This window comes from Centrocercus urophasianus, unplaced genomic scaffold (assembly GCF_019232065.1).
Source record: "Centrocercus urophasianus isolate 14NV4802_14NV808 unplaced genomic scaffold, USGS_Curo_1.0 seq_37, whole genome shotgun sequence".
Taxonomy (NCBI): Eukaryota; Metazoa; Chordata; class Aves; order Galliformes; family Phasianidae; genus Centrocercus; species Centrocercus urophasianus.
The window spans coordinates 6,066,884-6,201,737 of NW_024884944.1; the positions used below are offsets into that span (position 1 = coordinate 6,066,884).

General features: G+C 47.2%; 14 protein-coding genes across 26 annotated transcripts in view; 4 read left to right on the forward strand and 10 right to left on the reverse strand.

Annotated features, from left to right (window-relative positions):
* The first annotated feature begins 14,250 nt into the window (after positions 1 to 14,250).
* Positions 14,251 to 18,808, forward strand: LOC122167523. 2 transcript variants are annotated; one of them, XR_006171042.1, is made up of 5 exons: positions 14,251 to 14,471; positions 15,828 to 16,047; positions 16,535 to 16,593; positions 17,314 to 17,493; positions 18,160 to 18,808. XR_006171042.1 is itself a non-coding variant. In XM_042832176.1 (4 exons), exons 1-4 carry the CDS (start codon positions 14,255 to 14,257, stop codon positions 17,439 to 17,441), a joined length of 624 nt encoding a protein of 207 aa, XP_042688110.1. In that variant the 5' UTR covers positions 14,251 to 14,254; the 3' UTR covers positions 17,442 to 18,002. The 2 variants fall into 2 exon arrangements, 1 of the variants encoding a protein (XP_042688110.1); XM_042832176.1 differs by lacking the exon at positions 18,160 to 18,808 and having other exon boundaries at positions 17,314 to 18,002.
* A 4,626-nt stretch (positions 18,809 to 23,434) lies between these two features.
* On the reverse strand, positions 23,435 to 26,050 carry PTS (6-pyruvoyltetrahydropterin synthase). Of its 2 annotated transcripts, none has more exons than XM_042832027.1 (6): positions 25,954 to 26,050; positions 25,242 to 25,321; positions 24,940 to 24,962; positions 24,307 to 24,363; positions 23,977 to 24,044; positions 23,435 to 23,854 (listed from the first exon to the last, which is right to left on the reverse strand). In XM_042832027.1, the coding sequence occupies exons 1-6, from the start codon at positions 26,025 to 26,027 to the stop codon at positions 23,713 to 23,715; spliced, it is 444 nt and encodes a 147-aa protein (XP_042687961.1). In that variant the 5' UTR covers positions 26,028 to 26,050; the 3' UTR covers positions 23,435 to 23,712. The 2 variants fall into 2 exon arrangements, with proteins under 2 accessions (XP_042687961.1, XP_042687960.1); XM_042832026.1 differs by having other exon boundaries at positions 23,977 to 24,047.
* A 1,877-nt stretch (positions 26,051 to 27,927) lies between these two features.
* Positions 27,928 to 48,005, reverse strand: BCO2 (beta-carotene oxygenase 2). 4 transcript variants are annotated; one of them, XM_042832156.1, is made up of 13 exons: positions 47,819 to 48,005; positions 46,282 to 46,374; positions 40,239 to 40,434; positions 38,997 to 39,208; positions 37,362 to 37,477; positions 35,400 to 35,502; positions 34,146 to 34,274; positions 33,839 to 33,999; positions 33,110 to 33,277; positions 31,331 to 31,468; positions 30,805 to 30,987; positions 29,703 to 29,813; positions 27,928 to 28,465 (listed from the first exon to the last, which is right to left on the reverse strand). In XM_042832156.1, exons 1-13 carry the CDS (start codon positions 47,925 to 47,927, stop codon positions 28,352 to 28,354), a joined length of 1,833 nt encoding a protein of 610 aa, XP_042688090.1. In that variant the 5' UTR covers positions 47,928 to 48,005; the 3' UTR covers positions 27,928 to 28,351. The 4 variants fall into 4 exon arrangements, with proteins under 4 accessions (XP_042688090.1, XP_042688088.1, XP_042688087.1 ...); XM_042832154.1 differs by lacking the exon at positions 46,282 to 46,374 and having other exon boundaries at positions 47,909 to 48,005; XM_042832153.1 differs by lacking the exon at positions 46,282 to 46,374.
* Positions 48,006 to 48,092: 87 nt separating this feature from the next.
* On the forward strand, positions 48,093 to 62,327 carry IL18 (interleukin 18). 2 transcript variants are annotated; one of them, XM_042832184.1, is made up of 6 exons: positions 48,093 to 48,198; positions 57,055 to 57,128; positions 58,051 to 58,056; positions 58,590 to 58,727; positions 59,285 to 59,430; positions 59,554 to 62,327. In XM_042832184.1, exons 2-6 carry the CDS (start codon positions 57,062 to 57,064, stop codon positions 59,791 to 59,793), a joined length of 597 nt encoding a protein of 198 aa, XP_042688118.1. In that variant the 5' UTR covers positions 48,093 to 48,198; positions 57,055 to 57,061; the 3' UTR covers positions 59,794 to 62,327. The 2 variants fall into 2 exon arrangements, with proteins under 2 accessions (XP_042688118.1, XP_042688117.1); XM_042832183.1 differs by lacking the exon at positions 48,093 to 48,198 and adding an exon at positions 55,277 to 55,339.
* Positions 50,621 to 53,105, reverse strand: TEX12 (testis expressed 12). Of its 2 annotated transcripts, XM_042832185.1 has the most exons (6): positions 52,884 to 53,105; positions 52,639 to 52,737; positions 52,286 to 52,351; positions 52,001 to 52,112; positions 51,854 to 51,905; positions 50,621 to 51,367 (listed from the first exon to the last, which is right to left on the reverse strand). In XM_042832185.1, exons 1-6 carry the CDS (start codon positions 52,935 to 52,937, stop codon positions 51,223 to 51,225), a joined length of 528 nt encoding a protein of 175 aa, XP_042688119.1. In that variant the 5' UTR covers positions 52,938 to 53,105; the 3' UTR covers positions 50,621 to 51,222. The 2 variants fall into 2 exon arrangements, 1 of the variants encoding a protein (XP_042688119.1); XR_006171045.1 differs by lacking the exons at positions 50,621 to 51,367; positions 52,884 to 53,105 and having other exon boundaries at positions 51,859 to 52,112; positions 52,210 to 52,351; positions 52,639 to 52,847.
* Positions 62,328 to 62,410: 83 nt separating the features above from the next.
* Positions 62,411 to 65,347, reverse strand: SDHD (succinate dehydrogenase complex subunit D). The gene is made up of 4 exons (XM_042832186.1): positions 65,273 to 65,347; positions 65,098 to 65,202; positions 64,131 to 64,275; positions 62,411 to 63,058 (listed from the first exon to the last, which is right to left on the reverse strand). The coding sequence occupies exons 1-4, from the start codon at positions 65,328 to 65,330 to the stop codon at positions 62,893 to 62,895; spliced, it is 474 nt and encodes a 157-aa protein (XP_042688120.1). The 5' UTR covers positions 65,331 to 65,347; the 3' UTR covers positions 62,411 to 62,892.
* Positions 65,348 to 66,141: 794 nt separating this feature from the next.
* NKAPD1 (NKAP domain containing 1) lies at positions 66,142 to 70,625 on the reverse strand. Of its 3 annotated transcripts, none has more exons than XR_006171044.1 (6): positions 70,375 to 70,625; positions 70,020 to 70,120; positions 68,859 to 69,014; positions 67,995 to 68,048; positions 66,672 to 67,241; positions 66,142 to 66,223 (listed from the first exon to the last, which is right to left on the reverse strand). XR_006171044.1 is itself a non-coding variant. In XM_042832182.1 (5 exons), the coding sequence occupies exons 1-5, from the start codon at positions 70,441 to 70,443 to the stop codon at positions 66,725 to 66,727; spliced, it is 897 nt and encodes a 298-aa protein (XP_042688116.1). In that variant the 5' UTR covers positions 70,444 to 70,625; the 3' UTR covers positions 66,387 to 66,724. The 3 variants fall into 3 exon arrangements, 1 of the variants encoding a protein (XP_042688116.1); XR_006171043.1 differs by having other exon boundaries at positions 66,146 to 66,226; XM_042832182.1 differs by lacking the exon at positions 66,142 to 66,223 and having other exon boundaries at positions 66,387 to 67,241.
* Positions 70,626 to 70,689: 64 nt separating this feature from the next.
* Positions 70,690 to 75,071, forward strand: PIH1D2 (PIH1 domain containing 2). The gene is made up of 4 exons (XM_042832181.1): positions 70,690 to 70,993; positions 71,254 to 71,487; positions 72,014 to 72,279; positions 72,388 to 75,071. Exons 1-4 carry the CDS (start codon positions 70,690 to 70,692, stop codon positions 72,532 to 72,534), a joined length of 951 nt encoding a protein of 316 aa, XP_042688115.1. The 3' UTR covers positions 72,535 to 75,071.
* DLAT (dihydrolipoamide S-acetyltransferase) lies at positions 73,784 to 81,716 on the reverse strand. Its single transcript, XM_042832180.1, has 14 exons — positions 81,483 to 81,716; positions 81,138 to 81,239; positions 80,568 to 80,692; positions 80,298 to 80,454; positions 79,098 to 79,224; positions 78,573 to 78,769; positions 77,903 to 78,068; positions 77,647 to 77,714; positions 77,265 to 77,357; positions 77,064 to 77,171; positions 76,381 to 76,496; positions 75,947 to 76,109; positions 75,664 to 75,800; positions 73,784 to 75,394 (listed from the first exon to the last, which is right to left on the reverse strand). Exons 1-14 carry the CDS (start codon positions 81,699 to 81,701, stop codon positions 75,265 to 75,267), a joined length of 1,908 nt encoding a protein of 635 aa, XP_042688114.1. The 5' UTR covers positions 81,702 to 81,716; the 3' UTR covers positions 73,784 to 75,264.
* Positions 81,717 to 83,265: 1,549 nt separating this feature from the next.
* On the reverse strand, positions 83,266 to 112,132 carry DIXDC1 (DIX domain containing 1). 4 transcript variants are annotated; one of them, XM_042832108.1, is made up of 20 exons: positions 111,889 to 112,132; positions 106,113 to 106,242; positions 105,252 to 105,377; positions 104,470 to 104,719; positions 102,183 to 102,290; positions 95,651 to 95,763; positions 94,338 to 94,483; positions 92,489 to 92,578; positions 92,329 to 92,382; positions 92,118 to 92,168; positions 91,044 to 91,148; positions 90,495 to 90,548; positions 89,888 to 89,992; positions 89,738 to 89,809; positions 88,963 to 89,049; positions 88,642 to 88,803; positions 88,454 to 88,520; positions 86,278 to 86,386; positions 85,645 to 85,753; positions 83,266 to 84,787 (listed from the first exon to the last, which is right to left on the reverse strand). In XM_042832108.1, the coding sequence occupies exons 1-20, from the start codon at positions 111,946 to 111,948 to the stop codon at positions 84,707 to 84,709; spliced, it is 2,079 nt and encodes a 692-aa protein (XP_042688042.1). In that variant the 5' UTR covers positions 111,949 to 112,132; the 3' UTR covers positions 83,266 to 84,706. The 4 variants fall into 4 exon arrangements, with proteins under 4 accessions (XP_042688042.1, XP_042688043.1, XP_042688041.1 ...); XM_042832109.1 differs by having other exon boundaries at positions 89,900 to 89,992; positions 94,338 to 94,486; XM_042832107.1 differs by having other exon boundaries at positions 94,338 to 94,486.
* A 4,599-nt stretch (positions 112,133 to 116,731) lies between these two features.
* CUNH11orf52 (chromosome unknown C11orf52 homolog) lies at positions 116,732 to 123,634 on the reverse strand. The gene is made up of 4 exons (XM_042832165.1): positions 123,458 to 123,634; positions 119,881 to 119,921; positions 119,048 to 119,094; positions 116,732 to 118,728 (listed from the first exon to the last, which is right to left on the reverse strand). Exons 1-4 carry the CDS (start codon positions 123,487 to 123,489, stop codon positions 118,492 to 118,494), a joined length of 357 nt encoding a protein of 118 aa, XP_042688099.1. The 5' UTR covers positions 123,490 to 123,634; the 3' UTR covers positions 116,732 to 118,491.
* A 1,667-nt stretch (positions 123,635 to 125,301) lies between these two features.
* On the reverse strand, positions 125,302 to 127,776 carry HSPB2 (heat shock protein family B (small) member 2). The gene is made up of 2 exons (XM_042832190.1): positions 127,637 to 127,776; positions 125,302 to 126,663 (listed from the first exon to the last, which is right to left on the reverse strand). The coding sequence occupies exons 1-2, from the start codon at positions 127,728 to 127,730 to the stop codon at positions 126,215 to 126,217; spliced, it is 543 nt and encodes a 180-aa protein (XP_042688124.1). The 5' UTR covers positions 127,731 to 127,776; the 3' UTR covers positions 125,302 to 126,214.
* CRYAB (crystallin alpha B) lies at positions 127,340 to 133,349 on the forward strand. Its single transcript, XM_042832191.1, has 3 exons — positions 127,340 to 129,715; positions 131,268 to 131,390; positions 132,487 to 133,349. The coding sequence occupies exons 1-3, from the start codon at positions 129,518 to 129,520 to the stop codon at positions 132,688 to 132,690; spliced, it is 525 nt and encodes a 174-aa protein (XP_042688125.1). The 5' UTR covers positions 127,340 to 129,517; the 3' UTR covers positions 132,691 to 133,349.
* An 857-nt stretch (positions 133,350 to 134,206) lies between these two features.
* The window catches only part of CUNH11orf1 (chromosome unknown C11orf1 homolog), a 1,621-nt gene continuing 973 nt past the window's right edge, over positions 134,207 to 134,854 (reverse strand). Inside the window, exon 3 of the mRNA XM_042831859.1 lies at positions 134,207 to 134,382. Coding sequence (XP_042687793.1) covers positions 134,207 to 134,382 — 176 coding nt within the window. The remainder of the gene's footprint in view (positions 134,383 to 134,854) is intronic.

Here is a 134,854-nt window from a genome sequence, read left to right on the forward strand (position 1 = left end):
TCTCTACTGAATGTTATTTGCATTGGAAAGAATGGGCTTCATTATTTTATGGGTTAAAAATCTGGTTTGTTTGCTTTGTTTCCTTCTTTCAATGAACTTGGTTTAATAAATGCTAATTATCCTTAATGCTTTAAATTAATTACAGCCATTTTCACTGCCCCTCTGCATCCGTGCTGCATCATGGATGGATTGCCATGGCAACGCACTCGCTGGGCTGAGCACCACACTGGGCTGTACTGGGCTGTGGCAGCCTTTGGGCAGCGTGTGGTGCCCAGATCCTGGTGGGAAAACTGCAGCCAAGGGGATCTGAGGAGTGGTGGGAATCCACTGCTGAAAAGAAAAAAGGGCTTGAGTCTCTCCCTCTCTTTGTCTTAGAACCACAGACTGGCTCAGGTTGGAGGGGACCTCAAAGCCCAACCAGTGCCACCCCCAGCCATGGGCAGGGATGGGGCACCCACACCTCTCTGGGTAGCAATGTCAGCACCTCACTGAGGAAAGGATGGCTTCCTCACATCTAACCCACATCTCCAGCCAGATTCCAGGTCCCAGACTGGATGCAGTTTTCCCCTTTAGAAGTAGAACTACCTCCTTCTGCACACTCCAAAGGCATTTCCAAACATGGAGAGGACTGTGGAGGAAGCTGCAAGGAGATTAAATTGGTGAAAAGCATGAAGAAATGAGGATGGCTGTGCTTGAGATAGCCATGTGCTCCATCCATGTGCTCCTTAAGTGCCTCCTCTAATGAAGTGCTGTCTGATTGGCAGACAGCACTTCATTAGAGGAGGCACTTAAGGCCGGGTGAGATGGGAACTTGGGCAGGCTGAGCTGGTGGGGGCAGCCCTGTCCATGGCTAGGGGTTAGAGCTAGGTGATCTTTAAGGTCCCCTCCAACCTAAGTTGTTCTATGATTCATAAGGTTCTATGATCTGATGAGCCACATCCTCTTTAAAGCAGGCCTGTGCTGACTGGTTAAAAATAAAGCAAGTGTCTGATTTAGTTTTGTCCCTGCAAACAGCCCTTCCCCCTATAGAGCGCACAACTCTCAGCAGGGGCCAGGACTGCAGAAGGCTCCCACTCAGGGCAGCTCACTCTGCCGTCACTGACAAAGCAGTTCGTGCTCAATCAGCAAGTACAGGTGGCTGTGCCCATCCATCCCTTGGAGTCCATGCTGGCTGTACAGCCCCACCTGCCCCTCCTGCCTGCCCACCTCCCCATGGGCACTGTGTTCAGCAAGAGCTGCCCCTGAGCTGCTGAGGACTTTGCTGCCCCATTATGAAACCATGCAGATGGAAAAGCAAATCACACAAGAACTTATCATGCTCCATTAAGGAAAGACATTTCTCCTCCATTATAGAAAATAATTGCCTGCCACCCAAACCGCAGTGCAGCTCCAGCTACATGGTGCAGTGAGGGCTTGAGAGCCAAGCTCGTGTGTGACGCCCAGCAGTCACTTCTGAAGGACGTGCTTTTCTGAACCTCATGTCCACAGGATCCCATGCAAATGCATTCACATGTTTCTGTGAGCAGCTCTTCACATCTCCCCCACCCCCAGCTCACCAACAAACACACTTGGCTGTGGGTGTCCAATTGCTTGGCTTGTCTGGGCTGTGCTGAGTGAAGAGCCATGTATACATAGGGTGCACTATAAATAATACCTCCCATTTATTTGCATGGAAACTACAACCAACACAAAGAGCACAGTAGCACTACTTGATAGTGCAAATTCACAGCTACAGAATGCTAGTTTTCAACATAATCATCACCGATAGCAGCAATGAACAAGAACCTGAATGCTGCACACATCAAAACCTGTCAATGCTGCTGAAATGCACCACCCACCCCTCACTGTGCTCACATCCACTCTTTGGTCTCCAGAAATGTTCAGCAAGCGTGGAATCATGAGGAATTCGATTCCACACCTTTGCTTCATCCTCACTTCCATGTCAGACACCATTGTGTCAGACTGCCCCTCTGCTGCCATCTGTCACACGGCAACAACATGCAACGGATCTTGGTGGGAAGGTTCCACCTCTACTGCTGCACCACCAGCATCCTGTGATTCTGTGATCCGCCTCTGACGTGGTGGGTTGACACCATAAAACATGAGGCATTACTTTCAGAGCAGCCCTCATTAAATATATAAGATAGTTAATGTACTTAATTAAAAAAAAAAAAAAACTTATTTTATTCATTAATATTTTTAAATAAAAACAAAAAAGAAAGCAACAAAGCCATCAAACTATTGGGATGCATGACTTTGTTGTTGTGAAACTAATGCACCAATCTGCTTGGATGGACTTCATCCTTGAAAAAAAAAGCATTAGTACTTATATACACCCCATGTCCTGGTGCTCAGTTTGCCCTGGGCAGGGAGGCCAGGCCCTGTGTCCGTGTGTCAGCTCTGGGTGACCCCAGCATCGTGCAGATTGAGGACAATGTGATCACACAGAAGCGCTGTGTTTAACTTGCAGGCAGAGCCATGCATCACAGCTGGACAGTTATTGGCTTTGCATTTCCTCCTGTTGTTGTTTATCCAGTTCATTAACCATTTTCTTGAAAATACAATTATCTCTAGCAAAACTTTAATTGCTCTAAGGGAAACGAGCACAAACTCTTGCTGTGGAAAAAGCTCCCTTGTGGTTTTTTTCCTTCCTTTGTTTACTAGCTCTCACTAAGCACGTAACTATTCCTGTGCCCTGGGAGTTCTGTGATGCCAGAAATCTGGGTCAGCTGCTTGCAGGTTTTCTGGTGATGTATAAAGCCTTCGGAGCTGGGGTCCACATTTGTGCTGAACACTCCCTCTGATTTTCCTTTGATCTCACCTATTGTGTTTTTTTGCTTTTGTGTTGTCAGCAAGATCAGCTGCATCCTGCACCATGACTCACTCCAGCCTCTGGTTTCTTGCTCACTGAGGCTTAATTCCTTCACACGTTGCAATGAGATGAAAAAGATATAGAACACAGAATGGCTCAGGTTGGAGGGGAGCTCAAAGCCCACCCAGTGCCACCCCCGGCCGTGGGCAGGGCTGCCCCCCACCAGCTCAGGCTGCCCAGGGCCCCATCCCACCTGGCCTGGAGTGCCTGCAGGGATGGGGCACCCACAGCTCTCTGGGCAAATGAGTGTGTCCAAATCTGTGGCTGTTGCACTGGCTTTGCCCACTGGTCCTGTAGTCAGGGGAAAACATTCTTTGCATCGAAAGCTTCTTCACGAAAGTAAGTTTCTATTGAAAAAATAAGGTTCAGATAGGTTATCAGAAACTTCAGCTATTTCCACTCAATTGTCCTCTTAATGTTCTGCAATTAGCCATTTGTCCTCTTTATATTCTGTAATTACAAAAAAACTATTGACATTGTAATACTTAACCTATATTAAAATGACATCTTCTTCCCTCTGTTCATTGCTCCAGCCTAGAATAATCATCAGAGAGTGCTAAAATGAGAAAATCCACAAATTGAGAGAAGCTCTGAAAGTAGGTAATTAACAGTCTCCAAAAATGCAGAAATACAACCAAAAGCTGTGACACCAGCAAAGGAAAACAAAAAAAAAAACTGTATGACCTTTGTGTATTGCCCATTAAGAGTGACAGGAGAGATGAGACTCGGACAACCTTGGTCATGGTACCCAGCCTTTATATCCCTGCTAATTTTAAACATCTCTATGTGGCAAGCAGGGCAAGTCAATGCTGAAATGGAAACATTGGGAGATCTCATCGAACCATAGAATCCTTGGAGTCGGGAGGGAGCTCAAAGGCCACTTGCACTCCCTGCAGGGCACAGGGACACCTACAGCTCCAGCAGTGCTCAGAGCCCCATCCAGCCTGACCTTGTCTCTTTCCAAGGATGGGGCATTTGGGTTCATTGATCAAATAAGGAGAAAAAGACAACAGCAGAGAGGGGCCAGAAGAGCCCCGTTTTCCTCTTTGCAACACGAAGATGAAAACATCTCTTTTCCAGGCTGTGATCAGGCACATTCCTTCAGAGCATTCTTCCTTTCCACACTCTGCTTCCTAAGGCAGCTGATGGGATCCTCACTACTGGATCTCGGAGTTCCCCATCCCTGAGACTGCAAGATCTCCAGGGAAAACAATTCCTCCTACGATGACCACATGTGAATACAAAAAAGACGGCGATGCCTTTCCTGATATGGATCATAAAGGGAAGTAGCTCAGCTAACGACACTAAAATGAATGTCCCTGAAGAAGGCAGTGCCACACGGCAGCACAGGGTCTGGCCCCAGATACCCAATGGACTTTGCACATCTCCCACTGTTCCCTCAAGATGAGCTGAACTGATCCTGCTTGTAGCACTTGGTGGTGGGAGCTGTGTTGTGCCTTTGGATTAGGTTGTGTCTGGGGAGCTTAACCACCAATTACATGTGCTTCGCTGCTGTAGACCTGATAATAACAACAATAATAATTATCACTTACAAGGGTCTTTGCATTTTCAGAGCTCTTTGCAACTATTAACTAATTAACACTGTTGAAACCTTTGTTTAATTTAGAGCATCTTTAAATGGAGGTCACTCCTTCAGCACACAATGTGAGCTGTCTGAACACGGCTCTTTCTCACTCAATCTGTGTGCATGGCTGACATCCCATGGGCTGCACCAACAGAGGGGTGGCAGCAGGGCGGTGAGGCGCTGGCGCTGCTGCCCAGAGAGCTGTGGGTGCCTCATCCCTGCAGGCACTCAGGGCCAGGTGGGATGGGGCCCTGGGCAGCCTGAGCTGGTGGGGGGCAGCCCTGCCCACAGCCGGGGGTGGCACTGGGTGGGCTTTGAGCTCCCCTCCAACCTGAGCCATTCTACTATTCACGTGTCTGCGTGCCCATTACCTTCTCATTCTGGGAGAGAAAGAGAGAGGATGATAGCAGGTTCAGGCAGCTGAGATGAGATGTCGCACTGCCTTTTGATGTTCTTCTGTGGGCTTTTCTCTAGTGCCGCACTCACTGACTATTAAAGCTCTATTGCAGTAAATCAGTGCCTTTACAGTGTAAGCAGCTGAAGAAATCTCAGACAATTCCCCTCAAAGCTGTTCCAGAAGCTAAGCCAGGCTTTCTGCCAGCATGAGTTGACTCACACCCTCCATACAAGTGCACCAACACACACCTTGTTTTGCTCAGGTCAGGCACCATGCCAGCTATTCCCCTCCACACACATTCTCCCCTCTCTCTGTCCTGCAAGATTTATGCAGTGTTTAAATAATAAATCGCACGGACGTGGTGGAATTTATAGCACTCAAAGTAGGTCATTAAATAAATCACTGTATAATTTATATAAATGAACCTGGATCTTGCAGTGGGAGGATTTCATCAGAAAATCAATCCGCAGAGTTTATAAAATTGAAGGATTTGCAGTGTTTAAGTACTGTGTGTATTTAGGGTAGAAATATGAGTGATGTATGCAGGGTGACACCTGGGCTTGCACTCACGGGGTGGATGTCTCTCCTGCACTCCTTGCCCCTGCCTCTGTGGATCCACCTCGGGAAATCGCTGCCCTCCAAGAGTAACAAAACTTCCCATGAAGCATAGTCACCGAAACAGGAACAAATAACAGTGAAGGAGTGTGACTAGGAGGAAAGAACTGATTTACCTGCAAATCCTTGGGCCACAGCAAACAGGAGACAAAGCCTGTGACAAGGCAAGGCAGGCTCCCCGCTCTCCTTGCGGTATATAATTAACTGCAGTCCCTCTTCACCTTTGATAAATTGAGCACTGGTGCCCACATGTGCTCTCAAAATAGCATCATTCATTAGTTTGTCACTTCTGGGTGCTGCTAATACAGAGGAGATGCTATATCTTACCCAAAGGGAGAAGGAGCTGTGCCTTCTGCCAGAACTGCACTGGAGCAAACTCATCACTTGGCCCATCAGCCCTGTGCTTCCACTTCTGCAAACTAAAGGGAGAGCAGGAATTCTCTTCTTTGTATCTCCCATATTCAGATGGAGCCACTTTCAAGGGTGAAGCACAGGAAGACCAAACCTGCCTGACCAACACCATGAGACCTCACTGAGAGCTGCAGCCACTGCCACCAAGCACACTGATGTGTAGCTTCAAAATAGCAAGGTCACACATCCCAACGGTTTGATGGCTTTGTTGATCTCTTTTTTGTTTTAATAAGAAATATTAATGATTAAAATAAGGTTTTTTTTAAACTTATGCACATTGACTATCTTGTATGTTTAATGAGGGCTGCTCCAAAAGTAATGCCTCCTTTTTATGATGTCAGCCCACCACATCAGAGGCGGATGCTGGTGGTGCAGCAGTAGAGGTGGAACCTTCCCACCAAGATCCATTGCATGTTGTTGCTGTGTGACAGATGGCAGCAGAGGGGCAGTCTGACACAATGGTGTCTGACATGGAAGTGCAAAGGTGCAAATGCAGATGAAGCAGATAAAGCAAAGCTGTATCGCTGAACTCCTCCATGCAGAAAAAATGGCACCCAGTGGCATCCATCAATGCTTGGTGAACATTTCTGGAGACCAAAGAGTGGATGTGAGCACAGAGAGGGGTGGGCGGTGTGTTTCAGCACTGGTGACAGTGGTCACTTCTGCTGGTGCAGGTTTTGTCATGTGCAGCATGCAGCTCTTGTTCATTGCTGGTGAAAATGCACAGCTGGTGGTGGTGCCTATGTAGAAAAGCAGTGTTCTGTAGCTGAGAATGTGCTCTATTCAATAGTGTTACTGTGCTCTTTGCATCTGATGTAGTTTCCATGGACGTAAATGGGAGGCGTTGCTTTCAGTGCAACCACATGTGTCACCCAGGCAAGCCAAAAGGTTGCACACTCATGCACTAGGCTGTTAACATACAGCATTGCATAATGACTCTGCAGTACAGGGCAGTCTGATGCTTTCACAGCCACAGCTGAGAGGTTGCTCTCTGCAAACAGCAGAGCCTGGCATAACCTCTGATCAATGGCACAGAGCTCAGGGAGAGGGATCCCAGCACTGCTCCCACCCAGAGGCTCTGGGATTTGCCCTCTCTCACCTACGCTGTGTTTCTGCTACAACACTGGTCTGTGCTGATGGATAAAGGGAAGGAATGAAGGGGGTAGATGGAGGAGTGAATAATTGAATGCAGACAGCATTTGCCAATGCACAGTCCCAAGCACAGAGCACTGGGATTTGTACTGATGAGAGCTTTTGTACCATACCCATAGCCAACAGAACTGCTCCTCACCACCACCAGTGCCCAATTTACATCCGTACTGCAAGGATATAATGAGAGAAGGACAATGAGTGCTTCAGGCTGCCCTCGCTGCATTTGTGTAACTTTGAAGGTATCTCTGGAACACAGCATCTCTCTCAAATGAGCCTTCATCAAACATCATTGTCTCAAGCCAGTAAAAACAAAGAATCTCATTGATATTCACAGCGTGGTGGAGAGTATTTTTGTACCTGTTTTTAATGTTAGCACCTAAGAAATGGAAGGTAATTTACATATAATTTATCAACAGCGAGCAGAGGTGCTCTCTGGTTGGAAAAGGGAGCACACATCGTTCAGCTCCAGCAATTTACTCAATCAATGCTGACAAAGGCTCTGCAGTGCCCAGGGAGGAAGCAGAAAAGACCTGGGGAAGGCAGGAGGGCTGAGAGGTGCTGCTGCGTGTTGGTCCCACCGCTGGACTCGCCATTGTTGAAGCCTGATTTGCAGCCGATGGTTAAACTACAGTTTCAAGAAATGACTCTGCTTTCATCAGCTGAAATGTTTCAGCCAAACCATAAAAGAAGACACATCATCACAACTCATACTCCATCTTGCACCGCATTCAGCCCCGAGACAGGCTATGGGCTTTCAGGAAGGTAAATCCATCTTTACTAACACTGCCAGGAATTGGGCTAACAAGGTTAAAGCCAGCTCCTGTGTGTCCTGAGGGGCCTGAAGAAGTGAACGCCATTCATATCTTTGTACATTTGGGCATCTCAGTATACTTTGAGCCATCAGTCCCGTTGCTCAGCTGCCAATGCCCTGGCCCTGCCTTTCCTCCCAGGCCCATGGATTTGTCTTTGGGTTTCCCTGCTCCCCACAGAGCTCCGGGTGCCAGCAGTCCCTCGCTCCACATTTTGGCTGATGGCTCAGACATCCTATTGCTCGTCCTTGTCATAAGGGGAGAGGGACATGCTAGCATTCCTCCAAAACACCATCAGGTATTGTAATCTGCACTTTGCTTCCTGCTGCCCGAGTGGAAAATTGCCTTTTTTATCTGAAGAAGAGATGTGTTTCGCATAGTTAGAGATGCTGGGAAACCCTGTATTGGGAGAGGGAGGCTAAAAGCAAGGATTAGAACCTGCTGGGTTTTTTGCCTGTGAAGAATACACACTTTCCTCTTTAAATCAGGGCTCAAATTGTTGGGATAGGCAACCCAGGGAGCAGGTATCTGGTCTGGTTCTCTTCCTTGCAGCCGGCACTGGGACATCAGCAGGCACTCAAGGCCAGGTGGGATGGGGCCCTGGGCAGCCTGAGCTGGTGGGGGGCAGCCCTGCCCACGGCCAGGGATGGCACTGGGTGGGTTTTGAGCTCCCCTCCAACCTGAGCCGTTCCATGATTCGATGAGACTCAAATTCTGCCCAGTGCCCAAATTGCTGATACGTCTCCCTGCGAGCGCAGCTGTGCCCCAGGCAATCTGTTGTGCCTGCCTCCCACTGTCCCCATCCTTTCTATTTCCCATTTGTGTGTCAGTGTGAGCAATTCCTCATCTCCTTTGACTTTGGGTTTGCTGACACTTCCATTAATAACTGTCACACGTGTTACCAGACCCAGGCTTGCACAGACTTCAGATCTTCTGAGGCACGAGGAGGGGGCAGCCCCAATCCCACTGCTCTGCGGTGCCTGCACACGGCAGTTCCCGTGCTGCAGGAGGAGGGATGGAGGAGGAGGCAGAACTGAATAGGCAGCTCCTAAATGGGTTTATGATGTACATTCTCATGTCAAGCAGCATGGTAAGCCTGGCAGTTCAGGAGTTCCTGGTGTCCTGCGGGGATCTGGGTGCCTTTATTTCACCCATTTGGGAAGGCAGTTTGGTTGCAATGCCAGCTTGCTTTCACGGCTGTGCTGCTCTCCCCGGGACCCAACTCCTCGTCACTTTGAAGATCCTGGCTGTTTGACTGCTTTGAATTCATTTGTTTAATGAACCTCAGGGGGCCACTGCACTAAAGCATTCCCAAACATGCTCAGAGCTCTGCAGTTTCTCCGCTAATTAGGGACTCCTCTGGGGCTAAATACAAGAGGTTCTTCTGCTGCGACTGCAGCCGGCACCACGCCAAGGCAGTGCTGAATCTCCAACCCAAGCAAAGATTTTTAATATTTGCCCTCCCCTATTTTCCCTTCTCCCCACTCGGCACCGCCAGTTTGCCTATCACAAAGTGCACGCATCCAAGTTTAAAACCAAGGAGTCTCACTTGCCATGGGGAACCTGGAAAGAAATCTGTATCTTCTGCAATTAATCACAGCAACTTTATTACTCCTCAAAAAGGAATGAAAGTAAGGAAGGTCTGTGCAGAACCAACACTGCAGTGCTTAGGGCACTGAGAGCCCTACTGAATTAATTGCCAGGCACTTTCATTACTGATTAAATAGGAAATCTCCAAATGCCAGTAGAAAGTGATGATTAAACCACTCCTATAGGACACATCCTCTCTCCTTCCTCATCGCACCAGAGGTCACCTTCCTGTTGGCAAATTCAGAAGGATGAATCTCCAGTGAAGAGGCAGCAGGGATAAACAAACAGACCCAGAAAGGTGGAAGCTGCCTTTCTGGAATGAAGTTGCAGACACCTTCACCCAGACCCCACACTGCAGCTGCAGCTGACCTGGAGCCAACCAAACTGCTCACCTTGCAGTCCCTGGCTCACCTCACGCATACAAATCCCTCTTGCTTCCTCCCTCCTCCCCCAGCCCAGATTTCCCCTATACCTTTGCCACAACAACTCAAAGAGCCCTTCCCACCGCCGCAAGATCAAAAGAGGTCAGCTCAGCCCCAGCCTGATTTATAGACCCAACCGCAGCACCCTTCAGAGCTGCCCTGAACACGGCACACCCCAGCGTGAAATGTGGAGACGGACAACATGGGAGCTGTGGGCATCTCACACCACTGAGCTGCAGCCATGTCCTTTCTCTGCCATGTTCCTCTGACTCTAATCACCTCCAGAACTATCCGTGCCTGGCCGGGATGCAAAACTACAAACTGGCAGAGGTAGAAGGGATCCTCAGGTCCCTCTGGCCCAAGTCCTGCTGCAGCAGGGATAACAGAGCAGTGCCCGTGTCCTCAGCCAGGGCTGTGGAAAGTTGCTGCCATCTCCTGGGCAGCGCGGCACCTCACCCATCAGCCGCTTCTCCCTTGGGCTCCCTGAGCTGTGCAGCACAATGCAGAAGCCCTGCGAACTGCAGCGGCCGTGGGCCTTCTGCAAACAGGGGTGCAGCCTGGTAGTGCCTCTGGACAAACACACTGCCCACAAGGCAAATAAAGCACGGGGAGCACTAACAGGGTGCAGCTGAGCACCTGCTCTGCTCTCTGGTGATGTGCAGGGCTCCAGTGTCACCCAGGCACATTCCTTTCCATGGGAAGGTGATGCAGTGCTGGTTTCTGCCCTCGCTCCAGGTCTGCTCACAATGGCACTGAGCACCTGCACTGCCCCAGGCAGATGGCTTTCCCTTTCCTGTGCAAAGTTAGCAGGAGGGAGATGGTGAAACTCCCAGAAATCCCTCATGTGCCAGAGCAGGAGACAGTTTGCTGGCAGCACTGGGAAAGCCAGGTAGGAGCTGTGCCAAAAGCAGACACCACACAGGGCCAGGGGCTTGCAGGTGGCAGCAGAGATGCCCTGGCTGCAATTTCCTCTGCCACTTGTGATGGAGGATGGAGGGCAGGGGCAGGGTCAGTCACAGGACTCTGACTGGCTTAGTGGGGAGCTGCAGCAATGCAACCTGCCAGAGGAGAGAACAGAAAGCCAGAAGCTGGAATATGGAAGTGTTGAGAGGTTGTGGAGGCCGGCAGGAAAATTCCCTTGCTAAACTTCTCCCTTAAGAGAAGTGCCCTTTTACAAAGCCTTTCTTTTGCAAACTCCCTCCTCCCTGCCCTGCAAGCCTTTCTGATGCAGATAACAAAGAGGTCTTCAGGACTTCATCTCTCAGAAACAAATGCAGAGAACAATCCTCTTTTTTTATTCATACCCAGATAAAGCCCCTCCAGGGCTATCAAGCCAGCCAAAAGTCTTTATGGGGAAATACCATCCCAGGGGCTGGGGCAGAGGGTCAGGACATTTCCATGGGATGTTTCCCTGCAGCAATCCTGGATTACATAGGAGAATAGTGGCCTCGCAGTTCCCTCCTGGTGGCTGTAAAACGTGTTCCTCATTGGTGCTGAAGTCCCAGCCCAGAGCTGCTGTGACCCCCAGAGGGCTGCTGTGATCCCAGGACACTGCTGCAGAGCACGGCCAGGTGGGATGTGCCACACACCATGCGCAGCACAAGGGATCTCTCAAAACCAGCTCAGCATCCCGGCAGCAATAAAACACCCCGCCGTTATCAAACAAACCATTTGCAAAGCAGACCAGTAAACCTCAACTACCTGCTGTTCACCTCGAGCAAATAAATAGTCCAATAAAGCCATAAGGGGTAGATGGAAGCAAAGGCACCACCCATGCCTGGAGCAGGGCCAGCAGCCTCACAACGCCTTTCTGCAGCACCCGGGGGGCTGGGAAGGAGCCCCAGCACTCCGCATGGCCCTGGTTCTGTCCCATTCAACTCCAATGGCATCACCTGTTCAGCCACAGTGCGCACGGGACAGCTGGTGCCGGTCCTGCTGTAAATCATGGGAGCAGGTTGTAGCGTGCAGTGGTTTATTGTACCTCTGGGTTTTGCTAAAGGTGCTCCCTCACATGCCAGCTGCTGCTGTGAGTTTCATTTTCCCAGCTCCTGCTCTCCCTCAGGCCAGCAGCATTGCTGGGCTGAAGCTCTGCACCTGCCGCACAGCCCAGACCTCAGAATACTGCCTGCCTGTTCCAGTCCTTGCCCACGGCAGGGAAGGTGCATCTATCCCTGGAGAAGACAAAAAAAGGAGTGGAGCTGATGTGAGGAAAGGAGTGGGGAGCAGACCCTGTCCCAGTGCACCAAGCAGAGGTCAAAGGTCTGCGTGAGCATCCCCAGGGATGGTCAGATCCCACAGTCTGACTGTTTACGCACCCTGTGAGAACCTCCAGAAAGGCAAAGTGAGGGCCCAGCTCCTGTCACTGCCTGTTCCAGGAGGTAGAAGCCACCTCCTGTGCGAATGCAGAGAACAGCACAAGGCTTCTTGTAAGTGGTCATGGTTCGACCTTGAAAGAAGCCCGTGGAAACTGCAGCTCCACCTTCAGTTTTGCCCACAAATACACAGAAGATAGGGTGGGGAAGGAGCCACAGCACATGTGCCTGCAAGGAGAAAGAAGGGCAAGAGAATACCTCCTGTCCATCTGCCAAGAGGGGACACGGGCTCATCCCCAGATGAATCAGATCATGAAGCCATTTCTGAGCTAAAAATCTCCATGTTTTTGCTTCCCCCAGCTATCCTCCCGGCTATGTCCCCTCAGCGTGACAGATATCAGTTTTCCCCTTCCCATGGAAAATACAGCTTTCACCTATCTGCACAGATGAGGAACAAAACTGTAAATCCCCACACAGCACACATCGTGTAACGCACAACTTCCACTGCTGCTTACAAAGATCTCTTTTGCTTTGGATGATTGGTGATGGCTATCACCTTCCTTGTGATATATGTGACACCGTCACATCCTGCCTTTCTTTCTCCAAAATGAGTTGCTCTCTCGGAAGCAAATGTATCTGTTTCCAGCACCCCTTCCTCCAGTGATACCAGTCTGACTCATCCTCACTGGCAGAGAATGGCGCAGAGCTATTGCAAGGAGACCATGTGTGAAACCCCCAAGGGCAAATAGACAGCAGTGAGGCTGTGCTAGCAAAACCCTCTGCTTCCACCTTGCTCTGCTTTTTCCCCTCTCCATCCCCTCACGGCTGGCTGCCTTCCTTTCTTGAGCTCCTCCAGCTGTTTGTTGCAGGGCGGCAGACCCTGTTTGTGAGGTACCATGACCCTCTGGCCTCCTTCCTCCTTTGCTCAGGGACACATAGGAGAAAGGGAGGAGTGACCAGGAAACGTGGCCACGACCTCAGCCAATTTGATGAGCCAAAAGAACTCGATCTCTCATTTTCTCCATACCCTTTGCATTAGGGTAAAGTTTACCTCTGACCCATGTCAATGTCACCAAGAACACACCACCTTTCCCAATGCATCCCCTTTTTCTCCCACTCTTCCCTGCTGTTTCCTTCTCACCTGCATTTCCTGAACTCACCTATTCTCTTTCTGGTACTTTCTTTCATTTCTGCTCAGCTTTTGTTTGAAATGTTGAACACAACCACACACATCACAGGAGGGGCGAAAGGGAGCCGCCTGTGTGAGATGGTTTGATGCTGGAAAAAGGGAAGATGAGAAGGGGAAAGAAATGCACTGAGGGGTTTCCCAGCCCAGAATAGGCTGGGCAGAATTCAGATGGGTTCAGCAGAACTGCAGTGAGGGCCTCTGCGAGCTGCCAGCATGGGGCAGATGGAGGCAGGAAAACCATTCCCTGCTGACTCAGGCCTGCCACCAGCACTGATGAGCCCCACACCTCTGATGAGTGCTGCACCCTGGGTTTCAGGGCGGAAAGACACCGCCAGCCCACGCCGTCACCTCCCCAATGGTTCAAGGAGTGCTTGCAAAAGCCAGACTCTGACATCCCTGCCAATAGCCCATGGGAGCACAGAGGGAGAGAAGAGCAAAGCTCAGGCTGCTTTGCACAGAACACTATCCGAGGGGTTTCGCTGAGCCAGCTGTCTGCAGACACCTCTGCCAACATGGGTTGGTTTGGTCGCTAAGGAAAGCAGAGCATGTGCTGGCAGTGGGAGCACAGTGCTGCTCCGTGTCTCCACGGCCTGCGGTTCCTGCAGAGGTCATGGAGACTCCTGCACAAATGCACACAAAAGCGGCTCAGGGGAGCAGGCGAGCAGGGACTTGCTTTACATCCCTGGGACTCCCCCATGATACACCTGCTGTGGGTTTTACCCCCGCACAGATCATCACCCCTTTATTTTAAACAGTTCACCTAGAGGCCAAGCAGCCAGGAGGAAGTAATCTCTAAAACCACGAGAAACCTCCCACCAGGGGTGTGTACAACAAGCTGGATGGGGAGGGGGAAATATTTGCATTTACCTCATCAAGATCTCCATATAAATGGGCTGGGAAATGTCAGGCTTTCTCGGCTCCCAGGTGCATGAAGCAGGGACATCCAAGAGGATGATGGCAGCTCACTTCTTGCTGCAATTCCTCCTCTTCGGGACTCTGCTTGTCCCTGCGTACCTGCAGATGGAAGGATGTGAGTTTGTCAAGGATCTCTCAGTTGAGAGCAATTTCTCAGTGACCGTGACGCCCAAGGAGTACATGGCCAACACAAACTACCAGGGTAAGCATCTTCCATCCCACTGTGCCTCCTTTGCTGCCCCTAACCCTGTGGGATCCTTAAATCTTAAGCTGTTCTTAGATGTGCTCAGAACCTGGGTGGTCTAATCTCAGACCTGGGTGGTCTTTCTTTACTTCAGGCAGGAGATAGCTCTCTTACTTGTCCCCTGTTTATTCCTATTCCATGTCTATACAATTAGCCTCAAATTCTCTTTCCTTCCTTGGGTGTTTTTTCCACCTTAACCTTTTGGCCAAAAAACACGAAGGGCTCAAAAACACAGAATTTTGAGGGGTACTGCTTTGTGGTTTTGTTCCCTTTCCTCCTTGAGTTTTGCCCTTGTTGGCAGTAATGGCTCTACAGACAAAAAAGATGTTGCTTTGCAGTTGACACACATTCAGCATCAATCACAGAAAATGGCTTTTAATCCTGTAAGAGATTCAGTCCCAGCATACATGGCAACCTTGCCCTGCTTCCCAGACCTGACAACAGGCATCCCTTTGCCTTGAGGTTAAGAAATCCAAACGCTGAGAGCAGGGAAAGAAGGACACCCTGAGCCCTTCCTTTTCTGCTGGGATGGACAGGCACAGCTTCCCTCGTGCCTCTCCCCAGGGAGCACCACTGCAGGTGGCTGCATTTTTCACAGGAGAGGGTTTTGCTTACAGCTGTTACTTCGAGCTCTGATTCTTTTTGAGTGGAGGATTTGGGACTGACACTGCCATCTCACACCATCTCCTCTATCTCTGGCAGTCCTGAGTGGTTTCACTTGAAGCCACTCTCACCCAAAGGACTCTGAGGGCCAGGAGGGCTACAGCCATGTGGGACACACAGCTGTACACAGCTGAATGCTGGCAGGCAGGTCTCCCCTTGCTCCGTGTGCTTACAGCCCCACTGCTGCCCGCAGTAGCAGTGTGGTGCACAGCAGCATTGCGCAGACTTGTCACAGCCGTGAATCAGCAACCTGGGATGGAGACGTGGGGAAAGCGACAGGGTGGGGATGGCACAGTCAGCTGTGGGCTGCTCACCAGTTCATCCCCTGCGCATTTTCCACCCCTGCCATTTGCGTAGGAGCCAGAAAAGGTTTCCTCACTGGAGCTGTGGTTTGGTTTGGTGTCGTCATCCTCCATAGCAGGGAGTGCAGATGGGGACTGAAGAGATCCCTCTTTTAGGAGGAGGGGGGAGGTGAGGGGCTCTTCTTGCTTTAGCAGGGGGACACCATTCTCCCTGTGCCTCTGTGTCACATAGAGAGCCCTGTGCCAGCAAACACTCCCTTGGTTGAAAGCCCTGAAGGCAGGGGATCTGAGATAGATAGCTGTCCTACAGGACAGACAACTTACCTTGTCTCCCTTGCTCTCTTTGCAGTTACGATAAGTGATGAAGGAAACCACACTGCTGACAGAAATGTGACCATGTATTTACTTCAAGCCTTGTCCCCTGAAAATACCACTGCAGGAACATGGAACTTAACAGTCGTGCTAAACTGCAGTGATGTTGAGACAGCAATGTTAAATGCCTCCGAAGATCTGTTGGCAACAGCAAACTGGACATCTCCAAGCAGTAACATATCTTCCGTGGAAATAAGGTAACACTATGACCACCTTTGATTATCCAGCTGGGATAGAACTTTCCTGTGCCAGCTCCTGGTAATGCCCACAGTCAGGATCCCACCCCCAGAGCAGCAGCTGTGACAAACCCTTGTGCCTGCTCCAGATTTTCACTTGAGAATACCGAGGAAATATTTCCAGCAAAGCCAGATCTGGAGGTCTCTCCACTGCCAGCCTGCTGGTTTCCTCACATCAATAGGGATGTAAATTAGTTCAATGGAAATTAAGGGATTGAACACCCCTTATTTCCATGAACACTAATGGAGCTGCATCAGTGGAAATATTTGCCAAAGGAAACCATAGGAAACCTGAACGGCCTTATCTGCCAAAAGGAAGAATGCAAGAGCGCGTTACTCTAATGATTGCAAGGAACACTGCTGTTACAAGAAACAGGTGGTCACAATACACATCCCATCTCATAATCTGTTCTTCATGCCCTTTTTCCTCTCTTTCCTCCTTCCATAGGGTATACATAATCTTTGACAACACTTCCACCGAGTTCAAGAGTGTGACTCTGCAGGAAGGTAAATAAATAGGGTGCAGTGGGGTGGTCCCACAGTGGGGTGAGCAGTGCCCTGAGCAATGTGCCGTGGTGTTGGGTTTCCCATTTCTCCAGTAGTCAGGAGACAAGGCAAAGACACCAGAGTGGCAAGAAGGTCTTCAGGATTATTGCTGAACTTGAACATTTCCTAACATTTTCAACTTTAAGGGACACTAAACAGCCACAGACAAGTTGCAGGTTGTATATGAGGAAAAATTTTCCTTCCAAAAGAGCAGTCAGGCACTGGAACGGGCTGCCAGTGAGGTCACCAAACTTGGAGGTCTTTAAGGAAAAGGCAGGTGAAGTACGCAGGGACGCGGTTTAGTGGACAGTGGTGTTGGTATGTGGACAGTTGGACTGGATGATCCTACAGGTCTTTTCCAACCTTACTGATTCTATGATTCTAAGTGCAGAAGGATATTTCTGCAAGTATTGGCACAGACTTTATCCCCTCTTCTCTCTGTCACACAGAAGTGAAGTAGAAATTGTGGCTTGCCATCACTGGTAATGTTTCTGTAGTCCAGGGGATCCCCTGCCCCCAGGAGCCTCAAGCCTAACTTGATGATTCTCCATTCACATCAGTGGATATATTCATGCATCCCACTCTGTACGGCAGGTCTGACACACATTTCTGAGAAATGACAGCAAGTAGGTCTGTAGCTGGTCCTCTGCACTTCTAATCTACCCTGGGGGTTTCTTTCAGTTCCACAAACAGATCCAACCACACCCTCGACAACCACCGACTCCGTCTCCGCAATCCAGAGCAGCTTCTTCTTCATCGCCATCACTCAGCTGCTGATGCTCCTCACTACAAGCAAACTGCTCTCTTAGGAGATGGGGAGAGGAGATGACCCAGCTGTGCTGCTCCTCTCCTCACCCACAGGTGGGAGGGCAGGCAGCTGATCTACTCAGGAAAATCACTCACTTCTTATGCATATTAAGATGATAACTGTATTTCTACATTAGATTATAAGGGTTTATGACCACAGAGCTGATCTCCCATTACTCCCCTCACCCGGGGCCAGCACACGCTGCAAAATTAGCAAGTCAGAGATCACTCTGATCAGAACAGCTGGAGAAGTTGATTGAGGAGGGCAGACCCCTTATAACCAGGGGCACTGGGTGGGTTAATCCTTTCCTCAGCTCCTGGGGTCCTGTGAAGCACAAAAAAAAAAAAAAAAAAAGCATGAAAATGCTCAAGAGAAGGGAAAGGCCCTCTGCTCATCCTAATACTGGTGTGTGCTGAGGAGCTGGAAGAGAGGTCTGTGAGCCACAGGCAGGGCAGAGTTGTTCTGTGTCCTGGTAAGTTCCCTTGGTTTGGTTCTGGCTCTCTGGAATGGTGGAGTGGGTGGGGTTTTTTTTTTGTTCTCCTTTTTTTTTTGTTTTTGTTTTTAATCAGTAGTAGTTTCTGCTGCAGGATGAGATTGGATGGGCCACTGAATGTCTTGATTTTATTATCGTTTGTATTTTTATATGGATGGAGTTTATGAAGGAAATTTCAAACTTCTGGAAAGTAATTACTATTTCTTTTTTTTTTTTTTTTCTGAAGTGAATCTAAATAAACCAAAGAATAAAAGCTGGCTGTTGCACTGAGCAGTGTTTGCTGGCTGGGACACGGCCAGGCTCCAGCCCCAACCAGCACAGTGCCCCTGCAGCTCATGGCCACGTTTAAGGGGAATTTGCCTTCACCTGTCCTTGAACCCAGCACTCAGCCCTCAGCCCTGCGGACTCCAAAGCCTGGCTGCCTCCCCACAACGCTCCTCTGCTCCCCACTGAGGATCTTGTTGCTCTGAAGCGGACATATCTCACTCGAGTCCACTTTTGTTCAGGTTTCGTCTGAAAAGCCACGGCTTGCCTCAAAGAAGAGATGTTCCTCCCTCTCATAGTTAGGCTGTGGTGGAGCCCTGCTGATTTCCACTTATTCCCAGCCCTGGCGTGGGCTGGCCACTTTGTAAGGTTGGCCGTCCCTAGAACAAAATCAAGCACAGTATTGCAGATGACATTTCCACTGCATTGTGCATGGAGTGATCCACGCACTTGTGGAATGTTTCACAGAATTTCACTGAAATACACCTTTGTGGCCCAGCTACTACAGTTGCCTTCGGTTTTGCAGGCCGATTAATTAGCAGCTCCCAGGTAACTGGAATAATGTTATACCTTCTGCTACAGAAGCACACAGCACTCAATAAAATCCTACTTAGTGCAATAGACTGCCTTTCTATTCTAATCTTCCTGTCAATATGACTATCTGGTCAGATAACAGCTCAGATAATAGGTATCAAATCCGTTCCAGGTAACCTTGTGGCAACACCTCTTACCAGGTGTAGGGTGGGGTGCAGGCTGGGATGCTGAGCACTGGGCTGCACCGTTCCCTATGTGCAGAGAATGAGAAACCCCTCATGCTTTCAGCAGCCCCTTCTCCCACAAAATGCCCCCATTTTCCTGTCCTAGATTTCCTGCTGTTTAAGCATTACTAGAACAGCTGCAGCTGTGAGCAACAAAGCTCCAAAGCACTTCTCCACCCTTCCCCTGATTGCTGCAGCTTCATGCCACCCAGGGAAGCTCAGTGCTTCATAGAAATCATAACAACCCCAATTTCTTGGAATGCAGACGTAACCTTCTACTGCTATTTCTCACCCTCGATACAGCAAGAGGAAGTGCATCACTCATTCTGAGAGCAACCTGACCATCAGGATTAAACATTAACCTTCCTTGCTCCATTTCCACCCATGCAGAACAAGGAGCAGCTCCAGCTCCTGCTCCCCACTGCCCCATCACTCCCAGCAGCAGCAGCCCCAGCTCCAAGGGCAGAACACATAGAGTGGAAGGGCCATGCCATACCCCTGCCCACTTCTGCATCACTTTGAGAGCAGCCATTGAGTTTCCCAAGCCCCACTGCAGGGAGGGAACAAACAGCTCCTGCCTCCGGCCCAGCGATAGGCTGCTGACCCTCCCATCCTAATGGCTTTATGGCACTTAGGGAAACGCACACCCACAGCAGTAAAAGGAACATCACATAGCAGGACAAAGCATGCAAACATCAGAAAATGCCCCAACCAGTGCTACACATCAGCATCCCTGCACATGTGGTGCGACCACATGTTCCTTCCCTCTCTGAGCACACAGGACACAGTGCAAGGGCAAAGCCTGCTCCCTGCTCCCCAGCACTGCCCTCCCCACTGTGCACAGGGCCCGGAACCACACGCCATGAGCCTGGAGCTGCAGGAGGAAGAGCTGGGCTGCCCCATTGGACGCACTGTGTGGGTTATTCATTAATGCGGTCATTGTTGGGGCTATAGTGAAATGCAAGCAACATCCTTGGGAGTGGCACTGAACTTGGCTCAGCCCCAGTACTTGCCCACACCCCGCAACACTGCCCCTGTGTGGGGCAGGAAGGCAGGAGGGGGACCTTCCACTCATTCCCTGCTAAATACGGCGCAGCATGTTTCTGATCTTGCCATCATTATACCGTTATTCGTGTTTTCTGTGTGCTGAAGCTGGAAGTCATGCTCCCACAGTAGCTCTCCTGGGACTGGATTTGAAATTTTAATTGCTGTCCCAGACACCCCCATCACCTGAACAGCTCTCCTTTGGCCAATTTCATCACTCAGTAACTAAGTCACAGCACAGATTAATGTTTAACAATGCTAGCTAATTTTATACAGCCGTACCCAGCCTATGAATTTGGAGGTTGATTCCCACAGACTTTCCTGCATTCCTTTCCACACATTCCTGAAAAAACTGAGTCCCTTATGAGCAGAAGGCATGCACCAGAACCCCTGGGGCATCACAATCCCAACACCGCCTGCCCCTGGCACCCACACCATTTCCCAGTCCCTTCTTTATTTCTATCACTCCAGCTCTGCTGCAATTTAAACCTGACAGATCATAGAATCATTGAGGTTGGAGAAGAACCCTAAGGTCCAACTGCCCACCTACCACCAATGTTGCCCACTGACCGTGTCCCTCAGTGCCACATCTCCACATTTCCTGAACACCTCCAGGGACAGTGACCCCACCACCCCCTGGGCAGCTGTGCCAGTGCCCAAACACTATTTTGGAGGAGTTTCTTCTGGTACCCAAGATCAGACAGAAGAACCTGAGTACTTCCTGGACATGCAGTGCAGCAACAGATACAAATTCCCCAGTTATTGCGGGACTTTGTCAGTGTGTTGTACTGCAGTAAAACAAATGTAGGTTATTTTTTTCTGGCCCAGTACCCAATTTCACACTAAAAATAGTACATTGCCATACTCATGTGCTTGTTTATTGTCATCACTGTCAATAGCTGCATTACACTTCTGAGAAAGCCACCATGTGGTATGTTTGGGTTCCCATGATGTACTGAAGATCCAAAGGACTTGTGAATCACACAGCACCATTTATCACAGTGGTTAGCCAGCCTGACATCTCTGGCTGGCATTGCACCAGAGAATGAGAGAACAGCAGAACCCAGAGAAGGGGCACAGCCTCCCAGGACAGCACCAACCAGAACGAAGGCTGCCGTGTCCCACGTGGTGAGAAATGGGGGGCTGCAGTGCCCTAAGCAGCACAGTGTCCCTTTCAACTGAGATATGAGCACTCCCACCTGTGTGATGCTGCAGAGCACGGCTGTCCAACCTTCTGGCTTCCCTGGGCCACACTGAGTGAAGAGGAAATGTCAGGGGCTGTATACATAGGCTGCACTGCAAATAATGCCTTCCACTTATTTGCATGGAAACTACATCAGATGCAAAGAGCACAGTAACACTATTGAATAGAGCACATTCTCAGCTACAGAACACTGCTTTTCTACATAGGCACCACCACCAGCTGTGCATTTTCACCAGCAATGAACAAGAGCTGCATGCTGCACATGACAAAACCTGCACCAGCAGAAGTGACCACTGTCACCAGTGCTGAAACACACCGCCCACCCCTCTCTGCTCACATCCACTCTTTGGTCTCCAGAAATGTTCACCAAGCATTGATGGATGCCACTGGGTGCCATTTTTTCTGCATGGAGGAATTCAATTCCACACCTTTGCTTCATCCTCACTTCCACGTCAGACACCATTGTGTCAGACTGCCCCTCTGCTGCCATCTGTCACACGGCAGCAACATGCAATGGATCTTGGTGGGAAGGTTCCACCTCTACTGCTGCACCTCTGATGTGGTGGGCTGACATCATAAAAAGGAGGCATTACTTTTGGAGCAGCCCTCATTAACTATACAAGGTAGTTAATGTACATAACTAATAAAACTTATTTTAATTTTTAATATTTTACAACATTAAAAACAGAAGGCAACAAAGCCATCAAACCATTGGGATGTGTGACCTTGCTGTGAAGCTACACATCAGCATGGTTTGGTGGCAGTGGCTGCAGCTCTCAGTGTGGTCTCACGGTGTTGGTCAGAGATGTTTGACTAAATCTTACTCTTCCTGTGCTTCATGCTTGCTCACAGTTGTTCTCTAATACATGCCCTGCCAACCCCCTGTGCCCTGGGTTCAGCCACGCAGTGCCCGTGGCACTCTGCTGTGTGTGCGCTGTGAGCGCTGGGTGCACACCTGGAGCCAGGCTGTGCAGCTGTGTGGGTCAGACACAACTGCTGCAGAGCCTTCAGCTCCCAAAGCGCTGCCCTTAGGAGGACAGGAGGCAGCACCAGAGCTCTGCAGCTCTGCTGTTGCAGAGGATGAGGTCACCGGGCCCCTGAGCCACGCCTGGCCTCAACATCTGAGCAATAATGGATGAAGGCACAGGACCATCCTCTTCCTAGCAGCCACACTTTAAAAGAAAGCAAAGTATTTTCCAGAGCTGTAACCAGCACATTCCAGCCAAAGGTGAACTATTAGGCAAGCTTCATTAAACCTTTCCAAGTGGTGCTGTTTGCTGTCATTACTCAGCCGCAAACTTCCTTGTAGAGCTCATGAATTATTACTCTGGGTATCACCTTTTAAATTACATACATTTAGTTGTTCTTTGTGGCCATACCTCCCAATGACTCTCAGTACCACTTGGCACATTGCTCATGTGATGGGGAATCACACAGAGCTGCTCCTGCCCGGGCTGGCAGGTGGGAGGCCCTCATCGCAGCCAGCTGAACTGCACCGTTGTTCCCCAACTGGTTTTACATGCATTCCTCTTCCAGCTCTTTGATTTCAAGTCTGCCTACAATTTCAGGAACCTTCAGAAGAACTGGCTGGCACTCAGTCACAGCCCCATCCTCTGTAAGCACCCAGCTGCGGGAGGCCGTGGAAGCAGCAGCCCCAGTGGTTGGTGCACACTGAGTATCTACATGAGCTTTCCAGTATGGGGTTCTGATGGTGAAAACACCACACAGCTGCTGATTGCTGCAGTGGGAGCACTCACTGGCTGCTTCCTCCAGAAAAGGAGAGCTTCATGCTGTTCCTATAGAATTGCTAAACAAAAGCACACCTTATCTTGCTGCTTCTGCCAAAAAGCTTTTGGGAGTCTACAGTGAGCATAGTCTCAAAGCACCCTAATATGGGCCAATAAGCCGTATTTAGGTCAACTTTTTACATGGGTAGACAGTGACAGGACAAGGGAAAATGGCTTTAAACTTAAAAAGGGGAGATTTAGATTAGATGTCGGGGGCATTTTTCACAGAGAGAGCAGTGAGGCGCTGGCGCTGCTGCCCAGAGAGCTGTGGGTGCCCCATCCCTGCAGGCACTCAAGGCCAGGTGGGATGGGGCCCTGGGCAGCCTGAGCTGGTGGGGGGCAGCCCTGCCCATGGCCGGGGGTTTGTACTTAGATGATCTTTAAGGTCCCTCCAACCTAAGCTGTTCTATGATTCTAAGACATACACACTACCAAGCCACCTCCTCTCTGGAGAGCTGCTTTATTTAGCACGGTACAATTGCAGATTGCACATCAGCTCAGCAATCTGGTTTTATGAAATCAGAATGTCTTGGATAAAGGCAGATGTATCAATGAATTGTGATAACCCAAACTGCTGCAAGATTTCTGGCAGAAGAATTACGTTGGTTGGTTCTTTTGCAGAACGTAACCAAGGCTTCACTTCAGCACACAGGTGAGCAGGGCTGATGCTGTCACTGACGTGAGCAGGTGTCAGTTTCCAACCAGTTGAGCTTCGGCTCATTTCACCTCTCAGAAATCGTTTCTTCTCCTTTATAGACCACAATGTTCTGGTCTGTTTCGTACACTTTGACTTTATAGAGCATTCCCACAGGCAGGAGCCTCTTGAGGTTTTCCCAGATGAACACTGCAACGTTCTCTGTGGTGCTGGGAGCGAAACAGCAGCAGACTCAGAACCGTCAGTGATGGCACCCACAGCGCTACCCCAGCCGAGGACTGAGCCCCGCAGATCGCTGCCCAGCCCTGCAGGCCCCCAGACCTCCACCCACCTCACCACCTCAGCGAAGTAGGGCACGTCCTTATCCAGGTTTTTGTGGTCGAGTGGCTCAATGATCGCCTGCTGCAGAAAGAGAGGTGTCCAGGCTCCAACACCATGCACCGGGCAGCAGTCTGTACAGAAATGTACAGACGTCCCTGCATCCATCCATTAACCTCCCAGCTGAGACATGGCACTGCCTCACATCACTGCGTTAAAACACTTCAATCCTAAATCACTCCTTCATTTCTTCTTTATTTCCCACCATTATTAACTCACCACGTTTCCACCAGACAAACAGCCCATGTCTAACACAGGGGTGTCTGGGAGAGGGGTGCTTTACCTGCATGTACGCTTTCAGGTCTGTCAGGTTTATAACCATTCCTGAGACGGGGTCAATCTGGAGAGAAAACAGAAGGCAGATTAGTAACCTAGCTACAGGCCCTTGTTACCAAGGCTGCTCTGAGCCGGCATGAATCAGGGCCACAAGAAAAATCCCTCTTCACCTTCACATACTGAGTCCCTACTCTGCCCCTGTATGTGCACACAGCAGCTTATGGCTCTGCTCCCTGACATAAGGAGGAAAAGGCTGCCTGCAACACACAGAATATAGAATCAGAAAGGTTGGAGAAAAGCTCTAAGACCATCCAGTCCTTCCACTTACCACCAATACTGCCCACTGACCACGTCCCTCAGTCCACACTTCCTGAACTCCTGCAGGGACGGTGACTCCACCACTTCCCTGCACACTGTCCAATCACTCCTTCCTAATATCTATCCTAAACAATCCAATCCAGTCCAACCTCAGCAACCTCAGCGTCGTTAGGGGCAAGGTGAACACCTGATTGTTGAAAACCTCCCACAGTGATGCACACAGCACAGGAAACCCAGCAACTGAGCTGGATCTGCTGGAGACAGGGCTCCATTGCCCCACTGCCAACTGCAGCAAGGAATGAAGGAACGCGAGAACACTCACCTCTCCACGCACAGTGACTATAACTGAAATTAAAAAAAAAAAGGAATTATCACATCATGCGTGTGACACCATGAGCCTCAGAACAAACCCCACTGGTGATGGAGGCAGACAACCCATTCAGCGGTACCTCACCAGGTGCAGGCTGCACAACACTTACAAGCACAACCCTTTAAGGAAAAGTTATCCACTGCATTAGGAGTGGTGGTCCTGAGTTACAGAAGCCATTCTTCTGACCCCTGGGACAGCCCTACGTCCATGAGGAGCAACATGCACACGTGCACATGTGGAAGCCAATCCCTTACCCTTGTAGTTGTGCCCGTGGCCATTGGGATTGTTGCACTTCCCAAAGAGTTTCAGGTTTTCTTCATCACTCAGTGATTTACTGCAGGAGGCAGACAAGGCATTTCAGAGTGCAGATTTTCATGGTGTCACCCCATCTGTGTGTCCCAGCTCCTCCCATTGCTCACCCCAGGCGAGGCTGGGTGAGAGAGATAAGGCCAGGTTGGATGGGAATAAGGCCAGGTTGGATGAGATGCTGGGCAGCCTGAGCTGGTGGGTGGCAGCCCTGCCTATTGCAAGGGGTTGGTACCAAATGGTCTTTAAGGTCCCCTCTAACCTGAGCCATTCAGTGACTCACGCCCCCCCTGAATCCACACACAGCTTCTCCCACCCCAAGGGCAGCACAGAGGGAGTACAGCACAAAGCACACCCTGGCACGGATCACCAAGTCCCACCCCATTCAACCCATGAAGACACAATGACATCGATGACTTTTTTTTTTTTTTTTTTTTGGCTTTGCTTTTGTGCTTATGTTTGCAGTTCCGTACCGACCGCCTCACCCCAGCTGCAATTCATGCGTGAACAGCACAAAACCATTCGGGTTCCTGGTAGGAAGTGCCAGAACTGTAACCAGCGCTACTCCGTACGAACGAACGAAGCCGGCGGAGCTTCCCCGTGCAACACAAAGCACGGCGACGGGACGGGGCCCGGCAGCACCCTGCGGACCCCCCTCACCTGTGCAGGCGGTGGCAGGCGCTGAAGCTGGCGGTGCGGGACAGCCGAGCCAGGCGCGCTGCGGGCGGTGCCATGGCGGGGTGGCTCCATCCGGGGCCCGGAGCGGACGGCTCCGCAGCGCCTCCCACGATGGCCGGCGCGAAGGGACGCTGCGCCGCTCTGCGGTGCCGTGCCGAGCGCAGCTTCTGCTCTAGGGAACGTCAGCAAAATGCAACCGAGTTTGCTACAGTCTGGGCTGTTAGAGCAGGGGGTTTAGAGTCAGGAATGGAACGGGCTGAGATGGGCATTGAAGAGCGGTATCAGGGGAGCAACACATGCCGTGTTCTCCTGGACAAATTGCAGCCCATGGCCTGGAGATCTGCGCTCTTTGCTGGGCAAAGAACTGGGTGCACTGCTGGGTTCCCCAGGGGTCGGTGTTGGGGCCGTCCTGTTCAGTGCCTTTATTGATGATCTGGATGAGGGCACTGAGTGCATCCCAGCAGGTTTGCAGACAGCTCCACGTGGGGGGAAGCGTGCATCTGCCCGAGGGCAGGCAGCCCTACAGAGGGAGCTGGACGGGCCGATGGCTGGGCTGAGGCCAACGGGACGGAGCTCAAGCAGCCGAGTGCCGGCTCCTGCGCTTCGGCCACAACAACCCCACGCGGCGCCGCAGGCTTGGGGCAGAGCGGTTGCAAGCTGTGCGGAGGGAAAGGAGCCGCGGCTGTCGGTCGGCGCTCGGCTGGGCGTGAGCCAGCAGTGTGCCCAGGTGGCCGAGAAGGCCGACGGCAGCCTGGCTGTGTCAGCAGCAGCGCAGCCAGCAGGAGCGGGAGGTGAGCGTCCCCTGCACTCAGCTCTGTGAGGCCGCAGCTCGGCGCTGTGCTCGGCGTTGGGCCCCTCGCTGCAATGCAGGCGTGGAGGCTGGGAGCGTGCAGAGAAGGGAACGGAGCTGTGAGGGGTCTGGAGCACAGTGGGGTGTGATGGGGAGCGGCTGAGGGAGCTGGGATTGTTCAGTGTGGAGAAGAGGAGCTCAGGGGAAACCTCACTGCTCTCTGCAGCTCCCTGACTGGGGGCTGTGGTGGGCTGGGGGTCGGCCTCTTCTCGCAGGAAACAGCCAGAGGACGAGAGGGAATGGACTCAAGATGCTGCAGGGGAAGCAGGCTGGATATTAGGAAAACCATCTTCTCAAGAGCAGTGATTGGGCACTGGCACAGGCTGACAGGGTGGTGGTGGAGTCACAGTTTCTGGAGGTGTGATGTGGCAATGAGGGGAACAGTCAGTGGGCAGTATTGGTGGTAGGTGGATGATTGGACTGGATGATCTTTTCAACCTTAATGACTTAGTGGAGCTTTGTGCAGACCTTCAAACCTACATGCAAGCACACTCCCAGGGCTGTCTGCAGAAACTCCCATTTCTGGATGTGGTCACAGACTCAACATTTGTGCACTGTGCACATTATATTTCCTTTTCCATGGCTTTCACCCTTTCATTCATCCTCGCACAGGCCAGTTGTTCAACCTAATTTGTCGTTTGTTTTCTTATAAGTAGTGACAGCTGCAAGCTGTGTTCCTAAGGCATCAGTCCCACAGGGGTGGGCCTGCCAGATTCCCTCCCGGATAACAAGTGCACCCTTATTTATGGAGAAGCGCTGCCTGAAGAGATGCAGAGCTCCGCGGAACCACTTCCTACCCCCAAGTAGCTGAGCTCGCAGCTCCGCAGCGGGGCCGGCTGCCCTCTGGCGGCCATGACCGGCTTCTCAGCCCTCCCTCCGCCGGGACCTGTACCGGAGATTCCCCCGACGTGTCCCCCCACCCTGCTGCTGTCAGTGGGGGCCGCAACGAAAGGAAGAAACGTCACAGGGTTTTATTTGAGGGCACAGTTAATGTACAGAGACAGCAGTACGAGTACAGCTTCCGTGAGCATTTTCAGCTATTCTCTGGTGCTCTCTGAAGGCAACCTTTGTGCAGTGGGGGCATAATTACAGCCCTACACTGGGCCTAGATGTTAGTAGTTGGTTTTATTCCATTTTTGTGCTTTACATTTTTCAGCCAAAGCCATTGGAACTGACATTTACTACTCTCTTCCCTTTAGAGCACATTGCTTCCCAGACAAGGTAACGGTAGTTTCCATTTTCTCCCTTGCAAGCCTTATGCATGGCAGCCTTTTGAACTGCTGCTATGTGTTCTACCAAGATAGACAGAAAACTAAGATAAAGCAGTGGGCTGTTAGAGAGATTGAGCTGCTGTCTTCCTCAGACCCTTTGCTGTGAATTAGGAACGCGGCAGTAACTTAGAGGTTGTGATAGAGAAGTGGTTCCTTCAGCCTTGGCATAATGTAAAGTTGGAAGGTAAAAGAAAGCAGAGGTTTCTTTCTGAGCCTGACCCTGCCCTGAGTTATAGGAGGTGGCTCTCTTTCCTCTCTCTTAGCGAGAGCTGAAGATCCCATGGAATCCATAAGGCATTTGCACTGGGACTTCTGCTCGCCCCAGTTCTCTGAAGGTCTCTGCATCCAAGACAAGCAGGAAAGCACTTCGGTTCTGCAGGGTGAGAAGAAAGCCAGAATTAATAGCCACACTGAAATCCCTTCAGCTCTCCAGAGCACCACATCTGTCCCACACTCAGGAGCCCAAACACACAGCCAGGCACAACCAAGCCGTGCTGACTGAGCCAGTGACACAACAGCACCAGGAGCACTGATGGTCACAGGTGTCACACCAACACTGACGTTCCCAGTTGAGGTTCACCTAGCTGTGCTTGGCAGTTACAGATACACACCATGGGAAGCACGTGTCCAGTGCTTCCTTACTATGCCAGATCTCCTGTAAGTTTATGGAGAATGTTAATTCTGTGCTTGTGGCTGTAACTGTGATAACAGTACCTCTATCAGCAATGGACCCATGAAATCTCCAACTTGATTTTTGTTTGTCCTGAGGAGAGAGGGGGTGTTGGTGTCATCGTTAACACACTGACATAATTATTGACATTAGCTGTTTTCAGACTTGTCTGTTTCATTAATATAATTGACCTACTGAACATCTAGATAATAATTCTGAGGCAAATATTCCATCTAGTCTAGCTTTTAAAATAGAGTTTAAACTCCTTATTATGAAATCTGCCATGGGTCTAATTACCAAAATAATTAAATGACCACTAGCATGCATTTTTTCCTTCACCTAAAATACCTATTAAGGTGGATTTTTATTACAACAATGAAGGGCAAAATATTTAAAATATCTTCACAGCAAATAAATGCTAAGAAAAAATAATGAAGTAAATGTAATGAAGTAATTTTGGTGTAGCAAAAATGAAACAAATGTGGAAATATCAATGTTATGTATGTCAGTGTATCCACTGACTAGCACCTGAAGCCATTAGAGTTTAAAGACTGAAGTAAAGTGCATGATGAAAATGAGTAAAGGATGTGGGAAATGCTTCTGAACTTTGATTCTTTTTGAAATGGTATTTGTTTATACACAGCCCATTTGATGGGTTAGGTATTTGTTGGGTGAATGACTTCATTTATCTGAGTTAGGTCAGAAATAGATATCAAAGAAGAAAAAACATCTGCACCAACTAGAGCGATAGGCAGACACTCCTTTCCCTTTTTCTCTTTTCAAATGATGTGTTACATTGCCCGCTAGTCCGCTAACGTTAGTGAAATATTTTATGGGGACAGATGTGCTTTACTTAAACAAGAGATCTATCTGCCAGAGACCTTTAAACTGTTGTGGTTTAGAACTGTGTGGGTTGTGTAAACTAATAGGAATAAGTTACCTCATCAGGGGAGATCACAACAGACAAGATGACTCCACTGTCTTCTTCCGTGGCATTAGGCACTGGCACAAAAACAGGCTCTGAGGGGTAGGATCCGTCTTCCTGCCAAATCTATTGAGTACAACAACATATGGACGTGTTTTATGTCATGATGTTTGTCTGCTACCATTCGCAGAGCTGCAAGTTAGAAAGCTTCATGCAGAGCGACCCAATTGCACCTCCTGCCCCGAGGAGCCCACAGTTCAACCTTCTGAGTAATCCTTTTGATGTGCACTAACAGAATGCTAGTGCTGTGACAGAACGTCCATTGTGCCAAGCACTGTGCAAACAGGCAGTGAAAGGATTCGTGGTGCTCATTCCATCCAGCAGCTTGTACTGGCACAGGTACCAGCTGTAGGCTCAGAAAACACCAGCATCCAGCTTGCACAATGAGCTGCACACCACGACATGCCCAGGCAGAGCTGATATGCCTTGCCAGGAGAGATCTATCACCACCACAACCCAAAGGCTCAGCTTCTGTCCTTACTGCAGACAGAGCCATGGCACCCAAGATGAAGGAGAGCACTCTTACTGTAAAATGAGTACCCAGAACATAATGATTCAAGCCAAGCCATCCTAAGAATTCCTAACTTCTTCAAGCCCCTGGGAAAGTTCCAAATTCATTAAAGCTAAAAGCTTTGGAAATTATTTCTCTGTTTATGGGAGACACAGCCTAAATCCCTGCCTGCACAATGCTAAACCTTCTTTCTTGCCTGAGCTATAACTGCCCTGGTAATGTCTGCTGCTGACGGCCTATGCTATGTGGGTATTTTCTGTTCTGCCTAGTAAGAGGTGACTCGTCTTTGACCTGGGAGAGATGTAGAGTCTTTATGCAACCCTTTCTGTTTCCTCATCTATTTAGGAACCTGGACTGATGTCCTCTCCTGTTTGGTAGGAGTTCTAGGTGAGACATAACATTAGGAACCTCATCTCAGACCCTTGTGGAAAATTAAAAAGCAAACAACACCTAAAGCACATAGTGCCTCATAGCTGACAGAACTTAGAAGCCAGCTGAGCAGAATGACTCCCAGTGCTGACAAAAGAGAAACTCATTTCACCTCACCTGGAAATTCTTGGTCTCCACATCAACCTTCATTAGGGAATCTCCGATGAAATGCCGAAAACCACACCCGTAGAAGTAACGGTATCTCCTACCACTGTACTGAGAGTAGTTAATCTGGGGGAACTCCAAGCCCCCAAAGTCTTCAAAGCCATCGGGGTGAAGATTTTCATGTGTGCACCAGACCTAGAAGTATGCAATGCAGAAGCATCAGTTTAGCTTCAACTGGGCAGCAGAGCTGACCAGTCCCAGCAACAACATGCATGCTATTCCTCCTAAGGCTGTAGGACTGTTCAAAGCAAAGCAAAGCACAGTTCTGTACACTGGTGAAAGCAATGGAGATTTTGGCAGTGAAGAACTTCAAACCTGACCAGTTGTGGTTAACACACTTGTGCATTTTTGGTAAGTCACAATCTGCCCTTGCTTTCTCGTATAAGGCAATGTGGTTGTACTAAAACACCAAGTCCCACCCTAGTTATGAACAAATCATCACAGCTGTACATGCAGTTATGTAAGTCTTTAACACAACCTTGCCATCTGAGTCTTTCACAGCCTTTGCCATCGTGTAAGACAGAGGGTTCAGATTCTTCCCCACAGGTGTATCCGAATTCACGTTCAGTGGGAGGACAAAGCGACGGGGGAAAGCTCGGGCTACTGAGCCAAAAATCTGTAATAGAGCCAGAGAGTTACGGTGATGAAGAGAGGAGGTGGCATTTTTTGTAGTCCTGTGTGGAGCCAGGAGTTGGACTTGGAGTTCCCCACGGGTCCCTTCCATTGCTGTATATGGTCTCTGACCAAACCACTTGCTATTTATCTGAGCATAAACATTGGTGCTCCCTGAAATGAGAGGAAATATCTGACTTAATTCTCTATACCAGGCTCTGGAGCAGCCTTCCTCACCCCTGGAAAAAAAGCTCTGTTCAAATACAGTTTAGAACCTTTAATACTCTCAAATATTAAACCTTCCGAATTAAATAAGTGGCAGGGACTCTGTGTTGGAGTTTCTCAGTTACTTTACATGTAACCGGTTTGATGTGAAACTTCATTTTAATCACGTTAATTCTTATACTCTATTTTTAAAGCTTTGTGTTTCACATAGCCACAAGAAACTGATTGGTTGAGGAGCTCTCAGACAAATTAAGAGTTAGTCAACAAGCAAAAGCACTAAGCACAATTTGGGAAAAAGAGATAAATCATGCTCGGGCATGTGTTAGTCTTTGAGTACAGAGTAATTTTAAGAGTCTGTTTAGAAATGACTTGCACTCATGTGTCTGTGTACCGTTTAATGTTTAGGCTACCCAATTTAGAAACATGGGTATTGGAAACCATGATCTAATGTTCACATACAGATACCTTCAAATATCAAATGGCAGCTCTTCTGAGCTCAGAGAAGACTGAACAAAATCTAGAATCCGTTTGCAGAACAAATGGCCATATTAACACTCTGCTGTACTTGAATTAATGTTCACCGTATCTTGGGAGGGAAAAATGGGAAAAAAACATCTCTGTGGAGACACAGCAATGTGCTTTTCAGACTAGAACTGAATTTCTTCCAGACAGTCAGATCACAGAGGAAATTCTGATCTGTCTGAACATGTTGCAGAAACTGCCCCTCACCCACCATGCAGTGGGTTTCCAGTAAACACATCCACACTACAAGAAACTGAAGGCACCCCCTTTTTCTCCCCTGTATGGCCTATGTAAAACACTGAGCCTTACATGGCTTTAAAAAGTGCTTTTAAGAGAGGTGGACATGTTACATATAGAAAGGTGCTGTTGTAAAGTGCACATGAGGACCAATGAGGGGTTTCTTGATGTTTGTGCTTAATGATTTACACAATAAGGGGTGGTTTTCTGAACTAACGCCGTTAGATAGCAGGATTTCTTTTTCTTTTTCCATGTAAAAGTAAAACCTAATTTTGCATACTTCCTTGAGGGAAAAATATTTCCTTTTATTACGTGGGGATATGGAAAATGAGTATCATTAGAAAAGAGATTTTTAAAACAGAAGTCTACCTGCTTGATGGGGATCTGTATCACACCCTCATTTTTTAAAATGTTTCAGGGAAATGCTCCATAGAGATTATCTGATAAGAGCTTTAAAATGAAAGAAAAATACCAGTGTATCAAGGGACCATAATGTTAGCTTTCCTGTACAGCTGCGTTCCTTTCTCAAGTTCATATCTCCTGCCTTGCAGTCTGTCCATCGTGCTCTCCATTCCACCAACAAAAACTTTGCTTTAGAAAAATAACTCAGCCAGTATGGTGTCCCAGCAGATCCAAAGCAACACAGATGTAGAGATCTTACCTGATCTAAATCTGCTCCACTCTTCCTCATATTCTGCAGCTTGTAGACAGCCAGAGTTTTCCCATCATCCTGGCAGCATAAGTCAAGGACCACACAGCCACAGTCTTCAAAGGCATTGATTTGATGGAAAGTAACAAAGGGCTTAGTATACCATTGCCCTGGCAGCACCTACAGTGACCATAGAGAGATTGACTTTTCCTCTCAAAAAATGGTAGCCACACTTCCAAGACTTTCTCTTCTTGCCCTCATTTTGTTACCCTCTTATTCCTTGATATTTGTATAATGTCCTTGTGTTGCTACAGAATGGCTGCTTTAAGCCAGTACACAGGCAGAGCCAGATGAAGAAAAGCCAACAAAAGCAACCTAGGCTAGGCTCCTTGCTGTAATAGGTCTGTTTGTGCTGTCTGTCCATGGCTGCACCCACGCATGGATAGGCATCATTCCCAGGCTCTGCCTGACCCTTTTATACTTAATAGTGCCTGTTGGGATCCTCTAATTTCTTACATCTCCTGTTCTTTTAGGGCTGGGAAGATGGATCAGTAGAGCTGAAAATGCATGAACTCAGGCCATTTCTAAGAAATCCACATCTGTGCTTGCAAAGCTTATCCTCTGGTAACTTCTGCATTGATTCATATTGCTATCTGTGACTGCTACCAAGCACTTTTCTTTTGGGATCTAAGATTCCAGCTACAGTTGCACAGCTGCTGGAAAGGCCGAGGATCCACCTACTTTCCCAGTGCGTTTATCCACCACGTGGAAGCGAGTGTTGTACTGAGGCTCCCAGTTTATCCCTTCAGAAATGGGCTTCCCACGGAATTTGGAAGTGATAATCCGCAACAGATTCAGCTTGATGGGCTGCTCAATGAAAATGATATAATTTTCACTCATCCCTGAAAAGGGAAGGAAGGAGATAGTATCAGAGAACTTGGCAAACGAAACAACAACAAAAAATACCTTGAGTCAGAGGGCAGTGAACAGCCCCTTGTGCTGCACAGTAGGCTGAATTCATGGAGTATGAGACAGGAAGCATGCTTACCAAAGCTGTGATAGTAGGAGGGTTTCATGTTATCCATTGGAGCAATGGAGCACAACACTTTCGCTCCCTCTAACGTCTCATTGCAGTTCGACTTTTGTGGAGGGACCTCAATGATATTATATGTAGTCCCTGAAAAAAAAAAAAACGGGGGTTCAGTACTGCTGAGATGTGAAGCTGACCAGATTCACAAAAATAAAGTCAGGCTCAGTTCCCTTCTGTTTCCTTAGAGTAGGTAGAAATGTAGTAATTATTAACTGGGCAGAAAACAAACAAAAAGAAATAGTTATCAAGTCAGTAAAGAAGTCAGGGGATGGCCGCCAAAACAAGATGTCAAATAAGTAGGAGGACCTTCTCGGTCTGGTTGATAACCGCCATCAACTTTTTCCCATCTGTAACATGTTCTTTACACTGACTCAGAGAATCATAAAATAATAGTATCAGGGAGAAAACCAAGTTCATTGCTTGTACATCAAAGCAAATGAAAACTTTGAGCCTTGGTGATGACTCATTTACTAACTCCGAGCATATGGGCAGCTATGAAGGAAATACCTGAGTGATAATCACATGTGTAGTCTGCCCAGCTGAAAACAGCATGTGCTGTAAAGCTAGATGTTGGTAAAGCCAAAAGGAAATGAAGATAGCAAGAATGAAAAACAATCAAAACTGAACAAATGTTCAGGGAATTGAAACAAGCCTTGGGTATAGGGCTCAGGTATCTGAAAAAGAGGGTCTTTATATAACGAGCAGTGAATGACAGCTCTGAACAGCCACGTAGGCGTGACTCGTCTCGAGTTAATGGAATGCTCTTCTCATTTCAAGAAGAAAACATATCCTAGAAATTTCAAGTTTACTGTAAAACAGGCAGTATTTTTCTCCTTATTGTTTTTATTAAAAGCCAATTAATCTAATTTAAAAACTTGCATCTAATGTCAAAGTTCTTTGGATGAAGCATCAACATTGGATGAGACCAAGTATCTTCCTTCTGTTTTTCATAAAACCATGGAAGAAGATCTGGGATATCTGTTGATAACCACAGGCCAAAATCAGAAGCATCTGATACAAGCTGCTGAGCAAAGCCATTTGCTCAGACTGACTCCTTGAAAGAAGAGCTAATCAGATTTGCCATCATTTTGGCTCAAAGAGAAGCAGCAATTTCTAGGTCTTTTCAGACACTGAAGTTTTTCCAACAACCTCTCCTTGCAGCAGCAGGGAGCCGCCTGCCCACAGGCCAGGTGTGGCCAAACCCAGTCTTACCAAATTTCCCATAGGAGTTTCCCATGTTGTAAGCTGTCCCATCAGGTGCATAGTGAGGGTGAGCAGTGGCCCCATTCACGGCAACAAACTTGGTCCAGTCTACCTGCAAATCCCAAAGATGTTCAGTCAGAGGAGAAGCTTCCTGTTGCTCTCTAGCAAGCCACAGTCTTTCTAAGCGTTAGTTTTGTTAAAATCTGAGGAAGAATAGCTTAATTATTGTGACCCTAGTGTGGGATCTGAATTTAAGCCTTCATTTTACCTGAAATTTAAGCACATTACTCAGTGCATTCATCCTACCAGCCAAACAGGACCAGTAGCAGCAGCCACTTCCATGGGAAATACGAGCATCACAACTGGCCAGGAATGCTGACACTGCAGGAACGTTGTCCATAAAAGCATTTTAATGAGGACTTCATGTAGTATGCACTGCAGGCATGCAAAAAGAGACGATTGCTACCTGCCACCTCCTCCAGAATCACCAAATGTTTTGAAAGCACACACAGCTAATTGAGACTCATTGCATGCTGTCCTTACAGAGATCAGTCTAACCCTACTATCTACAGATAGGAGTTGGGACAAAGGTACATCTGTGAACACTGTTAGCATGTGCTCCTTCTTTCTGGTCCGGTTGTAGTTTGGATTCAAACAGCAGAGGGAATGTTTTGGGAAGGAAGTCTGAAGAGAAAATTGAAGGGAGATCAACCCATGCATTGAAACACTGAAACGTGAAAGATACCCTGGTTTTCCAAAAGTTTCAAAACATATCTTTCATGTATCCAACCCGAGGCTCTTCGGAAGGCCCCATTGGAGAAGAATGCCGTGCTACCAGGAGCTCACAAAGCCATGCCCTCTTAAGGCATCTCAATTTAGAGATTCTTAACATTAAATCATCCCTTCTCTTCTTTCACTTATCTAAAAAATGCTAGTCCAGTCTACATCTAAAAAGAAGCGTAAGGGATTATTTTTTTAAACAACAGGATGGCTGAGCATTGAAACCAGGAGCACCACCTACACTTGTTTTGTCATCACTAGATTGTGGTTTACAAAACAGGAAACAGCAAATCATCAAACTCTCAATTTCAATAGGCAAGTAGCACACAGTATCTCATAAGCAGAGCTTCTTGATCCTGTAGAAAGGTAGGGACTGCTGCAATGCCTCTCTCAAGGCAGTGAACTGAGATGGTATTTTCCAGTATTGAACAATCTGTAGCAACATACAAGGATGACAGTATAAGTAATCCTTCTTCAGTTCTTCTCGCAATGGTTCAGCTCAGCAAATATCCAAAACCTCTAGCAGTGCTGCAGGCGAGTACGTAATTTACTCTGCCATTCTGTAAGTCGTGCTCTGTCCCCAGATACAGCCATGCTGCTGTGAGGCATTGCGTAGAACACATGCTCAACTTGTGGTTTGTTGGCTAGGATGGGGAAGAGTAGTGGCAGCTGAACTTCGATTTAGTTTTACATTGGCTTCACCTCCCACTGGCTGCTGAGGTTTTAGTCAAGACCTTGCAGGGCTGGTTTGCAGTATTTGGAGCTATGTGTGCATGAAGACATAAAGAGAACAGATGGGAAGACTGAAGAGACTGCGAGAATGCAGATCTGAGAGCAGTGATGCTTACTTCTTCCTGTACGCACGTTATTCTTCATACACAGACAAGTACAGACAAGTAGTGAGTGTGCTGGAAAAATGACTAACGGAAACAGCCCTGCAAGCCTCTCTGCCCTTGCCTGCTACCATGGGAAGCGTCTGGAGGAGAGCTGCCTTTCTGCTGGACAGATTCTTCGAGGAACTCAGGCATACAAGGAGAAGATGCCTTACAGCTATGGTTTAGAGCTGTATTGATCTTTGTTTTGGAATCTGATTTCCCCTCTGCTTCTCACAAGTTACTGAGGGCCTCTAGGAGCAAAGAAGAGAGATCATCTTGTGCCACAAGTCAGCCCCCTCGCCCCACCAACCCATACCTTTTCCTTCATTTCAAGTGTTTCTGGGTCCACTTTGTACATGCAATTGTTCTCGCCAGTGACATAGTAGTCTCCTTTATACACAACACAGCTCACATTGGCATTGTCACTTGGCTCTGAAACAAAACTCAAGCTCTGGTTAAGCTTGCATGACATCATATCAAGCTATACATGTTTAAACAAATAAACCCATTGGGTGTGACGTTAATCCCCCTTGATCAGAACTATCTCACTAATCTACAAAGGCACCCCAGTAAAACGTCTGGACAAGTGAAATCAGGACAAAAGGACAAGAACCTGCTGCATTTTATCAGTTCACTGCTAGATCCCAACTTCCTATTGATGTTCTGTAGCTTCTTGGTACTAAGAAGACTTCTCTATCCAAGAAAGAGTTTTACGTAGCTCAACAGCTATTAAATTTGGACACTCAGGCCTTGCCAATATTGTCAGTTTGTCCAGAGCCAACCCTCAGCCCAGTATTCACACACTCAAGGCTGCAGAGTCAGGTTCTGGTGTTACTTCCTACTGGATTTGAAAAACTTCTAAAACATATCTTGAGTTGAAATCAAAGAAAGTGAGTTATTCATTTTGTAAGTTCTGGAAATATATGTATAATGTCACTAATTCCTAGAGGCTTAAACAGGTTCAGTTTCTCATGTCTGCAACAAATGCATTGTCTAGAGGTTGTCCAGCAGGAATGCAAACAAAACTGCAAAACTGTGTTGCCTTCAGGTTGATTACTGTGTTTGAACTTATCATCTTCAAAAACTAAAGGAAGTTGTGGTTCTAGTAAGCGAGGTGTGGAAATGACTCTAGTGAAACCAAGATAACCTAGGTACTCCCATATGCCCTTTGTGTGTGACCTCTTATTTCTTCATACTTCTCTCCCTTTCCTCCCCAGCCAAGATTGTCTCCTCTGACAGCCATATGACGAGTTCTGTGTTCAATTCACACCATTGGAAATGGGAGGTAATACTTGAGGCTACAACTTGGGATAAGAAGTGGGAAGCTGAGGTACAAGGCAGACCAGTGAGTGAAGGTATAAGCACCTTCAGAGAGAATAGATGACAGGCAGGACAGGATCCATCACCTCAGGAACTTAAGCAGCAGCAAGTTGCAGACTTTAGGTCTGTTCTGGTTTTAGTGACAGACACTTGGCTTAAAATTAAGCCTATTTCTTTCCTGCCTTACACAGTACCCTATAGGTGATGATACGTCCATTCCTGTGCAATACCCTCTGTCACCCTACTTATATCATCCCCTGCACCTTAGTACAGGAAGGGAAGGATTAGCCCACTTACCCTATAAGCTTAGCAAGGTAAGGTGTTTTAAGGGCAAAGTGTCTCAGGGAGAACAACAGATTGTAATGCCCATTATCAGGTCTGTACAGGGTGTTCTTTGGGGAGACTATTTGCAACCAATTGGGACCAAGGGAGCCAAAGTAGCACTAAAACACTAAAGTGAATGTGCATCTTCCAACTACATCTGATATCAAATTGTTGTTCCAAGGGTCCACCTTCTAAGACCGACCCCGAATATGCCTACACCAGGCTTCTTCACAGCTCCCATCAAAGCTAACCGTCAGTTCCCCAAGAAAACCTCAACACATTTTGCATTTTTTAGGGACCCTCTTACTTGGAGGATCAAAGCGTGACATGAAGCGTGCAAAGACACTCTTGCATGGATCTGGCATTGCCAGCGTCCCAAATTCTGAGACCACAATGCGGTTGTGCTGGTTGTTCGTCAGGTAGGAGTTGCTCTGCAGAAACTTGCTCTGGTATGTCACCGTGCCGTTCCTCAGCTGAAAGTGATGCAGCAGGGCCATGCCATCAAACCAGTGGTTGTATCTACAAGTGTTAATAAATAGGAGAACAAGATTTGTGCACTGTATTATGTTCTGCTATACTGTTCTCTCTTGCCTTTATGTTTGTCCATGACTAGCTAATGCCAGCATACCATGAGCATATAAACATAGACAGCCTTGTGATGAGTCTCAAGTGAGTGAAATTAATCAAGTGCATTTGCAGGCATGCAGCCTGAAGTTAGGGACTCACCACCAACAAGATTTGGGCTCCATGTATCACTTCTGAAAATAATAGGGATTTCTGAAAATGCTGTGTTTTGGAGAAATAAATTGGGCTGGTAAGCCAACCACACTACAGATTTCTGCATAAGGAGAAGAAATTGTGCTTTGAAGGAACACAAATTATTGCTGAAAGCCTAACCACACTTTATCTCTAATCTATTTGCAGGGTGCCATTCTCTTCAAAAGGAGAAATCTGAGACTTAAAGGGTAGTCTGGATGTTTTTAAGACACATCTGTCTTAAAAAATGTAATGATTGTCTTTGGCCAGTTGCTGCCATCAAATCTGCAGAAAGAACTGGGTTTGTCAGTTTGCTAGAATGGCAGATTCCAAGCCAAAGGCAAGGTTGCCTATGTAAAATGTTTTGATATGTTATATGTAAAATGAGCTGGATTTGTCACTAAATCAACTTACCCAATTTAGTGCACTCATCCTTGAAAACCATTCCTTGGATTTCAGAGTGTTCACAGGATGGACTTTTGTTAGTGACAAAGGACTGAAGGCATGTTATAATCCCCATCTCTGGTCCCTCATTACACCATTCTGAGTAGGTCACAGCCTTTCTGTGACTCAGCTTCTTCAGCCTGAATAAGTTAACCATGCTTCCTATTTTCAGAGCTCACTGAGCTCTGGTGAGGGAGCAGATGTTCTGAAAAGAAAGATGATGCAAGCCTTTCCTCTTTGCCTAACTTAAGAAACTACAAGGTGCTCCAAACAGTAGTGAGCCATTTAGGGGCTTCCCATTTGGCTTTAGCTAGCACTCAGACCAGAGTCTCACCAAATCCAGACTTACTTCTCCTCACCAAACTCAAATTTCCCAGGGCCATTCCTCAGAAGATTGCCATTAATCCATTCAGGAATATGTCCTTTGATCTTGGCTGGGATGGGCTCTGGGGTCTCCTCCACTGTCTGTAGTAAGGGAGAGATACACTGCAAATTGGGCAAGGTGAATTGCTCCTTTGATGGACTGGGCAGTGAATTCTTTAGACCTGCAGAGAAAGCAATGAGAACAAAAAGCAAGTAACTAAGATTTACACTTGAATGAACAGGCAATTTCTAGAGCTTGAGTTTACATATCTAGAAGAATACTAGTATTCTGGTACTCAGAATCCCCCAAGCAGCCAAACTGTACAAGATATTCAAACTGAAGTTTTATTCCATAATATCCCATACATCTGCAGGGAGCTGAAAATCTAGCAGAGCTAGACTGCACTTAACTATACTTAGTTCATTAGTGAGACCTGTTCTGCAGTCAAAAGGAGGCAATAAAATATTTCATGATAGGAAAAAAAAGAGATATTTAAGTAAGGGAGCTCACAGTTGGAACTTATTTCAGTAAGTAATTGACAGTAAGACATGGCTATTTGTCAAGATAATCTGTTGAGTTACATTAAACAAACAAACAAACAAACAAAAACTGTTCCAAACTGATGCATAGAGTAACACAAAAGAGGAGCCCTACAAATAATCTCCCTGTGCTTTCTGATGGTAGCCTAGTGAGGAAAGCAACAGAAAAAAGCTTGTCCCTCAGGCCAAGGCCATGATCAGAAAGATGCCCTACGAAGCAGTGCGTGCAGCATTTATACCACAGTGCTGCAAAAAGCAAGGCAGAGCTGGGCAGCCCTCAGACAGAAAAACCACATTCTAGCACTAACTCCACCCTGGTATCACAGTCACGGTATGTTAGAAAGACAGAGAAGTGTACGTACTGGAATACTTTCCCAGAACACGTAATCTAATCAGACATCACCCAAGGAGTTTCCAGAATTAAAGCAGAGTGCAGAAAAACAAGAACACATCAGAGATGATTATTCTTGTGCAGGATATGCTGTCCACTTCCTTAATTTTGCTACACTTAAAATTCTCTTAAGGTCTTTCTCCTGTCCAGAGACTAGTGGTTGGCCTTCCATCTTTATAATTTATTCTCATTACTGGTTCAAATGTGGGGACAAATGTTCTCCCTTTTTGCTTTGGGAAGTGTTTTGAAAGTATCTGAATGCAAGAGATTTTGCTCTTTGACATTAACAGCTATGAACTAATTTTGTATTTGAATTGCTAACTGTTGCTTATGGATGAAGTCACCAATGCAGTGACATGCAACTTAAGGAGAAGACTTATTCAGATCCAATCATATTCGATGCTGTTACCGATACTTCTGGATAGGAATTAGTCTGAGCTGGTTTTAACCAAGGGCTTCTGAAACAGCACTGAAAATCTGTGCTACAAGTCTGCTAGTAGTAAGAAGCAGTATACCTTGAAGCTAAAGATAATGCAAGATTTTCCTAATGCTGAAAATTTCACAGTGAAGAAATGTTTTCCTACTGTTAGTATTCCCCTTAACCTCAATAGTTAACGCTCGAATTTGGAGGAGGGGATGTATCATGGCATTAAGTTCCTTCAAATCAATGACCTGTTTTTAACAGAAATGTACATTTTCCACTGAGTTTAAAATAATAATAATTATTATTATAATTATATACAAAAGAAAAGGTCTTCCAAAGTCAAAGGAAAAAAAATATATATTTATATACACGCACAACACTGCAACTGTAAGAAACAAACCAACCACAGTCTAGCTCGCTAGAAGGAAATCCCAGAGAACAAAGAACAACCTCCAGGACTCCCAGTGCAGTACAGTAAATCCAGGCAAGCTATAGATTGTTAGACAAGAAGGTTTTACAAGCTTGATGTCAGAGATTTCAAAACCCTGGAAGAGCACAGGCTGTCAAATATAGCTTGTCATGTTTCCTCTCTACTGCACATGAAGGACTCCGCCAAGTTGGCAGCACCTGTAATGCGGTAAACCAGAAGCTCAGACTGCTGAAAGATGCACAGGTCAGTTCTCAAACTCACCGGGACAATCCGATTGCAGGAGCTCAGAAGGTAATCACTGGCTCTTGCCCTTGCAGACCTCCCCCTCCCTGACAAAAAAAGAAAAAGGAAAAAAAAAAAAAGAAAAAGAAAGAAAAGAAAAGAAAAGAAAAGAAAAGGAAGTGACGAGAACACACATGCATGAAACTGAGTTGAAGAATGCTGTCATGAGAAGTAGACTAAGCAGATTTACCTGGTAAAGAAATAAGCAACTGCAAAAAAGGGTCGTTTCTGATGTAGCCTCCTGTTTGCATATTATTAGGCAGAGCAATAGGACAAAAGCATCGGTGAAGCATGAAGAGCAGGGAGTGCTGTGTGCCAAGGGCACACTGTTAGCTATTAGCTCCGGTAGCCTGGTTTGCAAAGCCTCATCAACACAAGGATTGTTATAGCAATCCATTTAGCTACAAAGGGGGATTTACCTAGAAAGTGCACTGTGGTTGCTTTCCCTCCCAGTGCTTCCACCTCCTCACCTGGGCTGTGCTCCATTTCCACAGGTCAGAGGAGCTCTCTGCTGCACTGCTCTATCCTCTCCATAGCCCTGAACTAAGCAAGAACAGATGAAGATTTAGATGTAAGAGAAACACTGATATAAAGGATTGCTTGGCACACAGAAATCCATTCCTGAACTTGTTCTAGGACAGAAAAGGCCTCAGGCTGAACAGACTGTAGTCTGGTGGTGACATTTTGTTGTCGTAGTTTATTCTAGTGATGGCAGTCACTTTCACCACTGCAGATGCTTCTTCTACCTTCTTTAATCCAAGTGATTAAGTGAAGCTTCTGAACAATTTACCTGTGAGCCTCTGAAATCAAATATTCACGTCTACAGAGGACAAGTGATATATTAGAGCAAGAGAAAATCCTCAGAAGACCTGTGTTGGCACACAGTGTTTCCCTGAGCTCACTTCTTTAGAACATCCTGAGACAGAATGAGTGTTAGGCATGCAGGAAATTGAATTGCAAGCTCCCTTCCATGTACTTCTCCAGCCTGCCAATCCTCAAAATCCTCCTTGAGATCTCTAATATGATAAGTCAGCTAGACAAAGAATTCAGGCTGCTGGGCTAAAGCAATTAACCTCAAACCACCAACATCCTCTTCCTCTTAAAATTCAATTAAGTTCTGATTAAATCCCATATGAAGCACTCAATCTGATCCCAACATTAGTGCTGTTAGCATTTCCTTAGACACAAGGAAGAAGAAGCTTTCAATATCAACCAATAGCTGGCAGGTCTAATGACCGTCACCAGTATTTGCAGAAATAAACCTTTAGTAGGCTGAGAAGAAATTTGTGAAGATGTAAAATTGTAAAAAAAAACCAAAAACACAAGAGCAACACGTCCATAAGGAGATATTTTCACAGGCATGCAAAAACAAAGATGGCATAACCAAGGATGGAACTACACAAAAGAACTTCCTGGAGGGCTGCAGAAATACCTATGGAAATGTAGGAAGTTATATTTCACAAGAGAGTTTGAACAGGACTGAAAGAGATCTCCTGCATCATGTCCTCCCATCTCCTGCCCCTGAAAGTTATATTTGAGCTCTATCTTACCTCAAGACTTGGAAGCTTTGGAGACAATTGCCCAGATGATAAGAAAAATGCTATGAATTCACAGAGAGAAGTTATATTAATGGGACAGTTTATCCTCCTTTTTCTTCTGTTAGCACTGTTGTATGACATCAGCATTCCTCCCTCTTGTGTTCTCCGTCTTGTTGGCAGATGTTGTATTTAGAGTGAGCAATCATATCACTTACTAAGATAAACAAACCAAGTTTTCCTCCTCCTATGATAACCTTGCTATTCACATGATGATCTTAGTGGTCCTTCTAGAAGTACAGCCTTATTAGTCTTGCTGTGTGCAAGATCTTCTTCACAATAAGGGTGACGGAGCACTGGAACAGGCTGCCCAGAGAGGTTGTGGAGTCTCCTTCTCTGGAGAAGTTCAAGACCAACCTGGACATGTACCTGTGGAACCTGGTCTAAGGAGCCTGCTTTGGCAGGGGGGTTGGAATCGATGATCTCTAGAGGTCCCTTCCAGCCCTACAATTCTGTGATTCTGTGAATTCATCTTTCTTGAACCTGCATAGCTACTGCTGAAAGATTTCAAGATGTAGTGCAGAAATCATCTGAGATCAGGCTACACACAACAAAAAGCACATCAGATACTGCCTTGCTGTCTGACTACAGAGAGCAAGAAGCATAGCAAGACAAGGGAGCATCTTTCCTTCTGGGTACTACTCAAGTTAGATGAAGATCCCGACAGTAAAATGTACTAAGAGTAATCAAATCATGATGCCCAGATGAGTCAGAACAGACGTTTTCTAGGACAATTTTGAAAAGAAAAAAAAAAAAAGGTTTGCTCTGACGAGTTGAAAAGACCCATGACAAGAAACAAACAACAGAAATAAGCAATGACCTCCCTCATATTCAGCACAACACAAAAAGTTTCTTGAAATCACATTATGTAAGCCACCTCATTATTGCTGCCCACTGGGAGCAATGTGGCTGGGAAATGGCTTTGGGGACCCTCACCTACAAAGCTGTGCTTGTATACGGTTTAGGCGGGTGCTGGATGGATGTGATCAGACAGGAGCTTGCAGAGGCTGAATGCAACTTGTGTTTTTGTGCATGGGTGATGAATTAACATTTAACTTTTGCAAACATGGGTGATGAATTAACATTTTGCAAGACGCAATCAGTAGCAGAAAACACCTCAGGATAATTAGAACATGGAAGTAAGACCGGAATGATCCAGTAATACATATTTCTCCCTGCTGACACAGGAAAGTCTCACATTCACTCAAAAAAAGAAATCAAGCTGCAGGACAGTACAACACAAAGAGCCCAAAGGAAATTGTTTTGTTGCTACTCTGAGCCACCATAGCTGTATTTAGGGGAAAAAAAAAAAAAAAACAACACAGATAAACAAAACCACACCTGCCTAACATGCACTTCCTTCCTGTTACAAGGAAATCTTTAGTCTACCCCCCCGATTTAATAAAAAACACTAAAACCTGTGACATTTATCTGCACCTACTCTGAAATGCCTGAAGCAGATGAAATACAAACACTTCACAGCCAAAGGCACTGCTCAAGATCTATTACAATGAAAGCATTTCATCATTGGACCAAAGTTCACTCCTAAATGTGGAAATTCAATGTTCTTCACGTTTGACATTTAGCCACTCAAGACACAAATCTCTGCAAAAGACAAAAGACAGGCTGGCTTTTCACGTTGAGCAACAGGTACATAAAATAAATGCTGACTCTGCCAGCAACGGGAAGCAGCAACACACAGTTGTTCGAACCACAGATCAAGATGGAAGAACTTGAATAAGCAACAAGTCAAAGGCTTGCTTGAGCATAATATCTGAAAATCTAAACAAAATTTTAATCTGGCAACTCAAAGACACTATTTCCGGCGTCTAATTTCCATGTTGCTGCCAAACTTTATAAACAAGCTTAAGACCCAAATACACTTTAGCATACCAGAGCAGAGGCATAGCCAAGTACAGTATGTACTTTCTAATGGTGAAAAAACCTGCAAAACTATTTCTACATAAACACCAAAGCCTGGCATCGTTTCATCATGCACTGTCTCCTTCAAATACAAGTATGCCATGATTTCTCTGCCTGTCACCAATCTTGTCACGGATTGTTTATATCCAGAGGAGGTAATCTGTGTGCTTTGGGCAGGACAGCCTGAATCTGACACAAAACAATGGCTATGTTATCTTCCCTATAAATTACGAATTGGAATTGGAAGACAAGACAAACAGGTTTCTCCAACATTTCTTCCTTCCTATACCAAACTGAACCAAAGTGGCTGTGGCTATGATTTCCCCCATCCGGTCTCTAGCTTTTGCCCCCATCTTCACCAGGGTTGGATCACCAGGGTTGATAACCAGGGCTGGCAGTTAACTTCTGTCCCACTGATTGCTGAACTGAGGCTGCTGCACTTGCCTTGTGTCTGCTGGGAGGTCCCCACACTTGGCTCCTCATTCCATCTAGCCAGGAGATTCCCCATTGCCAGGGACTCAGCCAGCCACTTCCTTGCTAACACATGGTGAAGACAAGAAGAACATTTAAAAAAAAAAAAAAAAAAGAGTGACAGAAAACACTGGGGAAAAGTAATGAAAGTAATGGAGAAAAGGAGAGGATAAAGACATGACAAAGCATACATAAATTCTAAACTTTGGGTTGGGTTTTTTTGATGACATGAAGGAAGTACAACTCCTTTCTTAAATATTGATCTACACAATGCAATCCTTAGAGAACACCTACGCCATGAAAGGTGCCATGAATAAGGTGTGGGCTAGGAAAATGTATCAGAAAGAACAGATTTGACTCTCACATTTTTCCTTTTTTTTTTTTTCCTTGTGTTTCTCACTATTTCACTCAAATGCTTGAACAAAATAATGGAAAGCATTCTTTCCCACAGTTTAACATTCTCACTTTTTAGCTAAGTTGAGACAATACTGTATCATCAGCAAGCTTCACTAACAAAACTTCAGTAAAAGTCAGGGAAATTCAAAATTTTCAAAAGGATGCAAACAATGAAGTAAAGAAATTTTCCAGCTTCTTGTCTTCTTGTTTTAATTAGATCATCGAAACAATAAACACAAATCTTTACATGCCTACACAGTTCAGCTCCAAAGAACAACAAAGGAAGAGAACAGCAGTTGTAACTGAATGATATAGCTGTTGCAATCTGTTAACGAGCAAAATAACATCATAAGGGCTTTATTTCCGTCTGGAATGTACACTATGAAACCTTGAAATGGTATCATAGGTTGTTTTATACAGCAGTCCCAAAGCTAGGCTCTGTACTTAGTCATTTATTTTGCACCACTCTGTCCCTGACTGTTCTTTCGTGTGTGACAGGTGTCAGGCAGGTCCAAAAGCCTTTCAGAACTTTATATCCCCCAAAAGCAATCTGTTAATTCTAAGGGGAAAAGACCAACAACAGCAACAACAAAGAAAGAAAGAAAAAGCAGGGATTCTGGTAAACTAAGTCATGATCTTCCATGTTTTCCTACTTTGTAGTGACAGGTTTCTCTCTCTTAGACTAAAAAAGCGACCACTCAAACTGTGCAGTGACAGCAGAGGCTGCCGAGTCCCGTGGTGATACCAAATCCCACGGCAGCATTTCCTCCCATTTGCTGCATTCACACCAAAGCCTCCGTAAAAATGCCCGAAAAAAACGCTCTCCCGAGCTGCGCACACACCTCGCGGCAGCCTCCCAGCGCTAAACCTTCGGCATATGCCCATAATCCGAGAGAGGCTGTGCAGCGTGCTTGCCTCTCACACTCATCTTTTCAATAAATAACAGACAACCTCTGGCTTTCAAACATTTCGAACTGCTTCGTTCCTCCTTCCTGATCGCTATAAACAGAACCGCTCCGCCGCCGTGTGCCAGCAGCGGCTGCCCTGCCGGCAGCAGCTCGGAGAAAACCTCTTTCCAGGATGATGGAAGGATTTGTTTGTTTATGCGTTTTACCTGGAACGAATTGCATCAAAGAGGAGAGCAAATGCCGCAAATTAGAACTCAGGATGCTGACGGCTGACAAAACGATTTTGGAAAACATACTCTGCTCGGAAGAAGGCATCGGATCGGAGGTGGTGCGGGAGGAGAGCGGGGCCGGGGCGGCAGCGCGCAGCGGGGCGCAGAGGGTTGCACCGAGCTGCCTGACATCATCGTTTCAGAATAAGAGCCGTGGCAGGACGCCAGGCAGGGCTGGAGGATGCGCTGCAGCTCCGCTGTGCCGCGCACGGCCGGGCCGCATCCCGCAGGCACCGAGCAGTGAAAGCATCCATCGCCGCGGGGAAACGTGCTGGAGCCGGGGAAGAAAGGGAGCGCATCCGTGTGCGGGTAGCCAGGTAAAAACTTTTGTCAGTTTTCCTCGGCTTTTTCCACTTGACAAAATATTTTGGTTTGTGTCAAAAATGGCAATTTTGCACCTCAGAGATCTCAGGACTTCAGGAGCACTGTTTGAGAGACAAGAACACCAAAACAGGCAGGGCCGGACCAGAGGTGCGCTGCGTCCTGCTGCTTCGTGTTAAGGTGAACCCATCCCTTTCCCTCGGAAAGAGAAAAGTGCTGCCGTTGTGTGAATGCCCTGCTGTGGCCTTGTCATTCTCCTAAATCATTCAGGATATTACAGAACAAACCAGGCTTGAGGCAGATCCCTAAAGAACGCCACCCAAGCTGACCTTTCAGGAAATATGAGAATGATTCCTCTGATTAACTTCTAATCTCCCCTGCAGCCCCTGTTTCCTGATGGCTCCTATTTATATATAACAGAATGCACAAGTGTCGGTTACCTTACACCAAGCTATAACACTCTCTTCCATCCCTGTTGTCACATATATATTCAGTTAGCAACTCTGACTAAAATTTTTTTTGCTAATGCTTTTTTTCCCAGATGCTTTTGAAGTGGTTGTTAGGAAATTTAGTTGAGAATCACCACAGGCTGAGATATAGACTCATCAACCTACGATTCTTTATCCTTGTTTGTAGGTGCTGCCTTCATTACCAAGTTTTTGAAGATTGATCAAAGAAAAACCTAGAGGTTCTAAGATTATCAAAGGTGAATTTTGACATGCTCTAGCCTGAATTTCATGAGCCCCAAATACAGCTATGATACATGCCACCTAGTTTCTTCTGTTTTTTTCCTTTTCCCTGCATCTATGCACAGCAGAAATTTCATTTAAAGAGAAAAACCATGAGTAACCTTTCCAGGTGAAGACGCTTCTTCCCTGAACACCTCAGCTATCTCTGCATTATTTGCTATTCTCCATTTCCAGCTGTTAGATAAGAGCAGAGCAGCGAGAGCAGCTGAATGTTAGTTTTTTGTCACTTACGATTTCTGGATTCTGAAGGCACCCACAGCAAGCTCAGAAATGCAAGAGTCACAGATGAAAATCCCTGCAGCTTCAGGAGGGCCAGAACTTTGCCTCAGATGCTTCCTCGATTTCTAGAAAAATCCATTTATATTCTGTTACTGATCTGTCATCTTAGACCTTCTTGCTAATTTGCTAAGGCAATGCAGCTTAAACAACATGGGGAGAAGCTTAAAGAAAATGTAGTTACCAGCTGAGCTTTGCTGATCAGATTTGGCAGCTTTAAAGCCAATTAATTTTCAGTTCAACCTCCTTCAGTAAAACTGGAAAGCGGATAGTGATGGGATAGGTGCCAGTGTGACTTCATCCACAGCTTCATCCTTCTAAGAGAGCAGTTCTGCCATTTCTTACTGGCATTCGGGTTTTTAAATGGAGCAGACTACCGCAACATATCACTGTGAATCTGTGTTCTGGTGATCCTCTAAGGTAAGAAACTTACACTATGCAATGCAATGCAGCTTTTCCACATCATATTGAAACTTGAGAGGAGAGCAAGAGCTTTGTAACTCAGTTTATGAGCCATGCAAACTAAGGATGATCTGAATCCAACTGAGCTAAAAAGGGTGTGTGATGCAGCAATCCTCTTTTGGCTTTGATAAAATGGATGGATACTGAGCAGTAATTAAAGTCATATTTTTACTTTGATCTTTATGCAAGTAACTGCAGGAAGCTTTTCACACACTTCCTAGAAGTCAGTTTTAAATTCTGCTTTTATTCAACTTCTTAAATGATTCTATACACATCCAGTGCAATATTCTAGAAAATTCAGCTTCCAAAACTTTCCCCCCTTTCTTCTACATTCTTCCATTTGAATAGAATTACCAGAATGATTGGTTCAAAAATTACCAGAAGTTGGTAAAAGATTATATATACTTGTGGTGAGATTTTAAGTCTTCAGACACTAAAGATGCAGATAGGCATCTTATGGGATCTTTCAAAATTCCTAAGCATCTAAGGCGCTTACGTGAGTAGGCACTTTGAAAATCCTACTGAGGACGCAACTGCATCTTTAGGTGCCTTGGAAAATCTCGTCACAGATGTCAAGTTTCAGAGTGTGATAGGTGTGATTCAGCTGTGGCCTTTAATAGGTAAAGGGGTGAAAGGAGGACTAAGTCTGAAAATATTTCAAGTGCACAGTACTGGGGAAGGAAGGGATAGGTATATTATGTTATAACAGCAGGACTAGCTCGCAATTTTCTTTACTACATTGCCTTCACATATAGTACAAATAATATTTTGCATATTTTATGTTTCATCTTTTTTTTAACAGTCAAATGGCAGGAAAGAAAAATTGTTGAAAAAACTCCATAATCACCCTTAAATAAACTAGATTTGTACATATATATATAATAATTAAAAAAAAAAAAAAGAAAAAAAAAAAGATCACTGGAATTCTAGATAGTAATAACATTATCTTTTATTTATTGACACTACCAGAAAAGTTTTGACAATGCACTTTTATATGAAAACACTCTTCATTTCATTTGAAAAGCTGGAGATATATCAAAATACATATTTACATTAAGACTTAAGCTCTTGTTATACATTTCCAAAGTAGTACTCTTAATAGAACTCTCCTATTTCTAAGCTTCTCTTTTCAGTCATGTTCAATTATGTTCGGAGACAACAACGAAAGTAAAATTCAAGGTACATTCTATTATGATTTGGGTACCAAAAGTTAATTTTCTTGGGATGGAAGCATAGGAACAGTCTAAGCAGTGGATTGGCAAATAGGAAATGCTGTTTTAATCTGTAGAATCCCTTGAAGTCACTGTGGGATTCAAAATAAATATTTTGCGTCTTTTGAACTACCACTACTCCTTATAGTGCATATACTTATTAAAACAAATAAGAAGCTAAAGGTGACAAATGTTTCCTGAACTGCTAGAAATATTTACAGAAATATGTATGAAGCATTCATCACATCCAGCATTGTTTATAAACTTTATGTATCGAAGTTGATTACAACAATGAGCATTTCTGCAACGTAACAGACTTCATTTAGCTTTGCAGAGTATTTGCAATCATAGCGAATCTCTGCTTCAGACTCTCTTTTTTCTGTTTTAAGTGGTTTTCTATTGTTCTCGCTTCCTTCAAGATTCCATCAAGCTCTTGCACGTAAGAAGCATCCATTGCTGCTCTCTCACTTAATTGGGAAGGAAAAAAGAAAAAACATCAGCGAAAGTGAAATTCAATACTAAGGCTAATGATTTCCTCACTAGTTGGAGCTGCTTTTATTTTTTACTTTAAAATGGAGTCAATCAATACTCAGTTTCTGACCAAATGCTGTTGTTACTCTATTGTAACAAAGAACATTGCTTTTATTTCAAAATCTACTGTTTATAATTGTAACAGAAAAAAAAAAAAAAAAAAAAATTAACTGCAGCCAGAGTAATCTGTCACAGCAAGAAAAGATGCCCAGAGAGGCTGTGGATGCTCCATCCGTGAAGGTGTTCAGGACCAGGTTGTGCAGGGTCCTGGGCAGCCTGGTGTAGTACCAGATCTGGAGGTTGGTGGCCCTGCCTGTGGCAGGGGCTTGGAATCTGATGACCCTTGGTGTCCCTTCCAACCCAAGCCATTCTGTGATTCTATGACTATGAAGTGCTGTGCAAATGAGACCACAGTAACTTGCCTTAAGATGTGGGCATACTTTGCCAACAAGTTCTTGATTTCTTTATTCATCTCTGTTAAAAGAAAAAGTAACTTCATTCAAACAGTGGAACAAGTCTATCTTGGCATCCAATTACAGCATTCAGCTCGGGGTGTGTGAATACATCACCGTTTAGCAGCTCTTCCAGGGGCTCAGGTTTGTACAGGGACTGCAGGCCATCCGAAAGCGCTGGGTCTGCTGTGTCAGCAGAGGACAGCTGAGGGCTTTCTGTATCATCGGCCTGACAACAGAACACATGAAAACTGTATATATAATATATATATATATACACGCACACAGGTTCTATAGCCTGAAACAAGCTCGGCACCAGAATTTACTTGAAGAGTGTCAAAAAGATCTGGAGTTGCTTCTCACGGAGTGTAGGTGCTGCTGAGGCCCCTCCTCACGGCTCACCTCCAGCTCTTTCCTGCGTTTACTTCTGCTTTCATCAGGTTTCTGCACGCTGCTCGTCATCGTTATCTGATTAACAGATAGATAGCCAGGAATAAAGTACAACATCAGCTGCTGTGCGTGGCTGTGGCGCGGTCGGGAAACACCCGCAGAGACGGGCGCTCCGCACGGCCGCTCCCGCCCGCTCCCTCAGCCGGCGCTCGGTTTTCCCGCCCTTGGCGGCCCTAATGGCGGCCGAGCGAGCAGCGGGCGCGCGCCCCGGGGCGGCCGTTGGGACAGAGCCGGAATACAGGAGCGCGGAGGGGGAATTTTTCGCATCTTTCGCTTCTGGTTTTAAGAGAAAAAAAGATACGTACTGCCCGGAGGTCCTCTGAAAGCCAGAGCTCGCGGCAAGAAATGAAACTGCTGGGAGAAGAACTGAACGCTTCCTCAAAGCAGGGGCGCTGCTCAGCTGGCTGCCAGACGCGGCACAGCGAGGTGATGAGGAACCACGTCCGGATAGACGTCAGAGCGACACACAAATTAAGTGTGAATTAAACTAACATGCTGGCATGTTTTCATGAGCAGACACCTACATTAAAATAAATGAAGTGCCTTTTACCATATTCTGGATGTGATAGTTGATGGAAAGAGCTCGGATGGGAAAGAAGAGCATCTCAGCCGTTCCCTCGCGAGCAGCTCCGGTTCCTCTCAAAATGGAGATGTCAAAGCGTCAGGAGAAATGGAAGCTCGGAACCGACATCAGAGCCAGATACCAGCTCGACCTCGGTCCTTAAACACACAAGTGTGTAAAGACGGAGAGGAAAGAACTCTGGGACCCAGTGGGATGTTTATGGTCTCAAAGGTCGACATGAATAAGCAGTAATAATAATAACCTATTGCTTCCTACACACACTGCAGGCTGAAAGAGATGGGGCTGCACAAACTTCGGGGCCGAGCATAATAATGCCATCGAATGTTTTCACAGGTCTAAAAAAAAATAATTGAGTGCAAAGAAAAAAACGCAATGTTATTTTGAATGAGAAGAAAAATTTTTTAGGGGTAGAAACAAAAAACGAAAACTTTCTATTTCCATCGGAAAAGAGCAATTGTAGTTTATAACTTCTGAAAGGAAGTTGATGGCTACTGGGACAATGCTGAGGAACAAGTAAGCAGGGAAGAAGTCACTTATGTTTTTATTGACCTATCTGTAGATACTACTGCAGGAAACAACCGCCTAAACAGAGTACCTAGAGGATGGTAGAACTGCAGCTCAAGGTAAACACAACCCATGTGCTCCAAACGCCTTGTAACAAATCAGGAAATTGGATGGGGATGATGGAATATTGCTGTCTGGTTTAAATCCTGTCAGCGTAACTCAGTGTAAATGGATGTATACACACATACTCACTATCTGAAAGCAGTGTCACCAAAAATGTGCGTTTCTGTGCTTATCTGCCTGAAACATGAGCCTTTACTCTGTTGGCATACTACAGTGACTGGGCAAAGAAAATTTTTCCTTCTGAGAAATATTCCGTAACACATGAGTTCCCCTTTTTACATGTTATTCTAAATCAATGTCATAAGTTCCTTCCAACAGCTTAAAAAAAGTTATGCATTTCTCTAACATGCCTGTAATTTTCATCAACAGACACCAGCAAAGCACACTGCTCCCTATGGATGGAGCTAACAAGATCTGCAGTTTTTAGGAAAGTGATCCATTTTTGTTTGTTTGTTTTAGGATTATTATTTTACAGAAGAGACTGAAAGAAGCTGCTTTGGCCTCAAAATTATATTCCTCATTTTCAGATGTAAGCCCTAAAGACACATATGGATTTCCACACCACCTCCAAGAGCAGTAGCAGGCATGGAGTAGGGAGAATGCCTCAAGTTTTCTCCCACAGTCCTGAGACCAAACCATGATTTCTCCAAGACTGCAGAAGGCTGCTGCTTATCCATTCCCAAGTTTATTTTCCTGGTTTTATATCATGAGTTGTCCTATCAGCACACAGCACTTACACTATAGTTATGGTGTCTGCACTGCATTTAGCACCCCAGCACTCACCTCCTGAGGAGCATCACACAGTGCAGCTGTGCCACTTAGGTGTTAGCAGTGGCTATTGTCACTTTATTTGTTTGCAATTTTGGAAATGACTTTGGAAGTGACATACAGGTGGTACAACTTAGGAGCCATCATTTCATAGAATAGAATCACAGAATCACAGAATGGCTCAGTTGGAGGGCAGCTCAGTGCCCACCCAGTGCCACCCCCGGCCATGGGCAGGGCTGCCCCCCACCAGCTCAGGCTGCCCAGGGCCCCATCCCACCTGGCCTGGAGTGCCTGCAGGGATGGGGCACCCACATCTCTGGGCAGCAGCGCCAGAGCCTCACCGCCCCCTGGGTCAAAAATTCCTTCCTAACATCTAACCTACATCTCTCCTCTTCTAGTTTAAAGCCATTCCCTCTTTCGTTTCCCCGTTCATCTGGTGCCAGCTGCTAGCCACAACCCCCAGGGCTTTTCTTTTCCTCCACAGGAACACGTATTGTTCCCCAGAAGGACGTTCATACGGAGGAGGAGAGGTGATGTGGAGGTGTCACATCAGAGCTGTGTGTCCCGGTGCTCTTTGGGAACGAGGGCGGCACACACTGCGCCCGACCCGGTTCCGGAGCGTAGCGCAGAACAGCTGCCCGGGGATGGGTGCAGCAGGGAACGGACCGCACCATCGTGTCGGCGTGAAAACGAGATGTGCGCTGACATCTGCGTGAGATAACGGGAGTCAAAACAAAAAAGTTCCCTTCGTAACCTCACATTTACATGATTCGGTTTGTCCACCGAGGAGGAGGAAGTGCCACCGAATAAATGCAGACGTACACAGACAACAGCTGGAACAAGCCCTGCATTCTGCCCACCGCCGCTGTTCCCGGACGGTGATGCAACCCGCCTGAAGTCCTCCTCCCGCGGCCGCTCCTCCCGGCTCCGCGCTGTGCAGGCGGAGGCTCCGAGCGCCGCTCCCGGCACCCGCCCGGCTCCGCCGCCTCCCTCCCGCTTACACCGCGCCACAGCCGCCGAGGAGCCCGGTAGGATCGCGGCCGCCGAGCTCGGCCGGAGCCTGTCCTGGGGAGCGGGCGGCCGCGCGGTGGGTGCCCCGGGGCCGGGAGCGCGGCGAGCCGGGCGGGGACGCTCCCCGTGGGCGGCGGCGCTCCCTGCGGGCTGCCGGTAGGGCGCGCCGAGCCGGGCGGCACCCAGCCGGGCTGCGCTCAGCCCCGCTCCCGCTTCCCCTGCCGTCCCGCTCGCGTCCCGCGCTGCCCTTCTGCGGCCGATGCCCCCCTGCCCCCCGCTGCCCCTGCTCCGCTCCGCCCTCCTCTCCCCGCAGGGTCTCGTTAGGAGCGGCAGCCCCTCGCCTCACAGAGGGGCAAAGAGCTGGATCGCGTTGTGGGCTGTGGGCTTTACCCGCTAAAGCGATGGCCGCCTTTTCCTTGAATGCTTTATCAGTAAATCTGGCACGTGCTTTCCCCTTTTCTTTAGAACGAATAAAAAGTCCTTGGTTTCTTGCTTTGACTTCTTGCATTGCTCCGAATGAGGCGGGCGCTGTTCGGGGTTATTTCCTTGCAGCCCTCGGCTGTGAGTCTCACGCCTGTCCCGCAACCAGCAGCTGGGGCCCGAGAACGTGAAGGAAGGAAACGTTGCCATCCAGTGCACTCCTTACAGTGCTTTCCCAGAGGGACGAGGAAATCGCTGTAATTCCGCCGCAGCAAGCCCTGAGGCTGATGTCTGCTCTTAGTTACCTGGTGGCATTGCTCAGTTAGATTTTGCTTGTTTAATAATTCTTTTCTAAGTGATTAAAAAGAGCCTTGGCAGCGAGTCAGATGTACCGAATGAAAATGAAGTGCTGGTGCAAGTGCTGGTTCTTTCCATTGTTTGCTGGGTTTTACATTTATTTACATTTATTACTCCATCAGTGAGTGAAAGGGAAAAAACTGTTTTGGCAGGAGTTGCTCAGTCTGAATGAAAAACCCCCTGTGCCAAACTACTTCCATAAAGTGATTTCGGCGTTCGTACAGTCATATTGCCCTTGTTTGCTTGATGCTGTCTGTCTGCAGTGTCCGTACGCTCTGCCTTCTCTCTACACTGTATGCATGTGGCCCTGCTGCAGCCTCCGTACAGATGCTGGCTCCTGGTGGCCATGGCTGTGCTGGGAAAAGTGGGCAAAGCACCTCACAAACCTCAGCAATATAGAAAAGGTCATTTAAAAACTATACTGCCAGAGAGAGAATGCCTGTCTTCCCCTGCTGTGCTCTAACTTCCTTTATGCTTATTCTCCCTTTAAGAGTGGTAAATGCTGTTTTAATTTTGAAGAGGAAACCCACATCAGGTTGTTTTTCTTTTGTTGATAAATACATTCTAGTGTTTATTTCTTAGAATTATTGTTTCCCACAGCAGCCATCCCAGCAGTCAAGTCCTTGTCAGGACAAATGTCTCTTTGTCACTTTTGGTTTGTTTTGTCATTTTTTCCCTGGTGTGCTGCAATAATTCAAGTCATCACATAAGCCAATGAAAACTGTTATAAAATCACAGAATTAGAAGGATTATCTACATAATTCTAATGATAAAAAGCAACAGATAAAGGGACCAATTGTCCTTTACATGCAAACAGTTCTTCAACATATAGAGAAACATGCTGGCCCTAGTACAGCACTGTGCACCAGGGGAGAACAAACCCAAGAACTCCCTCTGCTCACAGAGTAAGAAACATTGCTCTTAGCTTCGAATCCTCTTGGTGTGTTTCTGGCAGTGTGAAGATGAGCTGTGAAGAGATCGCCGTGTGTGCAGTACGGCTCAGAGAAAACCTCTGCCTCTATTTTGAAGGTAATTATTGCCCACTGCTGGAAGAGACACTGGGTTTCTGATAACTGCGTAGGAGATCAAAAGCTGCTGTGCAATTCAGTCCTTTCCTTAAGCAGGCATCCCTGACTTTGTGGAATCCCTTCTTTAACTCCACACCACCAGCATCCTCATAGCAGTTACTGTCCCCACACTCTTCATAGAACCATTGTTCTTAGATTATGCAGCCAGGCTGTTCAGTGCAAAAAGCATCTGAGTCTGAGGCAGCTGTTCCAGTGTGGTGGCAGTTCAGCACCATATTGCTGCTGAACACCTTAAGCTTTGACTAACTTCCTCTGTTCCAATGCTGATGAAACCCAATGTCTTTATTGCTCTGATTTCAAGTAATTTTTCCCTAAGCTTCTGCTTGAAATTCTGTTGGCGAATTATTTGCATCAGTGAAATTGTTACTGCACACTATTCCAGTAAACAATCCTCAGAAGGGTTGGAACACTGTGGGGTGATCTGGAATAAATGGCCAGCTTCCCACCTCTCTTTGGGCAATGCTAGCTTCTTTAGAAGCGATTTTAAATTATTCAAAATTTGCTCATTTGGAACAAAGGTGCTGATGGAAGCACAATTTTGCATGCCATTCATCACCTGGTTACAGGCCTACACTGAACTGAGCTGCTCACCTTTAAGTAGCCCTACAATATTTTGCATGCCTCTTGGTTTGGTAATATCTTCAGTTCTCAGATGATGTGGCTTCATTGTTGAGCTTGTTGTGCTCCCAAATGAAACGCTGTGTGGTGAGAAGAGCTCTGCTTGGTGTGTTTGTGATACTGGAAGTGTGTGGCTGGCTGGTTTCCAGTCTTGCAGTACAAAACTGTTTAGAAATTGGTTTCTTTTTGTGAGGCAGAGATTAATGATGTTTTTTTTTCCTCCTCATTGCTCGCTTGGGACCAAGATGATGGTAAGCTGAAAGCCCAGCATTTGTTACTTCCTTATCAACTTTAACTGAATTAACCTGCTTAAGTGTACTAACCCACGAAAGCTCTGTGTGCCTTAGAGAACAAATTTTCCAACTGATTAATGGCTACTCTAAAAAGAGCTACAGATCACCTCCTTCTGAAGTTGCTGTTGCTATATTTCCTACAGAGGTGCAGATATGGGCTTCCTTAATACAAAGAGCTTTTTGTGCAACTGTAATTGTTTGACAGAGGAGAGCACTGTTGCCTCTGTATTACCGTTAACAGGTTTTGTAGCTTCTCTGGTTTATATTGGAGACTTCTGCCTTGCCTGAGCTGCTACGAGCCAGAGGTGGAAAGAATGATGGCTTCTGCTCTGTTTGTGATTGCTGTTCTATCAACTTGCTGCACTATCTTTAATCACAAAATAAACCCTGCAGTGATCTGCAAAAATCCATGCAGATCAAAAGCATCATTGTTTTGTTTGTTTGTTTGTTTTTAATTATTATTTGTTCCCCTTTGCTTAATATTTCTGCAGAACTGGAATGTGATGCGTTTTGTAAGGAAAAAACTATCAAACGATTCTTTCGAAATGTCAATAGCCAATTGCTTGTGGTTCGTCCAGATTTAAACATGGCAGCTTTTGAAGATGTAACAGATCAGGAGGTGAAATCTGGTATGCTGCTTTTCATACCTACACCATAAGCACTGCCCCGTTTCTTTATTCTAGATGTGCTTCTGTTGTGTGCAATCACTGAGTTGAAATAGCAATACAAAGAATTAAGGAGAAGAAAGGTTTAAGCCAACTGCATTCAGCACTAAAAGCCTGTACTTCTAACAGCAGTATTTAGCCAGGCACTTACAGTTTTGTTTCTGCTTTGTGAGTGCCTCAGCTATTCATTTCGAACTTCATGTACAGAACACACACAAGTGACTTATCACATACATCTGGAAATCAGGCTACATATCCAGTTCTCACTTTGTGCACGAACACAAAAAGATTGGAACATGCCACTTATACTAACTGGCAATTTCATATGCCTTCTTGCAAATTCAAACTTGTACTGAATGATGGCAGAAAGTCAAGAATATGTTAGCAGCAGCCACTGACAAAGTCCTGGCTCTCCTGTCAGAAAAAGTGTCATGGAAGGACAGCAGTAAAGACAGAAGCACAGCTAAGAACTTGCAGCTCTCTTCTGAGCAAGCTATTAATAATAACCAACTTACATTTAGGCACTGGAATGTACTTCAACATTCACTGTTACAAGACCACCGCGCCTTCAGCAGGGATGCCTGTTGCATTCAGCGTCCAGGTAGAAGATAAGAGTTACTACATGTGTTGTGAGAAAGAGCAGGGGAAAATGGTTGTTCGATTTAGGGTAAGTATCTGCTCCTGAAACCTCATTGTATGGATCTAGGAGGGAAAACTGAGAACACAAATGAGCTGAAAGAGAACTACTCAATCTTGTTCTGGGACTAACCTGCCCTTTTTTTTCCCACAGGAAGGAGAAGTTCCCACAGACATTCCTGGTGAAAGTAACATCATATTTTTCAAAAAGACATTTACATCTTGCAGCTCCAAAGCTTTTAAGTTCGAGTACTCACTTGAACAAGGAATGTTCTTGGCCTTTGAGGAAGAAGACTCCTTAAGAAAATTAATTTTAAAGAAACTGCCGAGAGAAGATGAAGTTGATGAAACCACAAAGTTTGTAACGAGTCGTAATGAAAGGCACAACCTATGATATATTTCTACACTCTTAAAATGTAATTTGGCTTTTTATGAAAGAAGTCTAATTCATTCAAAATCCAAAGGAAGACAACTGTATATTTAGTATATTTACATATAGCCAGCTACAGTAAGATAGTCCAAAAACAAGCATCTTCAAATTCAAAACAAATGCAAGTTGTTGGGGAAAAGCAACAGAAGAATGTTTTCTAGCAAATGACAGCAAAGAGAATTACGAAGTGTATAAACAAGAACATGCATGTGTTCATAATCCTGTATAGTTTGATCTCAAACATCTTTAGAGTTTGTTGAACAGTTTTGAGGTAAATGTCTCATACATGGAAAAGATCTGTTGTGGGGATGGAGAGAAAACAGCTGAAAAAAAGAAAACTGCACATTTCCTATGCCAGATCGTGAATCTCGCCAATAAACGTCATTACCTTTTTTATTATTTTTTTGCATTATTTCCTGTGTCTTCACCTATTTCAGTTACATTGGCATTCATACAGTGGCATTCATGAAGTGCTACTTCAACAGAAGTAGCAACAACAACTTTTACCGTAAACTTAGCAGCATCTTTTATTAGAGAACTGGTACCTCACCTGAACAATTGGAATTTTAATAATGCTGTTTGTCTTCAGAGAAAATGAAGAAAATGTAAGGGGTTTTGGAACTTGACAGTAAGCTGCAGATGACTACGAAATGAAGCAAACATTTGTACATGCAACGGGCTGTTGATCGCAAAGATGGAAATGGCTGTGGCAAGGAAGCTATCTTTGTGTATGACAACATAGGACGTGCTGGGGTTGAGCTGTGCACTCTTTCACATTTGGAGCTGAGCAAACACTGGAATTCAGCAAAAATAAGGTGTGTGTAACACAAACTGCAAATATTTACTCTCCAGAAATTGTACGACTCTCATTTTCTGTGTATAGGAGTAAAGGAGGCATTGTTCCTCCTTTCCTCAGCCAACTGCAGACAGTGATTACCTGGACGTGGTTTGAAGCTGAGGTCCTGGATTCTCACTTTGCCAGGCTGAAGAGGCAATTAGAGAGAGGGTGCAACTGTCATATCCCATACAGGCAGAAGTAATCAGAGAAAACAGGAAAGCTTCTGTCATGAAATCAAAAATTCCTCAAATTTACAGAAGAAGACAAATCTCAGCATTTGTTTTGGTATTTAAAAAAATACTAAATATTAAAAAAAAATTTTTTTAAAAAGCAGAGGCTGGAGATGTAGAAGTGCTGTGACGACTGTCAGTTTTCATACTATGCTGCTTCACCCACCCAGCTGCTGCAGGAATTTCTGAGGCAAGAAAAGCAGTTCTCTGGACTCACATACAGGCACCACTGAATGTGCTGTAGCTTAGAAAGAGTTTGCTAGAGAGGCTCAAATTAAAAAATGCATTAACATACACAGACCTGTTTTAATTTGCCTGATGAATATTCAAAACAATGGATCAAACCGATCAAACTGTTACAGCCGTGAGTAATTTAGGACAAAAGTACATGGAACTGGCAGAACTGGAAGACGTGCTTCCCGCAGAGCAAGCTGTGGTTGTTACCTTCCCATTCTGGCTGCAGTAGCGCAGAAAGCTGGTCACAGCAGTGCTAGCCTCCAAACCAGTTGTCTGGGTTACTGTGTTACCAGAGTTCTGACAGCTCCCTTCTCACACAACACCTCTCAGACAAGAATACCACACACAGATACAACCCACGTTTGGGCTCAGAAGAGGAAATGTCAATTTCTATGATAGCTGCTCAGATCCTACAGAGCTAGCAAGTTGTGAGTCATGCACACGCACCCTCCTCAATGTGTTCCAGCAATACCTACATCAGACCACGGCAGACAGAAATGGTCATCTCAATCCTGACAGCAAGTCCAGCAAACAGAAGTGGCCAGCTGCACACTATTTCCCATGGTGATATAATTGAAGAAAAATGAACAAAGAAAGCCCAATCATTTTAAAAATATTTTAATATAAATCACGAAATCTGCAGAATTCAGCAGCTTACTCATTGTGTTTATTGCCTAAACAATGGCAATGTCTGTTCCTCTCACTATTAACAGTACCACAAAAGTACCATAAGAAGGCGGAAACAACTGCCCCTCACTACCGTGCAAGTCTCAGCAGAAAGCTGAAAATGGGAACTGCATTTTTCCCTCTGAAGTGATTTCAAATCTAAAGATGTGGAAAAGAATGCTGAGCCTGGAGTCCACCACACTCTAAAGGTTCATTTTCTTCTCTTTTTGGTCACACAGGAAAATCCGTAACTGTGGTTATTTACAAAGCAAAAGATGCTGCAGATGAACACAGGCTCCCGGGGAAACTATGGAATCCATGTGCTACTTACAGCATCTCAAATTAACCGACAGAACTCTCTAAGTCAATTCTTGCTGTATTTTCATTATGAACATCACTCTTGTATAAAGTCTATGTTAACTCTTTAGGAATTAAGGACAATTCATATAAAATATTCATATTCATAAAACATTGCTTGTTTTATAATATCTAAACGAATAAAGCAAAGCTATAACAGCTTAAATGAGTATTTGAAGTGATTTTAGAAAAATATGTAATATATGCAGAGTAAAACAGCAGTAGTAAAAATCATTCGGAACGACACACGCAATTTCTGCAAATTCTTTATTGGATGGATTAAGAAAAAAGTATTCCCCTTTCTCTTAGGGCCTGAAGAGTTACAGGGAGTGCCTTACACACAGTTCATTGTGATGTCAGAAATAATGGTTCTATTATCGCTGGGTCTGCCTTGAAAACAGAAAGCAGTATTTCAGAAAAACACTCATGGAAGCTGCCTGTAGAAGGAAACCATCCTCAGCTGTACTTTGTTATTCATGTCACCCCTTCCCATTTGCAGCTTAAATCAACTCACTGGACGTTACCCACTTTAAATCCCAAGACTTTTCCTGCTGTAGCAATAAATCAAAAGAAAGATGGGGATTTATTTCTGAAAGATGAGCTCCGAATTGGCTGCTATATGTACAAACTATAGACCCTTGATTATTCACTGTTCTTGCATTAAACTTTTTGTTAAAAATATGGTAAAGCAGAGGCAGCAAGGAACAATCATGTTTGCCAGCAACTTGTTGCATCTCAGAGGCTCCACAGCATGGCCACAGCCTTGCAGATACCAACGTCGTAATAGTTGAAGTAGCAGAGGCCAGCGAAGGTAACGGCCGACAGCACATACAGACCTGTGTTGGCCACTTTGATGGGAGTATCCCCATGGACATAGTCAGTTATTACCTGCCCAAGACCCCTAAAAAACAAGAGAAACAAGCAGAAATCAAGAAAGAGCTTACGGCAGCATCCTGCTGGAGCAGCACTGCTATTGAAAGTGCAAACAAGTCAGTATTTTCACCAACCAATGTTAGAACTACCTAGAAGGCATTTAGTTCCCACTCAAAGAAGAAGATGCAAGTAAGAAAAAAATACATAAAAATATTCCATACATTCTATTGAAATACATAACTATTGGCTCAGAGTTTTCTTAATGATAGGGTGGAAAGTGTTGATTACAGCTCACCCAAACAGAGATGTGCCTTTACAAAGCCATGGGCAACTAATCTGACTTTGAAGGCCTAAAGAAAGCAAACTGAAGGAAATACACTTTCTGCCTGAACTCTGGGACTCCATGACACTCCGTGTCTTTAGATTAGAAAGTAGCTAGAAATTAGCATTGTTTCTTTTTCTACATCTGTCAGCCTTGAAGTGAACTCTCTGCTCCAGAGTAAAACTGTTCAGCAACAGGAAGACTGCCGCAAACTGATGTGGCAATTCTCTTCCCAAAATCATAGTTGTGTTTACCTTCTGCAATGACAATTTGGTAAAAAAAAAAAAACACAAAAGAAAAGCAGAAGCATATTCAATTTTCTTCCTAGGATTTTTCCCTAGCAATACTCTCAGTCCTGCAGCGGATACCATCACAACAGAACACTAAGCTCAGTTTCATTTAGATGGGGTTCTGAAACCTTAATGATGAGTGTGAGAAATGGGGTGCAAGGAAGACCTAGATAGAAGAGCAGCAGAAAATGGAAGCGATCTGAAAGGCAACCAACTCTTCCATTATGATGGCTATTGTCTGTAAGCGGGCAGTGGAATATGGGTCAGGAGTAGAAGCAGCCACCCTTGCACTGCCAGCTGTGCTAACTTCAGCCCGAGGTACAGTCAATCTTGTCAAAGGCCATGGCAGTCACTAGAGTGTCTGCCTGCCTCTCTTTCCAGCTGTTTTATGCTGAGAACCAGCTGACTCAGAGCCACATCTGGTTGTAAGACTTGGGCCACCCTCACTCTCAGACCCGACTCTGTTTTGAGGAACCCGCTGTGCTCACCAATGGCCATGGAGAGTGAGTGCTGCAGCCAAGGAGTAGTCCACGGCCGCCCCGGGGTACAGGTAGGCAGCGGGGAGCAGGCCCAGCAGGAGGGCACTGACTGCACGCTCACTGGTCCAGTGCAGGGATGCAGCCTTGGAACTGCCTGCAAGGAAAGTGCTGTTCAGTGCAAAGCTCTGTTCAAGTGCTGCAACTGCACAAACAGGCAGCCTGGTCCAATCTGCGCCATGCAATTTTTTCAACCTGACTACTATGCTTTGATTTGAGCAAAACCAAGATGCTTCTGAACAGAATATATGTTTTATAATGCCTACAAAGATTGCTTTAAATATTCCTCTTTTTGCCGCCGTTAAGAGAAGTTTCCTTGAATACAAAGAAGTAGAAAGTCAGCAGCAGAGCTCCAAGCAAACACAGACCATTACAGCCTGCAGTCACAGCCAGGCAGCAGAGGAAGCACTGTGGCAGTTAAGCCAACTTCTTTTACAAACATTTCTGTGCATTTCCCACTCCTGGGTTGCACTGTCATGGCCACAGAGCACCAACCTCCCACTGTTGTGCAGTGACAGAACAGCTCCAGCTCAATCCCCGCACCCCCACGCAGTGCACAGCAGCACGCCCTGCCCACCCCCGACCCCGTCGGGCCGATCCCGTGACCCAGAAGCTCCGCTGCCGTACAGGTTGCACCTGCAGCACTTTCGCTATTACCGCTGCAGGGCCACACAACTATTAAGCCCTATTTACGCTTCTGAACTTTTCACAGAAGCGCAGAATGACCAGGGTTGGAAGGGACCACAAGGATCACGAATCTCCAACCCCCTGCCACATGCAGGGCCACCAACGTCCCCATTTAACACCAGCCCAGGCTGCCCAGGGCCCCATCCAACCTGGCCTTGAACCTCCGACTCAGGACGCTCCCAACCGCGCCCTCACGCAGAGCCGCAGTTCGGCCCCGGTCCCGCAGACGTACCGCGGCCCTCCGGGGCGCCGCCATGGCTCTGCCGGGCCGGAGCGCTGCGATCGGCGGCGGCCGCCAGCACGGCGGGGCGTTGGAGGAGGGTCCCGCGGAGCAGAGCTGCGGAGAGAGCGAGGCCGGATGAGGGCCGGACGGGGCGGACGGCGCGGGGCTGCAGGCGGGCACTCACCCGTCGGGCCGCCGCGGGGCCGCGCCAGCCCCGCCCGCAGCAGCACCAGCGCCGCCATCGTCCCCTGCTGCCCAAGGGCACTGCGCGCCGGAACCGGACGTTGTTGGCTCACACGCGTTTCCGCTTCCGAGTTGCCAGACGCGCAACTGTGCACGGCGCGGCGGAGCGGGCCGCGGCTGTAAGGGTGCGGCTCCCCAGAGTGCTGCCCGCGAAGCGGCGGCACTGCCGGGCGTTGTGGCCGCAGAGAAGCGCTGCGATAAAGGCTGGCTGCGCTCGTAAAGGAACTTCCCCGCTGGGTCCCTTCCTCGCGGTGACTCTGCTTTGGGGACGGAGCCACGGCCTGAGGCAGCGCGCAGCCCTTCCCCCGGCTGCCAGCCCCCGCTGCCCGCTCTGAAGTGACATGGGGCGCCGAACCGCAGGGATCCGGGTACTTCTGTTCGCGTTCCGTGCGGGCCGAAGCCGGAGCCGCGCGGGGCAGCGCTTCTACCCGCCCCTCTTCTGCCTCCTTTCGGCCCGCCCCAGCCCCTGCCCTGCTCCGGCAGCAGCACAGCACCACCCCGGTGGCTCAGGCCTGGGCTGCCCCTGGGCTTAATTCTGAAACAGTGACAGGAGCATCAAACGCGTCTTCATTTATTTATCTGGTGAAAACAAGGCTTGGCTGTCACCTGCAGGGAAAGCCACTCTGTACCAATCTCTCATTAATGCATCAGGCAGACCAGAGCCAGAACACAGCACCCACCGAGGCTTCTCTGCCAGCACAGGTTCAGCACCCCCAGGAGAACCGGGCACAACCCAGCGCTGCCAGGAGCTGGAGAGAAGTCTGAAACAATGACTCTGGTGTCTTCTCTTCGTAATTGTGGAAGGGGTCAGTGTACCTTCTGCTGAAGGAGAGCATTCTCTCACTCTCCCTTCTGTGCCCCACTGACCTGTGCACGATGCCATATAGGTCTTCTGCTGGAGAGGGGAAAACAAAGCTACCACAGGGCTAAATCCAGTGACATTTCCTTTGTTAGCAACTCAGCCAATGGACTTCTTGTCTCTCCCCACTCTTATTGCAAGTTTTGGTCATGACTTGGGTAACAAAAAAACCAAACCCAACAAACCAACAACTCCAAACTGTTAAAACTTAATTTAAAAAAATAAAATGGTGCAAACATGCCTGAATTCCCCTGCAGACAGCCTGTAACACTTTTGTTCATCAACAACCAACCAGTCATATAAAGAAAACCTCAAGTTGGCAGAACTAGCCAATGTGCAAGACAGGTAACTGGTCCCCTGCTTTCCCGAGCATCAAAACAGTGAAAAGCAGGGGAGAAGCTACAGCTGGCTGCCAGGGCTCAGCATCTCCCCTGCGGATGGCAGGATGTATAAACCACAGTGCTGAAAGAAAAATACCTGCCTCTGTCCTCTATCGCGTTGTCTGTGCCGCAGCCCAAGCTCAGCATCTCCCCATCAGTCCTCCTCTGAGCTCTCCTCCGACTTCTCGTCAGCGGCCACTTTCCAGTTCTTTCTCTTGCTCCTCTTCTCTGCTACTTCGCTGTGCCGCTCCGACACAGAGTTGTGACGCTTCTTTCTCTTTTTAGTGAAGCGTTTCTCTTTTTTCTCCTCAGATTCATTGTCCTCAGAGCTGCTGGTGGTTGAGCGGCTTGCATGGGAAAAGTCACTTTCCTGCCCAGAGGAAGAGGTAGGTTCTCTAGCAGGCACTTTCCTGGTCTTCTTCTTGCGCCTGTGTTTCCCCTTCTGAGTGCTTGAAGTCTCCTCTTCAGAGCATTCGCTCTCCCTGGAGGAATCTGACGATGACCTTCCCTGCTCCTTTTTCTTTCTCTTTTTGTGTGATCTCTTTTTTTGCTTTTTCTTGTGCGATTTCTTTGTTTTTTTCCTTTTGTGCAACTCGTGGGCATTTTGTTTTCTCAGATGAGATTTCTTCTTTCCATTGACAGCATTTTGTTTGTCTCCTTCATGCTGGTCACTGTAAGAAGAACAAAGGATGATAAGAAGAAAGCAAACAGGCAGGCAGAGAGCAGCCAGGACTTGTTTCAAGCAAGCCCATCAATTCAGTTGAATAGTTCAGGGAAGCACACTTAGTAGCTGTATTTTTGTTTCAAATGCTTGTTAACAGCTTGAGTCCACACGTTATTACTATCTCCATTTAAGGTATTTGAGCCAGAACCAAGGAGAACAGATACTGAAAGCCAGTGAGTGATGAAAAACTAATTTATGAAGGGTTATTTCCAATCTGTAAGTCTGACAAATACTGTATTTGATTACTGCTAGGTGAACCTTGGAATGATCAGTTCTAAGATCTTATTTTAGAGCTAAGTCTCCACTTTCCAGGGTGCTGGGAGAGTTGATTCTCTCCAGATAAAGTGCAAATCAGAAAACACGGGTATATTATAAGGCAAAGGGGAACCCTGAGCTGATATCTGATTCATCTGATTTGGATTCAGCCAACTGCTCTGGTTCTCTGTTGGTCCAGACCCCCAACATTCAGAGCATTTTAGTAACTCAAGTTAAAGCCAAACGTCTAATTAAGAGATACAACCCTCTCCTGAGACTCAGGCAAGAAGGGAACCACATTAATGGATCGCTTTTTTTTTTCAGTGGGTATCTGAAACTCAATAGTGCTGCTTTGATATTAAAAGTAGATTCATAATCTCAGTTTGTAAAATTCCCTACATAGCCTGACAAATTTGGGATACATCTGTGACCCCATTAGCCTTACCTATCTGTATCGAACTCTTCAGGGTACAGCTCCTTATAGCCACTGTGGCCCCATCTGTGAGAAAGTAGAAACATCTATTAGCAACAAACTGACTGAAGTTCAGGGAAAAAAACTTCTGAAAAGACAGAGCCACAGAATGAGCATTGGTTTAGACAACAAGAGAGGCATCAGAACCTTCCCAGAACCAAAAAAAAGAAGGAAAACCAACTGATTTGGTTAGCAGTTTAAAAGCACTTTCTGTTTTTAGGCTCCTTCCTACTTCTAATCACAGCAATAATACAACTCATATTTATTTAAAATAACCCCAGAGAGCACTGAATTGCATTTTTAGACTTTTCCTTGGACAAAGTAACAAATACTAAACTTAGATGGAAAATGCAGGGCTGAGCTTTTGCTGCTTACTGTGACTTAAGAATTCTGTTGATAAATACAAATTTGGTAAATTCAAATCAGACACTCTGTGTGTCAGTGCAAAGTGCATCTGACTTACTGAATGAGATCAAACACTACTTCGTAGTAAGTTTCAGTACAGTACTCCAGAATACAAGGGGGAATGGTGTTAAAGTGAGACAGGGGAGGTTTAGGTTGGATATTAGAAGGAAGTTTTTCACTCAGAGGTGGTGAGGCACTGGCACAGGTTGCCCAAGGAGGCTGTGGGTGCCCCATCCCTGCAGGCATTCGAGGCCAGGCTGGATGTGGCTCTGGGCAGCCTGGGCTGCTGGTTGGCGACCTGCACACAGCAGGGGTTGGAGCTGGATGAGCGTTGTGCTCCTTTGCAACCCAGGCCGTTCTGTGATTCTATGACGCTATGAAAGATGCTCTAGTTACAATTATGGTCACCGAATGTTGATGCCCTCCACAGACCTGTCTGGCATGTTGGCTTCACATTCGTAGAGCTTTTTATTCCATGACCGTGCTCTCAAAAGATCATCTTCGACTGGGTTGAGAAAACGGGAGTTCTTTGTTTTCCAGTCAGCCCTGTGGCCCTCCTCATCAAAGCCATCACTGCGCATCCGACTGCTGCAGAAAGAGAACAGTTGTCCTTCAGCTGTCAGTCCTGATGGAGAAACTTTCTGAGCAAGGGGTTAGTCCAGCGAGGGGAGCAAAAATCCAGCAAGTCTTGGGTGTCCATCTATGCAAGAAGACCAACTATCATTTTAACAGACAGTCATCATTAGAGCTCTTCTACAACCAGTTCAGTAACTAACACCATTTACATTATTTGTAAATAAATTTACACATTTATCACTGCCTACTGCACACAGCACAATTCGTGGCATGCAGGGATGCTCAAGGCACTGCACTAGAAGGGGTCACCTCGCCTGTCACAACAAACAGCTCTGCAGGAGACTGACAATTTGCAGTGATACACAGCTGTTATAAACACAGAAAATGGGGAACTCGGGGAACAGAACTGACTTGACTGAAACTGCAGTTTGGTCAGCACCAGCTGAATTTTGAAAATTATGAAGAGGGCCTGGAGCATCTCCCATAAGGAAAGGCTGAGAGCGCTGGGGCTGTTCAGCCTGGAGAAGAGAGGGCTGAGAGGGCACTCAGCACTGTTTATAACTATCTGCAGTGTGGTAGTGAGTTGATAGAAGCAGACTCTTTTTGGTGGCACGCAGCAATAGCACAAAGGGCAACAGGCAGAAACTGGGACACAGAAAGCTCCATGTGAGCACAAGAAAAAATTTATTTACTGTCTAAGTGATGGAACAGGCTGCCCAGAGAGGAGAGGTGGCAGAGTCTCCTTCTCTGGTGATATTCAGGAACCGTCTGGATGCCCATCTGTGTGCCCTGCCATAGAGAACTGCTTTAGTTGGACTCAGTGGGGTTCTCTCCAACCTCTACAGTTCTGTGGTTCTTTGATGAAAGGTCAGATTTAAGCCCCGGTCTAAACTCTCGCAGGTGAAAATATAACTATATAACCACTACGGTCTCCATACGTTACTACGAGACCGCGATCACAACACGCCCTCTGCTGTGGCAAAGGGGCTCAGCCGCATCCCGCGGTGCGGAGCCCACCTGGAGGTGTCCGACAGCACTTTGCTCCGCCGCCGCCAGAACGTGTCCTCCGCCTGCCTCTCCCACTCGCGGATCTTCCACATCTCCGACTCTTCCTGGATCTGAAAATCGCGAAAAGGGAACGGCCGAACACGTTGAGCTCCCGGCTCGGACTGCGAGCCCAGCCGCCCACCGCCGACGGACGGACCTCGCGTTCCCCACGCCCCGCACCTCAACGCCGCCGCTACGCGCGAACGCGATCTGAAAGCCTACAAAGCGCAGCCGGAGCCCCGCCGGCACACCGCGCTGCCCCCGGGAGCCGCGCCGCAGGGGCCGAGCGCCCAGCACCGCCGCAGCGCCCGCGGCCGGGCCGTACCTTGTTGTGCGCGCCCGTGTGCCGGATGACGTTCCGCAGCAGCACCTTCCCCACCGGCACCCGGGACATCCTTCCTTCCTTTCTTCCGTCCGTCTTTCCTTCCGTCCGTCTTTCTTTCCTTCCTTCCTTCCTTCCTTCTTTCTTTCTTTCTTTCCTTCCCTCCTTCCTCTTTCCGTCCCTCCCGCTCTCACCGCACAGCTCCACGGACCCGCGCCTCCGCCGCCCGGCCCGATCCCGGCTCCCGGCCGGAAGTGCCGCCGCCGGGCGGGCCGGGACCGGAAGAAGGGAAGCACTTCCGGTCGCTGTCGCTAGGCGATGGCGGACGCGGCGCTGGGGCTGTGGGCGCTGCTGGACGAGATGGCGGAGAACGAGCCGCAGAAATACCGCCGGCTGCTGCGGGAGCGGCGCGCCGAGGCGGAGCGGTTCTGCTCCCGTCCCGAGCCCCAGCTGTGCGTGCGGACTCTGCCTGCCGCGGGGGAGCGGCGCCGGGGGCTTCGCGCCGCCTGCGGGCCGCTCTTCGTCAACGTCTGCGGCTGGAGGCGGGTGCCGGCCCCTGCCGAGCCCCGGGCCCGCATCCCCGTCATCGCGGGGCCGTTGGAGGAGGCGGCGGACGGGGAAGGTGCGATGCCTTGCGCCGGCCGGGGGGACCGAAGGGAAGGCGGGCGCGGCTCTCCGTGCCCAGGGAACCTCGAACGGGAAGGCGGGTCCTCAAAGCCCTGCCAGTGCCACCCCCGGCCGTGGGCAGCGCTGCCCCCCGCCTGCTCAGGCTGCCCAGGGCTCCATCCCATCTGGCCTTGAGTGCCTGCAGGGATAGGGTCTGCAAGACCCTGCAGGATGCGGTGCCAATACAGTAATTTTGACACAACTTGTTTTCTGTAGCCTCTTACAGCATTATAGATATTGCATATAACCCAGATGTTCTGCAGAGGAGAGAAGCAATGGAACATTTGATTCATTTAACGCTGAAATTCGTAGAGGAGCGATGCAACCTTATTCTTTCACATTCGTACAAAATTGAATCTTTCAAGCTGAAAGGAAGCCCAGAAAGGATGTGGCAACGACTGAAAGGCAGGCAGCTGCCACTACCCCACCTCGGTCAGAGCACAGAGAAGGGTAGGTGGAGAGCTGCTTCTGCTGTCTTTAAGGGCCTGATTTCTGCAGCATCCCCAGCCCTCACCTCTCTGACCCCACTTGTTAAGCGTAAACCAAACACTTCTAAAAAAGTAAATTGAGTAAGAGGGTAGGATTTGTACCAGGCTGCCACCTGCCTGCATTCATCTGTGGTGCTTGTCTCTACTTTCCTTTTTATTAGGGTTAAGAAACTAGTGTTACTGAAAGAGTAAATTCGTTTTTCCTGTAATCTCTGTACGTGGGAGCTCTGCCAGGGTCTGATCCTTTGTGGTGCCAAGTTTCTTTTCCTCTAAAGTGAGTAGAAGAGGTTGCTGCTGTAACCAATACTCTGAAAACAGCAACTCTTAACAGCTTGGCAAGAAAGCAAGTCGTAAGGGAAGGAGAAGCAGTGGTCTGTCTAACAGAAGTGCCAATGGCAGAGCTAAAATTTGTGTGGTGTATTTGCCAAGTAGCCAACGTTTCAGTTCTTAGTAACTGACTGATGTAAAAACCTCACTTTTCTTCAAAGAACTGATGCTCCATCAGCTGCTGCACAGCATAGAAGCTGAGGACTGCAGCGACACTCCTGTCCTGCTGAAGGAAGAAAGTGTACCGCAGTCTAAAGTGCAGCTGATAGAGGAAATCAGCAGTACAGAAGTGCCAGAGGAGCTCAGCACTCCTGCCTATGAAATGACCACTGTGAGGGATGCAAATAACGAGCCAGTAAGAATTACACTGAAAGTTGAGTTGCCTGAGGTTAGCTCTGTTTCTGAGTGTGATCTAAGAATTTCCAAGGTAAGACAAACAAGAATAACCTCACTTTTTTCTGTCTGTATCACGTTCTTAGAAATACTTGTTGCTAATTCACTGCTAAGTAGCTAATCACTTACTTCCTTGTTTTAGGATGACGTGATCATCGATGTCCCTGAAAAATACAAATTACAAGTAGATCTGCCAGAATTGGTGGATGAAGAAATGACGACAGCTGTGTTTAATAAAGGAAAAGGGGTGTTGTTCATCACAGCACCTGTTGCCAAGCCTGGGCAATAAGGGATGCATTCTTCAGTTTGTGTTCTCAGATGACAGAACTAAACAAAAGCCCAGAATGAGAATCCTGACTCCTGATTGGTAGCCAGTTAATGGACTTTCTCATCTTCTGAGGTGAATATCTCAAAGGTATATGTAGAAAAGGAAGTTAGGAGGAATAGTGGCCCACTGAGCTTTGGAAAACATAAGTAAAGACTGTAAATACTCAAGAAATAATTGAATACATTAATAGTTGTATGTAAATGCACACATACACTTATTACATCATTAGTACACAGCAGTAGCAGGCGTTTTGTTGTTGTTGTTGTTCAATAGGTTATTTTGCTTACTGGATTAATGTGGTTAGTGCAGCTCTGGTGTGTACTTCATGCTGCAGCAGCCAGCAGAGGCATCACACACAGTTCTACACGTCCTACTTACAGCCAACCCCTGCTGACCTTCCCTGCAGCACTTTGTGGTTATGTCACTGACTGTGCCCACCTCGCTTCTTATCAGTTTATAAATCTGTGAATGAGACCACGAAACGACAGGCTTTGTATATCCAAAGCATGGTAAGAATTGAAGTTCCAGGCAGGAAGCAACCAGTAACAATTTTGGAGCATTTCAGGCAGGAAAGCCACCTGCATTCATTTACAGAATAAAAAAGCAATGAAAGGTTACTAAGAACAATTAGTAGTCGCTGCCAGGGGGAAAACAAAAGGGAGCTTAGCGCCTATGGCAAATGCACACATCATCACATTATTGCAGTGATGTATTGTAGGGTACATAGCAAATCAAAACAGACAAAAGCTGCATCTTTAAAATGCAAACTCCTGAAAGACCACGAAGCCCCAGGTTCTCCTTTGTTTCTTAGAAGGCTGTACAGAAGGGATTTGCAGCTACCAGAGCCAGCAGGCAGCACCAGCACTGTAAGCACACACGAGGGAGAGACTTGCAGCCCAACAAATCCTATTCCAGACTCATTTGGGGAGTGCAGCTGCAGGGCGTTGACCGCTCTTACTGCAGGTAGAAAACTAAAGCTTCCATGAGCCAGAACTTGAGCTGCTGCTGAGCAGTGCAGCAGGGAAGCTGGGAAGGCTCAAGCTCGGTGCTGCGTGGTATCCCGTGCTGAATGACCATCTTGGGATATCTGTGATTACAACTGAAGGTTAACAGGGCGAGTGTCGCTGTCAGAGGGAACGGCTGAGCAGCGCTGCCTGTGCCACAGCAGCACAAACAGCCAAACGACTCCACAGAAAAGCACTGCGACGTGTTTTAGTAGTTCAAAACATTTAATGGAACACAGGTTCACTAGAGCAAGTCTGGAACCCAGATATTTTAGATCATTAAAAAAACAAACCCAAAAACATAATGCACTTTTTTGCTTAAGCCAGGCATGAAAACCAGCTATCACAGCAACCAGACATTAAATAGTTCCCACAAAAATATTTAATTTCCACAGTATTTTCTTTCAATATCTTTAGTGAGTTTTGTAGCAGAACTTTACAGGGGACACTCAATGTGAGACACAGAGCGACAAATCAGCTTCGTCTCTTTTTGGTTTGGTGCGGTTCAGCTTTTGGTTAACTTCCCCCCGTTCAATTCTCCTGGTCGTGCTGAAGTTCCCCCACCATCCTCCTTTTTGCACAAACGTTTCCATGCAGAAAGTGGAATTCAAGCACGTCCAGCATTGCACCCCTTTCGGGATACAATGACTGGGGTAACTGGACTCAAGTCCAACAAGCAATTCCAACATTTTACATACAATATATACATGGACAGCAATTCTGCAGTTTGCTGAGGCTGGGACAACACAGACAATTCGGGGCAGAACTGCAGTACTGGTGACTAATGCACTCCTATGGTAGAAAAAGCCTGAAAAAGTTTCTGAATGCTTGTATCACACATGATTAACACCCACTGGGGGGATTAGGAGCATGTGTGATTTGCCTACATGGGTTCCAACACACAAAGTCTCTTGGAAATTCTACAGAACAGTTACTCCCATGGCATCACAGTCTGATACTAACCCAGCAAGAGGCAAAGCAATTAAAGATCTTCATATGAGAAGCACATGTAAGTGAAAGTCTATGACAAGACAGCACGTTCCCCGTGATGCCTGAGATGTGACACCACAGTATCAGTGTTCTTTCACCTTTAAAGTGCTCAGAAGGGATCCCAAAGCTGAGAAGGTCCAAACCAGTGCTAAATTCCAAAAGAGACTTGGAATGCTCACACTTGGCCTTTGAGAAACTATTCCCAGGGGCTTCAGTCCCTCAGTGCATCTGCCATTGCCACCCATCCCAGCAAGAGAATAGAATAAGGGAATTCACCTCCTGTATTTCAGTTTCATCTCATCTGAACTTCTGTGGAGAGATGTTTGCAACTCAAATTTCTGAAAACGGAGGTGGTGAAATTACCTGCTATGCACCCCCACCTCATCCAACCTAGCTTAGAAGCAGACGGCAGCACGCATACTGCCTGGATCATCTTTAAATCTGGGATGCTAAACTGTTTTGGAAGAGTTTGCAAGTTAACCAACTGTATAAACATACAGAATAGATGTAATATTGCCTCGAAAAGCATTTTTGCAAACCTTTTCTCTGTACAGACTGGTAAGAACATTACCAGATAATATAATACATATTTAAAATAAAAAATGAAACTCTTTAATAAGTCTGAATACTAAAGTCTAAATAGCTTGTTTAAAACAGAACAGTGTGACCCAGGAACATTCTGCTTTGCATGGTTCAATTATAGCAGCATGGTTACTGGCTTTTCAAGGAAATTCTTGAATTCAGCAAGCCACTGTGCTCCAACAGCTCCATCTACAACACGATGGTCACAGCTCAGTGTCACGGACATCATACTGGCCACATCAAATCTGGAAAAAAAGAAAAGGAAAAAAAAACATGAACAGAATTTTCTATAAATCACAGCCAAGGCGGTGACTGAACAAAGCCAAGCAGCTTTAATCAGAGAACTGGCAACAACAACGGTGTCTGGAGACAGACATCGAACAAAATGCCCAGACTGGAGAGCAGACCATAATAATTCCTTTTCTACAAGGAAAAAACACAACTGTGTGCATAGCCGTTATTTCAGAGTTCAGATCCAGAAACTGAGGGCACAGAGAACCAGATGAATGCTTACCCCTTCTCATTGTCAGCTGGCACCAGCTTTTTCTCTGAGGAACCAACCGCAAGGATGCAGGCTTGAGGCGGATTGATTATGGCAGAGAAATTCTTAATGCCATACATTCCTAAATTGGAAATTGTGAAAGTGCCACCCTGCAAGAAAAAGACATTCACAGAAAACTCAGGAAAGGCGTTTCATGCAGAACGAGGATGACTGAGATATAACAAGATAGACTTTGCTCATTCTGAACATGGACAGAAGCCAATGGCAGCAGTTAACAGCAACTAGAGTTCCTCACCTGGAATTCATGTGGTTGAAGTTTACCTTCTCGGGCTTTAGTTGCCAAAGAGACCACGTCCTTACTGATGGAAGCCAGGCCCTTTATATGTGCATTAAACACAATAGGAGTTATGAGCCCTGCAGCAGTGCTCACTGCAACGCTCACATCCACTACATGATTTCTGCAAGACACAACAGAGGTGCCAGTTACGTTAGCAAGACTGAAAGAAAAAAAATTCACAAACACTACGACAATTCTAAGTTAACATTCATTTTGCAACAACTGTTTAACCTCAGACACAAGATTCTCAGCACCTGGATTAAACCCCTTCAACCTCTGTACAAAACCTGCTCCCCTCCCTCCTTGCAATATCACCAGATTATCTGCTGCTGTGCCATGAACTCTTTACTGAACAAAAAAAGTTTCTGGCTTCGACCGTACCATAAACTTACTGCCTAATAACTGTGTCCATCCATGAAGAATTTGCCTCAGGCACCTTCAAGCATGCCAGAGCAGAAGCTTTAATTATGAAGTCGTTGACAGAAAGCTTAACATTATCTGAGACCATCTGCAAATGAAGAGATACAAGCTGTCAGTTTGTCCCTCACACGTTGAATAATTTGGACAGTCACTGCTTGGAGCCTTGTTTAGAGAAAATGTAAAAAACAATCATACTGACTGTAAACATTCGTATCAGAAGTGCCAAGGTAACGTAGGAGATGAATACACCTCCTTCATAATTCAAGGCACAATTTTCAGTGACTATTTTTCCCCAATCTTGGCTTAGAATTAACATAATTTTGCTTCAAATTTTTACCCTTTTTTATCTTAAAAATTTTTTTAATCTTTTTCCCTACTTTTCATCTGAAAGAAAAGAACACCAGCACACAGAGTACAAAGTGGCCCTTTCAGGGAAGTTCAATGTCAGCGCACTGCTCCTCAGTAAAAGTTCTCCTTCTGTCACTGACGGTCCAAAACTGATCTACAGCACGTAGGTGAGACACTGAAAGGACTATTTTTCCCCAAGCCAAACTGGCATATCACCAAAACCAGGGTGGGGAAACCTGTGAGAGAACGCAGCTTCACCATATCTCCTAGCTTCAGCTATCTCACCACAGCTCCCCAAATACTTCACCTGATTGAGTTCTTTTCGTAGCACCAGTACTTCTCCCATGTTTACATCAACAGAAAGGTAGTAGTGAGGTATTGTTTGTTTAGACTGCATCAACCGCTGAGCAATGACCTGTAGGCACACAACAGAGGAGATGAAAAAGAACAAATTCAGAAAACTCCTGATTGTAAATCATGGTGCCAGGAATGGCAAGAACGTTCTCACCCTCCGAATGTTGCTGATCGGGATATCTGTGAAGGTCCCCACTGGTGCTGCTGCAACTGCAGCAGCTGCAGGAACTGCTTCCACTGCCGGAGCCTGCAACCAGAGGAGGACAGCACTGTTCATGGCACAATCCAGGTATCAATTGCAGAATAGCTCAGTAGGTAAGGCAAGCACTGAGGACATGCTGTCTCTTGCTCGAGAGCAATAGACACTGACTCAATCTCTGCTGACAACCAGGTTCATGCCAAACCCTACCACTGATTATTAAGTGTAGTACTTGAGTGATTTTGAAACATGACACTGAGGCACACAGCGATGAAGTTCCTAAAATGGTAAATCCTGCCTCTGTGCACCCATCCTCAGTGACCTAAAGTCTACTCACTGGGGCAACCCGTGGTGGCACAAAAGACTCCACATCTTTCTTTGTGATTCTACCATCTGGTCCAGTACCTAAGGGTGTCAAAGAAAAATGTAAGAGGATTAGTTGCAAAAGGGCATTGCTTCTCAAGGAGGTTTTGTTCAACTGAGATCGGTGGGGACAGCTGCACAGCTGAATGTCCCCAGCAGGGAAAAAAACAAAGAACAGGCAAATATGTAGCTAGAGGGACAAACACCTCAGGACAGCGAGAGCACCTTACCTTTCACTTGGGCAAGATCAATTCCTTTTTCTGCCGCCAGTTTCTTTGCTAGGGGACTAACCAGGATCCTTCCCTTCCGGGGAGGCGGCCCAGGTGCTGCGACTGCTGGAGTTGGAGGAGCAGCAGGCGGGGGAGGAGCAGCAGCAGCAGCGGGAGCTGCCGCCACCTTAACAGAACAAACACAGCCATTAGTTCCACGACTATTTTGCAAAAGTCTTGAAGGTTTCACTTCAGTGCAATCAAAGAACAGAACTATCTCATTACCAGTCAAGGGAATAACAGAAGTAATCTGTAATGTGAAAGGATTCAGAGCAGTTTCCTAGCACTAGAAATCAAAGCAGAAACTTCCAGTACAGGACGTCAACCAACCTATTTAATTTTACACCGAAACAGTGAAATAATGCAATGTATGCTCCTAATTTTCAGGGAGGCATCAAACTGGTAAGAGCAATAGGTCAAGAAGCACTCATAACTGCTGTTTCAGTTTTTGGAGGGCCAACCCAAGAAGTGATCTCTATCACGAATGCACCTGCTAGCCTTGCACTCACAGGATCATAAACATTACTGGAGTCAGGGCTTCACAAAGTCTAAACAGCACCACAGTTCAGATCCAGCCAGTCACTCTTAATCGTCCCCGTAACTTCTCTCCCTGCCTAAGAGGGGTCCTTACTGGTGAAGGAGGGGGAGGAGGAGGAGGAGGAACTTGTGCCTTCATATCAGTTACTGCAGTCTCTCGGTAGTCAGCAAAAGCAGGAATATCAGACTCCTTCTCCACAATGATGCAGAGGGTTGTTCCTAATGGCACATCTCTCGTTCCTTCAGGCACCAATATTTTTGCCAGGTAGCCTTCCTCCTGCACTTCAAAGCCTGAAGGAAAAATAAACAAAATTGTTTTGGTGCCTGTCGCACCAAATGGTAACTCTGAAAGATTAAGTAACTAAAGCTGTGTCCTGTATTTAGTAGACAAAAAATTCTTTTCAGTGTAAAAGGCAGGAAACATCTCTGTGCACTGTACACTCCTACCATGGATTGATGGGGAAGGAGTTACTTCTGGGAGTTCCAGTGGTTCTCTCTCCAGCAGCACAAGATACTTTTTAACTGCCCTTTTTTCATGCCCTGAGCAGCCAGGGAACAGCTGGCACAGAGGCTCCTCTAGATCCTCCCTCATCCGTTCTTGGCTTTGGAGTTGACTCACCTATTGTGGCTTTATCTGTCTCGATTTCTGCTAGTAAGTCTCCCTCATTCAGTTTCTCCCCGACCTTCTTTTCCCACCTCTGCACTGTGCCCATTGTCATGGTGGGTGACAGAGCAGGCAGAGCAACCTGTAAGCCAGAATACAAGTGCATCAGATTTGGTGACTCAAAAGCAGCAGGGACATAGTTGAGAGCTCTTGACTAAATGATGCCAACCTAAAGAAGCAGCCAACCTTTAACACACTCTTAGATCTGATTCCATTACAGAAGTTTGGCTTCTTTTGTCAAGGCAAGAAAACAAGCAAAAGCAAAAACGAAGAAATCTAGGTACCCAATTCACTAGCAGGCAGCTGCTGTCTGTAAGGCTCAAAGGAAGGCTTCAGCAAGTCACTCTGTCTCTGACAAACTTGCCTGGTTCCTGTAACAGCTATACAGACTTGTCTTCCACCAAGTGCTTAAATGTGCTGTAGGTTTAGACACGTACTGTGTACAACAAACACAGCACATATAACAGCTTTAGAACAGAACTGGACAAATAAACCAATTAATCAAGTTAAGTAGGTGGAGTTAAGTCAGATCAAGAAACCCAGTTCATTTACAAACTTTTCATAACATCTCAGACAAACCAGCTTCCACGTACCTTAGCTGTGAAAGAAGGTACTGAACACCTTGTGTTTCAAATTAACGTCACAGAACTACCGTGCTACAAATGCTCAGGTAGAACAACAATGGATGCACACTTCAGTACCTAAGCAAACAGATTATCCACAAATACAGCTCATTTTCAGCTGCTCACAAACACATCTGGCATGTTTGGAGTATCTCACACTTCTGGGTTCTGCTGAGATCTGAGCAGAGCCCTCAGGGTTCATTCACACTAAGTACAAGGTCTTTTTTGTATCAGAGCTGTCCGAACCATAGGAATGTAGCAATTTCTTTCTCGTTTGCTCAAGTAACCAGGAGAAACAAGCATCTCCTACTAGCAGCTGGGATAAAAAAAAAATATCATAGTAATAAGAAAACTTTCTGGGACCACCCCAAATAGCTGCTTTAAGCATGCACCACTCTGAGAGCTGTGCAGTCCTGTTACAGCTAATGCTCTCCCGTTCCTGACAGTTTTTATGATAAAACATCCTACAGCAAATGATGCCAAAAAAAAGAAGTGTGCAACAAACCTTAGATGGTTAACAATGCTCTCTTACCTGCATGTGAGGAGGATAAGAGCTGCCAGGAGCCTGAGGAGAAGGCGGAGGTGGGGGTGAGGGTGCTGCAGCTGGAGGGGGAGGCACTGAGGCTGCAGGGGGAGCAGATGCTGCAGAATCCAGAGTGTAATTTTTAAAGGCATCAACATGTTCAGGCCTAAAAACAACCAAACAAAAAATCAGTCCGATGAAATCGCCATGGCCTTTAACACAGGGCACCCACAAAGCCCCAAAAGAGAAAATTCAATAAAGGGTTAGGAAAATACATACTTTTCTACTGTGATACATATTATGGCCCCAATAGGAACATCTCTTGTTCCCTCTGGTACCAGAATTTTGGCCAAGTAGCATTCCTCCAAACTCTCAAAACCAACTGTTGCTTTGTCTGTTTCCACCTTTGAAAGAGCAAACAGGACAACGTTATGGAAAGGGAAATACCAGTGAGCTCCAAGCCCTCCAGCACGGCAGCGTAGGGTGAGGGAGCACAAAGCACAAATCGCCAGCTGGGGAGAGGATGCCTCTCAGAAGGGCGAGTGCTCCTCCTGCTCAGAAAGACCAAATCCAGCAACCAGTCCTGGAAGAACCACAGAATGGACAAGGCTAGAAGGGACCACAAGGATCACAAAGCTCCAACCCCCTGCCGCATGCAGGGCCACCAACCTCCACATTTAACACAGACCAGGCTGCCCAGGGCCCCATCCAACCTCCAGGGACGGATGGGGCATCCAGAGCCTCTCAGCAGCACCTCACCGCTCTCATAGGAGGGAACTTGAAAACGTGCTCAGGTGAGGCTGGGCAGTGGCAGAACCGAGAGCACAGCAGCAAAGGCCCTCAGCGTACCTCTGCGATGAGATCCCCCTCACTGATCTTGTCGCCCTCCTTCTTCTCCCAGCGCGCGATGGTGCCCATCTGCATGGTGGGGGACAGCGCCGGCAGAGCCACCTGTGGGGGGAGGGGCGGCGTCAGGGCACGAGCGGCACCGGCAGCGGGGAGCCGGGGCAGGGCGGGACAGCAGGGAGAGCCCGGCTGCCCGGCGGGGCGGGACGGGGCCGAGCGAGGGAGCCGCGGGAGGCGCGGCCGGCGGCGGCGGGGCTCGGGGAGCGCCGGCGGGAGGGATCGAGGCCCGCGGCTCCTGGGAAGCGACCCCGAGCGGGGCGAGGCGGCCCGGGGGCGGGCGGTTCTCACCTTCTGGTGCGCCGGCAGGCTGCAGCGGCGGCACGGCACGAAGCGGGGCCAGGAGGGAGGCAGCAGCGGTTCGCCGCGCCTTCGTGCCAGACCGCGGCCCGGAGCCCCGCCGCCCCCCGCCGTGGCGCGACCGATCCCGGAGGCGGCGCCGAACGCTCGGCAGCCCCGCGCCAACCCCGCTGTCCCCGGAGCCACGCGCCGCCACAACACCCGCCACATCCTGGAGCCGGAGCTGCCGCCGCGGCACCGCCGCCGCTCGGTGACCTCCTCCGTCCGGGCGCGGCGCCGCACGGCTCGCACGACGCTGCTGCGCTGCCGTAAAGCGCGGACGGGGTGGGGGATGGGGGGGGGGGGGGGCGGCGCGGTGTGCGCATGCGCTGGGAAGCAGCGCCGTCCTTGCGGCGATAACGCGGGTCTCGTAGGAAATGGCGAGCGGCACGTCCTGAGCTTCTACAAAAATATAATTTAGCATAGATGGCGTCACTGCGTCAGCTCAAAAGTATAGGGGTAGGTGAGTAAGTTGGCAGACGGGCAGAAATAAACACGAATTCCAGCCAACAGAATGGAAGTTCTGCTGTACATGCGGTATAATAAACCTGCTGAAGTTACTGCAGCAGTTTCCATGTCGGCACAACAGCTGCTGCTGTTACCAACGAGGAGCAGCAGCCCACAGAGGCCTTTCCCCCTTTCCTCTGCCCCTTTATTACCACTTCCAAACTCCTTGTAAATCAGCAAACATCAGTAAACGGCTGGGGAGGGCTGCAGAGCCGTGGCACAAATCTGAACACAAGCAGCCTGTGAGTGCAGCACTGCTGAGGGGAGCGCGGCAAAATGGGGCTTCTGCTTCAGTGCCAGCTCTGCGAACACAGGGAGCCACATCCAGGAGCTCGAGAACAGAGCAGTGCATCAGTTCTGTCTCAGGTAACACCTGTTTTGTCCCAACTTACGTGTGATGTCAGTACTGATTAAAGGTACAGTCTTCAGTCTTCCTCCTTCTCAAGTACGAAGCTCCTTGCTGCTCTGGAAAGCATTTGGCCAAATTTGAGTTTCAGTAAGCATGCTATGTGTGCCCACAAGGTGTCACCTGAACTTCCCTAAGAACAAGCCTGAGACTCCCGACCGCCTCCTGTATCAGTTAGCATCTGTCTTTTCCCATAGGAAAAAGGCAAGGTGGCCATTAGAAGCTCTGATAACAGCACCAAACAGCACTGGCCACTGGAACTGGCAACTACAGACCTTGAAAACTGTCTCCATAAAATCCTGGATGTGTGGCTCTTGCTGAAATAGAATCAGTGAGCAAAAACTGAAGAAACACTTGAGAAAAAAAAGCCTGCAATTGAAATACAATTGGTTCCAATATAATAACCCCACACTGTCCTTATCAACCCACTAAAGATCATGCAACAGAAAACTATTTCCAGGGAGGAAGCAAATCCTTCTTTTCCAAGCAAGATGGGTTCCCCTGCCCTGCACCCACCGATGAACTTGCCCACTGATGAGCTCTCCTACTGATATTAGCCTCTGTCTGTAAAGAAAAAGTCACACAACAAATCATACAGTGCAGCAGGCGTGCTATCTTGTGCCAGACTGGCACAGGGCCTTGTAAAATCCTTGAGCTCTTTCCTGGACAGTGAAGCAGTGAAAGAAGAAATAGCGTTCTTACTGCCTGTATAAGCTGGCAAAACATAAAATCCAATAGGAACTAGTTGGATCTCCAAAGTAAAATAAAGTCAAACCCAGTGTTGTGTGAACAGAAGACCATACAAAACATCTCAGCATCCACTAGAGAGTAAAACACCGTATAATGCGTGCAGAAATATACAGAAAGCACTTGCACTGGTATAAAAATATCCACAGTCCTCAGACAATGTAAACTGGTACAAAATAATTCCGAACAGTAACATATTTACAAAAGGACACGTTAATATAAAACAGTAAAACCAGGTTCACCCCCTCCTAGCCTCATGCACAGTACAGACATGCGGGCAGCCCATGAAAGGGCCACATGGACTGAGAATGAGCAGAGCCTTGACTTGCCTTTTGAACTTTTAAATCAACAGTGTCTGCTGCAGACCAGAGCCAGTGCTGTGCAAGTACAGCTGACAGGCAGCAGGAGGACAGAGGCAGGCAAAGCAGGGGAAAAACAGAATGAACAAAAAGCAAAACAAACCCCACAGAGCCTCAGGGATCTCAGGGCTCAGACCCTCTCAATCAACTGTTCAATTCCTTGCTCCTCCAGAAAGCCCAGCAATAGGCATAGCAAGGAAATGGTGCTACTGACAGGACTTATTATAAGAGTATTGATGTTTGGTGGCTCTAGCAACCAGCAGACAGTAGCATAGTGATGCCTGTGCACAGGAGGTGACAATCAGTTGCTATGATAACAGAGGAGGCAGCAGGAGTGCAGAGAGGGGTTTAACAAGGAGGGGGGAGGGGCTAAGAGTACCTTGGGGAAGCAGCTGATCCAAAAACGAAAACTTTCACCAGAAAAGTTAAGTACCAAGATCCCACAGTCCCCATGGCAACAAAACAAATCCAGAGGGCCTCGGAAGTACATCTTTGGAGGACAAATGGGAGAAGCAAGGCTAGGAACCAGAAGCCTGAATTTGGCAGAAAGGGAGCTTTGCCAAGCTGGTGATCTTTGCTTCAGATCATGCATAAAACCTCCAGAAGACTGTCTTTCTTCCCCAGGTCTGCTCAGTCTGACTGTCCACAAAGTTCACTCTGCTCCTGCAACACATGCAAGGTCAAGACCAAAGCTGGTCAAACCTTCTGCTTGCACAATCTAGCTGTTTCTTCAGACTCACAAAGGCAAAGCTTCACATTTTTGCCATCAGAGTAGATTTATGCAGTACTGTGTACAACAAACCAGAGTTGAGATGCCCAGCTCACAGACTGCAGCACATACAGCAGGAATTGAGAAGCAAGGGAAAGGAAAAATGCATCATTAAGGCCGTTAGGGTTTAGTTGACAGGAAAAAGTAAGGTGTTTCTTTCCCACAGATAGCTGTTTCAGTCCCACAACGCTGTCTGTATTTGGCCACAGAAAGCCAGGTGTCCATGCCAGCCGTCCATGCACACAACGTGCATTACCCGCTGTTTGCAGAGAAGCCCTTTCTCTTGGTAGCTTGCGTTGGACTCCTTCCAGCACACATGCTTTTTGGTCACTCTCTGAGCTCAGCAGCCAGTCACAGGTTTCCATAGTGACAAGACCTAAAAGCTTGATTAATTCTCCCCATGGTCTTCTTCCACCCAGGCCACAATTTTCCCCTCCCATCCAGGAATGATGTCATCATCATGGAATACCTATGAAAAAAGAGTCCAGTCACATCTGAAGTCTGGTCACTGCTCTCCCACATGTGAATAGCATTAGAGGCAGGCATCAAGTCAGAGATTCAGGTTTCCAAGTTACAATTATACAACACAGCTCACATAACACGCACCTCACCCAACGTTGACACATCTCAATGTTTTCAGATTTTAAGTTGAAAACTAGATCTGGCTCCTTCTTCAACCTTAACAGTCTTTACTATTTTTTAATCAGAAAAAGTGAAATAAACACAGGAAACACATCTCTTATCCATCAGAACACAATTCCCATCTGTTTCTGCAGAATGGCTAAATAGTTAGCTGACCGTTCCCAAGGGAAGGCAGCCCTCTGCACTTGTCTTCATCAATTTGTGAAACAGGAACTACCCTCAATAACCTTTAATGAATCCAATCCATACCAACACCAGCTTAAGCTCAAACAGGTATAATTCAGCACACAAAGGAAAAGATGCACACAGATAAGATAAACACAGCTCCTCTGAAAGACCTTTAAAATGACGTAGGAGGACGTTTTTAAAATAAATGTTGCAACAGATTTCATAAAGCCACTGTAAGAGCCAGAAGTGTAGCCTGTGTTTTGCCAATAGCCTTTGCCTATAGGGCTCTGGAAACCCCAGACAAGCAGTCACGTTTGTATCATTGCTCTGGCTGAGGATAAAAACATCTCATTTTTAGCTTCTCAGAAGAAGGAGCTTAACCTACAATTGTGGAACCTGGCTGTCTGTTTGGAGACACAAAGATTGTTTTAGTTTAGAAGTGATGTGAGCAAGGTCTCCAGGGCTGTGTCACAACACTGAACCCAGCAATGGCCAACAGTGAAATTGGACACCTACCTCCTCTTTGACTGTGCCAAACTCCGGATCCAGGGCTTTGAAGTGGTACCGGTGGGTTCCTTCACGATCAATAGCTACCTTAAAATCCTTCAGAGTCACTTCCCCTAGCCTGCAAAAAGAATCCAACACTACCCTTAGTACCCTGGACAGGCTTTATCTCAAGTGTTATTGTATGGCATGCAGGGTCACAGCACAAGTCAGGCTAGGCTCTCAGAACATAAGCCACAGGGATGTGAAGAGCGTGCCCCTCCAGGAACACTCCTGTCAACCCCAAGGTCCTCTTCAGAGGAAGAATTTCCTCCAAATTTTATAGGAACCACCTCGAAACTGCCTTTCTCCCTTTCCCATTCGCACTGATTGATGTGTTTTTTGGCACAGGAGTCCTGTGCTATATGCCAGAACAGAACTGTTTGGATGCCTTCTCTTTGAAGTTAATTAAAAAACAAAAAATTTCCTAGGGTTCTAAAACAAACATATCAGCTAGGGGACTGCTTTCAGTCAGTGGTATAAAAATCCAGTGCCTAAGTTAAAGGGAACCTGTGCTAGTGGTGACCATACCCAGAAGAGATCAGACTAATGTTCTCAAGGAAACAAGTACCTCCCAAATCAAAGCAAGGCAAAACTAAATCTCACCTCTTTGGTATGTTGACCATGAAAGGTGTGAGGGAGCGGTCAGTGAAGTACAACACTTTGGTGCAGGCACTGGTACTCATCACAGGTGTGCTGTGAGAATGAGGCATTTCTGCAAGCAAAAGAACCCAGAGCACAATAATTGGAGAACAACCTGTCTCACACCACAACAGGAGACAAGAGATGCTCTCAGCATCAAACTTGCCATCAGGAACAAAGAATCTCCAGGTGGGATGAGATTCTTACAGAAGTGGCTATCCCTGAGAAGGACCAGGTATTCCTCTGCTTAATGAAAAGCTTTGGATTTTAAGGTAACAACAAATTCAAATGTGTCAGCTTATAAGATTTTCCTACCAATGCCTTCCAGGATTCCTATTCTACCTATTGAGGAGCTTGCTGCTTACCACCTACTCCACATGCAATGACAGGAAAACCCTTCTGGAAGAGAAGGTACTGGAGTGTAATCCATCCTACTGTCTAGGCAAACTACAGCACCACTTGCCTTCACTTGCAGATGCATAGAGCAGGATGGTCTGACTGATCACCATCATTAAAGGAAAAGGTTACCTATCTCCTCCCCACCTGTCCATTCAGCTTGCTCAGGATGAGTGTTTGTGCACATATTTTTCTTTGCTCATTTGTGTTTCTTTCCCCTCTGGATATTGCCTAGTTTCCCCTGCCCTTTCAGTGTGCTGTGCTGATAGCTGAAGCTTCACACTGAGGAACTCTACAATTTTAACTCTCAGCATGCAGAAAGCAGAACAGACACCAAGTTATAGGTTTTCTAACAAATTTTTGGAGCCACCTCTTAGAACTCTTTATACCTGAGAGATTTTAGGTTTATGGCCACAAAACTCAATTTTCCTGCTGCAGGGCAGGGGATGAAGCCTGCTGAGGCTTAATGAGAAAGGGAGAGGTACAGTACACATGCAGAGACCCTAAAATCTGCAGTTTATAGGAGAGCAGGGAGAACTCAACAAATCCTCCCCAGGCTCCCCTTCAGACTTCTGAGTATATGTCTTTCCCCTCTACTCAGCTCTGGTGAGGCCACACCTCGAGTACTGTGCCCAGTTTTGGGCCCCTCACTGCAAGAAAGACATTGAGGCCCTGGAGTGGGTTGAAAGAAGGGCACCAAAGCTGTGTGGGGTCTGGAACACAGGGCTGATGAGGAGTGGCTGAAGGAGCCGGGAGTGTTCAGTCTGGAGAAGAGCAGGCTCAGGGGAGACCTCACTGCTCTCTGTAACTACCTGAAGGGAGGTTATGGTGAGCTGGGGGTTGGCCTCTTCTCTCATGTAACAGTGATAAGACTGGAGGAAATGGCTTCAAGTTGCACCAGGGGAGATTCAGGCTGGACGTTAGGAAATACTGCTTTTCTGAAAGTGGTCAAACACTGGAATGGGCTGCTCAGGAAGGTGGTGGAGTCACCGACCCTGGAGGTGTTCAAGGAACGGTTGGATTTTGTATTGAGGGACATGGTTTACTGAGTACTATTGGTGATAGGTGGATGGTTGGACTGGATGATCTTGAAGGCCTTTTCCAACCTTGGCGATTCTGTGATTCTCTCCTGCTTTTCTCCACATCCTGTACATGCAGGCTACCCTGTTGCTGGATGCTGCAATGCAGCTAAAAGGTGGCCTCTGCCTTTCCCCAGTACCTGGAAACCTCTACAGCTTCCCTCACAGACTTCCCAGGAAATACTTATAACCAAAGCTTGAAACAAACAGCCTTTACAATGAAAAGCAAACGTGGAGCTGCTGCAGCTGAAGCCACAAAACATGATGTCAGAAATTGTGCTATTCCACATACATGAAAGGAGCCAGACACTGTGGGGGAAGCGAGAAGAATCTGTACAGTTATGCGTCCACTAGATGGTGCAAACCAGCAGGAAAGATGAAATAACATTACATTTCCAGCTCATCCCATGGGTAATTATTTCTACTGCAGTACTACCCAACTGGTTCAGACATTTCACAGTGTAATGGTGCTTCACAAAAAAGCTGCTATAGACGGTCTCTAATCTCCTTCCTTTGCCTGAACACCAAGCGACCAAAGTGAGGATAGTGAGCTTTGGTGAAGGGCAGAACAGGCGGCAGATTCCCAAGGAGATGCTGCATCCCAGACTTTGCCCAGGAAAACTGAGGAATGAATTCAGAAAGAAGAGGAACTGAAAGACACTTACTGGAGTTTGGAGGCCAGGAGTCTCTACACTCATTTGTTGCTCTGCTTGCCGGCGACTTCCCCCGGATCTAGGATGTGAAACCAAAACAGTGAAAATGAAGTATTACTTCCCAGTTGGGAAGTTGTAGTTTAGTTTAAGGTTCTGTGTGAAGGGCAGAAATTAAGAAGCAAGCAGTAGGAAACCTTTACCCTTCTCTCTTGCCTCTTCTGTGTCTCCATGCGGTGTAACCGTTCCATCAGACTCGATATGCCCTGCTCCAGGCTGTCAATAGTGTGGTGCTGTGGATCGTGGCCACTGAAACTGTTCCTCAGGCTACGAAGTGCATCACGAATGAGCTGCAAGTCATTTGTCTTGCCAAGAGACCAAAAGTTAATCAGATTATCTCCAGGATGCTTTCTTCCCATCTAAAGCCACAGGCCTTAGAAAGGAGAAATAGCCCTTAACAGATTCCAGGACATGTGGAGCCCTCACCTCAATCTGGCTGGGAAAACATCCCTCCATACACTTACCCCTCGGTGGGCTGTGGGAGCAGCTCCTTTTCCTGCTGTCTGGAGGAAGCCATTGCTCTGAGCATTGTGACTGCTATATGCCATCACCTGTTCAGTGGAAGATGCATGTGACGCCAGGAATACAAGTGTTAGGAATGCCCTATAGGTCTCAGTTTGCCAACTTCAAAGTGATGAGAGGGCATGAAAAAGATTTATTTACTTTCTAGTAGGTAAATGCATTCACTTAAGGAGTGTGGAGACAGTCCTATAGGCCAGAGCATAAGTGTGGTTTCTCATGTGTGGGTGAGGAAACACAGGCAGATACAGGAAATACCTTCTTACTGCCTCAGAGGACTCTTATAAACTCTAGAGATCACTGTGCAGGCGCTGACAGACACTGGAGCTGGTGTTCTTTCCACCAAAACAGTTCCAAGTTCTCAATAGCTGTGTCACCAGGAAGAGGAGGAGATAAGAAGGTAAGTCCTGGCCTAGCTGCTAGCCTGCATTAGAGTTGGAGCTAGAATCCAGGATTTCACTTAATCCTGTGCTCTCCTCATTGTTCCCTTATGATTTTGACACTAGAAGCTATGCCAGAGAGCTCACTGCTGAGAGCTGTGGTAAGATGGATGCTTCATGGGAGTAAGCCTGCCTTGCTTAGGGCACAGTCAATTAGACTATATTGAGCTTGGCCTCTCTGGGATGGATATGATTTCTGAAGACGGGCAGCTAGAAAATGCTGAATGCAAATACTGGTCCAACAGTCTGTTGTGTTGACCAAAGCTTCTGCTTCCCATACCTCTTCAGCTTCTCTCTTCATGCAGTGAGCTAGCAGAGCCTCTTTGTGTTCCAGCTCCCGCTCCAAATCCACCTGTAAAAGGAACAGAAGAACCAGCACAAAATGAGCCACCGAGGGAAAGTACCAGCTCTTAGGATATCAGCAGCCCACCTGGCTCCACACCTGCTGGTAACTGGCCTCAGAAAGTTGCCTAAGCATTTCATCCAGTTTGGTTTGATGCTGCTGTAAATGTCGGTCCTTCTGGCCCAGTTCCTTCTGTAACGGGAATCAAAGCGTGGTAAGGCTCACAATCATCATTACGGCAGGAATATGTACTCTATAGCTTGACCTACACAGTCTGTATCCTTTTAGCTAGATGTTAGATCTGAGTATCAAAGCCTTGTTTGAAAAGGTTACCTAGAGCCCCTCGGCCAGTCAAGGTCCATGACTGAGGCCAGACAACTGATGCAGAGAAAACACAATGATGAGGGATCAGTAGGCAACCAAGTGACAGACTCTAACCTGGCTTCTGCACATTAAACATTCAGCAAGCCAAAAGCAAGACAATGAAAGATACACTATGAAAATGAGTTTGGGGAGGAACACAAGAATTATCTGATCCCTCCTTCTCATAGCAAACATGCATGGCTATTGCAACTTATTCACTGCCCACAGTGCCATTCCACAAGGCTGCCAGGGAGAGAGCAGTCACATTCACAGGAGAACCACCAGATACCGTCCCCAGCAAAGCCCCCAGTAAAGAGAGAGGTTCCATTACTTTGTATTCTGCCAGCAGCCTGTTTCTTTCTTCTACCTTCCTCTGAAGATCAACCTGCAGAAAAACCAATTAGGTGTGAAGTGTATATTCCTAAAGAGTTAGCAACAAGCTCTTTGTGCCTTGTGCTAACAGGAGGCAGGGTTTGAGGAAGCTAGACTGCTTTCCAGGGCAGCAAGCTTTTGAACAGGGCACTTCTGTCTTCAGGCAGACACCATGTTGGAGCTCCACCTGTCAACGTGCTACTTTTGAGTGCAGGGAGCAGTATAAGGAAGGAACAGTGCAACTGCACCGAAAACATCATGGGAATCTCCTTGTTTCAGCCAAAGGCCTTTGAGTACAGGAAGTGGGGGGTGAGGAATAGGGAACTCTCCACAGCTGGCTAGTAGAGTCTGCAGTGTTTACTGCACAGACCTTTGACTGGTCTTTCACTATCCCATGACCTCAAAAGCTATGCTGCAACCACAAACCCCATCCTTTGGCTGCTGGAATTCCCAGGGCTGCCAAGCTCTTTCTTTCTAAAATAATCTCAGCAGCAGCATAGTGACTCACATTCTGATTGTGCAACTCTTCCCTGTCCATGTTTGCTCTCAGCAGTTCCTGCTTTAGCTGAAGAACTGAAGCATCCTGTTGAGTCAGCCTCTGCTGTAGAGCATCCTATGAAAAGACATTGATGGGTAAGTGCAAGACAAAGGCAGAGACCTTTCCATGGGAAGTGATCTAGATGTGATCTGGGCCTTACAGGCTAGACTCAAATGTTGTCAAAGGCCTGAGAGAGCAGAAGACATACAGACATCTGCTCCAACAGCCTCTCAGAGCCCTTCTGCCTTGCTCTCGCCCAGTGACAATTTCCCTGCTAACGGTTTAGATGTTTGTGACGGAGTGATTGCTTCTTCCTGAAGTTTCTGCTTCAGAAGTGTCCTGACAATTCTCCCTTATGGAAGAAAACAGCAGTGTCTTTGGAGGGTGTGTACAGCAGCCTACAGCTAGTTTCTCCAGCCACACAACTGCAGCAGCCAGAGGGTAGTAAGAGGCCAATGTCAGGGAGGGACACAAGGAAACAAATTCTCAGCATGATCTAATTATGCAATGAAATCCTCTCTGAAGAGGCCACAGTCAGTACTAATTCTGTAATTCCCAACTCAGTTAGAAATTGCCCAGAAACTGAGAGCTCCACCTTGGATAGGTGCTGCTGTCTTCCTTCACAGAAAGCTGACAGGCAGCTCTAAAATACCTCTGCTTAGGAGCAGATTATGAGTGTTCATAACTCTAAAGGGAGAAACTGAGCAAAACAAGCCAAAAAGGTGAAGAATGCTGCGGCTGAAGAGGACAAGGATACTCCCTCTTGTCAAGAGTTTGTTTGGCTGATCCTACTGCGCCTACTCCAACCCTGAAGACAGAAACAGAACCCAGGATGCCTCACTCCTAGTGACTTTCTCAACTGCAGTCTCTCCCAAGAACCAGAAATAGAGTATAGGATACCCTACCTCCAACTGCCCTAATACAGCTCCTTCCATTCTCTTGGATTCCACAGAAATGTATGATTGCTGACTGCCCTAGTCCTGGGCTGCAGCAAACTCCAGAGCTTTAATGTTTATATATTTGATGAAGTGTCCCTTTCCTTACCTTTATCCCCTGTAAGTTTCGAGCTTCTTGTTTGTATTTCAACAGCTCCTTCTGTAAATCCAAAAGAATTTGATTAAATTGCATCTTTTCACCTGTTCAGATTCAACCCATGCCTGTGTTCTCCTTTTCCCACACGCAAATCAAATAAGCAGCTCCTTAAGCCCCTGTTATTATAGGTGTGAGAGAAAAAAAGAAAATCAATTCCTCTAACCTTTAGGTCTTGATTTTCTTCCACACTCTGGTCCAGACGACTTCGGATTATGATCTGAACACAAAAACCCATGATTATTACTGTGTAAAACACCTGCCTGTGGCAGAATATTACCTAGAGCTGCTCAGTTAGAGAAACCTAAGTACAACAGTGTGCTCACCAGCTGCTCTTCTGGGCAGGCTCCATGTTCACAAAGTTTAAAGGACCCTTCCTGCTCATCCTCAGGTAAAGAGCCATTGAGCAGTAAAGCCTGAGAGGATGAAGGAAAAAAAAAAAAAAAAACTCTTCAGAGGTTTTTAAAGGAAAAACAGGTTAACTACAGACCTGGCTAACGGTCAGACATATCAACAGTTTCTAGAAGCACAGCATTAACTCCATAAGCAGATCCAAGTAGGCCATGTCTATGGGAAGATGCCACAATCTCCACAGTAAACTGAATCCAGCCTTAAGGATGGATAATCCTGTACCATAGGAAGTGTGACTGGCAGGACTGGTTTACTCTAGCTGGTGTTTTTTGCATTGACCTTTCTGTCTCAAGCTTCTAGGACTCAAAGACATATGGGTACGTGCCAGGATGTTGCAAGAGTCAACAATTTAAAGTAATGCCTTTTTTTTTTTTCCCCTTAAATTACTTTTCTACTTTATTTAAACTCTATAGCTACAAACAAAAATTTGCAGCAATACTCCAGTCCAGCTCCAAAAGACTCAAGGTTCTGCCTGCTGACAGAATCTTCCCCCGGAGTGCTGCAACTGCTGCTGAATAGCAAACAGCCAGCAATCTGCATTCAGTTAATGCAAAGGCTCTTAGGGAAACCATTCCCTGAGTGCAACCCAAAGTCTGCCCAGCAGGACATTGAAGCAAGAGTCACATAGGAACATAAAAAGCTGTCGTGGTTTTAGCTCCTTATGGGGCATGCATAGATCAGGCCCCTGTATCTCAGTCAAACTTTAATGAACTGGCAGCTCTAAAATGCTGCACGGGGGGGAGAATAATCAATTAAATCAATTTCTTGGCTAGCAATATCAGCTGCCTCTTCCTACTCCTAGATGATAAGGGAGCAGCAGTGCCAGCTGCTCACCCTCACTCCTGAGACATGGGGCCAGGGATGGAAGAACTGGACGTGCCAGTCCTTCCTGTGCTGTCTCTCCCAGCTCCCAGTGGGCACATAATGCAACCGGATTTTACCAGTGCATGAGCATATATTTTCTTTTGGAGCCTTTTGTGTCCTGCCTATTGTCCACAGGGAAAGCCCCTCCCTGCTGCCTATGCTTCTCAGACAATCTCTGCTTTGTTTACTGGCACATAAATATTTACAATTCAAAGCCAGGATGGTTCCCAGCACAAACAGAAAGAAATATTCCTGAGAGAGTTCAGGGTCTTTACCATATGGAACAGGGGCTCTATTCCCCACGCAGAATCACACAAACATATTGGGCTGAGGGTCATTTGGTCAGCAAGGGACTGGAACATGGCAGTGAGAAAAAGGTCCCCCAAATAAATGGTCATTGGCTGAAGAGGGGTGCGTTAAACATTATAGTTCAGCCCAGTTCACTGAAAGACTGATGCACACCTATGTGCCCCTTGACCAGCCTGTGAATCTTCATTGATTTCTCAACATTTCTTGCCTCTCTGCATTACTTCTGATCACAAGTCACAGAAAGACCGCTCTATTCTTCCAGACTGCTAACAAAACCTGCAGGCTGATAAGTGCCCTGGCGAAGAATGGGAACCTCAGCCCATGGGAAAACACTACTGCATCTTTACCATTCTGCATGGTAATGTATCTGCTTTGCATGGCAATAGCATACAGAGGTCAGAGACACAGAGCCACCATCCCCACTAACCAACTGACTTCCTGACAACTGCCCCAGGAGACCTCCCCGGGCCACGACTCTTCCTCAGCTCTCAAGTTCCAGACTCAGCTGCAAGATAATTTACACTCCAGCTACAGCTGATGGAAAGAAAATGAGTGCGTACGGAAAAGCTGTCTGAGAAGAATATCTATTACCTGCAAACCTGAAATCATCTTCTTTGCTTCCTCCATTTCCTTTTCCAAATGATCCTGTTGTTCCAATAGCTGCTCCTCCCATGAATTCTCCAAACATGACCCTAGGTTCCCTGCTTGCCATTCAGGTTGGAAGTGAGATTCTATCTCTTCTGGAAGAAAGAACAACTGAATGTTTCTTAAGGCCATTCATTATATAGATAGAAAAGACTTGCACAACACTAATTGCCTGCTGTCCATAATGTCAATCACATACAAACTGGCATCAAGGAAATTGCTACAGGTGTTTCAAGGTTTCATTCCTCATTCTTCATGCAAAGGAAATTTTCCTGAATATGCCTGCATCAAAGACAATCAGTATCCTTCCCCTCCATTAACTTTGCTGTACCTGCTGAGGTTTGATGACTACTTAGTTGCTACTTAGTTGATCAAAGATGAAACCAGTCAGCTCAAGCTGCTGTGCATCAGCAGGCACACAGCTGCAGTACCCAACTGAGCGGGCAGCAAGTACACAGAGTGCTGCTAATAATTTAAAGAGCCTGCCATGGCCTGCCAGCTAATCCACCTGCTGAGGTAGTCATCAAATACTTTTGGAAAAGCACTGAAGCAGACTATACTGGCTGAGGCAGCAAAGTATTTCCTAGGAGAGCTTCTGCCATTTGCTCTTGGGACAGAATCTAACCAGAAAGAGCTGTTATTAAGCTGCATTCCTGGAAAGGAGAAAAAAAAAAGTCACTTCAGAAACTTCTTTGAAAGCATTTCCCTCAATCTGTATGAAAATTTCAAGTGTAAACTGATCATATCACAGGGCATTTGTGGAAATACAGCAATAACTTCAATGAAAATACAACAACAATACTTCAACTCCTTTCAAAGAGTCACTCAACCTATGTGTAGATGCACTGTAAACACAGACTCCTCCACAAAATCAAGATCTGCATCATAGGCTTTACACGTTCACATGCACTGTGTCTTTAGGAATTTTATTTTTTTCTCTCAACACAGCCTAATGATACTGCGATTAAAGCATTCACCCTACAGTGAAAGTTATATGTGATTCTTAAACCTTCTCCAGAGCATTTTGTTTTCCAAGTATCGCTTAGCAAGCCCTCACAAACGTTGTCATATTACTGGCACCACTGTACTGTTAGAAGTTTTTTAGATTTTGCTTTATGTTTAGTTGCCCAGTGTCCCATTCTCTGCAGAGAATTCATTCTCTCTCTATATGCATTTCAGTCTCTGGTGAACTTTTCAGTAAACAAATGCAAACAAATCCCAGTGAAAGTGTGAGCTGTTAAGCGCTATCAGCAAACTACCTGTTTTAGTTTCTGCTTCCTCAGTGTGGATAATCACAAATCCTGCTTTCTCCTCTGACTGGGTTACAGTGGATTCGCTCTTCGTGCTATGGACAGGACTGGGTGATGTGAGACTGCAGAGGAAACAGTTATTTCAGTGCACTGATCAACACCACTCTCAGCTAAAAGCAAACATACAGGAAATCTTGTTAAGAGAGTTTTCTGCATAACAGGCAGGGAAGTCATCAGCAAACTGAAGTAGGCACATAACTCACACAGAGGTAATAAAGGTCTCCTCAGAAGCAATTTATAGCAAGTCTTGCATACTGCAAGCTAAACAAAAAGCCACCTTAGCTTTCTTCGTGTCTCATTTCTGGGCTTTAAAAGCATCAATGCAATAAGAAAACAAACTCGAAATTCCAAAGGCAAAATATTTTTAAATGTCAGATAGCACTCATCCAGGACATCCCTGATATAAAGATCTTGAAAGTACCCTAATAGCTTCATTGGAGCCATCTCAGATGACTGTGAGGTCCAAACACTCAACCTTTTCTCAGAAATTCTTCTAAAATGCATCACCCAGACAACATCAAAAGGTGGCTGAAGCTCACTGACCCATTCAGCATACCTCCCAAGTCTCAGGAACTAATCCTTGCAAGTGTAAGCAGGAGTTAATTTTTCATTCTCAACATGGAAACAAAGCACAGAGAACAAAAGGGAAACAATGTGAAAATAATAGAATAGGTTCAGAAAAATAAGACACTCCAGCAGCTTGCCTTCTGCATCTTCCCAGCACTGCTGCTACATATTCCACAGCTCTCCCAGAATCAGAAAAGCTTTGCAATATAGATGAAAACTACTTGCTAGCATCTCTGGCTCATCCATTACCAAAGTTAGCACTGGCTTATTTTTCATTTACACCACAGACCTTAAAACAACCTACTTTTAAAGGTCTAAAGAGAGTGGACTTTCACCACATTAAAGGAAGAAATGAAGGCAATTTAATAAGTGAAAAAATAATCACCTTCTAATGGGGATCTCTAACAGTCATGGTGCTTGTTCTGTCCTGCTCAAACAGGGTGTGTGTGGTTGTTTAAGGGCTCCAGGCCACCTACCTTTGCCCAAGGGTTTACCTTCAGGAAGACTGCATTATACCAATCCTTAATTAGACACATCTTATATATAACATTTTCAACCATTTGCTTGTTACTGCTTGTCACTGAATGGATACACAACGTAAAATAATTGTCTGAGAGCCCAGTAAGTATAGCTGGGTTTGTGTTACACACTAAGGATCATAGGTGGAGCTTTCAAATAGCACACGCACAAAGCAGGAGCTCAGCTGATCTAACATGTCCAGTATCAGAAAGACTCTTTTTTTTTTTTTTTCCTATGAGCCAGAGATCTTCATTTCTCCTCCCCAAGGAGACTCTGAACATGCCATCATCCTGATATGGCCACTAGGAAGCACACTGCTGGTTCTCATGCATGCTAAAGGTGAAAGGATGAGAGATGTCCAAGAAAAACAGTATTAGCAACTATTGGATGAGAAGGTGGCAAAACTGAGGTATGAGCAGAGAACGGGAAGGAAAAGTGAACAGAACATGCAGGATAAAAAAAACAAGGGGATGCAGAACATGGAAATAACATTCCCCCTCTCCCCACGTTCACCCCTCTCAGAACTGGATCCACAGCCCAAATGAAATACAAGGGCCCTCAGCTGGGGCAGAGGTAGGCTGAACTGTCACCACGGGTTTTCACACCATATATTATTACAGATAATCACTTTGACATTCCTATGCCCACAGTCCCCCTTTTAGGCAGCTTCCTTATTTTAAGAGCCAGAGAGTCTACATGGCACCAGAAACAAATTCTAAACCCACGTCAAACAGTGAAAGTGACACTGAAATGTGCACAGATGCCTGATAAGCAGTAGCAGAGGTCAGGTGGTCCCATTCATTCTGCCATCAATGAGTTAATGCTGAAAACATTGCTACGCTTTTTCTACTAGTTGCCGAGTCACTTAGAGCATAAAATATCCACTTACCCAACTTTCCCTTAAAAGTATATCATAATTCGTGATCAAAGCATGCAGAAATACACTCTGGGAAATTAAAGCTATTTCAGTTTTATGATGCAAACTGTTCCACTTTATTCCTTTTACCACCTCTTGGATTCTTAACCCACAAATCCTTGCTCAGCTGAGTCCCAGAGATGTCAGTATCTGCACAGCCCAGGCTTCAGGAAAACAGCCCCAATGATAAGCTTGAACTCCCACAATTTTAATAAGCACTCCACCCCTGCGGTTTCAAATGACCACGGCAACAATCGCTCACCATTTGACCTGCTTCCCTCCCATGATCCCACTTTAACCTTTCGCCTCACAGAATTTGTTTCCTGGGAAGCCTCAGGATTCGGGCTACAGACATGCCTCGTTCCTTCACATGCTCAGACTTCAGTGCAGAAGATGCCAGCTCCTGTCAAACTACTGGAGAAATATTTGCAAGCCAGACTGCTTCACATTAGCTGAAATGTTCATAGCCAAAAAAAAAAAAAAAAAAAAAAAAACCACCAAAAAACCGCAGGGTCTTTGCAAGAAACCGTCTGATGGCAGATTAGCAGCCCCTGCGCACAGATTTGATTGCAGAGTCAGGAAATTCTGCTGCCTGGGTTTTGCTTTTGCTGATTTTCCTCCCGGGTTATTTGTCTCTTGCTGCTGCATTTTGGTCAGCTGCACACCCAGTTGTTTGCATCACAAGACTGATCTGGTTCGCCAGTGGCGTTTCTCATCCCATTCTGTCCTCTTCAGACTCCAAGCACCTGCTGCAGATGCCAGCGAACAGCCAAGAGAAAGTGCCCCTGCAGGCAGTGGGTTCCCTGCTCCTCCAGACTCAGATATTGGCTCAGAAGACGGCATGCAGTCCTTCCCAGCCGTGCGCACGGCTCCTTTTCCTCGCTGGCTCCAGCTCCTTCTCCCTCCTGCTGTCACACGGCTGTGCGAGGCAGAGCCTTTCTCCGAGATGCCTGCCTCAGGGAGGGGGAGGGAGGGCTGGTGGAAAGGGAGGGAAGAGGAGGAGGGATGCGCAAGGAGCTCGGTGGCCTGGGAATCAGCCTGGTTTTGGTAAAATTTCCATGAATCATTGCTGTTACATATGGTTATTAGATATCTTGTCTCTGGGAATTCTGACATTCAGGCTGCGAACTCCCTGAAGGGTTAATGCAGAAATTAGCTGATAGGAGAGGAAGTGTTGCCCTGGGACAGGCTCAGCAGCAGCACAATTATTAGGAGGGGGTGGCTGCTGGTACAGACCTCATCTCACTAATACAATGGCTTGTTTCCCAGCAAGTTCACAAAGCTAAGCTCAGAAATTCCTCTGTAAGAGAAGAGAAACGAGAATCTAACTTTCACCACAGAACCTGCCGCCAGCAGAAGACACTGCCAGGAGCCAGAGGTCACGTTGCTCCTGGCTTTTTTGGGCACATCACTGACTAGAGGTAGAAGAAAGCAAGGTCACTGTGAGCATCAACACATCGAAACAAGATACAGAGTTTCGCTGCTGCTGAGTCTTATTTCTAAGGCACCAGGCAGTGACTGGTGCCCTGTAACAGGGCAATATATATATATATATTCCTGATTTCATAAGACTTGGTATAAATAGATCCTTCCCCACTTGGCAGTTTCTCCTGCAATTCAGCAGCCAATCTGTGTGTTTGTAATTGCTGTGCCTCTGGTGAACAGCATCGGATGAGCCCCAATCTGCTTTCTCCTTGCTCACACACAAGTTCTGTAGCTGGCAGTACTGGAGGCTACAGTAAAAAGTTTTCCTGCCTGGCAGCTTGGATCTATTCCTCAGCTGGGGTCTTGCATGGAAAAAAAAAAAAATAAAAAAAAAATAAAAAATAAAAAATCCAAGGCATCATCCTGCCTGCTCTGTCAGCAGCCCTCACAGCTACGGTCTTGTCCTTGGGCGACAGAGACCCCAGCACTCACATCTCTCTCCCACTCTGTCTCCTAGCTGATAAACACAGCACACATTCTGACCCTCACCTCTGAGGTAACAAAAATCCGCACGATAACTGGGGAATATTGGTATTCTCTAGATACTGTGATTAAAATTTAATTACATATTGCAGCATATTCCCAGTTTTAATTAAAATTGTTTTAGCCCCAGCTTGATCCAATCTCTGATCATTTCCTGATGAGCTGCCAGTAGCTCTCTGTGCATCCCATAGCACAGGATTAGCAGAACTGTAGGATAAAAAAAACACTGGGTAGCCTGCAAAGGCTCAGGCCCCCCCTTCTGCTCCTTATGCACAGATAAGTGAGCAGACTGATTGCTGAGAACAATTTTGGGTAGTTTCAAGATTTTAAACTCCAGATAAGCAGCTCCTATTAATGAAATGAGGCAACACGAAGAGTGTTTCTGTGCTTTTCTTCCTTATTTCTTCCCAAGCATCACACAGTGTTTCCAGAATTAGACCACTGTAAAGCTTTGCCAAACACATCAGCCCTCACTATTTTGGCCCCAGGCCTCTACTCACCCACATCAGCTCACATTTACAATGCCTGCAAGATGCACTATGCTCCACAATGTAGAGATGTGCTATTTTTTCCTCCTGAAAACAAAACACTTAAAAGTTCCAAGCAGAAACAGACTAAAAAAGTGCAAGAATTCTCACTAAAAAAGCTAGACAGTTTATTTCAGATTTTCAGCTGGATGGCACAATATTTTCTGAATCCACAGTAAATTTTAGAAGTCAGTGTTATCATAAAGGCTCTCACCATGTTATGTTATGTTATCAGCAATGATATCACCATTACCATATGGCAAAAGAACTCTTGGCACTGCAGGGAAAAAGCAAAGCAACGTAGGATGTGCACACACAGTTTCACTGAACAGCAAAATACAGCCACAAACTGCTGCTGTCCAAGAATGCCTGCCTGACAGGACAGAGGAGCACCTGTAAAATATGGCTACGTTAAAATGAACAGTGAGTGGAGGGAAGTAGCATAGCTCAGTCACTGTCCTGCTGAGATCACAGTTCAAGAATTAACACCAAAGTCCTGTGACATTAACCATGAAATGCTGTGTCCTGGACCAGAATTTTCTTTTATCTCTCCCTGGAACAACACCTTCGAAGTACACTCTCTGCTGACATCATGTGGAGGCACTGGCTCACAGGGAGTTTCCACACCTATTCAGACATGTGTGCCTATGTTTAAAGCAGACCTCACACTAACACACAACAAATTTTGAGTACAAATGGTTGTGTTGTTTTTGGTTTTTCCTTTTTCTTTCATTCTTCTCTGTTGGACAAGTGATCCTAATGCTCAGGTATTCAGAGGCCTCTTTATAGTATGGAGCTGAGAAATTCTGTGCCCTGAGAAACTGTCAGTGGCAATCAGCCCTAAGAAAATGAACCTCCTCACACCTGCACAAAAAGGGCAAATGAGAGCCCAGCTGAGAGAGTCTCAGGGAGCAGCCCTGGCAAGAGAAGCAATGAAACTGAGTTGGGGCTTACAGCGGGAACAGGAAAGTGTGAATCAAAGAGCTGCAACCATGCCCACACAGCTCTTAGTGTGCTCCAGAAGAGCTTAAATAGAGCAAAGCATTGTACCCAGAGGGAAACCTAATATGTTCAGTCAGTGTGCAAGCTAGTTTCTCCCTATCTGGGGAAAAAGAGAAAGGCTGTCCTTTACTAGGAATCCACCCATAGTAAATCAGCTCCCCCACCATAATACAGTTTTTCTTCTGCTGTCTCTCGTATATCCATGAAAATAAACATAGACACATGTTCTCCCTTCCCCCTCTCTGCTGAAGTAAATGGGGCCAGAGTTCTGAGTTATTCCCCAAAGCAAAGAGGAGTGAGAAGAGCATGCAAGGCACCAGTGTGTGTGTTCTGACTGGCACACACTAACCAGGTTAACAACTGCAAGTTTTACCACCTCATACTGGAAATGATGTTACATGATGCCATTTTAACCAGTCCTGGCTTCTGCAGACTATTTTTTAGAAAGCGTTCCACTTCTCCCAGTTTGGTGCTGCTTAACTTGTGCAGTGAGGAAACTGAAGGCTGTTTATAGCACAGAACACGTACTCAAGATCCAAGTCCTATTTTAAAGAACAAAGCCAACTCCAATGGAAACCATAGTGAACTCTGACTTTTGAGGCATCAAAGCACTATGCAGGAGATTTTTCAGCCAAATAGTTAAGTGTTGCATTTTAGATTGAAAGTGAAAGCCTGGAGGATAGAAGGGTAATAGAGATAACTGTAAATCTAGAAACAGTCGAAACTGCTGGATGAGGACATGATGGTGATGAAGACAGCTGTAGATCTCCCAGGGACAGCCAGACTGGATTAAACACTAGTGTGTTTCTCTGACTGCTGTTCAAATCCACATGCCCCTCACTTCTATTTCCACAGGTAACAACGTTTGCTTGATTTAAGTTCCTTTCCTCCACATTTTTTCCATCACAATAACAAAGGGCATTTTAGGCAGTGCCTGACAAATGAACATGAGAGGTCATGACTTGGCAATAAAATTCCTTACCTGGAGGTCTGGGGCTCCAAGGGGATGTTATGCTGCCCTTCATACTGCTGCACCAGTGCTCGAACACTCCAGTAGGGGGTTTCAATCTCCTCATCCATGCTGCTGTTTCTGGAATTAACGATCACAGAATGAGTGATGCCTCATCTAGTAAGGGGCAGAAATTCTTTTGGTCTCCAAGGAGGAAGGGAAGAAAGCTAAAGGCAGGAAGGAGGGAACATCTAGAAAACTTCCTACTAAGAAAGCTTTCTTACAGGGAGCTCTACTTCATCATCTTGGTGAGAGGAAAACAAAGGCAAACAGAACCCCCCCTTTTAAACTCAAGAATCATAGTATCATTAGGATTTAGAGGTGGGTTTTTAGAGTTAGGGTAGTATGGTTAGGTTGAGGTTGGACTTGATGATCTTGAAGGTCTTTTCCAACCTGAGCAGTTCTCTGATTCTCTAATTAGGGTCGAAGATCATCTAGTCCAACTGTCCACCTACTACCAACACCCGCTGGGTCCTCTCCCTCCACACAGCCTTCCAGCCACTCTGCCCCAAGCCTGCAGTGACCAGTCACCAGCTGGATGTAACTCCATTCACCACCACTCTCTGGGCCCAGCCATCCAACCAGTCTTTACCCAGCAAAAATCACACCTGTCCAGGCCAAGGGCTGCAGCTTCTCCAGGAGAATTCTGTGGGAGGCAATGTCAAAGGCCTTGCTGAAGTCTGGTAGACTACATCTACAGCCCTTCCCTCATCCCCCAGGCAGGTCACCTGGTCATAGAAGGAGGTGAGTTTGGTCAGGCAGGATCTGCCTTTCATGAACCCATGCTGGGTGGGTGTGATCCCCAGGTTGTCCTGCGCATGCCATGAGACTGCAGCCAAGATGATCCAGATGATGCTTACATAACCTTTCCTAGCACCAGGGTCAGGCTGACAGGCCTGTAGTTCCCCAGATCCTCCTCATGACCTTTATAGATGGGCATCCCATTAATAAGACTCCATTCAGCTGGAACCTCTCCAGATGACCAGGACTGCTAATAGATGATGGAAAACAGCTTGGCAACCACATCTGCCAGCTCCCTCAGCAGCCCTGAATGGATCCCATGGATCCCACCTGGTGCCAGGAACTTCTGTCAGTCCAAGTGGAATAGCAGGTCTCTAAATGTTTCTACCTGAATTGTGGTGGGGTTTGTTCTGCTCCCCACCCCAGACATTCAGGTCAGATAACTGGTCTGAATATTAAAGACTGATGTAAAAAGAAGGTGATGCATTCATCCTTAATTCTGTGACTAGAGAACCACAAAAGCTCTGTAAAGGCAAGGAAAAGAGCAGAATTTGCAAACAGAATAAAGACTGTTTTTCTGTGATGAACTCTTGACCCAATATCTTTGCAAGACAAATCTTTAACATTTAATAAAAGATATTAATTAAAACAAACAAAAAAAAACACAACAATTTCAACATCATTTCCACACTGTTTAAGGGTACACCCCTAAGCCAATATAACATGGGCAAATGACCTTCAGCTGTGTATGAAGCTGTGTGTGAAATGAAACCCTCAAAAGACAGCCATCTGGCCTTCATTTAAATGTCATTACTATTATAATCCACATTGCACCTTTTGCAAGTGTTAAATGTGCTTTCAGAATTACACATTCCTTCCATACATGGATAATTTCCCCTCATTATCACCAGAACTCCTCCATTTACATGGTAGGATGCATCATCTGATTAACAACACACAACACTGCATCTGCCAACACAGCAGTGAGTGGAACACTGGGGAGAACAGCAACATCGAATGCGGAATAAACGTGTACAACAGGACCAAACCCACAGTTCTGGCAATAACTCCTCACAGACCTGTAAATAGCATCTGCAGATAAGAGGTTAGTTTTGTTTCATTTGAAATGGGAACCCTGCAGGAAGAAAGCACAAAGATGGCACTGTGTTCAGCTTGAATTGTGGAAGATGAGGCAGCAGAAGTTCCTCTGTCTTGGACATAAAGACATGTTCTTTTTCAGTGAACACAGGCTCAGCAGTTATTTGCTGTAAAATCCAAAAAAGACCTGAGATACCTGTAATTTTCATTATGAGGCATCCAGTCTAGACCAGCAATCCCCTCTGTTAGGCTGCCACCAATTCAGGGTTTAGTGAGACAGCAGTGGTTTGTCTCTTGTTTACACAATCTAAGAGCTGCCCTATGTCAGGAATTGTCAGGAAAAAGAGGCATCTATTTTGAAATGAATCGTGTCCACCTGCTAACACAGTCTGACCACACATAAGCAGAAAAAATCCATTACCTCTGTCTGTGCCGGAAGACATCCCGGCCAGACTGCAGTACGTCTTGGCGAACATCTGCCAGAGCAGCCACCGCCCCCTGGGCCACTGCAGCAGCTGAGCGGGGCCTGTGACTGGAAAACGATGCTGCTGAGCTCTTCCCCGTCGTGCCAGCAGGGCTGTGATTCACAGCTCTTCCGGAGCCTGGTTTGAAATGAGCAGCTAAGGCGAGGATCAGCCTCATGATAGATTTTAAGTTACCGTCGACAATATCTACAAAATACAAACAAAGCCAAGGACAGTAATGTTAATGTGATGTCACAGAGCTGCATCTGACCAACAAGCATGAATGTAACTGAGATCACACCAGTAAATAAAGACTGCAAAAGAGAAACTGTGTTATAGCACTGACGCTTAGCTCTGCTTGTTTTGTTCAGAGCAAACTGACTGCCACCTACTGATTACATGTTTCAATGCTTTGAGCAGACTTGAGCCTTCCTCCCCGTGGCCATTTCCAACTAACAGTCCAGCAGGTTAAATGACAGAACATTATAATTTCTGAAAGCCTTAAAATAATATCACAGGCACTGGAAGTATGAGGGCTGGTTATTTGCTTTGGTGTCTGAAAAATAGAACCAGCAGGAAAAAAAAGACACAGACTGTCACCTCTTTATCACTCTGTTGCTAAACTACACGGGCAAAAACCCTCCTCCACAAATCAACATCTTGTCTGTTTCATATGGAACAAAAATAGAACTAGGCCTTCAACACTTCGAATCATTTGTGACAACTGGCAGGCTCATACCTTTTGCTGATGTCTGATGCATACGAATCTTTTTTGACGCCACGAACTGTAAGACTTGCTCCACATTTTCCCTCATCTCCTGCTGACTGGTAGGGTTGACCTGAACACCATTTAGCTTCTCACCAGCTGAAGCAGCAAAAAATTTTATTACAGAGAATAGTGTTTGGTGTCACTTCAAGCACTGATAATAGATGTAGGCGCTGATTTTACATCTAGTCAGGGACTGCAAGAAGACATGCATTTCTTGTCCTGCTTACTCCTTGTACCAGGGATAGCTAGGTTGGAAGCAGACTTTACAGTATATTAGCAGCAAAGAAGCATTTTCAAGTGTACTTCCTTATTCCATGACTACTCCTGATCCACTGACCTTATGAGTGGAAAAATTACACTGTTTTGCAGAGAGAGAGACAGAATTATCCCTCAAATCTGATTCTGCTCTCACTTCTTATGAATATCAGAATCACAGCAAGCAGATCACTCTTCCAACAATGCCATACGCTAACACCAGTCCTTTATAAGATAAATCCTTCTATAACTCCATTCCAGCCTTGTGGGAGTTACTGGGTCCTGGAAAGGATTCCACATGTCTGTCACGTGATACCTGAGAGACCACAAACATAGTTCAGAAGGTCTGCAATTTGGCTGTGTTGCAGCTGTCTGCAAACGCATATGGCCTTTAATGGAATTGTCTTTATGATTTGCTTTACGATGGTTTTCTTTCCAAGTAACCCTCCCCCCAAGCTCCACTGCCATCATTAGCACTCTCCAGTTTGCCCAACAGATGTCAGAGCCAAGACCAGCCCATTTTGCTGGAGATCTAAAACAGCAAGATGAAAAATAGTGCCATATGGCATTACTGACCTACAATCTCAATAAGTGAGGCAAGGATGACTCCATCTCTGAGATCTTGTCTCAGGTCTTGGACTGGCTTTATTGTTGGCTTCTTCTTCAGCTGGGAATTTACCCAGGCCACATATGCCTGTAGCTGTTGCTGAAAATGGAAAACAAAACATTTGCACATCACTGCCATTTCAGAGGGGAGTTGCATAGTTCTTACTTTTCTGAACCCCAAAGCCTGCTGAGCATGGCCCTGACATCACGGCACACTGTGGTGCAGCTCGCTCCATGCCAGGGCAGGAAGAGCAAGCAGGCAGCACAACAGTGCCAGAACTGATTTGCTCACTGCATTTCATGGCCCCACTGCCAACTGCATTTTTTCCAAGGTATCTATAAAGCAGAAAACCCACAGTGCAGAAGCAAGAAAAATCTGTGCTATTTCCTATTAAACTCTACTATCTACCAAAATAAACGAGGATGGATTTCCTGGAAAATAAAACAGCCTTCCCCTGCAGCACACCCTGTAGCATGGATCACTCATGGGAACATGCACCACTCAGCAGGGAAAGGGTACCCTGTTGTACAGTTTCTCCCCCAGCTCCACTGCCATAGAACTGCATCAGCATTTCTAGAAGACCAAGTTCCTGTCTGCACAAAGCCCTGTACTCCAGCAAACTGGCTTGCCACAGCACTTAACCATCTGCAAGACATGACAGCAAAAAGCACTGCCTTTCCAGTGGGTCACACTAGGTGCTGCTTCATTCAGCTGTGAGCATTGCCAGCAGGGAAGAAAAATCAAGGTTCAGGTGAGTGGGAGAAGTGCAGGGACAGCAACCTGAAGGTCCTCAATGCCTTTCCTTCCACCGCACCCCTGCAGCACTTCCACAGCCAACAGGGGCTCTGGTGACACTGAAATCCCTTTGGGCTGGGCTGGTGTAGCACACAGAGGGTAAACAAACTGATCCATTTATGGGATTACATCCTGTTTCACTAAGCTTCCCATTATTCTGCCCATGCAGCAGGTTTTAAGACTTCATTCCGTATTATCTCAGCAATGTCAGATTTTATGCTTTTACAACCCATCAAAGTCACAATCTGATCATGGCTTCACTTGTAATTATCCTGACATAGGAAATCCAACATTAACCACACCATGGCTCAGTCTGCTGGCTCAGAAAGGTGCTTGGACCTCCATGAGGCTGTTGCTGCTTACTCAGCGGAGATGGAGAGTGGGATAGAGGATGCGAGCTTCAGGGATTGCTGCTGGCTTTTGGAAGGAAAGAAAGCAGAACTGGAAAAGCTGGTGCACGCTTGCTGGAGCAGACGTGGCCTTGTCACATGGACTGAGTCTGAAAGCTTTTCTTCCGTTGTAACGGCAACAGTGCACATCAGTTTTGCCTGCCCTGTTTCAGAAGTTACTTTCTACTTAATGGGGACTGTGAAGAATCAACAATTGCTAACTTCTCTCTCCTGTACAAGTGAATGATTCTGAGTCGATTTCCAGAACAGCGATGATCATTCTTGCCAACCTGCAAGAAGCTGTTCTGCATCTTGCAACAGTATTTTAACTGATGCTGGATCTGAGCGCCCCCAATCTCAAAACAGTCTGATTCCAGAGCTAGGCAGAGCACAATCCTTCTATTACTTATATTCAATAAAGCTTTATTCAAGCAAGTACCAGTAGAAATAAAGTAGGCTTGTTTACAATAGCACATTATTATAGAATTATCCAGATTCAATACTAAAGACCTACTGAATGGAATTGCATGAAAATTGTACCTGAAGCCTGTGTAATTTGGGGAAGTAATCTCCTAACAACTGTGCTGACTGCCTTGCTGTCATTTTTCAAATCATTTTACAAAGTTCTGAACTGGAATGTTCTCTCATATTAATTCCACAGAGGCAAAATCCCTTCTCGTCTACAGAAAGCTTGCAATTTTACACTGGAGTTTATTTGACTCTTCCATTCAAGTACTTTTTCCAGTCCATGGAAAAAAAAGACTTTATTTTCTCTCATTCCTCATGCATGCATAAGAAAGCATTTTGGCAATCTTTTAGTCTCCATGTCTTCAAAGCACAAGAATTAAAATGTTATCATTAGAACAAAAAGAAAATCACTGGGACATTTATACTTTTAACAGTGCTGCTAAAAGGAGGACTTGAAGGCAACGGAAGATGAATGTTACCACCACAAAGGAGAGAATTTCATAGCAGTAGCTGCTGTAACACTGGAGGCTGACATTTCATTAGCAGACTTACAGTACATATTTTTTCCACTAAAGCGTAAGATTTTCCTGTGTAAGCTCAGACGGTTGGAGTGATCAGTATTTCCTGATTTTATATCCAAAAACTAAAGAGCTAGTGACTTTACCAAGAGTCCTAAATTGTTGCAAAGCAAAAATGCCCCAGGTATCATCTTCCAGCACACACAAACAAAAAACAAGACTTGCTACACTCTATCCTGCCAGGAGAACAGCAGCCCCAGACCATTCACCTCAAACAACTCCTGGCTGACAGCTATATCCAAGAGCAATCAGAGAGGGAACAGCAATGGTTCATCCTAGCTTGTCCTTTCTTTTCCTTGAGTAACTGCACTCAGCCATTTGCTACCAAGGAGATTCCTGCTACTTCTCTACATGCTGGTCTGAATTTTTGTTCCCCTAAATCCTGACTTAACTGAGAAGACACTAAGCTCAAGTCCCACACCAACATTTCTTTCAAAAACAGGATTTTCAGAGGAAAAACAAAGCAGCCTAAGGTTTGCTACAGAGCAGAGGTTATCAGGATTGTGGTGGACTTAAGCTTAATCCTATTTATATTAACAGAGCTTTGCGTTCCAAAAAAAGGCCAGGTTTCCTTGCACCCTGAAACTGAAAGAGTAACTCTCCTACCTGCAGGAACTTGGAGCCCAGACTGCTTCAGATTCAGATCACTGTAGAGTGCTTGCGTCTAAATGACTCTGGAAGCCCTAACAGACTTCTCACAGTGGAAGAGAATCTGAAAGCTGGATACTAGGGGCCACCTGCAGTTGGAAGGAGTTCAACAACATGCAGGTATTTCTGTTAGCAAATTACAGGTTCTTTAGCAAACATACTTTGCAGTGCAGGATTTCATTTTATAACACTTCACTAGCACATACTCTGAAGAACGCTCCCAGACCTCCTGCTTATTGGAAAGCATACTGCTGAGATCAGGAGCTACTTCGTGCTTTCTCTCCAGAGCCCATCATATGGTGTCGTCAGGGTCAGCACTTTATCTCATGCTCTGTGAGCCCTTACAGATAATTACAACTAAGAGCCATTAACTAATATTTTCAACAGGTGGAAGAAAAGCAGCAGCTCTATTGCAAATCTCCAGCCAGTTCTAGATCTCTTTGCTGTTCTCATTTAAGCAGTGCAATTCACCACCTGCTGCTTAGGGCTCGTGTTTCTTTCAGCCATGCATCAGCCCAGTCTGCCTTACAGTAAATATAGGTAGATCATGGTGCTTTGACGTACTGCTCTGTCCTTTACCTTCAGTGCCATCTACATGGCTCTGTACCATGTTAAATTTTCACCTCCTTTGAGATTAGGGAATTGCACTTTTTGAAGGTGTCCGCATATTTCTTGGTAAAGTCATTTGTAGTTGGCAGATGCTTTCAGAGGGCCTAACATCCTTGCTGTCATGTTAAACTCCCAACTTCTATAAGAGAAGTCATCTTTTCTACACACACAGTTGACGAATATGGATCTATTCTTCCTGTTAGATTTAGGGACACTGTCTGGAAGAATAATGCTTCTTGTAATCTTCGTTCTGTTTTTTCCGTTATAGCCTGTGGATGCTGCCTTAACACCAGCTCTAACAAGGTCAAAGATAATAGCCCTCGTTCTATAAGGATGGTCTCAGTACAAAAGGCATTTAATGTCCTGTCTGTTTAGAGCACTGAACCAAAAGTCTGCAACAACAGAGTTCAAAGGACAGACTGATTGCATCAGGATGTAATTTTAAGGCTTTGTATAATTTCTAAGCTTTCTGACATTATTACCTTGATTAAATGAGCTCTGAAATTTGCCACCCAGCGCCCCTCAAGTCTGAGGTTTCTTTTGCTTTCATTCGAGAGGCCTTTGTAGAAGCAGACTATAAAAACTTATAAGCAAAGAAAACGATTTTTCTCACTGCTCTCAAAACCAGCAGAAGATGCTTTTTTTTTTTTTTTTTTCCTCTTGAAAATCACTGGTTAAGTATGACACTTGTGTATGTTAACCTCCTCTGCACAGATTTGGAAAGCACATCCTTGTATTCCAAGGTATCCAGTCACCAAGAGTCACCTGGGCCGAAAGGATGCTTATCAAAAGAACAGCAGGCCGCCCTGGGTTAGCAAGGCAATTCCTGCCATACCTCAGTCCATTGTGTGAAATGAAGTCAGACAAGAGACTGAAGGTCAGTTTTTATGGGGGAGGAGAAGGACTTTTTTCCATAGCTGAGCAGCCTAAGGGTAAAACCAGATGCTCTGAGTGGGGCTAGCCCTGAACATCAAATTGTTCTTTGCTCTCACTAATACACGGATTACGATTAGCTTACACCAGGGAAACACAGCTGCTCTTGAGAACAGGAAGCCTCTGCAACTTAAACTAAAGCAATACGTTACTAGCTAAAAGCAAGACTGAGATATTCTGTGGAGGAGGGGATGGAATATTTATACGGTCAAGCAGAGCAATCAGAGGAGACCTGTGGCTGGCATGAAGCTGTGAGGCTCACATTTCATACTCAGTTTGCTTTTCCCTTGATGACTGGTGGTGTTAAGCCCAGGAGGGATGTGCATTTTCTGTAAAGAATGGAGGGAGCACGGGAGCAAACAGACAAGGTGGTGTCTGGGCCATGAAGGGGTGAAGAACCAGGAAGCACAAACAAAACATGAAATAATAGAACACACCAAGAGACCACCCCTGCCACCGTGTGAGAACAGACATAGCAGCCACTGTTTGGTTTCATCATGAGCCCTCACGATATTCCTTCCTCCTCAGTTTACTGGCAGGTTATGGTGCTCCAGCATGGTCTGCACAATGAGTGCAGCCAGGCAGCGGCTGCCCCGGCATTCTGTACTGAGTGCACACAGTCTGACCAAACCAACTTCTTGTGCTCCCTGAACAGGAAAGCCAATGGCAACCTGCCCTCCCCATGCAGTCACAGGATTCCCATCTCTGCAACTTCTTGGTAGTTCTCACTCCTTACGATTTATCTGTCTCCCCAATACTACAATAATAAAAAAAATAAAGAGCACATCAAAAAACATATTTTCCAGAGTCAGGTCAATTTCTGAATTTCTCTGAAATTCAACCTACAGAAGATGATGGGAAACACAAAGACACCATGCTCTTTGTCAGCTTCTCCCAAAAGCTGTGTGTTTACAGGCTTTCTAACAGCCGTCAGATTCAGAGACCTCAGATACTCAAGAAAGGAATCCATTCCATAAAATAAGCCATTCTCCATAACTCACTGCAATTTATATTATTTTCTTGTACAAATGTAAAAGCTCTATGGAGAAAATAAAATCTCCAAGATAAAATCATCAGCTGTAATCCATCCAGCCACAAACTTTTCAGAACTACTGCTGGTTTGCAGTCCCCCCGGGGAGCTGCCCCATGTTGCCTTCTGTTAGTAAACAGCTCTCCCTGCTCCCTGGCCCGAAAATCTTGCTCATTTTTCTCTTTTTCTTCTCCACAGAGGACTGGGAGACACGGCAGTTCCTAAGAGATGCTGCAGAGAAGCACACTGCCTCACCCTGGAAAAGTCCGCGTGGGATTTGGGGGCATGCATTTACCTCTGTGAAGCCCTCCTGCAGAATATCCAGTAAATTCCCCCTGGCCAAGCAGGCAAGCATTCTCCAAGAGCCCACTGAGGGGTGAGGGTCTCAGAGGGTGTACGGCAGATCCTCCAGCTCAGGGCACAGCCTCTTCCTCCTCCTCCCAGAGACAAAGAGTTGGAGCTCATCAGGAACCGCATTCGTATCCCATATGTGCAGCCCGTTAGTGCACGCAGATAGTTGAGCCAAAGTCAGGGCTTGCACTGGGCATGCTCACGAGAGAGCTGCTGGGGGAGCAGCGAGAGATGTCATACGGTTCCTATAGAAACGCCTCAGCTTACAAGATGCAGCCCAAGCGCTGCGCTGGGGAAACATCTGAAACCTATTTCCAGCAGTCATACTCACACGAAAACTGCTGCGGAAAAGAGGTTTTCAAACCCACCAAACACAGCCAGCCCTGTCCGGCGTGGGGGCAGGGAGCGAGTCAGCAAATAGCAGATGCCTTGCTTAGCTAGAAAGAGAGAGGAAAGACTGTAAGAGCTGACCAGCTTAAACTCTCAGCAATTGCTTCACAGCCCCGAAAAAATGGCACCATTTTTAGCAACCCTGTAGAGACAGGAAGCTGCAAATGAGGCCACAATGCAGCAAATAACATTTGCACAGTGCTGGGCTCCACTCTAGCCACTGTGGCAATGAAGATGAAAAAAGAAATAAGGACAAAAGCTTTAAATTAGAATTAAATACAAACCCCAGCAAAGTTTCTAAATCGATAGTAACTACATTCATTCCAGAAAAAAATGTATCAAAAATCTTCAGGCAATCTCCCAAACTTCATCTCAGCTTACAAGAAGTGCCCTGAAAAAAGAAGGAAAGCATGGAGAACCCCTCCTGCCAGGGGCTGTCTGCCAGTCCTGCTGGGCAGCACAGCAAACACTGCCCAGCAACGCACCACGCCTTCAGGGCTCTGAATACCTGGCAAACCATATCTAAGGGGACAAACAAATTTGTTTTTCTGCCTAAGTATGGAAGGCTCTGGAGGAAAAAGCCATTACATAATTTTACCATTCTAGTGTTTTCTCTGTCAGATATGGAAGATGTAGGTAAAATACAGAAAAACGAGCAGCAGCTAATTTCCTTCTACAACCAAGACAAGTAACTGAAAAACAAGTCACTCGCCACTCGTGACATGAGTTTTAATATATTCCTGTTTGCCTTTCCTATTTACTTTTCCAGATTCAGTAGGAACTGAGACTTCTGTTTTCTTTAATTGCTATGTCACATCTGTTAAGCAAAACAATACAGTACTGTGAATCTTTGCAAAAAATCTTGCAAGGAGGCAATGCTGGTGGTTAGCACCTTGAGCCAATTTGCTCTGGAGACTCAAAATGACTCATAACACCATTAACCGGATGACAGGAAATATTTCTCCCCATTTATACAGTGCAGACAACCAGGTTGTGCCTTACAATTTCAATTACACTTCATAGAAAACCCGAGTGAACGGATTCTCCATCAGCAGATGACTTCATTTGAAAAACAAAACTAATTTTGAGCCTTTTCTGTGAACTTTATAATAATCTCAAAGAAAGTTATATTTATTAACTGTTTCTCAATGCTGCACAGCAAACATACGTTCATGGAAGACATTTACAGGTAAGAATACTGAGGTCATCCCTTCCCTCCACCCCTTCAATTTCTGGAAGTAAACACACACACAGACAAATCCAGATAAACTGCAGAAGTACTACAGTGAAACCAAATGTACTTTGGTTGTATGGAGAGGTGACAGATGGCTGCGAGGTGTTCTCTGATTGTGTTTGGAATTGGTTTTATGAATTTGATAGCAGATTAAGAATTATGTGCTCACAATCCCTACAAGCTCTAGATACACTTGTCCTTTGAAGAGGAGATAAGCCACAGGCAGACAGTCCCCCACCACAGACTTTTGTACTGGAGACATGACCCAAATTTTCAGGATTTCAAAATGGGATAAAGAGATAATCTGTGAAAACAGCAGAGAAACAAAAAGCGTAAAAATAATTTAATGTGTAAAAGGTTTTGTTTAAATCATAATAAGCTGATAGTCTGCAAAAAGAGTTCACTGATGATGGACCTTGGTGGCATTCAGTGGAAATGACTTAAGAAACAACAGTCTTTGTTATATTGGAAAGCATTTCTCTCACCCTACTCCCCATTCTCCCATTTCCTGGCACAAAACAAAGGACTTAAAGCTAGATGTGTCACTCGTAGTATGGTAGTGCCATCCCTGAGAAATGCAAAAGATCGTCAGCTGAACATATTGGGGGAATTGTGAAGAATTTCACTTGGATTGGAGTGAATGCTCAGGTCGGACACCCTCCTCTGCCTTCCTTTTTGGATCAACAAAAGCTGGGACTGAAATCTGAAATTCAGGTGATCGCTTTCAATTTCATAACGCTACCAAGGAGCTTCCACCCACTAGAACATGGCAGCGGGTGTTCTCCTTACTCATGGCAGGTCCAGGGACAGACCTGCTCACAGCCTGCTGTCCATTGGAGATTTTGTCATCAAAAGATTTGTTTCTACATTATCTCTGAAACAGAACTGCTTTTCTTAGACAACAGGAATATCAGAGATTAGAAACTAGGCCATTTCTGATGGATAGAGTGAGTGGCAGATATGCTGGGCCATTCTTCTATTTATTGTGGTAACACAAATGGGGTACATGTGTGTGCTGAAAATAAGTTTTAAAAATTAAATTCCCTTTTTGCATTTCACTCTTAAATATCAGGCTTCTTGTAGCAGGGATATTTTTCTTTCACTTTATAGGCATCGTAAAAGATCCCTTTGAATGTTTTATTTGCAGTAAGAAAAAAAAAATGGTCCTCTCAACTAAAAATAATTCATTGTAATTCTTACTTTCCAGAAAGACTTTTAAAATTCCTGAAAAACAATTCCAAAATGAAGTGAATGGGAGGCAGCGATGCAAAAAGGATCTTGGCTCTATGGCTCCTGATTGCTGACCTTCAGAACACGCAGCGCAGGTTTGGTTGGCAGCATTGCCCTCTCCTGGCCGCTCTCAGCATAACCGTCGTGCTGAATGCTGGGCAAGATGCAGGACAAAGCACCTCGGAAGACACCAAGCTGAGCGGTGCAGCTGATACAACAGAAAGAAGGGATGCCATCAAGAGGGACTTTGAAGGACTTTAAAGGTGGGCCCATGTAGACCTAACAATGTTCATCAAGGCCAAGTACAAAGTGCTGCACCTGAGTTGGAGCAATCCCAGATATGCATACAGACTGGAAGGAAAACTCCTTCAAAGTAGCCCTGTGCAGAAAGACCCGAGGGTCCTGGCAGATGAAAAACTTAACATGAGTGAGCAAGTGTCTGTTTGCAGCCTGGAAGGCCAATAGTGTCCTGGGCTGCATTAAAAGAGGAATGGCCAGCAGGGCAAAGTGGTGGTTGTTTCACTCTGCCTTGTACGGCCCCTTTGGAGTACTGCCCTTAGCACAGAAATGATGTTGAGGAAAGGGCACAGGGCACGAGGGTGCTCAGAGGGTTGGAGTACCTCCCCTACAAAGACAGGCTGAGGGAGCATGGCTTATTCAGTCTGGAAAAGAGAAGGCTGTGGGGAGGCCTCACTGTGACCTCCCAGTATGTAAAGAGAGATTATAAACAGGAGGGAAAATGACTTTTTACATGGGTAGGCAGTGATAGGACAAGAGGGAATGGTTTTAAACGAAAGGAGGGAGATTTAGATTAGATGTCAGTGGAAGATTTTCACAGTGAGGCAGTGAGGCGCTGGCACAGGCTGCCCAGGGAGCTGTGGGTGCACCATGGCGACATTCAAAGCCAGGCTGGATGAGGCCCTGGGCAGCCTGAGGTGGTCCTTGATGTCAGCAACCCCGCCCAAGGTGGGGGAGTTGGGACTAGATGATCTTCGAGGACCTTTCCAACCCAAGCCATCCTGCGATTCAGTGATTCTATGATTCAGAAGCACAGCTCACAGGGTGCCCCTCCCAACCTCCCCACAAAGCTCCCGCAGAGCGGTCTCACTCACAGACGCCGCAGCAGGCTGCAGTGGGGGATGGAGCCCCGCGCCCAGCCGCGTTCCCATGCCAGGTGCCGCAGCTCCGCTCAGCGCAGCAGGGGCGCGCCAGCAGCACGGCCCGCCTTCTGTCCGCAGTCCTGAGGGGGAGAAGCAAAGGCATCAAACACGAAGGGCGGGAACGGACTCGGCAGTGCGGTGCCTGGATGCACCCCTCTGTACCGTCCTACAGCAGGCAGCAATTCCCCTCTGCGGTGGGTGTATCCAGGGCAGAAAGTTGTTGCCTTCTGTAGAAAAAAATACATTTGAGTTTTAACGTCCGTGGACGTGGGGGAAGTTACACATCTTTTGTTTTCTTTCACACGTAAAGCAAGGATGGTGGACAGGATTCCTTCAGAACATGTACACAGGATTCCCGATGACGTCGGCTTGTAGCACCCGTGGGACCCAACTATCTCCCCCACTCCTGGAGGAGGAATCCGAATCAGCACTGCCAACGCAGCAATGGGAATTGCTAATTTAAAACGGAACGACTGACAGGCCGGGCAGCCGGAGCGCGGGGAAAGAGGGGAACCCCAGAGGGCAGGATGGGGCCTGGGAGCTGCGGAGCCCCGGGGAGGGGGTTCTCAGAGAGAACGGGGCTCCGGGTCGGATCCCAGCCCGCTCCCTGCCGCCCTACCTGAGCCCGGCCCGCGCGCGTCGCCGCTGCCATGGGGACGGGTGGGGGCGGGGCGGAGCGGCCGCCGGAGGGCGGGAAGCGGGCGGGGGCGGGAAGGCGTGAGGCGCGTCCTCCCGTCAGGACGGGAGGGGAAAGGAAGTGTGAGTCGATCAGCTCGATTCAAAAATCTTATCTTTAATGTCCAAGGAGCGTTCGATATATCAACACTCTTGGGAAACGTAGGAGACAGGCTGCTGGAGCCTGTTAATCAGTGCAAAAACAAGGCTTTCAGGAAAAAACCTCAGAACGTGTGACATCGGCTTCTGATCAGTTCGGGGCCTGGCAATCGAGCCGAATCACTACCGCCGTTCAGGGTGCTGGGCCACCTCCAGGCCACGGCGCACCTCAGCAGGCTGCCCTCCGAGGGGCGCCCAGTGGGCACGGCGGATGGGCTGCGCTCAGACACGGGGATCTTTGGCAACCTAAATGGCTCTGTGTCTTACTCTGCAGGCGTTCCAGTAGCCAGCTGGGCTCAGCTCAGTAGCGCGGGCAAAAAGAGAATATCCTGTTCAGGTAGAAAAAGAGACTGTTCCCATTCATTATTTTAAAAAGTCTGGCTTTATAATAGCCCTGATGTTGTCTGCTGGACAGCGCGAGCAAGAAGACCTGCTCAGGTAGAAAGGTTGTAGGACTGGTCCTCACAGCACTTCTGCCTTAGCACACAGTACCCACATCAGCTTTATTGTTACAAGGAGGAGCTCCCTCATGGTTTTTCTTTTACATTTAAATGAGCCATAATATGCAAAACATTGCACATTTATAAAAGGTACCAGATGTCCATTTTTCAACACTGGCAATAAACAGGTTGCTCCAGGACCTGTGTTTGGCCGTGCAGACTATTACCTAGGAACAGACTGTGCCAACTACTGACTCAGGGCCTGAGGACACTGCTTGGGAGCCCTCTCAGCTCCCAACACCACAACTGTCAGACGCAGCCCTGTGGTAGAAGATTGTGGACAGCTGCTGTCCTGCATTGCTAACACTATTTTAAACCCATAAGCAAATTCTCCAAAGTGTCTTCAGGAGCTTTAGCAGAAGACACCACATGGCATGTACTCTATGTTGCAAGATTTTATAACTAAGGCTGACAACACAAAATAAAAAATGAATGGAGGAAAAGTGCAAAGCCCTCTTTAAAATTGTCCAGGATTCATTCACAGCATCTCAGGCATGCAAACAGCTACTGCAGCCCAAGGACTGGGTAACTACCCTGAATATAGGCAGTGGCTTTAAATGGCTGCCTTTCAGATAAGCTGCAGGTTTTCCTTCTTTCATTTTCAGAGAAAAGAGCTCACTAACCAATTAACCAATTAAGCATTGACCAATTAACATTCTTAGTTAATTGGTACCACCCTTCAATGGAAGGAACTGTTCTGTACCCCTTGGTTAATTCTGCATTTCCGACCTTGGCCTCAGTGTGCTGTGCATGGTGGGAAGACACTGCTTTCTGAGAAAAGGAGATGCACGATGTGCATGACTGCAGTGTGCAGCGGCTGGTACCAGAGGAAGACCTTACAGCAGTTACAGCTAGAACTTCCATGCAATTTCCTCCCGCTATCAACCACATTCTGTTCTTAATATGAGCATAAAATCCCATGGCAACATCTCCCTTGCCCCAGAACAGAATCTTGTATGCTGCATTCCCACACAGAGCTGTGCAGAGCCAAGGGGAACAGGTTGGTTTTTGACCAGCAGAACCAGAGGCGACTACTCCTCATGTGAGAGTAAATGTGTGTGTTCTCATGCAGGTGGAAGACGCAGCCGCTCTGCTCTGCAGGCAGGCTCGATGCGTTCATGAGGTTAGCCTGAGCCTGCAGCATCTTTACGCCTATGGAATCCATTAGCTGCTGAAGGAGGCAGGGGCTACCAAGCTTTTTAAACCAAGGTCCCATTCTTGCTGTCGTATTTCAGTCTGGGCCGGGGGAAGTTGAGGGTGGCATACTCTGTGGCATTCTGCATTTGCAAGTTCTTCACCTCTTCCACAGAGCGCTCCCGCACCTTGGTGAACACCTGGATGTCTGCATAATGAATGCTGTCGTCCTGCTTTGTGTTCTTGGGTTTATTCACAGTAGCATAGACTGGAAACTCCGTGACATTTTCATGCGCTGGAGGCTTTGGGAAAAAGAGATCAGAGTCAACTGGACCAGCATGCCCTACATGCTGCCCCTGCACTGCCCAGCCCACTGACACCTCAGGCTCAGAGACAGGCATCATCCTACTGCATCTTTTACAGATCAGTGAGAAAAACTAGGCCTGTATCACTGTGCAGCAATGCACATCGCTCCCACAGCCCTCCCAGCCTACAACTGGATGAGATGTCACAGCTCTGAATGAACAGCCCATGTGCGCCTGACCCCTCTAGGCTAGGAAGCGATGGTTAACCCCGTTCTGCCAACATCCAGTCAGAAAACAACCCCATGAAGCTGTTTACCTTCCTGCCAGGCTGGTGCTGTTGGCTCTCATGTCTCACACTGGTTCCTGAAAAAGAGACACCGGTGGATCAGGTTAACACAACTGTTTATTGTTCCAGTTTTGAGTTCCAAAAAGCAGCATCTGGCACATGGGCTCTCTCCCCTGGACGCGAATCAAATTTCCACCCCATCTGACATCCTCAGCCCTCATGCTGTCTCTGAGGCCCGTCTCCCAGAAGAAAGCCTGGGCTTGTTTCTTTGGAAAAAATAAGGTTTCCTGGGATGACAACATGCTGTGGACCGCAATGTTCTTGGCAGAACCCAGAAGGATGTACACAGCACAGAGAGCCTCCTTGTCAGGCCTTTGGAGAAGTCAGATCCAGTTTTAACTTTGTTATTTCCTCTGCTGCCTGCAAACATATTTTGCCCAGCATGGTCCAGAGGCCACAGGACACAACTGGGCTATTAGTTCCTCCCTGCTTTATTCTAGGCACTGATGTCAGATGAATGTTTGCAGCTCTTATGGGAGTTTGATTCAGTTCCTGCTGTGCTGCACAACAGGGTACTTACACATTTTTATGTGCACAACTCAGATATTTTAGATATACCAGTGAAGCCCATTCCCATCCTCTTGCCAAATTCCATGGCTTATATCGCCCCTGCTTTAAATTTCAATGAAATTTGCCTTTTGCCTCTGTCAGACCTCTCTTGAGAAAGGTCAAGTATGGAAGAGTTTGGGAGAGGGCCTCAGCTAAGGGATCCATCTGCAGCCAGCGCTGATGAATGCCAGCTATCCAGGGGCTGATTTACTTCCACTGCTCTTGCACTCTAGAGCATCTTCACAAATCCTTACCTTGCTTTTCCTTCTTCCTTTTAAAAAGCGAAGGACAGTTCCTGGAATCAGAGAGAGATGTCAGCCTCGAGAAGCTTCACCATCTGCCTTCATCACACTCAGAAGCACACCCCAACATTCTGCATTTGTTCAGGGAAATCCAAGAGCCCCTCCTTCCCCTCCCCCCAATCCAACCACCCCTATTTGGGTGTCTGGGACTGCCAAGTTCCACTCAGAGCTTTGTGAGCATCTGTGCAGGCTCCAGCCCTGCTGAGGGAATGAGACACCTTCTGAATGTGAGGGAATTTTGCAGGGAAAAGGTCCAGGGGTCCCTCTTCAATGACTCCTCTACTACACGCTACAGACACCCCCAAGACTCCTTGCCTTTCAGCCCTGTCTGGCAGTCCTGTTACGCACAGGCATCAGTGTGAAGGAGAACATATTTCACTGCAACTATGTTTCCACAGCTGTATGATCAAAGTTACAGGATACTGAGCATGATCCCCCTTAGCATGAAACATTTGTCTTAGAACAAGAAGCTCTTATAGCCCATGCTTCGGCTTCCTTGCCCACCGAGCAGCTAGCTGTGCACAGCCAACATGCTAATTTAATCTTTCAGACTGTGTTTTTCCTGATTGCAGTTTTCCACTTAAACACAACCAAACCAAACAAGTTGCACACTTTATATAAGCCAAGCCAAACACAAATCTTGTCCGTACCTGTGTGACCAGAGAGAGAAAAGCCAAACACAACCATGTCCCAGCCATGGCGCAAATAGGAGCCAAATTCATTCTGCATGCAACAGCAGAGCCAAACTTCCACAGTCTGGTGCTGGCCGGGCAGCATGGCCAGAGCAGAGATGTGTCACATTCCAGGCCAGATGCATGAGACAAATGTTGTCTTTGCAGCATGAAGCAAATGTTATCCTTGCAGAATGCTCGTATGGCTGGAAGGGAGCAGGTGCCAGCCCTGGTGCAGCTGCTCCTTTGCACACACATGCACTTAACAGAGCCTGCAGCACAACTGAATGTGAGCAGCCAGGGCTCTGAAGGGGGCTGGAGAGCTCCCAGAGATCAGCCAAGGTCCAAAGCATGTCGTGCATTTGCTTGACAGATCTGCCACAGGTAGGAGCAAAGAGGTGCCTGAGGCACAGTTTTAGAGGCAGTTTTGGGAGCAACAGAGCAGGGCTGAGTGTGTGGTAATGGCTTGCTGTTCTAATGGCAAAAGGAGAAAAGGAATGACAAAGGACCAGGAGACCTTCAAAACAGCTGGTAATTATTAACCAGGAGCTGGGAAATCAAGGGTAGCTCTGGGGAATGCAGGGGCTGTACAAAAGGATTCAGCTCTGCTTCTTATGGCGTTGTCCTGATGTGGTTCCCACCTGTAGATCCCCCTCCACTGTTGCCATGAGCCCGCAGGGTTTCCAGGACCCTCCCTGCCTGGCTTTGTGCTGGAGCTTTTGCATCTTTGCAGTCAGGTTGTGGGCTGCAATTAAAACAGCACCATGTGAAGTAAGTTCAGCAGAGTCCAAAGTCTCTTTGCTGGGAGGCACGTTCCAGCCCCAGCTTTCCCAACCGCCTTGGCTTGTTTTGGTTGTCATTCTTTGCAGAGTGAGCATTAGCAGCCAGCGTGTAGTCTGTTCTGAGACTGTCTGCAGGCTAATCACAGCCAGGCAGGAGACAGCATCTCTCTGCCTCAGATCTGCAGTAATTACAATGGATGTGGCAAGGGAAACGAGCAAGGCAAACCTCTCCCCTCTTCTTCTCAAAACCAGGTCAGACGTGCTGTAACTGACAACCTGATGGATGCATGCTGTATTCTGCATGACAGCATGTGTCCCTGCTCCTGCACCGCTGCTTCTCCTTTCCCCATGTCATTACCAACCTAATTTCTGCTTCATGCTGAGCCCCAAATTCTGGCATCCTTTGCTGCCCATGCAGAGTGAAGTGAGAATCCTGCCCAGGGCTGAACTTGCGGAGACACCCAGACCCCAGGGCATGCTTTCTTTCACTGACAGCTTCTGTTCTGAAGAAGTTTGCTGAAAAGGATTTTCTTAAGATTTCAGGAACCTCCTCCCTTCCCTACAAAAGGCAGGTACCTACCTCCCCTTTTACAAGTCTCAGCTTTAGTTAGGAAGCCAGCTCTTTGCTGATGCTGAGTAAATATCTAGAAATAAAAGCATTACTGGTGCCCAGAAGTACCTGAACTAAGATAAGCAGCACCTTTTTTCCCTCTGTCACGAAGGCAAAGCCATGAATCACGCAGACCTCTGCAGTGGGGCTTCAGTGCACCACAGTCTGCTCTTGGTCATGGTGGTCTGTGGGTGTCCTACAAGCCATGTTACCTACAGCACAGACTCATTTACCTTCCACTCTCCTTACTTATCTGTTCACCGCCTGTGCAGCGTAGGGAAGCCTGCAAGCCTGAGGCCCTTCCTCAGCCAGGTGCTTTCCTGTGCAAGACACAGTGAGAAGCTCCTGGGAGAGCTCCACTTCGGTCCCTACATGGGGCACGAGTTAGCATGAGAGCCCCACAAGGGCTGCTGGGGCAAAAGGCTCTTGGGCCAGAGCTTAGTCCTCTACTGCCAGAGGGGAGCAGGGAGACGGTGGTGACACCACCAGCAGAAACACCCCAGCTTCTAACTCTCCATTTGGGAAAAACACCCAGAAGGACGCAGCAGTCCTGGTCCTGCAGCCTTGGGACAGCAGAAGTTGGCACTGACCCTGAAGTGGCAGTTGCAGCCAGGCTGCCACCACACTGCTCCCCAGGGAGAGCGGAGAGCTGCTTTCCTGCTCAGCCCTGTCTGGGCAGCTGACCATCCAGCTTGGGTTTAGGCTTTCTTTATGAGGCAGAAGTGTCTGCGCATGGCCTGGCATTGCTCAGACCTGGGGGTGCCACACGGTGTGTGCTGATGGTGCTTTCTGCGCTCCAAGGGGCCTGTGTAGGCTCTTGTTCACTGCAGCCTGAAGAGAGTGCCTTGGGCACCTTGTTTAACCCCTGCCATAGGGCAGAGGAAGTGGAAGACAAGGAGATTTCGAGAACCAGCTTCCCCCCTTCCATCTGCAATTCCTATTCCTGAACCCCGGACTCTGGGTGTACAAACTCTCTCTTCGGCTCCAGCCACTAGGTGATGCTGTGCCTCTTAATTATTAAAAAGCTCCGATGATTTTCTATTACTTGAGCAAATACAGTGTTGGAGAGAAAGCCTCCTGCGCTTCACCTGATACCTACAGCTCTCCCCGCGCTTTCAGCACTCCGTGTTCCCACCCGGCACCACCCCGTGCGCCGCACCGGCGAAGCGTGAGAGCGGGGGCTGAGCCGCCCCTCCTCTCGGGAGCCTGACAGCATCTGAACAGCGCGGCCCGGGTTGGGGGGGCCGCTGCCCTTCGGGGCAGTGCCACAGCCTGCAGGTTTTACCTCCGCTGGGGAACTTTTAAGGATTTCAACTCGATCCTCGCAGAACCCAGCTATAGCACCGACGAGGCGAGCCCCCCGGCCCGCCCCGCCTCGGCAGGTGCGAGGAGCAGCCCCGCTGCAGCCCTGCTGAGCGCTGCCCGAGTTTGGCTCCGGCCGCCGCCCCCCGCCCCGCCGTACTCACCACGGGCGCCCGCAGCTGCAGCGGTTGCCCATGTCGCTCCTTCCTCCATGAAGCCGGAGCGTTCTCTGCACGGGCACGGCTTGTATTTCCTGGTTCCCCGCTCGTCCCCTGGCTATTCCAAGGGAGTGTCTGCAGGATCAGATTTCTCGCCGCCGCGCCGGGCCCGTGCGTGCCATCTACCGGGGGGCTGCCGCCGGCTGCCCGGGGCTGGGAGGGGCAGCTGCCGTCCTCCGGGGCCAGGCCTAGGGCTGGAATTGTGCCTTCAGCTGCCCCGCTCCTGGCATGCCGGCAGGGAAGGAGTGCAGGAGGGATTCAGGTGTTCCTGCGCAAGAGGAGCTCTAAAGTGGGAGCTCAGGGAGAACAGGAGCTGTCAGTTCTGTTCATGCGTATCAAGTGGGATGTCTGGAAAATGTGTGGCATCACCTGGGGAAGGGAGTGGATCACCTGCGAGGGAGGCAGTGGCCCAGCAGAAGTGGGAGTAGGTTTATAGAGCACATCTGGTTGTTGAGGTAATACTTAATGTCAAAGTATTGTTGATTTTGCCCTGGAACAGAAACTGTGCCCCACGGCCTCAATTTGGCAGTTCTGTGTGGGTCTGAACACTCCAAGGGATGTGCTGACAGCTGGGGGAGCTCCCATTCTCCCTTCTGGTGGGCTGAGGGGAGGCAGCTCTGCTCCCAGTCTCCCAGCATCGCTTGTCTGCCTGATCACAGAGCAAAGCCTGGGGCTTCCCAGCAGCGGAAGGAGGAGGAGAATTCTACCATGCTTCAGCCAGGGTCACGGCTGCTCTCCTGGGGGAGCTGCACTGCAAGCTGCACAGGGTCTTGAGCTGAATCTGCTGCTCTGTGCAGCTGGGCTTCTGAAAGTCCTGCAGCCTGGGCCTGACTGATGCAGGGGGGTGGGCTTCAGCCCTGCCCCCAGCAGGACCAGTTCTTGGGCTGCTGCACAGGCCAGGTGGTCTCAGGAATCTGAGTACCGTTGGGAAACTGCAGACTCTGTGTCTCAGGGTTTGTCCACAGACGCTGTTGATTCAGTGAGCCACTGTTTTGATTTCTGGGATAACTACGTTGCTTTGTGGAGAGGAAAAACAAAGAGTCTGGGAGCCTTTTCCCATCAGCCTCAAACACAAACGCTGGAGCTGCTGCTTTGAGCTCCACTGGAGAAACAGAAAGGCATTGAAAACATTGGCACAGCCGGGGAGCCCTTGGCTGCCGCTCCGCATTCCCCTGCAGCTCGTCAGCACGACGGGAGCCGCCTGGTTCCAGCACCGAACAGCAAGCGTTGGGCGCAGCCCCGGGTGGCACCAGGCAGTGCCAGTCCCTCCCTCCCCCCACCCCGGCAGCTGCCCTCGGCCTGTCTGGGTGACAGGCTGCGAGCCTGGCACAGCGCGAACCTGCGAGTGCCCAGCGGTGAGGAATGAACTTGCTGGAGAGAGCGGATGGGGCTCCTAAGAGAGGGACGAGAACTGTGTAATGGTTGTATTGCTGTGCGTTTGCACTGCAGTGTGTCACAGATTGGGAGTGTGCTGTGATAGGTACGGGTGCAAGGCAAGCTGGCATCACCGCAGAGGGAACTCTGAACTGCTATAGGCACTTTTCTCTTAGGACCCGTGCCCTGCATAGACCCAGCCCAGGCCCTGTGACTTCTGCAGGGGCTTGGGTGGATGCTGTGAGTGGGACGGGGTGTGTGCTGGGGGCACAGTGGGGCAGTCCGCTCCGAAAGGACCTGTCAGTTCTTGCTCTTACAAGCAGGTGACTGGAAGTCATTAATGCGGGATTATCTCTGAAATTATTACTAATAGCCTAGACAAAACCTGTTGTAAAGGTGATTTTTATTTTGGCATCATCTGAATTATTTACTGGCCCTCCTTCCTCACAGAGAGGAGTGCAGAAGACTGCAGCCACATTCTGACAGGAGGAAGCTTGTCCATGGGGACCTCGGAGCTTTTCTCTCTCCTTAGGAGGGCTGCACTGAGCTGTGCCAGGGTCCCCATATTTGGCCGGTGACACAGCATTCTGGATGCTTTAATTGGCACCGACAAGGATTGTGCCTGACGCCTGCTGAACCCTGGGGCTGGCTGCGCAGCAGCTGCCGCTGACAGCAGCACACCCGATCCCCAGTCCCACGTCACAGGGCTGTGAAGACGTTTCTCATGTAGCTGGTAGCATCACCATGTCTGCTAAAGGGGCAAATCTCTCATTTATGGGACTTTTCTCCAGACGAGTTCAGAGTGAACTCTCCACTGCTCTGCTCCTTGCATTCCAAGCTGCTAAGGCATCATCCGTCCTTCCTGCTGCACAGTAATGTGGGCAGGAGCAGTGTGAGTCCAAGGCAAATGAGTGAAGCTTGGAGGCAGATTTATTCCTCTTTCCATTCAAGACTGTGGGTACTTAACAGCATTGCATCTGCACAAAGGCCAGCACCAGCAAGGTGCTGGGATTGCATGGGCAGGTGCACAGCCTCAGAGCATTGGGCGAGAGCAGCCCTTGCAGTGTGGGGTGAGAGAAGAGCATGGTGCTCACTGGGCACCCAGGAGAAAAACTTGCATTAGAGTCCCTTCCATGAACACTTTAGTCCCCCTCTTTTTTCATTTCCAAGCCCCTTCTTCTGATCATCAGCCTTAAGAAGCAGAAGTCTGGCATATGCACAGCTGTGTTCCAGCCCTTCTAAACACTGATGGTGAGAAACAGAGGCCTGGCACAGTGACTCCCTTTTCTGCCTCTCCCCCCTCCCTGCTCAAACCCAGCTTTGGGGCCTTTAGGACTCTTCTTTTCCTTTTTCTTCCTCAGACTGTTCTTCCTGCCCCACTGTCTGCTCCTGGATTATCTTCACTTCAATGATCCTGGCCTTCACCTCCTTTCCTGTTCGGGGTGCCACAATGTTCAGAATGCCATCGTGGGACAGGGTAGCTCTCATCAGCAAGGGGTCGACGTCCAGCGGGAGTATGTAGGTCCTGGTGAACTCCCGGGAGATGAAGCCGTGGCGGTCAGCCCTCTGGGGGTGCTGCCCCACCACCTCCAGCAGGTTGTCCACAGTGCGCACTGTCAGCTCGTCGGGCAGGAAGTGGCAGACGTCCAGGAACACCTCGTACTTGTGGTCATTGAGGCTGACCTCCGAGGTGCCTCGATCCAGCTGCTTGTTGATCCGAGGCCTGATGTAGTAGCCGTGGTACAGGGCAGGAGCTAAAATCTCACATGGGGACACACCTAGGAATGAGACCCAGTGGGAAGTGGGGGATTTCCCAGGGAGAGGGATGGAGAAGCAGGGAGGCTGGGTCCTGCAAACACCTTGATATTGCTGCTGCGTCAGTTCTGCAATGGGGACAGAGGCTCTGCCATTTCCTACCCTTGCATCTCCAGAGTGCACACTCAGTACCAAAGGCTCCTCTGCCATAAGCTGAGGGTTGACATCCAGCTAGGGCATCTGCTGGGTGGACTGGGAGGGACTGGTGGGTGCATTGGGTGCTCAGCAACGCAAAGCCCGCGGCTGGGGCTGGGCATGGAAAATGCTGATGGTGAAGACACTGCCCTGAAGAACTAAAGGCCTTTTGTTTGCCATTGTCCAGAGGGCTTTCCTTGGATCTTTTTGCCTTTTCACGCTGCTGTGCCGATGCTGAATGGTTCTGCTGCTGCCCACATTCCTTCCTCTCTGCCAACCGTTGCCGGGCTTTGTGCTTAACACCCCAGCTCAGCTTTTCTCACTGTTCCCGGCTACAAAATCTTCCCCTCCCCCTCCCCCAGCAGTAGTTTTCTAAAATCCCTCCCCCCGATCCTGCTGTGGGCAAGGTGGAACTGCTGCTGACACACCTCTCCCATGAGCAGGGTGCAACCTCCCCTGGCAATGGAGAAGAGCACTGGGACATGTCCTGCACAGTCACAGCCTCTGTGGGGTGTGGTGAGGTGGGGGGCATGGGGGGACAACGCTTTGCTCCCTGCTGCAGAGCATGTGCATGAACAGACCCTGGAGGCACAGGAAAGGGACAGGGGAACCAGCACTGGGCATGGAAGGAGGAGGTGGACCTAAAGAGAGCTCCTGGCTGTGCCTAGGCTATCCTCCTGGTTTTGCCTGGGTTCCCATGCTTGGGCTTCCTTGGCTCCTGAAGCTCCTCTCCAGAGGGACTGTGCCAGCCTCCTGCACCCAAAGACAGAGAGCTGCCGGGGGTCCCATCTCCCTGCTTACCTTCTCCAAAGTTCTGGTCGTAGATCTTGCTGGGGTTGGCGAACTCGTACTCTGAGCTCATGGGGTAGGCATGGGGCACCGTCCGCGCAGCCATGGAGAGCTGAGGAAGGGGCCTGTCCAAGCACTCGCTGCCTCTGAGAGCCGAGGCTGCAGATTGCAAGGTTTTAGTTGGGTGAATTCCACAGGGAGGAGTGTGTGATAAAAAGACAGACCAAAATAGCCTTGCACCAGGCCCCGGGCCGCCTCGCCAGGGTGACGAGGGAAGCGCCTCATTGCATTCCTGTAGAGCTGCAGACTCTGCCTGTCAGCGGGGTGCAATCCTGCACCTCCTGATTCCCTGCCTTGGGCAGGAGACAAGAGACAGGAACTGGGCCCCCAGCTGCCCCTGCCGAGCCAGCAGGGGACAGGACAATGCCTAATGGTGGCTGGTGCTTGGTGAGGTTGTGTGCAGTCATGCAAAGCCATCGTTGTGAGCTTAGCCCTCAAATCAGCCCCAGAGAAAGGGATTTGTTTTCCCCTGAAGCTGAGTCTCTTGTTCCTGGGAGTGGTAAGGTGCTGCAGACTGTTAAGTGGCACTAAGCAGACCCTGATGCTGACACTCCAGAACTGTGCCGCTGTGAGCCAGCTGTCTGGGCTGTGCCTTGGCCAGGGCTTCAGTGCTGTGCAGTGGGATCAGAAGAATGCCTGTGCTGGAGGTCACACATTAAGCAGGGTCTGAAGCTGGCCTAGATCCACTTTTATTGAACTGGGAGGTAGTACCCAGTTAAGCTCCTCATACTCTGAAACCAGAGATTTCCATGTCTGCGGTGCGAGAGAGCAGGTGCACTACTGCTGACGTAATATGGAACTGGACAAAGTACTGCTGGGGCTTCTGCAGAGGGTGAATTCTACTCCCTAATCTTGCAGGCAAGTGAACAGGAAGAGGGTCAGGCCCTTTTGCAGGGGACTGATGGTGCTAGCAGTGAGAATGATGTGCCCCTAAGCCAGAAGGCTGTATGTAAGTTGCAGATACTCAGAGCTCTTGTACTTTAAAGACAGCTGCTGGGCTGAACCCAGTCTCATGATCTGAACTGATTGCTGCAGGGCAAACAGAACAAGGGAGTTTGCAAACCAGAGAAGGCAAGCAGCAGTGCAGCTCTGCAGGGCTGCTGTTTGCCTGCTTTATCTCTGCTTGCAGAGTGCTGGGCTCTTCTGCTCTCTCCCGCAAAGTGGTTTCTCTAGTAGGCAAAGAGGAAGAGGTATCACCTGATGCCCTGTGGAAACCATCCTTAGTGTGCACACACCAGCAGGTGCTTATGTAGGGTGCTCACTAGTCTGTAGAGCTGCACACCGGAGTACATCACAACAGACCTTTTGGGGTCCATGTTGCCCTCCAGCTATGGCGTGCGGCTTCCTTCGCTTTAAGGGAAGGCAGAGCCTTTCCTAGGCGCGTGGGTGCAGTGGGGAGCTGCAGCCATGGTGCCGTCACAGGGAACAACAGCCCCTTGTCCTTTTCCATGTGAGCCAAAGATAGGAGCTGCATTGATCCTGCTGGCATCTGAAGCAGCTGGGAACATCCGCCAAGCCTGCTTGGGACTCGGCAGATAAACAGCACGTGGGGCGCGGGGCGGGCAGCCGGGCAGCTTGGCTTCTTGCTGCCCCATTAGTCTCCTTGTCTTCTTCTCCCCTTCCCCCTCCTCCTTAGCAATCTGTTCAAACCCCCAGACACTCCTGGGCACTGCTGAAGGGACCAGTCCCGGATTGGGACAATAAAATCCCTGACACCACTATTCAGGAGGCCTCGGGGGGAGAGGCCCCGCCAACCACACGGGTATAAAGCTGCCCCCTGTGCTGGGCACAGCACTGCAGCAGTCGTTTGCTTGGCTCCTCCGTCGCGCTCCGATGGATATCACCATACACAACCCCCTGATCCGCAGACCTCTGTTTTCTTGGTTGACACCGAGCCGTATCTTTGACCAGATATTTGGAGAGCACCTGCAGGAGTCAGAGCTGCTCCCTACTTCCCCCAGCCTCAGCCCCTTCCTGATGAGATCCCCCTTCTTTCGGATGCCCAGTTGGCTGGAGACGGGACTCTCAGAGGTAATCTGCCCTGCTTTCTGCTCTTTGTTACCGCTGGGTGCACATCCTGATGGGTCTGGAGCTGGGAACTCAGGAGAGCTGGGACGCTGCTTGTAGATTGTTAATAGGAAAAGCCTGGGGAAAAGGGTGCTGAGTTTTTGCCTCTGCTCCTCTGTGTTAGGTAAGTTCCTCTGCACGCTTTGCTAATCACTTGTAACTGAGAGCAAGTATTGCCAGAGTCATGGACACACAGAGACAAACTGAGCTGTGTGTGTGCTGTGAATGACTGCAGGAACTGACAGGAGAAAGGAGGAAGCCTGATTTCTCTGTCTGCCCTGAAAAATTTTCCATTCTGCTTCCTCCTGAGAAGTAGAGGAGCAGTGGGACCCCCATGCCAGGCAGCGTGGGAGCCCCCCGGTGCTGAATAGAGAGGCCAAAGCTAAAGCATCTCTGGCAGACAGAGCAGTGTTTTCAGAGAGATATGGGACGGGAGGGCCTTTAAATGGCCATCTGCTTGCTTCAGGGGCTGAGGCACGCAGCTCAAATGACCTTGTTCAGTGTGCAGGTCAGCTGTCTATTTGCAAATAACTTATAGAGCTACTCAAAGCCAACGGAGTGAGAGGGAAGTATTTTCTTACTCTTTGCTTGATGTTTCCCTTGGTTTAGTCACCTGGGTCTGGTCATCTGCTGAAGCAGGCATAATAAGCACCACAGGTAATAACATCAACATCTGACTTTCTCATTGGAGAAATCCTCACAAATTATCTAGCAGAAGGAGCAGGAAGCCTTCCAGGTAAAACTGAGGAAACCAGTAACCTAGAACTGGCATGGAAGCTGCCTCCATGTCCCAGAACAGAGCTGCAGGAGCCTCGTGTGTTTCCTGACCATGACCACAGCAGGAAGGCAGAGAGAGCCAGCTTGCACTGCTGAGTCCCACTGACTTATCCAAGACAGGCAGAAAATGCAAATTCAACCTCAGGAGCCAGCAAAAAGCAGCATTTGCTGGAGATGACAAAGTGCAAAATGGAAGGTAAGGAGGCAAGATGAGCAGCAGGTGACTCAGAGTTTCAGCAGTAGCCCTGCTGCTCAGATAAGAGAGGTGAGGCAGTAGTGCTGCTTAGCTGACACACGCTATTTTTGTTTTTAAGGAGTGATGTTGCAGGGAAAAGCCTGCGAGTGACACACATGAGCTGTAGTCAGCTGCACACTCAGTTTCTTTTTCCAGAAAGACTTAGCAAAATTCAGTTGCAGAGACTGGAAATCTCCAGACACCTCAGAAAAAGTTTGGGGAGTCAGTTTTAACAAATTCAAATTGAGAAAATCTCTTCCTTATTCCCCAGAAAATGTTTATTATATGTTTATCCTGAGAGAAAGCATCATGCTTTATGTGCTGTAGTGGTGGGCATGAATGGAAGAAGCTAACAAGAGACAATCTGAGCCAGATAAGAATCCCAGGACTGAATGCAGGTCAGGCAGGGCATGTGGAGATAGCCCAGTGTGAGCGTGACCTGCTGCATGCTGAGAGTCTGATGAAGCTGAAACCTTTGCCTGAAGTTGTCTCCTTGTTTTACAGATGCGACTGGAGAAGGACAAATTTTCTGTAAATCTTGATGTGAAGCATTTCTCCCCTGAGGAGCTGAAAGTGAAGGTGCTTGGGGACATGATAGAAATTCATGGGAAACACGAGGAGCGGCAGGTACTTCTTTAATTTTGTCACTGTTAGCCAGTGTGTGCCTCCTCATCTATGGTTAAACAAGGAGGCTGCAGAATAATCCTCTTCTTTGCCCTTCTGAAACACTTGCAGTGTTTTTGATCAACCAATCCTAATGGACGATCTCTGTGCAAACCGATCCGATTCCAGACTGGGCAGCAGCAGAGTGGAGATTTAGTGCTGGTGTTGCATGACCTGAGAACTGAACTGGAAAATCAACTTTGAAGTGAGCATTTCTGGGCCTCCCTCTTTCTGGGAAGAAGACAGGAATGCAGAGAGGCATTCAATAAGTTAACAGTGAGCTGTAATAATTAAACCACATAATGAATCCATGCATTGCCCTGTTCCATTAGCAAGAGGCTATCTGTTCCTGAAAAAATACCAACTTACAGTCCGTAAGGGTTGTGCTCTGCTGTCAGCCGTCCCACTGCTTGCTGGCTCAGTGGCAAATGGTCAAAGAGAGGCCAAAAGCCATGTGTAAGGCTGTACATAACAGGGATTGCCCATCCCCCTCTACTTGCAAGAAGGAAACAAATCCTAGAGATAAAGTAGCTGTATCAGTGTATCCATCAGGTCCAAAAGCTTCTGGGAGCCCAGATCTGTCAGTCAAAAAATTCAGCGCTACTCATAGATGCTGGAAGCTCATAATTCTGAAATAGCTTCTGCAAGGTTTTTTTGGCTAGAGTTGAGAAGAACTCACCTGGAAGCTGTGTATTCTGAGGGCCTGGAGACCCTCAAGAGGAGGGGCTGCTGGCTCTGGAGGTAGCTGTAGGTCCTACATTTTAGCCATGGCAGCACAGCACTGTGAAACAAAGCTGGCAGGCACAAAAGCTGGTGGAGGAAGCCTCATCCTGCAAAGGGTGCCTGCACCACCTGCAGGGGCAGGCCATTCTCTCGCTTCAGCCGTTCTCAGATCTTTACAAGGGAGATCTCATAATAAAAACTCTTTTAACTTTCTGAAAAGTTTTCCTTTGGGAGCTGAAGCTTCCTGAACTCAGACTTTATGCTAAAGACCCATGGTTTAGGTGGAACTGAGGGAACACTTCTAATCAGCGCTGTTCCTTCTCTTCTCCTTTTGAAGGATGAGCATGGCTTTATTGCCAGGGAGTTCAGCAGGAAATACAGGATCCCAGCTGACGTGGATCCCCTGACCATCACCTCATCGCTCTCTCTGGATGGTGTCCTGACAGTGAGTGCACCGAGAAAACAAAGCGACGTCCCTGAGCGAAGTATTCCTATCACCCGTGAAGAGAAGCCTGCCATTGCAGGATCCCAGAGGAAGTAGGCTGCTATGTGATGTCACGCCAGGGCCATTCAAGAGCACTTCTCATCGGATGCCAGCTCTGCTCAATGGCCACTCTTATTTATTTATGCTGAGTAAGTTTACTAACAAATAAAACGTGAATAAGCAGTCTGTAGTTTTTGGTTTGGAGCACTTGAGACAAGAGAGGTGTTGGCTCAAGAAAGCCATGTAAGTTTGCAGCATAGGGAAACATATCTGGCATCATTCTTGCTTACAGCTTGTGTGGCAGGTGTGTCCAGGAGTGCTTGTCTCTGTGTTCAAAAACACTTTGCTGGTGTAACTTCATTTATTCTAATGTTTTGCAAACATCTAACTGCATGAGCCTTTCCTTTCAGTGTTTCCTGAGGATTTCTGGGTGTTTCACAAGCAATAGAAAAGTTTCTCCAGTGGAGATTAGGCTGGTATGACAACTTCATGACAATCGAAACCCATTCAAAGTGTGGGTGTCAGATAACAGCTGAATGGGGAACAACTGTATCTTGTATTTCTAGAATGATCCATGCTACGCAAAAGCATTCAAGTGCTGCAATCACTTGGGAGCAGTTGCAGATGACAACTGCATAGCTGCAGTAAACACAGATACATCCAGAGAGGAGAAAAATGTCCTGCTCTAATGATGCAAACCACATCACTCTGAAACTATGTTGTCTGTGCCCTTCAAACAATAAATAGCATCTGAAGTCTAGAGTATTCATCTGATTTATGCTAACACTGTTGTATGGTACAAAACAATACTAAGTCCTTCTCATGTGTCAGAATCTGCTTAGCACCTCTCTTCAAAGAGCTATGAGCGGAAAGGAAAGTCTGTATTACTGGAACATAATTTCTGCAATTCCTGCCCCCCTCCTTCCCTCCCCCCCCCAAAACAAAAAACCCCGAAAAACCTCCGAAAACCAGGTCTATTGCACAGGTCATTGTACTCAGCTATGACTGATGAGGTGTTGGAACAGGCTGTCCAGGAAGGGGGAGGAGGTGTTTAAGGAAGGGGTGGATGTCGCACTGAGGGACTCAGTGGGCAGTGCTGGTGGACTGGGTGATCTGGAAAGGTCTTTTCTGACCTTAATGATTCTATGATTCTGTGACCCATCTTCTATGTCTCTTATACCTGCTAAGACAAGAATTATAAGAGATCAGTCAAAATCTCAGGTGAACTCAGTGGGCAAACTTCTTCCATGGCTTTAAGGGAAAGGACTACAGTGAGAACTCAGTGAGGTGGGATCACTGTCAAATGCACCAGATCCCACCTGAATGCCAAGCTCTAGTTTAAAAAGTTCTACCAGGTAAGGTGTTAGTTGAGCTTCAGTGACAAAGTGAAGCATGACAGAAACTCACGGGTTAATTACAAACAATACTGCTGAGAAAGCAGGAGCAACATATTTCACAAGATGCTGTATTTGGCTCTAATGCAGGACAGGTTGTTTTGGTTTGAGGGATATCTTCGCAGCACGGCTAGCAGACAGGCCTCCTGTTATCCTGAAGGCGTAGTCTGCAGTCCCCTTCATCTCTGTTGCTTTGTCTGCATCCTTTTTGTTCCTTCTCTAGGTGCTGGACATGAGCAGTGGCTGTGTGGAGGCCTGTAGTCAATTGTGTAGCAGGACTGGGCAGTTGATTTGAACAAAGGAGGTTCCAACTCAGGCTGGTGGCCCGGAAACCAATGAGGTTCTTGTTCAAATCCTGAAAGGAGAAACAAAGCCAACTTGAGAAAGAATGTCTAAAATATATATATCCAAAATATATCCAAGTGTATCCAAAAAGTGTAAATGGGGGGAAATCCTTTCTACAGAGCAGGGATTTGTTAGAATCACAGAATCGTTAAGGTTAGAAAAGGCCTCCTAGATCATCTAGTCCCACCTACCACCACTATTTCCCCACTAAACCATGTCCCTCAGTGCTATATCGACCCTTTCTTTGGTCACCTCCAGGGGCAATGACTCCACCACCTCCCAGGGCATCCTGTGCCAGTGCCCGACCACTCAGAGAACAAAAGCCAGCTCCTGCTGACACAGACAGGATCCGTCGGCCTTCCTGGCCACACTGCTGGCTCACTGCAGCCAAGCGCCGACCAACAGCCGCACATCCATTTCTTCCACAAAGGCTCCAACTCAGAAACAAGAAATGGGGCTTTTCAATGGAGATCTCTCAGGAA

Bases quoted from the DNA above. Each gene is read 5' to 3' on its own strand.
- DLAT (XM_042832180.1), bottom strand. From the start codon at position 81,701: ATGTGGCGGGTGTTGTGGCGGCGCGTGGCTCCGGGGACAGCGGGGTTG. The intron at 80,455-80,567 runs GTATGTATTTTC...GGTTGTTTTTAG, and splicing joins ATATGTATCACAGTAGAAAA to GCCTGAACATGTTGATGCCT. The intron at 78,770-79,097 runs GTGAGTCAACTC...TTTTTCCTTCAG, and splicing joins GACAGATAAAGCCACAATAG to GCTTTGAAGTGCAGGAGGAA.
- CUNH11orf52 (XM_042832165.1), bottom strand. From the start codon at position 123,489: ATGGGCAACCGCTGCAGCTGCGGGCGCCCGTG. The intron at 119,922-123,457 runs GTGAGTACGGCG...CTCTGATTCCAG, and splicing joins TGCAGCTGCGGGCGCCCGTG to GAACTGTCCTTCGCTTTTTA. The intron at 119,095-119,880 runs GTAAGGATTTGT...TCTCTTTTTCAG, and splicing joins AAGGAAGAAGGAAAAGCAAG to GAACCAGTGTGAGACATGAG.
- BCO2 (XM_042832156.1), bottom strand. From the start codon at position 47,927: ATGCCTTCTTCCGAGCAGAGTATGTTTTCCAAAATCGTTTTGTCAGCC. The intron at 33,278-33,838 runs GTAGGTGGATCC...TGGTCACTGTAG, and splicing joins TGGATAAACGCACTGGGAAA to GTGCTGCCAGGGCAATGGTA. The intron at 28,466-29,702 runs GTAACTTATTCC...CTCACCCTGCAG, and splicing joins TTGTGATCTCCCCTGATGAG to AACCGAAGTGCTTTCCTGCT.
- NKAPD1 (XM_042832182.1), bottom strand. From the start codon at position 70,443: ATGTCCCGGGTGCCGGTGGGGAAGGTGCTGCTGCGGAACGTCATCCGG. The intron at 69,015-70,019 runs GTGGGCTCCGCA...CTCTTTCTGCAG, and splicing joins GTGCTGTCGGACACCTCCAG to CAGTCGGATGCGCAGTGATG. The intron at 67,242-67,994 runs GTAAGGCTAATG...TTCTTCTTACAG, and splicing joins GAAGAGTTCGATACAGATAG to TGACCAGCATGAAGGAGACA.
- SDHD (XM_042832186.1), bottom strand. From the start codon at position 65,330: ATGGCGGCGCTGGTGCTGCTGCGGGCGGGGCTGGCGCGGCCCCGCGGC. The intron at 65,203-65,272 runs GTGAGTGCCCGC...CTCTCTCCGCAG, and splicing joins GCCCCGCGGCGGCCCGACGG to CTCTGCTCCGCGGGACCCTC. The intron at 63,059-64,130 runs GTGAGCACAGCG...CTTGTTTTTTAG, and splicing joins CTCACTCTCCATGGCCATTG to GGGTCTTGGGCAGGTAATAA.
- DIXDC1 (XM_042832107.1), bottom strand. From the start codon at position 111,948: ATGCTTGCCTGCTTGGCCAGGGGGAATTTACTGGATATTCTGCAGGAG. The intron at 92,169-92,328 runs GTTAGAGGAATT...TTGGATTTACAG, and splicing joins AAGAAAATCAAGACCTAAAG to AAGGAGCTGTTGAAATACAA. The intron at 90,549-91,043 runs GTGAGTCACTAT...GTTTTTCTGCAG, and splicing joins AAGAGTTGCACAATCAGAAT to GTTGATCTTCAGAGGAAGGT.
- LOC122167523 (XM_042832176.1), top strand. From the start codon at position 14,255: ATGTCAGGCTTTCTCGGCTCCCAGGTGCATGAAGCAGGGACATCCAAG. The intron at 16,048-16,534 runs GTAACACTATGA...CTCCTTCCATAG, and splicing joins ATATCTTCCGTGGAAATAAG to GGTATACATAATCTTTGACA. The intron at 16,594-17,313 runs GTAAATAAATAG...GGTTTCTTTCAG, and splicing joins GAGTGTGACTCTGCAGGAAG to TTCCACAAACAGATCCAACC.
- HSPB2 (XM_042832190.1), bottom strand. From the start codon at position 127,730: ATGGCTGCGCGGACGGTGCCCCATGCCTACCCCATGAGCTCAGAGTAC. The intron at 126,664-127,636 runs GTAAGCAGGGAG...TCTCATTCCTAG, and splicing joins CGACCAGAACTTTGGAGAAG to GTGTGTCCCCATGTGAGATT.
- PTS (XM_042832026.1), bottom strand. From the start codon at position 26,027: ATGGCACCGCCCGCAGCGCGCCTGGCTCGGCTGTCCCGCACCGCCAGC. The intron at 24,963-25,241 runs GTAAGGGATTGG...TTTTAATTTCAG, and splicing joins CCACGGGCACAACTACAAGG to TTATAGTCACTGTGCGTGGA. The intron at 24,364-24,939 runs GTGAGTGTTCTC...TTTTCTCTCCAG, and splicing joins TAGTCACTGTGCGTGGAGAG to ATTGACCCCGTCTCAGGAAT.
- IL18 (XM_042832184.1), top strand. From the start codon at position 57,062: ATGAGCTGTGAAGAGATCGCCGTGTGTGCAGTACGGCTCAGAGAAAAC. The intron at 58,728-59,284 runs GTATGCTGCTTT...ACTTACATTTAG, and splicing joins AGATCAGGAGGTGAAATCTG to GCACTGGAATGTACTTCAAC. The intron at 59,431-59,553 runs GTAAGTATCTGC...TTTTTCCCACAG, and splicing joins AAATGGTTGTTCGATTTAGG to GAAGGAGAAGTTCCCACAGA.
- CRYAB (XM_042832191.1), top strand. From the start codon at position 129,518: ATGGATATCACCATACACAACCCCCTGATCCGCAGACCTCTGTTTTCT. The intron at 129,716-131,267 runs GTAATCTGCCCT...CTTGTTTTACAG, and splicing joins TGGAGACGGGACTCTCAGAG to ATGCGACTGGAGAAGGACAA. The intron at 131,391-132,486 runs GTACTTCTTTAA...CTCCTTTTGAAG, and splicing joins GGAAACACGAGGAGCGGCAG to GATGAGCATGGCTTTATTGC.
- TEX12 (XM_042832185.1), bottom strand. From the start codon at position 52,937: ATGCTCTTCTTTCCCATCCGAGCTCTTTCCATCAACTATCACATCCAG. The intron at 52,113-52,285 runs GTGAGCCGTGAG...TTCTGTTGTCAG, and splicing joins AACGCAGGAAAGAGCTGGAG to GCCGATGATACAGAAAGCCC. The intron at 51,368-51,853 runs GCAAGTTACTGT...TTCCCAATTAAG, and splicing joins AAGTATGCCCACATCTTAAG to TGAGAGAGCAGCAATGGATG.
- PIH1D2 (XM_042832181.1), top strand. From the start codon at position 70,690: ATGGCGGACGCGGCGCTGGGGCTGTGGGCGCTGCTGGACGAGATGGCG. The intron at 70,994-71,253 runs GTGCGATGCCTT...TGTTTTCTGTAG, and splicing joins GGAGGCGGCGGACGGGGAAG to CCTCTTACAGCATTATAGAT. The intron at 71,488-72,013 runs GTAGGTGGAGAG...TTTTCTTCAAAG, and splicing joins CGGTCAGAGCACAGAGAAGG to AACTGATGCTCCATCAGCTG.